The 127652-nt window shown below is 32.0% G+C and overlaps 7 protein-coding genes, 2 long non-coding RNA genes and 4 pseudogenes across 10 annotated transcripts; 6 read left to right on the top strand and 7 right to left on the bottom strand.

Moving 5' to 3' along the window:
- Positions 1–11672: 11672 nt before the first annotated feature.
- LOC101262383 (mitogen-activated protein kinase kinase kinase 20-like) lies at positions 11673–13126 on the bottom strand. Its single transcript, XM_004233898.5, has one exon. It carries the CDS (start codon positions 12901–12903, stop codon positions 11947–11949), a length of 957 nt encoding a protein of 318 aa, XP_004233946.1. The 5' UTR covers positions 12904–13126; the 3' UTR covers positions 11673–11946.
- A 10353-nt stretch (positions 13127–23479) lies between these two features.
- Positions 23480–24372, bottom strand: LOC101262689 (mitogen-activated protein kinase kinase kinase 20-like; annotated as a pseudogene).
- Position 24373: 1 nt separating this feature from the next.
- On the top strand, positions 24374–25327 carry LOC101262992 (mitogen-activated protein kinase kinase kinase 20-like; annotated as a pseudogene).
- A 2954-nt stretch (positions 25328–28281) lies between these two features.
- Positions 28282–28995, bottom strand: LOC101263282 (uncharacterized). Its single transcript, XR_011215156.1, has 2 exons — positions 28864–28995; positions 28282–28734 (listed from the first exon to the last, which is right to left on the bottom strand). It is a non-coding gene; the product is annotated as an uncharacterized lncRNA (long non-coding RNA).
- A 60-nt stretch (positions 28996–29055) lies between these two features.
- Positions 29056–30185, bottom strand: LOC138337057 (cyclin-D3-2-like). Its single transcript, XM_069294356.1, has 2 exons — positions 29697–30185; positions 29056–29274 (listed from the first exon to the last, which is right to left on the bottom strand). The coding sequence occupies exons 1-2, from the start codon at positions 30183–30185 to the stop codon at positions 29056–29058; spliced, it is 708 nt and encodes a 235-aa protein (XP_069150457.1).
- A 9009-nt stretch (positions 30186–39194) lies between these two features.
- LOC101263876 (cyclin-D3-2-like) lies at positions 39195–40328 on the top strand. The gene is made up of 2 exons (XM_069294355.1): positions 39195–39683; positions 40110–40328. Exons 1-2 carry the CDS (start codon positions 39195–39197, stop codon positions 40326–40328), a joined length of 708 nt encoding a protein of 235 aa, XP_069150456.1.
- A 4219-nt stretch (positions 40329–44547) lies between these two features.
- On the bottom strand, positions 44548–45718 carry LOC101264182 (mitogen-activated protein kinase kinase kinase 20-like; annotated as a pseudogene).
- A 1936-nt stretch (positions 45719–47654) lies between these two features.
- Positions 47655–49322, bottom strand: LOC101264491 (mitogen-activated protein kinase kinase kinase 20-like; annotated as a pseudogene).
- Positions 49323–53093: 3771 nt separating this feature from the next.
- LOC101264792 (cyclin-D3-3-like) lies at positions 53094–54906 on the top strand. The gene is made up of 4 exons (XM_069294354.1): positions 53094–53582; positions 54034–54235; positions 54320–54450; positions 54589–54906. The coding sequence occupies exons 1-4, from the start codon at positions 53094–53096 to the stop codon at positions 54805–54807; spliced, it is 1041 nt and encodes a 346-aa protein (XP_069150455.1). The 3' UTR covers positions 54808–54906.
- Positions 54907–66848: 11942 nt separating this feature from the next.
- On the top strand, positions 66849–68738 carry LOC101265100 (cytochrome P450 81Q32-like). The gene is made up of 2 exons (XM_004233900.4): positions 66849–67754; positions 67924–68738. Exons 1-2 carry the CDS (start codon positions 66885–66887, stop codon positions 68527–68529), a joined length of 1476 nt encoding a protein of 491 aa, XP_004233948.1. The 5' UTR covers positions 66849–66884; the 3' UTR covers positions 68530–68738.
- A 13324-nt stretch (positions 68739–82062) lies between these two features.
- Positions 82063–84402, top strand: GH3-3 (protein GRETCHEN HAGEN 3-3). Its single transcript, XM_004233398.4, has 4 exons — positions 82063–82446; positions 82524–82625; positions 82696–83210; positions 83328–84402. Exons 1-4 carry the CDS (start codon positions 82124–82126, stop codon positions 84185–84187), a joined length of 1800 nt encoding a protein of 599 aa, XP_004233446.1. The 5' UTR covers positions 82063–82123; the 3' UTR covers positions 84188–84402.
- On the top strand, positions 84400–87663 carry LOC138341744 (uncharacterized). The gene is made up of 2 exons (XR_011214623.1): positions 84400–85251; positions 86876–87663. It is a non-coding gene; the product is annotated as an uncharacterized lncRNA (long non-coding RNA).
- An 8-nt stretch (positions 87664–87671) lies between these two features.
- Positions 87672–92527, bottom strand: LOC101268835 (protein DWD HYPERSENSITIVE TO UV-B 1-like). 2 transcript variants are annotated; one of them, XM_010318865.4, is made up of 11 exons: positions 92222–92527; positions 91859–91925; positions 91232–91485; positions 90645–90955; positions 90391–90527; positions 89621–90286; positions 88704–89144; positions 88382–88576; positions 88150–88206; positions 87953–88015; positions 87672–87867 (listed from the first exon to the last, which is right to left on the bottom strand). In XM_010318865.4, the coding sequence occupies exons 1-11, from the start codon at positions 92251–92253 to the stop codon at positions 87784–87786; spliced, it is 2307 nt and encodes a 768-aa protein (XP_010317167.1). In that variant the 5' UTR covers positions 92254–92527; the 3' UTR covers positions 87672–87783. The 2 variants fall into 2 exon arrangements, with proteins under 2 accessions (XP_010317167.1, XP_004233447.1); XM_004233399.5 differs by having other exon boundaries at positions 90373–90527; positions 92222–92481.
- Positions 92528–127652: the final 35125 nt, after the last annotated feature.

Genomic DNA, 127652 nt, shown 5'->3' with positions numbered 1-127652 from the left:
TCAGATACTTCGTGTTTCTGAATGATTTATTATAACCAGTAATTTCTGATTTTCATAACACAGATTGACAACAATTACCGTTAAAAGCTTGTTTTTATTATAAAGTAGACAAGTAATAATAATCTTTTTTTAATCATTTAGTTACATTTAAATTTTAAATCTGGATAATTTATATTCAAGCCTATTATCTTTATGAAATATATAGAGGAATTGTTTCTTATTGATTCTTATTAATTCACCTGCTTTATTTATATATACGATCTAATTTTTCGACACTCAATTGAGTGACCTTGTTGGTAGTAGTACTAATCTATTTATTACTTGCAATGGAGGTAGAGGGGCAACAATTATTGTAAGGTCCCAAGAATTTCTGGCAAATAGTAAGTGATAATGTCGGCAGTACTAAAAGATAACTTGTCACCAATTGGATGAAAAGTTTCCCACTTATTTAAGGCATTGCCTTGCTAGGGTCCCAACAAATGTCATTCTTGCATACAAAATACAAAAAAACTCCAATCCTTGGAGACTTCAGGTTGACTAGTCATTGCCTTCTGTTTAAGTCCCGATTAGGGTTATGCATATATTAATACACAAGAATTAAATATGAGTAAATTTATGTGTTGTTTTATATACGCACAAATTAGTATGTTATAATTTATGATCAGAAGTTGAAAGCTTTAGTTTTCAAAATTCAAATATTTTATCTGGAAAACCTTAAAATATGATTAGAAATAAAAAGTTTAACTTTCAAAATTTCAAATAGTTTCATGTAAATTGAAATATAATTTGAAACACCGAGAATATTTTTTCAAAAAAGAAAAAGAAGCAGCAAATATTAAATATGACAATTATGTCAAAAGACACACTTGTCATTTGTTGCTTGTATACGACTTTTTTGTGGAAAAAATTTAAGGTTGTGGTGAGTTACTTCACCAATTATATTCTGGCGGTGACAATTAGTACACGTCTATCATAATATAGATTTAATAACAGTTATTTAATGACAATAAAAATTTTAATATACTTTTTAGATAATAATAATAAAAATATATATTTTTTATCGCTAAAAATTATTTTTATTATAAGCCCATCTAATTAAATTTCCCCAATAATCTTCAAACTCAGCATGTGGTATATAGTTTTCTCTCTTACTTTTTGTCAACTAGTCAATTCAAGTTCCTCAAGTATAAAGAAAAATAAAATGAGAAAAAGCAGCAAAAAAGAAAAAGAGAAAAAACAAAGGTGTTCCAATTGGGAGGGGCCTCTTTTTCTAAAAAGATAGTAATAATATTGTACTTTTTTTTTTGAAAAAGAAAATACTATTGAGAAAGTACTACTGGTTAAAAATATATAGATTTTTCATATAAAAGGAAAGAATTATTAGAAGAAGTATTATACCTATGGAGAAAGGATTAAATTGATCGATTATATTGTCAATTGAAAAGAATTATTAGAAGAAGTTGATTAAAAAAACAAACAATTCCACTAAAGAGATACAACAATAAGCTTCATAAGAAAATATATTAATTTATTTTTTAAAGTGTAAGACCTCTTTAATTTTTATTTTAGATCATTAACATAAAATTGTAACTTAACAACACGTCAAATTATATCAAAGAACGCGCATTTGTTCCTCATTGCTTTGTACAGGGGATCGAAATGACTAGGCATAGTATCAAAGCTAACGAAATAAAGTTTGAACGGTGATAATTCATGAACAAAAGAAAAATGCACCAAAAGAAATATTATAATATGGTTTCGTCAATTGTTACGTATGAGAAAATTTATACATAAATTAACTATAAAAACTACCAAAAAACTAATCTTTCTTAAATAACATTTTTTTTTGATAATAACGTGTTACAATATAAAAAAAATAAATCTCTAATTGAAGAAATCCAAATCCTTATCGTCTTAAAAAAGGATCAAATTTCTTTTTTTAAGTAAAACACAATTTATATAGGATAGTCTCCAATTACTTCACTTAATTAAGCCCAAAAGTATTATGTTAAAACATATTGTTGACAAATTATAAAACAAAAACACTGAGAACTGAGTTTTTAACATGATATATATTTCATGCAAAAGAGATAACGGTCATTAGCACTTGCTTGTGGCCCAAAACAACGTTTTGGGAGAATTTTGGAGTGATAATGATGTGGCATCAGACGATGACTTATAAGAACATGGGTGGTGGGCTTGGATATTAAAGTGACAACAACTTCATAAAGGACCACTTAATATCAAACTAATTCTATATTAATGACAAGTATAGTTGTCACGATAATAACAACGTGTAATATCTAAAAAAAAATTCATGTCTAAATAATTTCAATTCCGTCTTTCTTGTTTTGCTCATCATAGAGGCAGATACTAAATCCACTTTATCCTAAATAACTTTATTCGTGATGCTATCTCTCCTAATATATCTATCTATTTATCGAAACATTCTCATATAATTTACTTTCATATTTTGAATGATTGAGTTTTTGACAGATAAACATTTCGCTCAACACGATCTGATCATTACTTTATAAAGCTTTATGTTTTAAGCATGATAACACATTTTTATCACATGATTTATCAGATGTGAACTCCATTTGATTCATAGCTTTATTATAATATTAAACTATATTTTTAAATATATATATATATGTACCACTTCAATTTAACAAATTAACTATTTTTTGGTTTTGGATTTAGCAAGATGAAAGAAACACTTATTTCATCCCATACACTTGCTCGTCCAAGAACACTCGGATCGAAGTTTTCAAATTAGTGAAAACTTGCATTTTGAATGCACGGTCAGAGGCCAATTTCTATTTTTTTTTAAAAAAAAGAAGAAAAATTACATATCTTTTATTAAATGAGTATGGAGCATAATATTTGAATATTATGGGTAAATTTTATTAGAGAAATTATGAGTTCGAAGTCTAAAGGGCAAAAAAATTTATCAAAAATTTTAAATGGGTACATCAATTTATTTTCTAACCAAAAGGACAAAATCGTTACGTCATTTCAAAAATCACTGACCAATCATCGATTTTGTCCATATTTTTTTCTTTTTTTTTATAAAAGAAATCGCTGTCAATACAACGATTTTGGTGAATTTTTTTTTAAAAAAAACTAAAATCGCTGCGATAACAACATTTTTATAAAAAACTTTTTTTTTCAAAATTGCTGTGTAGGTAGCGATTTTAGTGTTTTTTTTTTGGAAAATAGCTGTGTTGTACATTTTTTGTTCTGCCTTTTTTAAAATAAGGCATCTATTAAAGTAATTTTTTTTTAAATTTTCTGCCAATTATTTTATTAAAAAAAATCGTATTAAATATTGGTAAATTTTTTTCTGATTTTGGTTAAAATAAAAATCGCATTACAATTGTTAATAAAGATTTCACTAAATGATTTCACATATAGCAAACAAAAAATTCATATTTGTATGTTATAGCAAAGTTTGCATAATTGCGCTCCATAGCAAACATAAAACTGTATAATTCACTGGCCTATTTCGCTGCAATTGTATAATTTGCTTTGCATATAGTTGAATCGAATTAAAATGTATGTATATTGCATAATTATAAGTGTATAGCAAGAAGATATATGTTTTTCTTGCTTTATACAAAAACAGAAACACAATATATACACTTCTGTTGTATAAAGCTAGAAAAAATTGTATTTCACTGCAATTGTATAATTCGTTGGCCTTTTTCTCTGCAATATTTGAAGTAAAATGTGTAAATTGTATAATTAAGTGTATAACACGAAGATATACATTTTTGCATGTGTATATACAATTTTCTCTCGCTTTATACACAACAAAAACAGAATTATACACTTTTGTGTATAAAGCGAGAGAGGCGAGCGAGAATGGAGAGTGGCGAGCGAGATATTTGGGAAAGAGACGGTGGCAAATTTTAGCTAATGTTTGCTATGGAGCACAATTAAATCCAACACACTTGTGTAGGTACCCTCATTGTCTCAAGTTATATTGCCTTTTTATATAATAACTATGAACCCACCTCATTCATAACTTGTCCTCTTTTTTTGGCCAATGCCCAATGAATTTTAGCAACTGCTGCTCTTTCACATTAGTCAAGTTTAGTCCTCCAAAACAAACTTTACTCCATGCTACCACTGCCTTGTTGATGATATTATACTATTACTTGCAGACCATAGTTTAACTTCTACAATAATTTTATTAACTCAGCAGGAAGGACAAATAGTTGAGACAAGTATGCTTGGATGCCAAATAACACTGGATTAAAGAAATCTTCTTGGTGGACAGAGGTATTCGAATGGGCCAGCACTATGCAGTATCTGTTCCTTTCCTTCATTATTGATTATTAATACTTATCCTAAATAAAAATTATAAATCGTTAAAAGGTATACTTTTACTTATTTTATTAGTAATAAAACCATTTAATTGAATATACATGAGACTATGCCCGTAAATGCACATATGAAACTTATGTCCCGTGTCTCAAGGCTTATGCCGATCTATATGGTATAAAACGTCTCGCCCAACAAATAATTAACCCAAGTGTAGGATTTACAAGAAACAGTAAAGAGAATATTTGGGAATTTTCTGTGCATTGATCTCTTCCTCTAAACATGCATATATACAACTACAAGAAAAATCAAATAACATTCTATTCCTAACAGACTATACAGATTATTGTTAACTCTATAACAAACTTTCATTCTTTACAATATCTGAGAAAGAATAAAATAGGTAATCCAAAGAAGTATAATTCTAGGTATATACATGGGCTGAGAAAATACATTGACTTCATTTATTTGGGCCTATATTTTCTTCTGTATTCAAAGAGTGCTGAGGCCCAATTTCCTTAATATTGCTCACGTGATTTGAAACACTTCGACGATTATATTCCTAAAGTTCTCTTTACCTTTGTCTTCGTTTCTGCATTTCTCTATTGAAGGTATCTCTGAAATCTCAACACCAAATCATGTTCACCAACTCGAATTTCTTGTTGTGTAATCAATTTAATGTTATTCACAGTTAATAAAATTTCAACACTATCCTCGAAGGTGAAATTATAGTATTATACAAGTTCGATCTCATTTTATTGGTTAAAATGATATTTGATCTTAAAATACTTATTAATTGTTGGTGTAATGATCCGGAAGATCATTTTTATAAATTTTTGTAAAATTTGTATTTTTCACCCCTCTCGATAGTTGCTTCGAGTTACTTTTGATCAATTGGTAAAGTTTGTTTGAAAATTTTAAACTATTTATTTGACTACGGTTAGTTAATTGACAGATATTTATAAAATAATTAAATTTTATAGATATTAATGGGTCAAATCTGAAATTTATTTAAAATTCTATACTATTTGATCTATATATATTAAAACAAGTTAAATATAATTTATCACTTTTAGAACCTAATTAATGCAGAAAATAAAATAAAAAAGAGGAAGAACTGCATGAAGACTGCGGCGTGAAAATGAACCAAGGATGGAGGAACTGCTTCACGTAAGGAAATTCAACTAAAATTTTCAATCTCTCTGCCTATGCTTTCATTATTTGCCGCGCGCGCACACACACATGGACGCACACACACGCACGCACACACACAGACACATACGCTCATACACACACACACACCCACGCACACACGTACACACGCACACGCACACACGCACGCACGCGCACACACACACGCACATGCACGCACACACGCACACGCACGCACGCACACGCGCGCGCACGCACATTATATTATTGGAGTTGATAAAATAAAATAAAACAAAAAGAAAAGTAATAGAATCTCAATGTTAGAGTTGGAATTTCTTATTGCTGCATCGTGTTTGGACTCAGTGGACAAGTATAATATTGAAAATTGAATTGATTGTTAACGTTTAGGTATATACTAATTATTAGGCAATTATTAACTAATTATTGAGGAATGATGGAATGAAAGTAAAGCATGGTTGAGGGTTTGGAGATTTGTGAGGTATCTCTTTGTCTTCTCAACAGATCTTACTCCTGTTTATGATTTTGTTCTACTTTAAAAACAATATCATATGAAACTTATATTTTCTTTTGATTCAATTGTTATACTTTAGAGGTTTGTACACGTGACAATCAGATTTTGGGGTATAATTTAAGTTGATAATAAATTTTTCGAATTTTATTGTAATAATTGTGTTTTAGACCGACTTGTCTTGGTGAGATAAGACGAATGCTATCACGTCTATTTTTTGGTCATCACAATTGGCTAAAATGATATTTTATCTTAAAACATTTATTAAATATATGTAGATGTTTAACTAAATCAAGTGAATAAAATATTGTATATATTTAAAGATAATTAAGAATTCATAAACTTTGAATTGTGACTACACATTTGTCATCCTTTGTTACAGTGAGTTTATTTAAAAACAAAATATAATACATAGATTTATAATTACAGAAGTTATTATACATAATTAATTCAAACGTTTTTACTTTAAGTACCTCAAATGATCATTGATATGCAAGAATTACATTTTGAAGTTTGACATATCAAACTTAATACAAGATCTTGGGGTAGAAATAAAGTTCGATAAACTCTACGAGTTAACACCCAAAAAAGGGGGAGTATAAGCTAGTTATTAGTCTACTAACTTGACTCCTTGACAAAAGAGGAGTCAAGAGTTCATAAATAAAATTAGAAGGTTTAACCTGCTATATTTTGAAGGAAGGGAGCTCCCATCTATCCATATCTATTAATTCCATAAATTTTCTTCGAGAGATTAGAGAAAGAGTTGAAATCATGTATTGCATCTATAACTCCTAGATGCTAATATATCAACAGGTTTATTGGCTTTCCTAATAATAAATTCATAAATTCATGAGATTCAACTAATTATTGTGCTCCTTGAATCAATTTATCCAATCTCCAAGACATTTTCCATTTTCCGTTTATACATTTAACTAAGAGTAAGAAATCCGTTTCTCCCCAAACCCTATCGTAACCTCTATTAACACAACAGTTAAATATGCACATGCTTCAGCCATATTGTTGCTAGTACCTAGGCCTAGACTTAAAAGAGTAAGCAGACATCATGTTGCCTTGGCTGTCTCTGATTAGTCCTCCTCCTCCATAGCTAATTCCTTGAACGCAACTTTCATTCTAAATTATGATCAACTATACTTACCCTCAAACAAAGTACATTATGAGAAAATGAATGATGAAGTTGGAAAACAATCATTCCATAGATCTATATATACTATGAAACATTTTATCTTTGTGCCTCCTGAAAGGCCTCGTTCCCTGAATAAATTAGTGCATTAATTAAGAAGCTCATTTCATTAGTAATATAAAGTACATTTATAAATATATGGAGTATTCTTCCTTTCACCCTTTGAATAATAAGATCACGTTTATTATGAACTAAACTCACAAATTCTGACGGTGGATTTTCACTTAGTGACATGAGATGGGGATAATCAGGATGATATGTTAGACATATGTTTTGATAAGATGACCGAGGAACGTATCTCTTATCTACCTACGCAATAAGGAAGTGGAAACAACAAAATGAGAAAAGAAAATACATGCTTATCATAATGGACTTAAATCTCCTTAAAAAAAGTAAAATATTTGTGACTCAATCTAAATATTCATGAAGTTATTTTCTTTAATTTTATTTTTAATTAATTTATAGTTTACTTCAATTTGTGGTATATTGTCACGACCCAAATTTGGGCCGCGACTGGCACCCACACTTACCCTCCTATGTGAGCGAACCAACCAATCTAAACCTTAACATTTCAATATAATATCAACAGAAAGTAATGCGGAAGACTTAAACTCATTAATAAAATCAATAACTATTATTATCCCCAAAATCTGGAAGTCATCATCACAAGAACATCTACTTCAAATTACTAAATCTAAGAGTATTCTAAAAGTTAAAAATACATAAGAAGCTAGTCCATGCCGGAAGTTCAAGGCATCAAGACTTGAAGAAGAAGATCCAGTCCAAGCTAGAAGCATTAGCTCACCCTGAATTTCCGATGTAGTAAGACTGGCTTGAATTACTGTTGAGTCGAAGACGACGGCACGTTTGCTGCACTCCACAAATAAACAAGAAGAAAACATAAAAGTAGGGGTCAGTACAAAACACGGGTACTGAGTAGATATCATCGGCCAACTCAAAATAGAAAACAATATATATCGAGTAATATCATAAAATCAACTATGATACTCAACATGTAGCAACAACAAGTACTATATCATTAACAATTACCGTCAAGTTCACACATGAGGACTCAAGCCTCAATACCATACTCATTTGGGAATCATGTTCATTTAGATTGAGTATATTAACATCTTTCAAGATTCATTATCTTTATTTCTCTTGTGTCGGTACGTGACACTCCGCTCCCTCATATTCATTAATCCTCTTGTGTCGGTACGTGACACTCCGATCTCCTAAATCTACGTGTCGGTTCGTGACACCCGATCCCCTAAATCTACGTGTCGATTCGTGACACCCGATCCCCTAAATCTACGTGTCGGTTCGTGACACCCGATCCCCTAATTCTACGTGTCGGTTCGTGACACCCGATCCCCTAATTCTACGTGTCGGTTCGTGACACCCGATCCCCTAATTCTACGTGTCGGTTCGTGACACCCGATCCCCTAATTCTACGTGTCGGTTCGTGACACCCGATCCCCTAATTCTACGTGTCGGTTCGTGACACCCGATCTCCTAATCTCATTCTATCAACTCATCAAGCCTTTTCCCTTATCAAGGCATCATCATTAAAAAGAGATTAGGTTTTTTTATCAAGATTTGGGATTTAATAACTTCATCATGCTTAATATAGTCACAATTATATAATCACGTTCATGCATGCATACAATTAAGCACATAGCAGGGTTTACAATACTATCAATACATATCATTCTCTATTAAGAGTTTACTATGAAAGCATGAAAACCATAACCTACCTCCACCGAAGAATTGCGATCAACAAGCTATCTTCTCAAAATCCTTGCTATTCCCTTCGTTTTTCTCTCTCTCTCTACTCGTTCTCTTTCTTTTTCTGTCTCTCTTTGTTCTTTCTTATTTTTCTTATTCAAACCCTCTTTCTTTTACCCTAATTAGTATATAATTAAGGATAAAAGATGACAATAATGCCCCACTAATTAACTTAAGGTTACCTCTTTTAACCCCCAAGTAATTAGACTTATTAACATTAACCCACTAACTTTATAATTAAGGCAAGAATAGTCAAAAACGTCCCTTAAAACGTATCAAGAAATCCGACCCAGACTGGGATTTCGCAGTCTGTGACGGCCCGTCCTGCTGCCCGTCACAGAGTTCAGAGACTCAATTTCTCTGAAGAATCTGTGACGGTCCGTCACACCTGTGACGGTTCGTCCTGCCATTCCGTTACGAAGTTCAGAGAGTCGATTTCAGTACCCAATTTTCAGTTTTTCTAAGTGTTTTGAAACGAGACCCTGCGACGGTCCGTCGAGCCAATGACGGTTCGTCGTGGGGTCCGTCGCTTCTGCCAGTTTTTCTAGAAATAAAATCTGCTGCTCAAAACGACTAAACAGGTCGTTACATATATGGATCAACAACTTCAGTGACACACAAAACAAATAGGCATAGTAATAGTGCTAATCAAGTACTATAGGGTATTTATTACTAACAAGCCCAAAGAACTAGGTCTATATATACAAAAATAGAACTCAATGTGAAAGAGTGAAAGAGTGATAACCTTTCTGACTTAAAGTACACCCATTAGTTGCTCAAGGTAATCCGCTAGATACATTTTTCATTTGAGGGTGGACAACACCAGAATTTCTATTGTATGAATTGTCGGATTTGATACTTACGCTACGATAAAAATATTTTTTAGCGGCAATAAATATTGATATTAATGAAGAGTGTTAAAGAAATAATTGCCGTTAATGATAAATTTTTATGTAATGCTAATCAACAATATATAACCATATAATTAATACAACTAGATATTATCATCAACTATTTATTAAAACACACTTCCATTTTCCTACTTGAATGTTGGCAGTAAAAGGAAACAACACATAGATTATCTAAGGTACGTTTTGATAAATAGTTGATCACAATTTAGGCAGGAAGCTCTCATACCTAACAATTCACGTATAAAACTCAAAAAAATAGAATACGTTATACGTGTTTTTTAATCATTGACACTATCTTAATCAACAAAACATAGCTACATACTTGAAGGTCCAACATAAGGGGCACTTGAATCTCTTCCACTTTGGCAGCAATGGAAAAACAAGCTGACTCATCTATGGTTTATCCTTTTGAAACAAACTCCAGAAATCAATCAATCAAAACAGTTCATAGCTAATACAACATTCAAAGCATTGAAATCATAATGGTCAATAACATTCAACATCCATTTCAAAGACTCTTTTCTAACCCCCCAACAAAAACCCCTTTGAAACTAAACTTTTTTTTTTCACATTAAACTAAACTAGTACAGTAAAAAAAACAATCTCTTTTTCTTTTGATAATAAAGTTTCAATGTCATCATCTTCCCAAAACAAGTCACATTCTAATAAAGATGAAGTCTTTTTCATATTCTTGTTCTGATTTTTTTGTTCTGAATGGTAGTTCAATGTGGATCATATTTTTCTTGTAGATTTATCGTTTAAATTATTGATACGTAACATTATGTAAAGATGGAGAATGATACAATCTATCCAAACATTTTATTTCTTAAAACTAACACAATATTATACATTTTAAAATAATTTGTCATAATCATCCAATCAGAGTTTAATGGATTGATTTCACACGTGATTACATAATTTTTATTTTATTTTTACTAGATTATTTCTTGCAGCATAAATATTATTTATTTTTTATACATTTATCACTGAAATTTACTTAACTGGGTTTTGTAAATTGTACTAACAAGAATCGTTGAACTTTAATAAGGAATAAGATGTTTTATAAAATTGACATTGCTCAGGTTGAATAATTTATCAAATGCGTTAGCAAATTTGGAGGAAAACTTATTTACATTTTAAATAATTTGAAGTTAAAATTTATTTGACCATCCATAAGAGTGGTTAGTAATAGTAACTCATCATAAATGATTTTTTCCTCTCTTTTACGCTAGATAACTAAGAGTAGAAAATGTTAAAATAATTATATTTACAATAAAAATATCATTCAACTTTGCTAATTATAAGTATCATATAATAATAAAGGTCCATTTCATTTTAAGATAGATAATAAAAAGTTTAATTTTGCCTCATTCTTGGTCTACTAATTATTTAATGGTCTAATAATTAATTAGTGCATTAATTAAGAAGCTTTTATATATATATATATATATATATATATATATATATATATATTCTAATTCCAATTCTAATTCTAATTAATTTTTACATATAAATAGAAAAAAAAATCTAACGGAAGGCAAAATTGAACAAGTTTGAGTATTATATAGATAAATTTAAAACTTCTCTTTTTCCGATTAAGTAACTCATTTTTAATTAGAAAGTACAAAATCATTTATTATGAGTAACATTACTAACCACTCTTGTGGAGTATCAGTCATGTTCAATATTATTGAGCTGAAATCTAACAGATACCAACAAAACTGAATTAGAGAGTCAAGATAGATGCAAAAATAAAAAAAAAATGAAGTTACAAAGATTAAATCACAATAATCGAATGATGAACATATCACATGGTTTGAAATATTTCATATAACATTCTGATTTGTATAACACAACACAAGAAAGATAATTATGGAGATGAACATAATTCATAGTCACAGCTCACAGGCTGAAGATAATTTTGGTCACAGACTCACATCTACTTCTTACTTAACACAATCAGATTAGACCCCTAAAACCAACTTTCTATAGATAATGAGAAACTAGCTAGCAGCTTTAATTAATTTGGGCACAATCTAGTTTCCGTCATTAGTATCTGAATCAACTTGTATAACCAAATTAGGAACGTGTGGCTTTGTCGTGAATGCTGTCTTTGTGCGTTTCTTGCGTAACAAAGACATGCCACCACATTGCCTCTTCTTCGTATCTGGAGGCTGGACATCATCAGCTGATTTCAAAAATGAGTGATTCAAGAGCATGTCTGCACTCCAACGCGCGCTTGGATTCCTGGCCAAACAATTATTCAGGAAATCTTTTGCCTCTGTAGACAGTTTAGGATTCTGAATAATTGGTTCCTCATACTTAATTCGGTTCAACATGAGAATTGATGATTCCCATAGGGGTTCCCCAGTAATCATCTCGTAAACAGTACATCCGAGAGACCAAATATCAAATCCTGGGCAGTACTCCTCCTTAAGTAGAGCTTCAGGTGCCATATACCTTTTAGTTCCTCTTTGCCCCACATTCTCTTTCGAGTTCTGCTCCAAAGTTATGGAAAGTCCGAAATCAGCTATCTTTGCCACCTCATCATCAGCATCACCAGTAAGAAGAATGTTTTCGGGTTTTATATCACAATGAATAACCCCTTTTTTGTGAATCAAACTTAGCCCTAAAAGTATATTCTTTGTGTGCTTTTGGACTTGAAACTCAGGCAATCCTAGTTTGTTAATACGATCAGCTAGGCTTCCAACTGAGGCAAATTCAAGCAGCAAATTGTAAAGATATAAATCATCTTCAAAGGTGATATTAAATCCAAAACATTGAATAATTTGAGGACAATCCTCAAACATTCTTAAGAATTCTCTTTCATTTCGAAGAGATAAAGAGCGATTCAACAAACTAGACTTAACAGCAATGAGAGATGGTATCTTACGAGAACGGGTAGCAGTAGAAGCCATTGATACAAGACCATAGCTTCCTTTACCCAATATTTTACCTCTATTCCACGTAAATTTCGCTTGTTTTTCCACCATTACAATTATTTTTCACACTTCTTTTTTTTTTTACTTGAATGTGAGCTCTTTTGCTAGTGTATGTATAGGAGTCATGATAAATTAGCAGATTGGATCATATTTAAAATTGGGTTGAATATAGTCAGTAAAAATAAATTTGAATAAAACTCGTCTCAACCAATTCTTTGACCCATTTTTACCCTTCTTTTGTTCTTTTATGGACTTTTATTTATTTAGTTTTTCCATTTTTCATTTTTTTAATGTCTTTAAAATGGAAAATTTAAAAAGTATATTTTTATTGTCCAGTAGATTTGATATTCATATTTTTAACTAACTCATTAAAATATAAATAAAATGTACTGATTTTATATAGCGGTTTTGTTTCCTAATATTTCTGTTTTCCCCTTCACAGTGCTAGTAGAAGAAATTTTATTAAAATTTATCATATTTACTTCTTTTAATATATGAAAATTTGAAGCGGTATATAATTAATAAAATATTTAGCGTTAAATAACAAGCACTTATATAAATTGTGATTTATTAAAAAGAGTAATAACTTTGAATTCTAAGTCCTTCACGTGATTAATGAATAAAATAAAGAACCATCATTACTTAATTTCAAATCCTAATAAGACAATTCTAAAATGAACTTATTTTTTGAAATTCTATTTATTGGGTAAATATAATAAATTTAACATTAATTGAGTGCTAGTAAAAATTTTGGTCAAATATATGGAATAAAATGATACAACTCATTTTTTATTTTTGTTTCATTCGTGCAAAATTTTATTTAGTTCTCATCTTCATTTCTTTTTCTTTTTTATTTTGCTACTTCTTATCCATTTCTTTCTTCATGTCTTTAAATATGTTTTAAAGTGTATTTATTAATTTTCATAAATGTAGAATTACATTTAAAGTGTATTTATTAATTATGATAAATATATAATTACATTTGAAGTGTATTTATTAATTATGATATGATAAATGTATAGTTATATTTCTGCACTTAAATCGTCAAATAAATCTATTAAAATAAAATTAAAAGGAAAATTGTTACAAATCCATTGAACTAATTAAGTGGATTGTCCATTGGATATTCATGAATTACTTTTATTCATGTATGTATATTTTCAAGGTGATATGATCCATTATGGATAAACATGTATCTATTAATTTGGTGACCTTTGGGAGTGATATCTCAACACTATAAATAGAGACATCACTCACCATTTAAAGTACACACTTGAATAAGAAGAAAAATCATCTTCTTCTATCTACTTCTCTTGTCTTCTTCTCTTTATGATTATATTCTTATAGCTTGATTTTATAACACGTTATCAGCACGAGTATGCTCTAAAGGTTATAGCACTTCGCAAAAGTGTTATAGTTGAAACACTTGTGAGCAGGAACATGTTTTATTTATTTTTTCTTGTTACATATTTATATTTTCAAAAATTCCTCTTATACTAATAATTTATTTTAGTATATATGTGATATATGAAAATATAAAATATATTGGTTTGTTTTACTCAAACAATTTTATACATTGATTTATGATTATATTAACAGTTTTTCGTTTCATAAACGAATTGAAGGATAGTGAAGTAAATATTCATGTTGATTTTTTATGTGTTAATTATGAGGAACTTATTAATATTTATAATTGCTAGAGGTGAGAAAACTCTCAATCTTATTTTGACTAAATTTGCTTCTATAATTCTTGATTTCATTTAAAGGCTCATGGTTGAGTTCTATTGGTATTGACTTATATGACATTGATTGAATGGTAAGACGATAGATTCAAGTCCCATCGCACCAAAAGGGTAAGACATTTGGTTAAAGTCCAGATGACATAATGAAAAATATTTGCGGATAAGACGGTAGATTCATGTTCTATCGCACCAAGAGGGTAAGACATCAATTCGACTTTTGATGCACCATAATAAAAAGGTAGTGAGTTCAAGTCCCATAGAATTATGACCTAATGTGCCTTGTATGGATAAGACATTGATTTTGAGTCTCAATGCACCATATTGATGATAAAATGATGATTGAGGCAAAATAATATATTTTTGATGAAAAGTCTTGAAATTCATCATATTGAATTTGCTCCATTCCTTGAAAAGAATATGGAAGCAACATGTGATAACTTTGAAATTCGTCTGTTGACTTGCTCCATTCAATTATATGAATGTGGTAGCAGCAAATAATTCGTCTGAAAAATGACAAATATTAATGATATGAAAAAGGACGTGAATGGACGAAATTATAATAGTCATCATTGTGGTAATTATTAAAGGAAAAACACTATGGGTTCTCCAAATAGTCCTTCAAAATGTGAAGACAATTTTTTATTATCAAAATGGTATTAAAGGTCATTGGACTTGTGAATATTGTCGATCCAATAATTTGAAAAGTTTATAAATCCTCCATCAAAAGACAAAAAGATAAAGTAATGGTATACTTGATCTTTCAAAGTGATGTTGAGTTGTGTCATAGAAAATATGATGAATTTTAAAGCCATGACAATGTGCTTATAATGCAAATTAATGAAGTACATACAAATGATTAGTCCATTCCTTGAAAAGAATGTGACTTGTGATGAGTATAGTGAATGCTCGATCATTCTATAAGAGAATGGGTCAAGATGTGATAAAATCATTATGGGTTAGATTATATGCACAACTCACCTTTATGGAAGGTTTGAGAAAAAAAAATGATATATGCCACATCTCATCTCTACGGGAAGTTTGAGAGAAATATATAAATTTTATTTGATGTGAACGGTCAATGATCGTGTGCGTTTATACGTCATAAATATTATGGTATGTTTGTTATGAACTATCGAAAGGACAAAAGAAAGAAATAGTTCTTGCCTATAAGGGTTGTGGTCATTATTGTGTGGCAATATAAATTTGTCATTGATTGTGTACCTATGGTACAACAAAAGTAAAGCAAGAAACATGTTTTGCTCGTGATGTTTTGACCATGACAATAATGATATAATTTCTCCTTGAAGGAGATGCTCACAATAGGGATTGTGTCATGCACTATGTGATAGTACACAAAATTAATAGCAAGCTCTAACGAGTTGTGTTATTATCAGAGGAATAATAATGGGTTGTAGTAAGTCTCAAAAGAAATTAATTTAAGTTTCGAATGAATTGAAAATAAATATCGAGACTATAAATCACTACAACCGAAGGGGTTATAAATATTTATGTAAAAGGATACCCATTGTTTCCTCTTGTTTGTTGCACACTAAAGTGGGCATGCTGATGAAATCACATGCGAAAGTAAATTATAAGTGTACTGAAATAAAGATTAGTTGGCATGACCGGTTGACCATTCTGATTTAAATGTGATGCAAATGTAATTGAGAATTTATGTGGAATATATGATGAAGAAATAAAAGATTCTTCAAGAATTCTCACGTGTTGCTTGTTCTCTTCATAAAATGATCATTGTACCAGCTAAGGTTGAGATTGTAATTTCCTGAAATTTTTGGAATATATAAAAAGGTGAATATGAGCTCATTCATCTGCTATGTAGATCATTTGCAACTATACGATAGGCGTATCAATGCGATGATCACATGTTCTTTGTTGTCAACTTACAAATTGGTGTTTGTAAAGTTGTTTGCTTGAATTGTTAAAATTAAGAGCACAGTTTCAAACTATGGAATTATATTGATGACACTGGTTGATTTAGCAGAAATTGTATGCCTCCAATTATAGCTTAATCATGGTTATGAGAACAAAACTCTCAAATGAGATATGGTATGAGATATGTAACATGTATCAACACATGTATGCATCAAGCCAACAATGTTTCCCCTTTAAAATTGGTTTAGGGTCAGAAAACAAATAATTTTCATCTTAGAGGTTGAATGTGCGGTCATGATCTAATTGCTCCACCATGCACAAAGATGAACTCCCAAATAAGGTTGAAATGAATGTTAGATTTTCTAACATTAGGGGGAGAGATGATTGACATCTGAAAATTATGTGTGAGGTTAATTATGAATTATCTAAAACCTCGTTAAATAAATATGTGAACTTAAAGTTCAAGGGATAATTCAGTTGCATAATGTTGCAAATCAGTTGCCAGATGAATGCACTAACCCTATGATATAATTCAGCTTCAAATACTCTAATATGAAGTCCTTGAAGGACAAAGTCTATGATACGCCGTAAGCGTAATAGACCAATCGGTTCCAAATATAGAATTCCTTGAAGAAGGAAGGAGCAAATGATCAATATGGTCATGATAATGAGGCAAATTCTATAAAAGAACACATTGACATAACACATCATAAAATCTCGAAAAAAAATCCAGGTACCTGAAAATAATGAAAAATGAAGAGATCTTGATAAGTTATGTCATATTGGAATCAATATCAAATAACCGTCGACGGTATCTTTGATATGAGGTAGCGCTCAATGATATAAATTGTGACGAGGATCTTAAATTCAAATCTGTCATAGAATGTGGACAGATAAATGGTTGGCCAAGTAAAATGCATAATTTAAGTATATTGTTCACTTAGAAAAGTGACGTTTTGGACTGGTAGTCCATAAGTCAAGATATAATGTCAGTGGAGTATAATAAATTATTATGCGATGGTATAATCGTAATATATCAAGTACAATTTGTGCCTTGGGGCATAAAATTTTTTCGCAAAATTCTTGACATTGTTGGAGATGTTTTCTCCTATGGTAGATGCAATGAAGTTTGTTTTGATCTGACAACATATGAAAAACTTGAATACATATAATGAATAATTATCATGTCTAGCTAGACAATACTGAAGGTTATATGAAAATCCTTGAAGTAATCGAGGTGTGAAGCATATAAGAGTTTGAAAGAAACTTTTTCAATATATAAAACCTCAAAATCCTTATATGGATTGAAATAGTCAAGGAAGAAAAGGGTACAAAAGAATGACCTTAATTGTCCTTGTATTTTATGAAAATGTCTTGGTAAGACAGAATTTTGTCTTGACCTACAGATTGATAATTTGACAAATGAAATATTTGTCTAACGGTGCACATAGTTTTGATGCAATGTTAAATGGATAAATCACATTCATTGAGTACCCCAATGATTATGAGATCACTTGACATAAATGATGATTCAGTTTGATCTCAAAAGAAGAATGAAGAACTTCTTTGTGATGAAGCTCCATATATTGGGCACTAGTGCATCTTACTAACAATATTTGACCAGATATTTATTTTGCAGTAAATTTTCTGGCAAGATTCAGTTCTCCCCGATAAAACGACATTGAAATGATGTTGAGCACATGATTGAATATCCTTGAAGGACCATAGTTATGGGTTTATTCTATTCCGAGGAATCCAAGACAAAATTGTTTGGTTACGCAGAAGCAAAATATTTATCTGATCAGCATAAAGCTCTATCTCAAGCACGCTATGTGTTTGCATATGGAGGAACAATAATATCATGGCGATCAATAAAGCAAATGTTGCTATGCAGAAATAAAAGTCCTCCATGAAGCAAGTCGAAAGTACGTCTGTTTAAGATAAATGACACATCATATTTAGGAAATGTGTGGTTTTTCTTTGAAAAAGAATATGTCAACCACAATGTACGAAGATTGGAGACATCATCACAAGAAATTAAGTGATGTTTTAATCAGGGGAATATAATACGCGTTGCACTCTTTTTCCCTTGACGAGGTTTTTTCCCACTGGGTTTTCCTGGCAAGATTTTTAATGAGGCAACAAATAGTGCGTATCAAAAAATATGTGTACTCTTTTTCCTTTACTAGAATTTTTTCCCACAGGGTTTTTTTCTAGTAAGGTTTTAACGAGACACATTATCTATGGAAATTAGTGTTACAAATCCATTGAACTAATTAAGTGGATTGTCCATTGGATATTCATGAATTACTTTTATTCATGAATGTATATTTCCAAGGTGATATGATCCATTATGGATAAACATGTATCTATTAATTTGGTGACCTTTGGGAGTGATATCTCAACACTATAAATAGAGACATCACTCACCATTTGAAATACACACTTGAATAAGAAGTGTTGAATGCCTTGAATCGGACCCGCTACAAACAGAAAGGACGGGGGTCTCGCTGCCCGGTCAGCGAGTCGGGGGTCCAGGGGGGCGACGCGCCCCCTGGCCTGAGGGTCCGGGGGGGCGGAGACGCCCCCGGCCCGACGGTATACAATGTTGTTGTATTGGGACCTTAATTTTCTGTCAATTCTGTATGTTGGGCCCAAGCCTGTTAGGGCGTAGTTTAGCACTATATAAAGACGCTATGACAAACCCTATTTTGTAATTCTGTTTTTGCCTCTCCATAATAAAACTGCTCCCTCTCTTCCCGTGGACGTAGCCAATTTATTAGTGAACCACGTAAATCTGTTGTCTTGTTTTTCGCGTTTATATATTTTCTCGTATTATCTCAAATTCCGCACAACAAGAAGAATATTCCTATTCTTCTATCTACTTCTCTTGTCTTCTTATCATTATGATTATATTCTTATAACTTAATTTTATAACAAAAATAACATTATTTTCAGGAAATTCTATATGATATCATATAAACTCACTATTTATATACATCACCATTCATGAGATTAAATTTCAGACTGAGCTTGTCTACGGGGTTACAAGTTCGAGCTAAGAAAATAATTTTTTATAGAAATACAAGATAAGGTAGCATACAATAGATTTTTTTGGTCCGATTTTACAAAAAAAAAATAATTAAAATTTTTTGCAGGATAAGGTGGTGTAAAACCTCATCAGATTTTTATTTTAAAAATGACTTCTTCCGATCAGTTTATATTTCTTTATTTTTGCATTAAAAAATTGGAAGAAAAATAATGGAAAAAAAAGAGAGGCGAAAACAGATAAATAAAACTAATTTGAAAGCATAAGAAGAGACGAACTTGATTTTATTAGGAACGGATATGATAATACCCTGACTGCCCTGAAAGTTTTTTTACCACACACACACACATATATATATATATATATATATATATATATATATATATATATATATATTTATATGTATGAAATCTCCAGAAAAGGACTCAATATATGTAGCATTCAATTAATTAAAATATGTATTTTTTGTTCATTCTTGTAGAAATATATCAAATTTGAATTGGCTTATCATGGTCAAATATGAATACTCGTATTTTACCCATATGTGTCGATACTCTTATAGGTTAACAATAGATTTGAAATTCATATATACCCAATCAAAATACAAGTGATCTAACTCATCAAAATATGAATAAAATAAATTGATTTTATTAATATTGACTAAAATTGTTACTCTTATTTTACCCATATGTGTCGATACTCTTATAGGTTAACAATAGATCTGAAATCCATACATATACCCAATCAAAATACAAGTGATCCAACTCATCGAAATACGAATAAAATGGATTGATTTTATTAATATTGACTAAAATTGTCAGCACTAGTGTAGTTATACACCACGTAACTACGTATAACACATTGTTCTTCCCTACAAACTAAGTTTGCATGATTCAAAAGAATTCTTCATGAATGAATTAGGTAGAACGGAACTCCATATTGGAATTGCTCTTGATTCTTCATGAACCCCCAAGAATTCTCCATGAAAGTATTTCAATTTCTTGATAATTCTTCAATTACCCATGAGTTTTTACAAGATTTCTTCTATGAAAGTATTTTAATTTCTTGATAATTCTTTTACACATGTGTTTTTTTTAAGATTTTCTTTATGAAATTATGGATATTACTAAAACAAGAAATTCCTATCTTGAGGACTACTTTAATGATTTTCTTTATAACTTCTTGATAACTTTTTGGCGATCTCTTAATATTTTATTGAAGTTCTTATATTATGAACCTTAGAACTATGAGTTATGAAAGTTCCCAAATTTAAGACCTTATGATGTTATCTTATGATTCTTTATACCACTTTATTATTATAATGTGATATATGTCTCTCACGAACGCAAAATTATGATACATGATGTGATGATATGAATGAAATTTATGAGCTTAAATGTCATGAATATTAGTCATTCATGATCACATAAGCTTAAGAGAGCTAAGTAGTCAATGGAGAAGACATAAGTCTAAATGATGAACTCTGAAACTAGGTTTGTCGACATAGATTAAGGAGCGTACAGTTGGTTCAGGTGACTCCTTTTATGCTCAATGGTAAGGACTAGTTATGAATCCATATTATGTGTACGGGTATGTCTCATACTCAGTAGTTGAGATCAAACTCAACGCGCTCACATGATAATTTATATCCGTTACACTATTAACCTCCACTAAAATATGATAAAAGAGGTAACCCTAAGGTGTATGTTATGTTTCATTCCACAATTTCACATACGGTAAGCTTTCATATGTACTTGCATTTCTTCCGCCGGATGTGCTGCATCTTTTATTTAGGTACACTGACACGTGATCAAGCTACTAGCTAGGTTTTATAGCTTACGCTATTGGTGAACCTCTCTTTGTTCTCAGTGATTTGTGTTTACGTGTGCAAGGTATATCGATAGATAAATAAATATTTATGTTATATTTTGATCTTCGTGTCCTTCATTTGACAATAGTTAAAAGTTTCTATGACTTTTGCGTTATGAAATCTATTTTTATGAAACATATATCTTTTCAAATGTATTCTCCCTCTCATGTCTAGATGTATACTCATGTTCATGTCATGTTATGGTTATGCTCGGGCTCGTAATGACATCGAATACAGGTCACGTACATGGGTGTAGGCTTAGGCGAGGACAATAGTATGTGTAACAAATTTGTTTCTTAATTTTTTTGTTTTCCTTTTCATAGTGCTACTAGGAGAAATTCTATCAAACTTTTTTCTAATTTAGGCCTCATTTATTTTCATTAAGATTAAGAGGTCTGAATTTGAATACACATTTGAATATTAAAATTTGCATTAGGATTTGGGGTGTTTTGATTTGAATACACATTTGAATATTATGACGTAGTCTCTAAATCTGACCACTAAATATAATGGTGTTTGTTTTTTAATATTTGAACGTGGAAGTGAAATTGAACATTATGTTAATAAAATATTATAAATTTTCATTTCCACAAAATATATCACTTTTGATAATGAAAAAAAGTTTTAAAAGTTTTAATAATCATGATTTGGAGTGTTATTTTTTCATTCAAAAACCTTGATAAACAACAATACATCAAAAATATTATTGCAACCAGTGTTCTTGACACACATCAATACAAGAAAATTATTAATATAAAAAAATTCTTGAAAGGACTTATGAAAACTTACCAATTGGGAAAAATGGTGTTTGATTGAGAAAATTGAGAAAGAAAGTTTTTAGTTATGAGATAAAAAGGCAAGCCGAAAGCAGAGAAACTATGATTTTTTATTTGGAAACTTATCAAATGAGTCTGAATGTTGTTAATAGTCTCCTACAAATCTGATTCGTTCAGACATTTTCAGACCCATTAAGAGTTTTTTTAAAATAAAATAAATGAACTTAATGGGTTGAATTTGAATGATTATGATTCAAAACTAAAATCCAAACGTACTTAATAGGCTGAATCTAAATGATTAAGATTCAAAACCCCATTAAGTGCATACAAATGAGTACCTTGCTACTTCCTCTGTTCAACAATACTTGTCTGCTATATTAAAAATCGATGTCCAACAATACTTGTCTATTTTGTGAAATTTGTAGATAATTTTTACACTTAGTTCCTAATTTACCTTATTATTAGTTATCGTTATTTTCTAAGTACATATTTTAAGACATTGTATTTATTATATTTAATGGATGATATGATAAATTACCATTATGATTATAGTAATTTAAGCGGTGTGCCCAGTCAATAGTGGATAACTATTGTTGGATAGAGGGAGTACTTTTAGTACATGGAAATTTAAAGTTGTATAAATATTCAAAAAATATTCACCAGATGTTGTACATCATTGCGACATAATTCAAAAGAAAGACATTCAGATAAAGTCATGTCTCTCATATCTAGAGAATAAAAGTTCCTTATATTGATGTCTGTTAACGTATTTAATGTCCTATGAAGTAAATATGATTTAAATCTTCATTCATAATGTAATGTTTTGTACTTGTAGGACCAAGTGGATGGGTTGAGAAAAGGAAATGATGAAGTTGGAAATTACCAATCATTCTATATGTTATATATATACTAATTAATATATATGGAACAAAATAGAGATATTTAGTGATAGTAGATTTTCTTTGAATATTGTCGCAAATCTATTTTGTATTGAGTTTCATCTAGAAAGCCTTTAGTAATACTTGTAAGAGTGCTGCTTATAAATAGCCATAGTTATTATTATTGCACAACATGTAATTTTCCTTGGACGTTTGTAATAAGATGAGGGTTTATTATGAATCAACTTAGGTACTATGATGATAGGAGATTTGTTCTTTCAAACTGAAGCTCCATTAGGAATAACTAATTAAATCTATAGGGGTCTGTATACCCTAACCAAAAAATCCTTAAGAGAGGATCAATCCATAAAAATTTCTTACTTTACATACATTACAAACCAATGTTGTATTGCCAGAAACTAGCAGTTTTGGGAGGAGTTTCCACCTTTAAAATCTGCATCAAGTTCTGAGTTTCCTCCTTTAGAATTTGCATCAAGTTCCGAGTTTCCTCCTTCAGAATCTGTACCAAGTTCTGAGTTTTCGCTTTCAGAATCTACACCAAACTCTGTAACCATATCACGAACTTGTGTCAGTCTCCTTAATGCTTTGTTTTCGCGTAGCCTTAAAAAGTACATGCAATGATAACATGGCCTCTTCCTCGTGAACTCTGGAGGCTGGACAATGTCAACTATTTTCAGAAATGAGCTTGGATTCTTGACCAGACAATTATTCAGGAAATCTTTTGCCTGTGTAGACAGTTTGGGATTCTCAAAATTTGATTCCGAATTTGATGATTCCCATAAGGGTTTCCCAGTGATCATCTCATAAACAGTACATCCTGGACTGTACTCCTACTTAAGTAGAGATTCAGGTGTCATGTACCTTTTAGTTCCTCTAAGCCCCTGCTTTAGCGTCCTATTTTGTTCCAAAGTCAGGGCAAGCCCAAAATCAGCAATCTTTGCCACTACAACCGAACCATAACCATTAGTAGTAGCAAGAAGAATGTTGTGGGGTTTTATGTCGCAATGAATGATCCCTTTTTTTCTTTTTGAATCTTATTGAGCCCTATAAGAATATCCTTGGTGTGCTTTTGGACTTGAAACTCAGGCAATCCTCCTCGTTCATGAATACGATCAGCTAGGCTCCCAGCTGAGGCATATTCAAGCTCCAAACTGTAAAGATATAAGCCATCTTTGCAAGTGACTTTAAATCCAAAACATCGAATAATTTGAGGACAATCTTCAAACATTCTTAAGAATTTTCTTTCATTTCGAAGAGATCGAGAGCTGTTCAACCTACAAGATTTAACGGAAAAAGAAGCGAAATATAAGTGGAGGAGAGGTCGAACATTGGGAAATGGAAGCTATGGTTTTGTTTCATTGGCTTTTACTAATACTGATGATACCCCTTCTCCTACCATACCATCTCTCATTGCCGTTAAATCTTCTAGGTTGAACAGCTCTCGATCTCTTCGAAATGAAAGAAAATTCTTAAGAATGTTTGAAGATTGTCCTCAAATTATTCGATGTTTTGGATTTAAAGTCACTTGCAAAGATGGCTTATATCTTTACAATTTGGAGCTTGAATATGCCTCAGCTGGGAGCCTAGCTGATCGTATTCACGAACGAGGAGGATTGCTTGAGTTTCAAGTCAAAAAGTATACCAAAAATGTTGTTTTAGGGCTCAGTTTGATTCACAAAAAAGGGATAATTCACTGTGACATAAAACCCCACAACATTCTTCTTACTACTGATGAGGTGACAAAGATTGTTGATTTCGGGCTTTCCATAACTTTGCAACAGATCAACTGCGGGGACGAGGTGGGGCTCAGAGGAACTAAAAGTTACATGGCACCTGAAGCTCTACTCAAGGACGAGTACTCCCCACGATTTGATATTTGGTCTCTTGGATGTAGTGTTTACGAGATGATAACTGGGAAACCCCTATGGGAATCATAAGATATTATGTTGAACCGAATTAAGTATGAGGAACCAAATATTAAAAATCCTAAATTGTCTACTGAGGCAAAAGATTTCCTAAATAATTTTCTGGTCAGGAATCCAAGCGCGCGTTGGAGTGCAAACATGCTCTTGAATCACTCTTTTCTGAAATCAGCTGAGGATGTCCAGCCTCCAAATGCGAAGAAGAGGCAATGTGCTGACATGTCTTTGTTCTGCAAGAAACGCGCAAAGATAACATTCACGACACAGCCACACATTCCTGATTTGGTTATACGAGTTGATTCAGATTCTACAGACGAAAACTAGATTGTGCTCAAAGATGCTAGTTTCTAGTTGACTATAGAACGCTGGTTTGTAACGTAACAAGTAGATATGAGCTTGTGATCAAAATGATCTCAAGTGTAACCCCTTTATTTTAATTATCCTCAGCCTATGAGCTGACTATGAATTATGTTCTTCATCAGAATGTTATATGAAATATTATCCTTCTTGCGTTATGTTATATAAATCAGAATGTTATATGAAATATTTCAAACCGTCTCATGTTCATCTTTTGTTTTTTGTAATTTTAATCTTTGCAACTTCTTTTTTTTTTTTGCATCTATGCTGTGACTATAATTGATTTTTGTTATGTTTTGTTGGTATCTGTTAGGTTTCTGATTAATAATATTGAACATGACTGATACTTGTGACTCAGAAAAACTGATTTTCCCCTCACTTATATACTCCCTGATTAACAATGAGTCACTTTATAGGAAAAAGAAAAAAAAATTAAATTTGCCTTCAGTTACATATTTTTTCTTAAGCCATCCATAATCATTTAAAGTTATCTGCATATTTTACTTAAACACATCTAATAGAGTTAGTACCTACTGAATACTCGTACTACTCAAAATTAGTATTATTAAACATTCTCGCTGATGTGGCATGGGAAGTGCAGTACACAAACATTCAGAGCTTGATAGACCAATGTTTGCTTCTTCTTCTTTTTCCTGAAAATATATTTAGCAAGACACTATTTTGATATGAAATGACATGAATAACAAATTTGAATTTATTTGAGTTTTTTCGTAATTTCTCTGAAAAGCTAAAGGTGATTGGATAAGTTCATTAATTTCTTATACACAAATTTTTCACTACTCTTTATAAGTAAAACCATTTCTCAAAAGTCTAAAATATATTTATTACTGTTCAGTTCACACTGCCCAAGAAGTGACTGACAATTCATGTATGAGGCTATATTGTGTCATGTGGATGTGTTGGTTTCCATTTCAGAAAATGACCAAAATTCATTTCGAAAGCACCACAAAAAAAATTTAGAATTAAAATTTTCAACCTGAAATTGAGTTTCCTTCGACACCAATCATACAAACAAAATAAAAAGAAGCAAATGGAAGTGAGTTCAGCTAACTTGATTTTAAAATTCCTTTTTCATATATAAGTAAAATAACTTAATTTCTTCATTAACGATTTAATTTCTTTCCGTAACAATGAAGGATGAAAATGAAGAAATCGAAGAAGCTCTGACTTCAAACAAACAATTTCAGAACTAATCTGTACGCCTGTTCTCAATTTATTTTGTTATTTTCTAACAAACTAATGAGCTGTGCAAAATAATATTCCTATACAAAACTAAATGATAAGATTCGTATCTTCTCGAAGATTCCTTGTGACTCAATCCATTTTTATTTTTGTTCATCACCAGACTTTCCAACATTTTGTGACTGAAACATTAATAGTTTCTTTCAAATTTATTTAGGATATGTAATTTGCTATTTCAATTTTTTTTCTCTTTATCAAATCAAGAAAAGGAAAGTTGAACGAAGAGATCTGATGGTGGCTCAAAGGAGGCTAAATGTATTAACAATTTTATATTTTGTACGTAGTATTTAGTCATGCAATAGTACTTAATCTTATAATATAGTTGTCTAGGTATATTTAGAGCACGAGTTATATGTAAACTTCATTCTCAATTCCACAAGAATCATTACGAAAAGTCTTTCATTTGCCTTTCTTTGATAGAAGTTTGATTTTTCTAGAATATATCTTAATTTTTGTCTAATTCTTCTTTTGATGATAATTCGACTTCTGGTAAAAAAAAATATCTCTTAATTATATTTCATCTCTTCTATTTTGTGCTATGAAAATTTTTACTAGAAAAAAACTCTGAGATTAATTAAAAAGATGAGACTGAAAAAAAAAGATAAAAACTGAAAAGTTTGACTTTTATTGACTGAAATTAATTATAGATTTAAATATCCGATAAAATTGATTTGATAATTAAAATGCCTGAACCAATCTAATATATGTACATCCTTAGCGTCAAGATGATGACAAGTACATCGACATTAGAAAGTTGGAGAGAACTACTCAACACATAAAAAAATTGAAGGGTTGAACAAAAATACCATACAACAAGAACAAAGAAAGGACAATCATATACAATTTTGCATCATGGGAGAATGTTAGAAAACTAATTCAAAGAAATTAAATTTCTTAAGGATTTGAATATTTGTTTCATTCATGTCTAAATAATATTTTTAATCGGAATAGTATCTGGAACAAGCCTGTGGTGGCCTCTACGGTAGATAACATGAGTAAAACAAGACTAAGATAATTTGTCTTGAATAGGAGATATGCAGAAGCCCAGTGAGGAAATGCAAGAGGTGTGAAGTAATGGGTACAAGGAGAGGTAGAAGTAAGTTGAAATGTATTGGGGAAAGTGAATAGACAGGATATCACGCAACTCCAAATTACCAAGGACAAGACCTGGATCAGAGGATGCAAAGATCGTATATTAGGGTGGAAGGTTAGTATGTATTAAGTGTTGAAGTGTTTGGTCGTTTCTATTAGTAATTCACTTTTAATTACATAGTCGTATGTTGTTTATTGTGTTTAGGCTATCATATTGTTATTGTTTTCTTATTGATTGATGCGCTTTTTTCTTCATTATTTGTTTTCCTTTTTAATACCTACTTTGATATGTTGTACTATGAAAGGTATCCACAACTTGCTTGAAATTGAAGCATAGATTTATGCAATATATGGTAGAAAGCATAATAGGGGTGGAAAAGAAAAAGTAAGGTGCATATATTAATATGTTTGTGTTTGTGTGTGTATATATATGTATCTTGAATCCATACTCAAAAAAGTAATTTCAAATAGCTGCATTGATGCACTTAAGGAAAAGATCACCCAATATATCTTTTACTCATTCTTCCTTCAATTCCCAATCAGACATAGTTTAATTCATGTTCAAATCTGTCTAAATCATTACATGGATTTCATCACATGTCCAGAAAACATAATGCAACACCATATAATTGTCTGATAGAACATTATATAATTGTGCATTGTGTTTTAAGAGGACACTCCAAAACAATGTCCATATATCACCATTGAAAATTAGATAATCTAGAGGATATGAGCTCAGCGAAGAACTATGATCTAAAACCAGACACAAAACTTATTGGAGCAAATAAAATTTGCTGATCCTATGTTCTACTTCTCTTATACTGAGGATCTGGCAAGGATGAAACTGATGATGCCACAACCATTGAATCATTAGAGCTTTCACAGCTAAAATATGCATCAATAACGCCATCGGGAGTGCCTGGAATAGATTGACATTTCCGCTTGTTGGTTTGGCAGATTTTGGATCCAGAAGTGCCCATTAGCTCTAGAATGAGATCATGACATTCATCAATGCTGGCCTGTTTGAAGATGAAGAACTTCAGTGACACACAAATCAAATTGGCAAAGTGATATTGCTAATCAAATATTATAAGGTACTACTAAGAAGCCCATAGAGGTCATAAAACTCAATGTGAAAGAGTGCAAACCTTTCTAACTTTAAATATAGCCATAAATTGATTGAGGTAATCGAGTGCATTGCAAGGCTCAATCTCATTGATGGCGTAAAACAATGTTGCAATTGCAAATACAGATGGGGGATAATGCAGAAGCCTAGAATCTGCATTCATCAAATATATAATCAATTAACAACTTGCATCCAAAAGTCTCAAACAAACTTTTCAGATAGATATCTCACCAGTGATAATACCAAGAATGATGTTTTCACATTTCCTGTGGAACTCCGAATGTAGGTTGGTCATTAATTGAAATCTCCTGATGATATGGTCTATAAATGAAAGTGGTGTCACTGGATTCATTTTCCATTTGAGGGTGGACAACACCAGAAGTTCTATGTTCTTTATAGTCTTTGCCTCAAACACATACTTTGGATTTGATACCTAATCAACAAAATACATCCATCATTAATACAATCACATTTCAATCCTAAGCTATGTATGATCAATTATATCAATTCTCAATGCCCATTCTACTTCATTTCAATCCAGTGTTCAATACTCGAGAAATGACAAACGGACATAACCAATAAGCGATTTATAAAAACATCAACACAACTATATCTTAATAAGTGAAGGGTCAAAACATGCCTAATGTGCGAGAATATCATCAACTATTCATCAAAACACTCTTCAACTATCAATTGTTCCCTTTACCTAAATTCAGGTTGAAAAAAGAAGACAACTGATAGATAGATGTGTTATAATCAGTAGTTGGTGTTAATATATATATATATATATATATAAAGATGAAATAAGGATAGTTTAGATATGTTTTTTATTATTAACAAAACATAGCCACATACTTGAAGGCCTAATAAAAGGGGCACTTGAATCTCCTCTACTTTAGCAGCAATGGAAAGACAAGCAACCGCAACAAGCTGACTCATCCATGGCTGACCCTTCTGAAAACCGACTCGAGACATAAATCTATCAAAATAGTTGACAGCTAACACAGCAGTCAAAGCATTGAAACCATAGTGGTCAATGACAGTCAACATCCATTCCAAGGACTTTTTTCTTAACCCCAACAAAACCCCATCTGAAACTAAACTAGTACAATCAAAAAGATTCAATTTTTCCTTTGATAACAGAGTTTCAACCTCACCATCTTCCCAAAACATGTCACATTCTAATAAAGGTGAAATCTTTTTCACATTCCAATTTCTTTCATCTGAATGGTACCCTCCTCCCAAATCTCCCTCATCTAATGGATCTTCCTTACATAGAAGGGCATCAAAATTCAAGATTGGATTTTGGGGCTCTATGTTTTGTACTTGTAAATGTGAAACCATTTTTTCAAACTCAATTACACATCCACTGCTACTGCTTAAATTCAATTCATTCTTTGCATATATATAGCTGAGATTAGTCTTTGCATTTAGTGTTAGTTAAGATTTGAGATTATATACAATTACTACTTTTGTTTGACATTCATCTAACAATTAATAGTAGAAATAATGTTATTATACTATATTTTGAATCCATTAATTTTAATAATTAATATTTTGGGAAATGTAGTACATATCATTAAATAGTATTCTCTTCCTTTAAAAAAGAATGGTGAAGTTTGAGTTGATAACAGATTTAAGAAAATAAAGATAAAAAAATTAATTTTATTGACACTAAATTAAAGTTATGTTAAATATATCAAAATTTACTTTAATATGAGGATTTAAATATGTCAATGTGAAAATTTGAAATTAAAGTATTATCAAAAAAGAAACGAGTCCGTTTTTAGATAATAGACTAAAAAGGAATCAATTATTTTAAAGAGAGGGAGTAGTATCCTATAGCAAGAAAAAATGAACCAAAATTGATGAATAGTTTATTGATTTTCCATACTAGACAAATATTATTAGACATTTATGTTTAGTATGGTGGACGAATACAGATGAATCAAAAAAGTATGAAACTATGAAAATAAATCTTTTTTGTTTTAATTTATGTGACATAAACAAAGTTCAGAGAGTTTATTAAATTCTTATATTGAGATATTTTAAGTTATTAATTATTATAATTCATAATATTTTTTACGTAATTCTCTCATATGTTCTTCTAAACTTGTAAGTTGTTGATTATTTTTATTTATAGTGTTTTTTATACATTTTCAATAATATATATTACCTATCTTGTTTCATTTTATGTAGCATTTATGAAATTGAAGGTCAATCAAATTTTCTATATGACTTTTAAATATTTAAGTTGTTAGTTATTGTGATAGTTGTTACTCCTATTCCATATTGTATTGTTAATTATTGGGGGAAAGGGTTAAATATGCTCCTAAACTATTCGAAAAGGTTTATATATACTCCCGTTTAAAGTTTGGTCCATTTATACCCTCGCCGTCCAACTTTTGGTCTACATATGCCTTTTTGGGCGTTAGTTGGCCAACTCGAAATATCCAACTCATTTTACTTTTATTTAAATACCAAATGGATTTTTCACGTCATTTTTATGTATTATCACTTGACATTTATATTCAAGGGAAAAAGGTTAAATATGCCCCTAAACTATTCAAAAAAATCTAGATATACCCCTGTTTAAAGTTTGATCCGTTTATACCCTCGCCTTTCAACTTTTGGTCTACATATGCCCTTATGTGTCTTAGTTGGTCAACTCAAAATATCCAACTCATTTTACTTTTCTTTAAATGCCAAATGAATTTTCCACATCATTTTTACATATTATCACTAGACATTTATATTAAAAGAGAAAGGGGTCTTTTATGCCCTTAACTATCCGACCTAATTTTAAAACACATATACGACCCGTCTTTAATGTATACAACCCGACCCCTTTTTTAAATACCCTATATGGGTCAGATTAAGGCACAATTGAACCATTTAAAAGGCTAACGCTATCGTGCTCTGATTGGAATCGCTGAGGAATCAATGGACGACAACTGAAAGAAAAGAAAGTCGAGGTTTGAAAAGCATTTCGGCGCAACGAAGAGCTGAAGGCACAAACCTAGCAGGCAAGGGCTAGAGTGGAGGAATTCACCGCAACAACGTTACAGACACAACTGCAAGCTGCAGCAGGCGATGATGATGTAAATGTTATTCTTATAGTAACCTCAAACTTCTTTAACTTCAACGAACTTAAGAACAGCAACAAGTCACACGGACTCAGTCGATCGACACTTTGATTTTATTTAAGAGAAAAATAAATGCAGAGAAGGAAAAAAATTTCAGTAGTTGAAAAATCCAAAATTGACTTCCTTTTATAGCTATTTTCAGCAAGGAACATGTTTGTTCAGTGAAATCTGTTCAGACCCATTTCATCCAGAAAGTTGTGTCTTTTAGAAAAAATAACAACTTTTCAGAAAATTGTGTCTGTTAGTAAAATAACGATTTTTTGGAAAGTAACGACTTTTCAAAAAGAGTAACAACTTTTCAGAATGTTGCCGTTACCTGCAAATTTATAAGAGATAATTTTAACAAAAACTGATTAAATAAATTTTATCCAAAAAATTTATCAATCAATCATTTTCCAAATCCAAATTCAAAGCCGACGCCGAGGCCGAGGCCGAGCGAGCGATGACGACGGCGCGAGGGAGCATCTTCTTCTTAGCTCTTTAAGAAGTAATGGAAGTGTTTCCTTCTATAAAGACAACAATTTCCCTTTCTTTTTCCGATATGGGAGAAATGACTTTTCATTTGCACTTTGCAAATGACTTTTCATTTTCCCTCCAAAGTAGTTCCCTCACTTTTCATATTCTCTCTTTTCTTTTCCCATTCACACTTGTTAAATCCCATCAATCCCCCACATGAATGGGGAAGGCTATTGTTAAAACATATGCATGAAAAAACTTGTGTGTCTTGTAGGTAAATGTTAATCGTATCTGGATATAAGTAGGTTTCCCTTTAAACTTTTCATAGTGAACATATATCGGATATACTCGGTCAATCGGTAGATTTGATATCTTTGAACCGTCGAGCTTTGGTGTATACCTAGACAACATATGTCACACAATCAACCCATAAACTGTTCTTAGTTCTCATTGTTTTGTTCGTTTCAGCCATGAACACATCTTGGATAGTAAGTGCTTAAAGAACTGGCCTTACCGGATTCTCCTTGAAGCGGCTTACACTTCACACTTACATAGGTGATTTCTAAATGTGTTATCCCATAGATACACCATTTGATATTCCTTGTATCAAACTTAGAAACCATTAAAAAGTCCTTATGTCTTTATCCTGGTTACTAAACATTGTCTCATCATGAGAATGAACCATAAAATAATAATAATTTTTCTTTTTCCTTCGACAATGTTGAACCGTCATCAATGAATTTGTTTTATCTCCTTGAACCTAGATCTTGGGATCTCCAGTCTTCTAGGTAGAGTTTGTTAAAATACGTAAATAAAGAGAATAGTTTTTGGTTAATTTTCTATATATTGCTCTTGTGAAAACACTATTACATTTATACAGGTAAGATGGAAAGAAATACGGAACCAGACAAGGAAAATGGTTGTACAGAATATATTACTAACATAATTAGTCTATTTTGTTCCTATAATTATTTTGCTAAATATGGATATTTTCTACACTCCCCCTCAAGTTGTGCACTCGGATTTCCAATGCTCAACTTGCGCAAGACATTGCTGAAAGCTTCAGTACTAACAGCCTTGGTTAGGATGTCTGCCAGTTGATCTTTTGATCGAACAAATGGAAGTTTGATAACCTTGTCTTCTAACTTGTCTTTGATGAAGTGTCGATCAACCTCAACATGTTTTGTTCTGTCATGTTGGACAGGATTTCCAGAAATACTTATTGCTGCTTTGTTGTCGCAGAAGAACTTGCAGGCTGTTTTCTGAGGAAAACCGAGTTCATTTAGCAGTTTCCTAATCCATAGGATTTCAGTTATTCCTTTCACAATTCCTCTGAACTCAGCTTCCGCACTTGACAGGGCTACAACCTTTTGCTTCTTGCTTCTCCAAGTGACAAGATTTCCTCCTACCAAGGTGAAGTATCCAGAAGTGGATTTCCTTTCATCTCGGTCTCCGGCCCAATCTGCATCGGTGTAGGCAATTATATCGAGGCTATCATTTTTTCCGAAGTAGATCCCGGTGCTGCTTGTACCCTTTAGATACCTCAGAATCCTCATTACTGCTGTCATGTGATGTATTTGAGGTAGATGCATGAATCTACTCACTATCCCCACTGCATATGCAATATCTGGTCTTGTGTGGGCTAGATAGATGAGTTTCCCTACAATCTTCTGATATTGCTCTTTGCCAGTCGCCTTTGCCCCTTCTATGACCTGAAGGCCATGATTTGCTACAATTGGAGTGTCAGCCGGTTTACCACCTAACATTCCAGTTTCAGTTAAAAGATCGAGAATATACTTTCGTTGGTGAATAAAGATCCCTTGCGTGGATCTTAAGACTTCTATACCAAGAAAGTACTTTAAGTTTCCTAGATCTTTCATCTCAAATTCCTGAAACAACTTCCCCTTTAAGGTAACAATTTCTTCCTCATCATTTCCGGTGATGATCATATCATCTACATATATAATTAGACAGGTGATTTTCTTATTTGCCCCTTTTATGAATAAAGTATGATCAGAATTACTCTGTCTGTACCCAAATTTCTTCATAGCCTTAGTGAACCTTCCAAACCAAGCTCTTGGAGACTTCTTTAAACCATACAGGGCTTTCTTCAACTTACATCCTCCTCCATCTTTAAAGTCATGAGAATATCCTGGAGGGGGTTCCATATAGACTTCTTCTTCAATGCTTCCATGGAGGAAGGCATTTTTAACATCGAACTGATACAAGGGCCAATCTTTGTTTGCTGCTACAGAGAACAATACTCGTATTGTGTCTATCTTGGCTACTGGGGAAAAAGTCTCTGAATAGTCGATCCCAAAAGTCTGAGTGTAACCTTTGGCCACCAATCTTGCCTTGTACCTTTCAATAGTTCCATCTGCCCGGTGCTTAATGGAGAATACCCATCTACATCCCACCTTCTTCTTCCCTTTGGGTAGAATACATTTTTCCCACGTGTGATTCTTTTCCAAGGCAACATATTCATTTTCCGTGGCTTGTCTCCACTTCTCATCTTCAAAAGCTTCTACCACGATTCTGGGAATGTTTGTTGAGTATAGGGAGGTAGTGAAGGCAACAGCTGTGTTGGACAAGTTTTCATTGCTGATTCTTTCTATAGGGTATCTGGACCGTTGATCTTCATATTCCGGGTCATACCTTTTGGGAGGAACACCTCTCGTGCTTCTGTGAGGAAGCTCATATCTGTTTTGACAATTATCACTAGACACAGAGTCAGTAGGAACAGTACATGATTCAGAATTTACCTTAACTGATGTCGACTCAGGGTGCTCAGTGGTTGTCATTGGAGTGGATTGAGGAGAAGGAGCTGATACAGATGTTTCAAAGTTGACGTCGGCGGTATTGCTTACTTGCGTTGGAGGATCAAGGTCCATCATTTCTGGATATATTAACCAGCTAAGGTCATCATTCGTAGTCTCCCCCTGAGGACCAAGCTGGGTATAGTAATAGGAGTGTTCAAAAAACTCGCAGTCAAGACTGGTGTAGATTTTGTTTTGAATGGGATCATAGCACTGGTACCCTTTTTGAGTAACCCCATACCCAATAAAAACACATTTAATGGCTCGTGGTTCAAGTTTATTTCTGATTCTTTTTGGGAGATGAACATAGACAACACATCCGAACACCCGTGGAGGTAGAGAATGATAGGAAGGGATGGACACATGGGAAGAAAGAGTGTCAAGAGGAGTTTGGTATGCAAGAGGTTTGGTAGGTAGTCGGTTGGTTAGATATGTGGCTGTGGCAATGGCTTCTGGCCAAAATTGGACAGGGACATGGGATTCTAACATAATGGCTCTAGTAATCTCAAGAAGGGTTCGGTTTTTCCGTTCAGCTATCCCGTTTTGTTGAGGAGTATCCGGACAGGTAGTCTGGTGAATGAGGCCATGATCAGAAATAAATTGTTTCATATCTAAGTTTATGTATTCTCCTCCGTTATCAGATCGAAGAATTTGAGGTTGGGCAGCAAATTGGGTACAGATCATGTTGTAGAAATTTATAAACACATCATATACTTCAGATTTATTTTTTAGAAAATAAACCCAACTCATACGGGTGCAATCATCCACAAACAAAACAAAATAGGAATATTTATAAAAGGCAAATTCAGGTGCAGGACCCCAGACATCAGAATGAATTAAGGTAAATGGCTTAGAAACATGAGTTGAACTGGGAGAATAAGAGTGTTTATGACTTTTTGCAAGTACACATGCTTCACAATCCAAAACAAAATCAATGTCCTTAAAAGAGGGAAATAATCGTTTAAGATAACTTAAAGACGGATGACCTAGCCGTCGGTGCCACATCCAGATCTGATATTCCGACGACCCTTGAGCAAGCAAAGCGTTACCCTGTTGAGTCACCTCGTTCACATAGTATAGACCTCCTCGTTCAATACCACGACCAATGATCCGCCCCGTCTGAGCATCCTGTACAATACAATTAGAGGAAGTCATTAGAATTGTACAGTTTAGTTCCTTGGTTAATTGACTAACAGATGAAAGTTTGTGGGTAAGACATGGAATTAAAAGACAATTTTTTAAATGAATTTCTGATGTAATATCCACGTCTTCGGCCTGAGTAATTGGAATAAACTCCCCATTTGCAGTTTGAATCTTAGTACGGGTAGTTGATGTGAAGGAGAGAAAATCGGATGGGTCGTATGACATAGTGTCCGTGGCCCCACAGTCAAAAATCCAATTGGACTTATTGCACATGAGACCCACACTTTGTTTTTCCTTGGGTTTTTTGTATAATTGGGCTTCTGATTTTTTGGGCTTTTGATTAACAAGGGGTAAAGGGTCTGATTTTTCTAGGGCCTCTTGTTTTCTCTCCCTTTCATTTCTAGAGGACGACTCCTCTAGAATTTTCTCTCTTCTTCTTCCCGTCGCTTCCTCTGTCTCCATCCATGGTTCACCGGAAACTTTGGTGAACCCATTTTTGCCACTCGTACCTGTTCGCCTGTCGGTAACACTGGTTGACGAAGCCTCGCCGGTACCTGTTCGCCTGTTGGTGACAGTGGTTGACGAAGCCTTACTGGTCGGTTCTCCTTCTCCGATGGTGGCGTTAGCCTTGCTGCCAGTCTTTGTTACTTTGGTGGCGGCTTTACGCTGTCTCAGGTCCTCCCACCATTCCGGGTAGCCGATGAGCTTAAAGCATCCTTCCTTGGTGTGTTTGGTTCCTCCGCAGTGGCTGCATTTGAGGTGGGTTTTGTCCTCTCGCCGGAATGATGAATCTGACCGGCTAAATGAAGAATCTGACCGGCGTTGAGTGACAAGACCACTTCCGATCTCTGAGGGGCCTCGTTCCAGTGATGAGTTGCCGGTCATTATGCCACGACGAGAAATTTCTCGTCTGATGGTGGCATATGCGGCATCAATGGTTGGAAGGGGATCTAAATTCAGGATGTCTCGCTTTTCTTTGTCAAGTGAATCATTTACACCAGCCAGAAACTGGTACAGCCTTTGTCGTTGTATAAATGAGTTGAACAGTGTGATGTCTTCTGCGCATTTCATTGGGTTCGACATTCGTCTATCGATTTCTTTCCAGAGGGTATTCAATTTGCTGAAATACACCTCTATCGTATCTATCCCTTGTTTCATGGAGGTTGCCTTTGTGTTCAGATCATAGATCTGCAATTCATCTCTGCCGCTACTGAGTAGAGTTTCGATGCCTTTCCATAAATCTCGGGCAGTTTTGTAGTCCAAGAATTGATTCACTAGGTCTCCGTCAATATTCTCGATGATCCATGAAATGACCATCGAATCCTTTTGAGCCCATTGCTGGTATTCTGGATTGTCTGGTGAAATGGGGTTGACGATGATGTGATTGAGTCTTCCCCGGCCACCAATTGCTATCTGCATCAGTTTACACCATTTGGTGTAGTTGGTGAAGTTCAATTTTTCCGCGACTCGCACTATTTGTGAAGTCCCTAGTTCGATGTTGGTTGAATTTTTGTTGAGTGTTTGGAACATTTGAAACAGTTGTTGCATATGTTCCATAGAAATAAGCTGGTTCGGATTTTCTGGTGGGTTTTCCGATGGGTCTTCCATTTCGGTAGATCCCGGTAGATGATGAGTACGAAAAACCGTCGAAGATCGACCTTATGGCTCTGATACCATGTTAAAATACGTAAATAAAGAGAATAGTTTTTGGTTAATTTTCTATATATTGCTCTTGTGAAAACACTATTACATTTATACAGGTAAGATGGAAAGAAATACGGAACCAGATAAGGAAAATGGTTGTACAGAATATATTACTAACATAATTAGTCTATTTTGTTCCTATAATTATTTTGCTAAATATGGATATTTTCTACAGATTTACCGCCACGATGACTTGTTCTCGGTCATAGTTCCATTCCCGTCGATGATTTCTCAACTCCCTCTCTATTTAGGCCTTTTGTAAGTGGATCCGACACATTATCTTTTGACTTCACACAGTCAATTGCGATAATTTCACTAGAGAGTAGTTGTCTCACAGAGTTGTCTTCGTCTTATGTGACGAGACTTGCCGTTATACATAATGCTTCCAGCCCTTTCTATTGCAGCTTGATTATCACAATGTATGCATATAGGGGCCATTGGTTTGGGCCAAAATGGAATGTCTTCTAAGAAATTCCGCAGCGCCATTCAACTATATTTGTCCACCATACTAAAAATAAATGTCTAATATTATTTATCTAGTATGGAAAATCAATAAACTATTCATCAATTTTGGTTCATTTTTTCTTGCTATAGGATACTACTCCCTCTCTTTAAAATAATTGATTCCTTTTTAGTCTATTATCTAAAAACGGACTCGTTCTTTTTTGATAATACTTTAATTTCAAATTTTCACATTGACATATTTAAATCCTCATATTAAAGTAAATTTTGATATATTTAACATAACTTTAATTTAGTGTCAATAAAATTAATTTTTTATTCTTTATTTTCTTAAATTTGTTATCAACTCAAACTTCACCATTCTTTTTTAAAGGAAGAGAATACTATTTAATGATATGTACTACATTTCCCAAAATATTAATTATTAAAATTAATGGATTCAAAATATAGTATAATAACATTATTTCTACTATTAATTATTAGATGACTGTCAAACAAAAGGAGTAATTGTATATAATCTCAAATCTTAACTAACACTAAATGCAAAGACTAATCTCAGCTATATATATGCAAAGAATGAATTGAATTTATGCAGTAGCAGTGGATGTGTAATTGAGTTTGAAAAAATGGTTTCACATTTACAAGTACAAAACATAGAGCCCCAAAATCCAATCTTGAATTTTGATGCCCTTCTATGTAAGGAAGATCCATTAGATGAGGGAGATTTGGGAGGAGGGTACCATTCAGATGAAAGAAATTGGAATGTGAAAAAGATTTCACCTTTATTAGAATGTGACATGTTTTGGGAAGATGGTGAGGTTGAAACTCTGTTATCAAAGGAAAAATTGAATCTTTTTGATTGTACTAGTTTAGTTTCAGATGGGGTTTTGTTGGGGTTAAGAAAAAAGTCCTTGGAATGGATGTTGACTGTCATTGACCACTATGGTTTCAATGCTTTGACTGCTGTGTTAGCTGTCAACTATTTTGATAGATTTATGTCTCGAGTCGGTTTTCAGAAGGGTCAGCCATGGATGAGTCAGCTTGTTGCGGTTGCTTGTCTTTCCATTGCTGCTAAAGTAGAGGAGATTCAAGTGCCCCTTTTATTAGGCCTTCAAGTATGTGGCTATGTTTTGTTAATAATAAAAAACATATCTAAACTATCCTTATTTCATCTTTATATATATATATATATATATATATATTAACACCAACTACTGATTATAACACATCTATCTATCAGTTGTCTTCTTTTTTCAACCTGAATTTAGGTAAAGGGAACAATTGATAGTTGAAGAGTGTTTTGATGAATAGTTGATGATATTCTCGCACATTAGGCATGTTTTGACCCTTCACTTATTAAGATATAGTTGTGTTGATGTTTTTATAAATCGCTTATTGGTTATGTCCGTTTGTCATTTCTCGAGTATTGAACACTGGATTGAAATGAAGTAGAATGGGCATTGAGAATTGATATAATTGATCATACATAGCTTAGGATTGAAATGTGATTGTATTAATGATGGATGTATTTTGTTGATTAGGTATCAAATCCAAAGTATGTGTTTGAGGCAAAGACTATAAAGAACATAGAACTTCTGGTGTTGTCCACCCTCAAATGGAAAATGAATCCAGTGACACCACTTTCATTTATAGACCATATCATCAGGAGATTTCAATTAATGACCAACCTACATTCGGAGTTCCACAGGAAATGTGAAAACATCATTCTTGGTATTATCACTGGTGAGATATCTATCTGAAAAGTTTGTTTGAGACTTTTGGATGCAAGTTGTTAATTGATTATATATTTGATGAATGCAGATTCTAGGCTTCTGCATTATCCCCCATCTGTATTTGCAATTGCAACATTGTTTTACGCCATCAATGAGATTGAGCCTTGCAATGCACTCGATTACCTCAATCAATTTATGGCTATATTTAAAGTTAGAAAGGTTTGCACTCTTTCACATTGAGTTTTATGACCTCTATGGGCTTCTTAGTAGTACCTTATAATATTTGATTAGCAATATCACTATGCCAATTTGATTTGTGTGTCACTGAAGTTCTTCATCTTCAAACAGGCCAGCATTGATGAATGTCATGATCTCATTCTAGAGCTAATGGGCACTTCTGGATCCAAAATCTGCCAAACCAACAAGCGGAAATGTCAATCTATTCGAGGCACTCCCGATGGCATTATTGATGCATATTTTAGCTGTGAAAGCTCTAATGATTCGTTGGTTGTGGCATCATCAGTTTCATCCTTGCCAGATCCTCAGTATAAGAGAAGTAGAACATAGGATCAGCAAATTTTATTTGCTCCAATAAGTTCTGTGTCTGGTTTTAGATCACAGTTCTTCGCTGAGCTCATATCCTCTAGATTATCTAATTTTCAAAGGTGATATATGGACACTGTTTTGGAGTGTCCTCTTAAAACACAATGCACAATTATATAATGTTCTATCAGACAATTATATGGTGTCGCATTATGTTTTCTGGACATGTGATGAAATCCATGTAATGATTTAGACAGATTTGAACATGAATTAAACTATGTCTGATTGGGAATTGAAGGAAGAATGAGTAAAAGATAAATTGGGTGATCTTTTCCTTAAGTGCATCAATGCAGCTATTTGAAATTACTTTTTTGAGCATGGATTCAAGATACATATATATACACACAAACACAAACATATATTTAATATGCACTTTACTTTTTCTTTTCCACCCCTATTATGCTTTCTACCATCTATTGCATAAATCTATGCTTCAATTTCAAGCAAGTTGTGGATACCTTTCATAGTACAACATATCAAAGTAGATATTAAAAAGGAAAACAAATAATGAAGAAAAAAGTGCATCAATCAATAAGAAAACAATAACAATATGACAGCCTAAACACAATAAACAACATACGACTATGTAATTAAAAGTGAATTACTACTAGAAAAGACCAAACACTTCAACACTCAATACATACTAACCTTCCACCCTAATATACGATCTTTGCATCCTCTGATCCAGGTCTTGTCCTTGGTAATTTGGAGTTGCGTGATATCCTGTCTATTCACTTTCCCCAATACATTTCAACTTACTTCTACCTCTCCTTATCCATTACTTCACACCTCTTGCATTTCCTCACTGGGCTTCTGTATATCTCCTATTCAAGACAAATTATCTTAGTCTTGTTTTACTCATGTTATCTACCATAGAGGCCACCACAGGCTTGTTCCAGATACTATTCCGATTAAAAATATTATTTAGACATGAATGAAACAAATATTCAAATCCTTAAGAAATTTAATTTACTTTGAATTAGTTTTCTAACATTCTCCCATGAATGCAAAATTGTATATGATTGTCCTTTCTTTGTTCTTGTTGTATGGTAGCATTTTTCTTCAATTCTTCAATTTTTTTATGTGTTGAGTGGTTCTCTCCAATTTTCTTATGTTGATGTACTTGTCATATCAACTTGACGCAAAGGATGTAAACATATCAGATTGGTTCAAGACATTTTAATTATCAAATCAATTTTATCGGATATTTAAATCTATAATCAATTTCAATCAATAAAAGTCAGATTTTTCAGTTTCTATCTTTTTTTTTAGTCTCATCTTTTTAATTAATCTCAGAGTTTTTTTCTAGTAAAATCTTCATAGCACAAAACAGAAGAGACGAAATATAATTAAGACATCTTTTTTACCAGAAGTCGAATCATCATTAGAAGAAGAATTAAGCAAAAATTAAGATATATTCTTGAAAAATCAAACTTCTATCAAAGAAAAGCCACTTTCGTAATGATTCTTGTGGAATTGAGAATGAGGTTTACATATAAGATTAAGATTAAGATTAAGTACTATTGCATGACTAAATACTACAAACAAAATATAAAATTGTTAATACATTTTCACTGTCTAAATCAATATAATTTTTTTACATATTGTTATTGTTTAAATCAAAGTAAATTTTGAAGTAGATATCCAACACCATAGCCATTCCAAGTGTTAAATTAGTTTTTTTTTAATTGTTGGCATTAATATTGATTTTGTTGTAGTCATTCCAAGTGCTAAATTAGTTTCTTATTATTAGATTTTTACCTGGTCGCACAAGTAGGGTTAGACAAAAAAAAAAAGCTTAAGTCATTCATAATCACTTAAAGTTGTTATCATATTTCACTTAGACACCTCAATCTAACTCTGTACTTGTTGAACACTTATAACACTCGAATTTGAACACTTTTTTAAGAAAACTACAATTATAAGAGGTGTGTAATACTCGCACTATTGTGGCAATTCGACGAATGAATAACGTATGCATGACATTTTGAGCCAAAATATATATTAAAACTTAAAAAAAAAAAAAAGGAAAAGAAGATCTTTGTCCACCCAACCATGGACCTTTAGCCTCCTTTGAGCCACCATCAGATCTCTTCGTTCAACTTTCCTTTTCTAGATTTGATTTCAAAGAGAAAAAAAATTGAAATAGCAAATTACATATCCTAAATAAATTTGAAAGAAACTATTAATGTTTCAGTCACAAAATGTTGGAAAGTCTGGTGATGAACAAAAATAAAAATGGATCGAGTCACAACAACTTGTTGAGTCACAAGGAATCTTCGAGAAGATACCAATCTTATCATTTATTTTTGTATAGGAATATTATTTTGCACAGCTCATTAGTTTGTTATAAAATAACAAAATAAATTGAGGACAAGTGTACAGATTAGTTCTGAAATTGTTTGTTTGAAATCAGAGCTTCTTCGATTTCTTCATTTTCATCCCTTTGCTTGTCATTGATACCGAAAGAAATTAAATCGTTAATGAAGAAATTAAGTTATTTTACTTATATATGAAAAAGGAATTTTAAAATCAAGTTAGCTGAACTCACTTCCATTTGCTTCTTTTTATCTTGTTTGTATGATTGGTGCCGAAGGAAACTCAATTTCAGGTTGAAAATTTTAATTCTAAAATTTTTTTGTGGTGCTTTCGAAATGAATTTCGGTCATTTTCTGAAATGGAAACCAACACATCCACATGACACAATATAGCCTCATACATGAATTGTCAGTCACTTCTTGGGCAATGTGAACTGAACAGTAATAAATATATTTTAGACTTTTGAGAAATGGTTTTACTTATAAAGAGTAGTGAAAAATTTGTGTATAAGAAATTAATGAACTTATCCAATCACCTTTAGCTTTTCAGAGAAATTACGAAAAAACTCAAATAAACTCAAATTTGTTATTCATGTCATTTCATATCAAAATAGTGTCTTGCTAAATATATTTTCAGGAAAAAGAAGAAGAAGCAAACATTGGTCTATCAAGCTCTGAATGTTTGTGTACTGCACTTCCCATGCCACATCAGCGAGAATGTTTAATAATACTAATTTTGAGTAGTACGAGTATTCAGTAGGTACTAACTCTATTAGATGTGTTTAAGTAAAATATGCAGATAACTTTAAATGATTATGGATGGCTTAAGAAAAAATATGTAACTGAAGGCAAAATTAATCTTTTTTTCTTTTTCCTATAAAGTGACTCATTGTTAATCAGGGAGTATATAAGTGAGGGGAAAAATCAGTTATTCTGAGTCACGAGTATCAGTCATGTTCAATATTATTAATCAGAAACCTAACAGATACCAACAAAACATAACAAAAATCAATTATAGTCACAGTATAGATGAAAAAAAAAAATGAAGTTGCAAAGATTAAAATTATAAAAAACAAAAGATGAACATGAGACATGGTTTGAAATATTTCATATAACATTCTGAGTTATATAACACAACGCAAGAAGGATAATATTTCATATAACATTTTGATGAAGAACATAATTCATAGTCAGCTCATAGGCTGAGGGTAATTAAAATAAAGGGGTTACACCTGAGATCATTTTGGTCACAAGCTCATATCTACTTGTTACATTACAAATCAGCGTTCTATAGTCAACTAGAAACTAGCATCTTTGAGCACAATCTAGTTTTCGTCTGTAGAATCTGAATCAACTTGTATAACCAAATCAGGAATGTGTGGCTGTGTCGTGAATGTTGTCTTTGCGCGTTTCTTGCAGAACAAAGACATGTCAGCACATTGCCTCTTCTCCGCATTTGGAGGCTGGACATCCTCAGCTGATTTCAGAAAAGAGTGATTCAAGAGCATGTCTGCACTCCAACGCGCGCTTGGATTCCTGACCAGACAATTATTTAGGAAATCTTTTGCCTCAGTAGACAATTTAGGATTTTTAATATTTGGTTCCTCATACTTAATTCGGTTCAACATAATATCTTATGATTCCCATATGGGTTTCCCAGTTATCATCTCATAAACAGTACATCCAAGAGACCAAATATCAAATCGTGGGGAGTACTCCTCCTTGAGTAGAGCTTCAGGTGCCATATACCTTTTAGTTCCTATGAGCCCCACCTCGTCCCCGCAGTTGATCTGTTGCAAAGTTATGGAAAGCCAGAAATCAACAATCTTTGTCACCTCATCAGTAGTTAGAAGAATGTTGTGGGGTTTTATGTCACAGTGAATTATCCCTTTTTTGTAAATCAAACTGAGCCCTAAAACAACATTTTTGGTATACTTTTTGACTTGAAACTCAAGCAATCCTCCTCGTTCGTGAATACGATCAGCTAGGCTCCCAGCTGAGGCATATTCAAGCTCCAAATTGTAAACATATAAGCCATCTTTGCACGTGACTTGAAATCCAAAACATCGAATAATTTGAGGACAATCTTCAAACATTCTTAAGAATTTTCTTTCATTTCGAAGAGATCGAGAGCTGTTCAACCTAGAAGATTTAACGGCAATGAGAGATGGTATTGTAGGAGAAGGGGTATCATCAGTATTAGTAAAAGCCAATGAAACAAAACCATAGCTTCCATTTCCCAATGTTCGACCTCTCCTCCACTTATATTTCGCTTTTTTCTTATTGTTGGCATTAATATTGATTTTGTTGTAGTCATTCCAAGTGTTAAATTAGTTTCTTATTATTAGATTTTTACATGATCGCACAAGTAGGGTTAGATAAAAAAAAAGGCTTAAGTCATCTATAATCACTTAAAGTTGTCTGCATATTTCACTTAGACATTTCAATCTAACTTTATACTTGTTGTACACTTACAACAACTCGAATTTGAACCATTTGAACACTTTTTTAATAAATAACTACAATTATAAGAGGTTTGTAATACACTCGCACTGTTATGGCAATTTGACGAATGAAATAACGTACACATGACATTTTGAGCCATAATATATATTTAAACTTTTAAAAAAAATTTAAAAAAGGAAAAGAAGATCCTTGCCCACCCAACCATGGACCATTAGCCTCCTTTGAGCCACCATCAGATCTCTTCGTTCAACTTTCCTTTTCTAAATTTGATTTCAAAGAGAAAAAAATTGAAATAGCAAATAACAATATCAGAGCTTCCTTTTTTTCTTCATTTTCATCCCTTTGCTTGTCATTGTTACGGAAAGAAATTAAACCGTTAATGAAGAAATAAAGTTATTTCACTTATTTATGAAAAAGGTTTTTTTTTAAAATTAAGTTAGCTGAACTCACTTTCATTTGCTTCTTTTTATCTTATTTGTATGATTGGTGCCGGAGGAAACTCAATTTCAGGTTGAAAATTTTAATTCTAGAAAATTATTGTGGTGCTTTCGAGATAAATATGGTAGCGGTGAGGGAGAGAGTGACGTGACTAATGATAAGTGAGAAAAGAGATGGATAAACGGTGAGAGCAGTAATAGTGGAAATAGTGGTGTAAGTGTTTATGTTTAATTAAGGAATAAAGAAGAAGAAAGAGATTTTTTAAGAAAAAAGCAAAATCTGGTCTCTCGCGCTCTGAATGTTTGTGTATTGCACTTTTCATGCCACATCAGCAAAAAATGTTTAATAGATATTAGTTTTTATTGGTGTCAAAAATGAACTCAAACATAGGTAACCAGCCTAACTCGTCCAGAATTTTAAGGGTTGGGCTCAAGATAATTTGAATTGAGTTCAATCTTAACTTAAACGGGTCAAGATCCAACCCGATTTCTATTCAACGCATTTTAGTATTTTCAATTTCAACCCAACCCTCCCATTTGACACCCCTACTAGTTTCGAATAGTACAAGTATTCAATAGGTACTAACTCTAGTATAGGTGTTTAAGTAAAATATGTGTACAACTTTGAGTGATTGTGAATGACTTAAGAAAAAAAATATAACGGAAGGCAAAATTGAACCTTTTTCCTTTTTCCTATGAAGTGACTCATTGTTAATTAGGGAGTATATAAGTGAGGGGGGAAATCAGTTATTTTGTGAGTCACGAGTATCAATAATTCTTTTTGAAACTAGTATCAAATTTTATGCTATTTTTTTTTAATAAATTCCATAAGAAATCATAAATAAATAATAGTTTTACTAAGTCACATTTAATTTTTAAAATTCATAAATTTTATTTACACTTACAAAAAGAAAAAAAATATGATAATAAAATAAAAAAATTGTAATTAACTATATTTGGTAAATTAGCACATAATTTTATCTAACTTTTTTTACTAATATAAATAATTAATTTTGAATGGAAAAATAATATTAAAATGTTAGAAATAGAATGGATATTTTTTTTTGGATTTCATAATTTTCATGAAAAAATTATATAAGTATAGAAGTAGAGAAATTGGAACATTAATTGAAACAAAAAGTCAAAGAAAAAAGAAGTTAAAAAAAAGTAAGAAAGAGAAAAAATCGTTAAAAGAAGAGAGAATTGAATTTTGGTCATTTTATGAAATGAAAACCAACACATCCCCACTTGACACAATATAGCCTCATACATGTATTGTCAGTCACTTCTTGGGCACTGTGAACTGAACAGTAATAAATATATTTTGGACTTTTGAGAAATGGTTTTACTTTTAAAGAATAGTGATTTTACTTTCGAGAGTAATTTGTGTATAAGAAATTAATGAACTTATCCAATCACCCTTAGCTTTTTAGAGAAATTACGAAAAAACTCAAATTTGTTGCTCTTGTCATTTCATATCAAAATCGTGTCTTGCTTAATATATTTTCTGGAAAAAAAGAAGCAAACAATGGTCTCTCAAGCTCTGAATGTTCGTGTACTGCACTTCTCATGCCACATCAGCGAGAATGTTTAATAATACAAATTTTGAGTAATACGAGTATTCAATAGGTACTAACTCTAGTAGATGCGATTAACTAAATTAGCAGATAGCTTTAAATGATTGTGGATGACTTAAGAAAAAAAATGTAACGGAAAGCAAAATTAAACTTTTTGTCTTTTTCCTATAGAGTGACTCATTGTTAATTAGAGAGTATATAAGTGAGGGAAAAAATCAGTTATTCTGAGTCACGAGTATCAGTCTTGTTCAATATTATTAATTTGAAACCTAACGGATACCAACAAAACATAACAAAAATCAATTAGAGTCACAGCATAGATGCAAAAAAAAAAAAAAATGAGGTTGCAAAGATTAAAATTACAAAAAACAAAAGATGAACATGAGACATGGTTTGAAATATTTCATATAACATTCTGATTTATATAACACAACGCAAGAAGGATAATATTTCATATAACATCCTCATGAAGAACATAATTCATAGTCAGCTCACAGGCTGAGGATAATTAAAATTAAAGGGGTTACACCTGAGATCATTTTGTTCACAAGCTCATATCTACTTGTTACATTACAAACCAGCGTTCTATAGTCAACTAGAAACTAGCATCTTTGAGCACAATCTAGTTTCCGTCTGTAGAATCTGAATCAACTTGTATAACCGAATCAGGAATGTGTGGATGTGTCCTGAATGTTGTCTTTGCGCGTTTCTTGCAGAACAAAGACATGTCAGCACATTGCCGCTTCTTCGCATCTGGAGGCTGGACATCCTCAGCTGATTTCAGAAAAGAGTGATTCAAGAGCATGTCTGCACTCCAACGCGCGCTTGGATTCCTGACCAGACAATTATTTAGGAAATCTTTTGCCTCAGTAGACAGTTTAGGATTTTGAATATCTGGTTCCTCATACTTAATTCGGTTCAACATAATATCTGATGATTTCCATAGGGGTTTCCCAGTAATCATCTCGTAAACAGTGCATCCAAGAGACCAAATATCAAATCCTGGGGAGTACTCCTTCTTGAGTAGAGCTTCGGGTGCCATATACCTTTTAGTTCCTCTGAGCCCCACCTCCTCCCCGCAGTTGATCTGTTGCAAAGTTATGGAAAGCCCGAAATCAGCAATCTTTGTCACCTCATCAGTAGTAAGAAGAATGTTGTGAGATTTTATGTCGCAATGAATTATCCCTTTTTTGTGAATCAAACTGAGCCCTAAAACAACATTTTTGGTATACTTTTTGACTTGAAACTCAGGCAATCCTCCTCGTTCATGAATACGATCAGCTAGGCTCCCAGCTGAGGCATATTCAAGCTCCAAATTGTAAAGATATAAGCCATCTTTGCAAGTGACTTAGATCCAAAACATCGAATAATTTGAGGACAATCCTCAAACATTTTTAAGAATTTCCTTTCATTTCGAAGAGATCGAGAGCTTTTCAACCTAGAAGATTTAACGGCAATGAGAGATGGTATGGTAGGAGAAGGGGTATCATCAGTATTAGTAAAAGCCAATGAAACAAAACCATAGCTTCCTTTTCCCAATGTTCGACCTCTCCTCCACTTATATTTCGCTTCTTTTTCCGTCATGACACTCTTTTTTCTTATAGGAGTCATGATAAAAATTAGCAGATTGGATCAACCAATTTATATAAAATAAATTTGGATAAACTCGTCTCAACCAATTCTGTGACCCTTCTTTTGTTCTTTTATGAGCTTTTATTTAGTTTAACCATTTTTCATTTTTCTTTTTTTAATGGAGGATTTAAAAAGTGTGTATATTTATTTATCGTCCACTACATTTGATAATTCATATTTTGATCTAAAAATTAATATATAGCATATTTGTTTCCTAATTCCCTTTCAAAGTGTGCTAGTAGAAGAAATTTTATTAAAATTTTCCATATTTACTTCTTTTATTATATGAAAATTTAAAGTTAATAAAATATTTAACATAAAATAACAAGCACTTTGATTTATTAAAACTATAAATAACTTGGATTCTAATAAGTCCTTCACGTGATTAATGAATGAATGAAGTGAAGAACCATCATTACTTAATTTCAAATTCATCCTAATAAGACAATTCAAAAATGAACTTATATTTTGAAATTTTATTTGTTGGATAAATATAATAAAATTTAAAATGAATTGAATGCTAAATCAGTAAAAATGAATTTGGCCAAATATATGGAACAAAATGATTTAACTCTTTTTTCATTCGTGGAAAATTTTATTAAATACTCGCAAATACATTTGTATAATTCACTTATTTTTGTATAAATTCAAAATAATGAATTTTTACAAATACAAACATCAAAAGTGTAAATAATTATACAAACTATATCATAAAAATTTTGAACTACACAAAAGTTGTGCAAATTATACTATACAAATTTTGAATTATACAAACTTGCTAATTATACAAAACCAAGAAGTTGAGACTCGTAATTATAGCTAAAAGTAGGTCGTGAACTGTGTTTAAAGCAAACTATATATATGTTGAATAATTGACTAGTATATATTTGCTTATACGCGTAATTTTTATTTTATTAATAATGATTTGAGAAATGTATTATTACATTTCCGTACTTAAATCGTGAAATAAATCTGTTAAAAAAATTAAAACAAATAATATTGTTTTCATGAAACTCTATCAATAAAACAAAAAAGGATATTATAGAAAAACAATGCAACAAGTTGTAGATAGTCAAACTATGTCAGGTGCTCGAGAAATTCATGTGTTTTAATACTTTTCATGCTCTTACGAATAATATTGTGCATGAGATCAATTCATCTCAAGTTAACTCTACAAGTAAATTAGTTATATCTAAAGAAAAACAAGGTGCGATAAGTACTCTGAGCAGGGGTGGACCCACATTATATGGAAGGGGTGCATGTGCACCCGCCAACTTATGAAAAAATCATATGTATATATGTATATCTATTTTGAAAATTTGGTAGAAATTAGTATATAATTAACAGTGCTCCCATAAAAATCATAAGAGTGCCCTTGTGTAAATGGTAGAAGTTAGAGGTATCACCCTCCGGAGTAGGGTTTGAATCCCACTTAAGCCAGCTTTATTGTTTTTATTTTAAGTTTACTTAGACCTCATATTTAAACAATGTTTATATTGGTGCAACCAAAGTCATTAAATCCTGAATTCGTTTTTATTGTTTTTATTTTAAGTTAACTTAGACCTCATATTTAAGCTATATTTATATTGATGCAATTAAAATCGTTAAATCCTGAGTTCGCCTCTGACACTGAGATGGATAGATATAGCAGATGAAGAGGAAGAACAAGTCACTTCTCCTCCTATGCAAAAAGAAATTGATCCCAACAGCTCCTGCTTTTGTGCCTAGTAGTGCCAACTTAGTAACTCCCCCACAAGGTTTGTCACCATCAACAAATTTTGCTGCAGTCTTAAATGATCGTTTGGTGAGTTCTAATATTGAAAAATTGGCTTCACTTGCTCCGATTAACAACTTCAAGTTGGTGATAGTAGTACTTTGTCCCCAAATAAGTTTGCTAACCTAGATGATGAGGAAGGTGAGGAAGAGGAGCAAATATTTCTCCTAGGCAACAAGGCAATAACACAACACAAAACAAAGCATTAATGAAAGTATAGTTGGGATGGTAAAGTGCTTGAGGAATTTGTTATAAGGCAACTATCAACGCGACTCGCAAAGTAAAATGTATGACAATATCAACAACTTCAATAAGATTCAATAAAGCCAGGAAGTGATGCACTATGAAGTGTTATCGAACAAATTTGAACAAGAAGACAAGAGAAACATATTTCAGTTTACTTTAAAAGGTCAATCTATCTTGTTTAGTACATACATTTGTAAAAGGAAGTTTGAGGTTTATAACTCAACTTTCTCCTTGGCCTTTATGGTTTTTTATTACTCAAGAATCCTCACTTGTAATATCATCATATAGTGCATAATAAATTTTGTGATGATCATAAAATATCTAGTTCTCTCTAGTTCGTATTTTATTCATGGTTGTTAATTAGTAGAGGTTAGATACGTACCTCATTATGATTGGTAAGGTAAGGTCTAGCCTCCCTTGCTTGTACGTTTTCTATTGACAATTTTTTTATGATCATAAAAAGCCACTAGACCACTGTGTAGTGGTATAAATTTGCGTTAAAGAAAAACTAAAGATATATATTCATCGCCACTTATAAGATTCAATTTAAACTTAGCTTGTCTAGGGGGTTATTAATTCGAGCTAAGAAAACAATTTCTCGTAGAAATGCAGGATAAGTAGCATATAATAGATTTTTGTGGTTCGCTTTTAGAAAGAAAATAATTTTTTTAAAAAAAATTGCAGGATAAAATGGTGTGTGATAAACCTCGTTGCATTTTTTTGTTTAAGAAATTGACTTCTTCGGATGGATTTATATATCTTTATTTTTGCATTAAAAAATTGGAAGAAAATAATGGGAAAAAAAAAGAAGAAAAAAGGCGAAAACAGTAAATAAAACTAATCTGAAAGCACAAGAAGAGACAAACATGATTTTATTAGGAATGAATATGATAATAAAAATTTCCTGGAAATGACTCAATATATTTAACCTTCAATTAATTAAAATATGTATTTTTGGTTCCTTCTTATAGAAATATATCAAGTTTGAATTGGCTTACCACGGTTAAATATAGCTACTTGTATTTTACCCATATGTGTCAATACTCTTATAGGTATGACAATAGATTTGAAATCCATATATATCCAACCGAAATACAAGTGTTCCAACTCATTGAAATATGAATAAAATGGATTGATTTTATAAATATGGACTAAAATTGTCATCACTATTGTAGTTATAACACCTTGTAAATAATATGCTAAACATATGAATCATTCATCATGAGTGTATTAACTTGACTCGAGTTATATCCTACTTATACATGTGTTGAGATTCATTCCTATATATGGGTGAGAAGTGTATCAGATGTGGTTTAGAGTCGTAAGGGATCTCTATCACAAAGTCAAGTTCAAATCTTTCCTATTAATTAAGTTTTCGCATGACTAAGTTTTCCCATTAACTTTAATTTAGTGCTATAAAATTAATTTTATTTTTATTTTCTTAAATTTCGTATCAATTCAAACTATATCATTCTTTTTCTAAAGGAAGAAAATACTATTTAATGATATGTACTACATTTCCCAAAATATTAATTATTAAAATTAATGGATTTAAAAGGTAATACAACAACATTATTTCTACTATTAATTGTTAGATGAATGTCAAACAAAAGGAGTAATTATATATAATCTCAAGCCTTAACTAACACTAAATGCAAAGACTAATCTCACCTATATATATGTAAAGAATGAATTGAATTTAAGCAGTAGCAGTGGATGTGTAATTGAGTTTGGAAAAAATGGTTTCACATTTACAAGTACAAAACATAGAGCCCCAAAATCCAATCTTGAATTTTGATGCCCTTCTATGTAAGGAAGATCCATTAGATGAGGGAGATTTGGGAGGAGGGTACCATTCAGATGAAAGAAATCGGAATGTGAAAAAGATTTCACCTTTCTTAGAATGTGACATGTTCTGGGAAGATGGTGAGGTTGAAACTCTGTTATCAAAGGAAAAACTGAATCTTTTTGATTGTACTAGTTTAGTTTCAGATGGGGTTTTGTTGGGGTTAAGAAAAAAGTCCTTGGAATGGATGGTGACTGTCATTGACCACTATGGTTTCAATGCTTTGACTGCTGTGTTAGCTGTCAACTATTTTGATAGATTTATGTCTCGAGTCGGTTTTCAGAAGGGTCAGCCATGGATGAGTCAGCTTGTCGCTGTTGCTTGTCTTTCCATTGCTGCTAAAGTAGAGGAGATTCAAGTGCCCCTTTTATTAGGCCTTCAAGTATGTGGCTATGTTTTGTTAATAATAAAAAGCATATCTAAACTATCCTTATTTGATCTTCATACCATATATATATATATATATATATATATATATATATATATACATATATTAACACCAACTACTGATTATAACACATCTATCTATCACTTGTCCTCTTTTTTCTACCTGGATGTATATAAAGGGAACAATTGATAGTTGAAGAGTGTTTTGATAAATAGTTGGTGATATTCTCACACATAAGGCATGTTTTGACTCTTCACTTATTAAGATAATGTAGTGTTGATGTTTTTATAAATCTCTTAACGGTTATGTCTGTTTGTCATTTCTCGAGTATTGAACACTGGATTGTAATGAAGTAGAATGGACATTGAGAATTGATATAATTGATCATACATAGCTTAGGATTGAAATGTGATTGTATTAATGATGGATGTATTTTGTTGATAAGGTATCAAATCCAAAGTATGTGTTTGAGGCAAAGACTATAAAGAACATAGAACTTCTGGTGTTGTCCACCCTCAAATGGAAAATGAATCCAGTGACACCACTTTCATTTATAGACCATATCATCAGGAGATTTCAATTAATGACCAACCTACATTCGGAGTTCAACAGGAAATGTGAAAACATCATTCTTGGTATTATCACTGGTGAGATATCTATCTTAAAAGTTTGTTTGAAACTTTTAAATGCGGGTTGTTTATTGATTATATATTCGATCATGCTGAATGCAGATTCTAGGCTTCTGCATTTTCCCCCATCTGTAATTGCAACTGCAACATTGTTTTATGTCATCAATGATATTGAACCTAGCAATGCAGTCAATTACCTTAATCAACTTATGGCTGTTCTTAAAGTTAGAAAGGTGTGCACTCTCACTTCGAGTTTCATTTTCAGTGATCGACCTCTTTGGGCTTCTTAGTAGTACCTTATAGTATTTGATTAGCAATATAACTATGCCTATTTGATTTGTGTGTCACTGAAGTTCTTCATCTTCAAACAGGCCAGCATTGATGAATGTCATGATCTCATTCTAGAGCTAATGGGCACTTCTGGATCCAAAATCTGCCAAACCAACAAGAGGAAATGTCAATCTATTCCAGGCACTCCCGATGGCGTTATTGATGCATATTTTAGCTGTGAAAGCTCTAATGATTCGTTGGTTGTGGCATCATCAGTTTCATCCTTGCCAGAACCTCAGTATAAGAGAAGTAGAACATAGGATCAGCAAATTTTATTTGCTCCAATAAGTTCTGTGTCTGGTTTTAGATCACAGTTCTTCACTGAGCTCACATCCTCTAGATTATCTAATTTTCAATGGTGATATATGGACACTGTTTTGGAGTGTCCTCTTAAAACTCAATGCACAATTATATAATGTTCTATGAGACAATTATGTGATGTTGCATTGTGTTTTCTGGACATGTGATGAAATCCATGTAATGATTTGAATTAAATTATGTCTGATTGGGAATTGAAGGAAGAATGAGTAAAGATATATTGGGTGATCTTTTCCTTAATGCAGCTATTTGAAATTACTTTTTGAGTATGGTAACTATTGCCAATGTGTATGGATTCAATATATATATATATATATATAATATGCATTTTACTTGTTCTATCCACCCCTATTATGCTTTCTACCATATATTGTATATGCGTTCAATTCCAAGCAAGTTGTGGATACTTTTCATAGTACAACACATCTAAATAAATATTAAAAAAGAAAACGGGTAATGAAGAACACAGTAACAATCACAAACTCATGTGATAACCTAAACATAATATACAACATATGACTATGCAATTAAAAGCGAGATACTAATAGAGAATGAGTAAACCCTTCGATAATCAAGATAATACTCCTTACCTTACCTACTAACCCTCCACCCTCTCTGCATCCTCTCATTTAGGTCATGTCCTTGATAATTGGGAGTTGCATGATGTCCCGTCTAATCACTTCCCAATACTTTTTCGGCCTACCCCTCTACCTCTCCTCGTACCCATTACATTCAACCTCTTTCACTTCCTCATCGGGAATCTGCATATCTCCTCTTCACATGACAAATCGTCTTAGTCTTGTTTCTCTCATCTTTTTCACCATAGAGTCCCCCACCGGCTTGTTCCAGATACTATTCTAACTAAAAATCTTGTTTAGACATGAATGAAACAAATATCTAAATCCTTAACAAATTTAATTTACTTTGAATTAGTCTTTCGACATTCTCCCATAATGCAAAAGTTGTATATGATGACCTTTTCTTTGTTGTTGTGGTATTGGAGCATTTCTCTTCGATCTTTCAAATTTTTTATTTGTGTTGGAACAGTTCTCTCCAATTTTCTAATGTTGATATACTTCTCATCAACTTGACGCTAAGGATGTATATAGATTAGATTGGTTTAGGTTTTTCAATTATCTAATGAATTTTATTAGATATTTGAATGTATAATAAATTTCAATCAATAGACGTCACATCTTTCAGTCTCACATTTTTAAATTATCTTTCTCCTAGTAAAATCTTCATAGCACAAAATATATAACTCGTGCTCTAAATATACCTTTAATTCTAGCAGGATACAACTATATTATAAGATTAATTACTATTACATGACTAAACACTACATAAAAATATACAATTGTTGTACATTTCACTGTCCAAACCAATATAAAACTCCTACACATTTTTATTGTTTAAATCAGTGTAAAAATTTGAAGTAGATATCCAGCACTAGTCATTCCAAGCGTTAAATTAGTGTTTTTTTTAAAAAAATTATTAGCATTAATATTGATTTTGTTATGGTTTGAACTTTATTTGTGTCATTTACATTTATAAGCTACAAAACTTATCACACCATTAGAAAAGTCTGAGTTCAAATTGGAAATAATACCTGAAAAGACAAAAACGATGAAAAAGCTTAAGAAATATTTATAAGTTATATTACAATAAATATTTTATTTTTAAGTATAATATATGTATAAAACTTGTATACATGTATATCAGGATGGTTTGTTTTCGGTTTGAATTTTTCAATCTTTAAATCAAACAAAATTAATTGTGATTGGGTTTTAATCAATACCAAATCATAGTCATTTTTTCTCTTTCGATTTGACTCGAATTATTGATTTTTTCTTTTTTGTACACCTCTAGTTGAAATATTTTTTCTCTGACTACTTCTCTCCAACTTTTTTAATTTTGTTGAAGCTCTTGTTTCCAACTCGTATTGATACACTTTGTCAACAACACCTAGATTGGAATTTGAAGTCATTGAAAGTATCCAGGGTGTTGAGAAATCTACTCAAATACACCTTACTTATTTCAAATAGAAAAAGTGATATAGGATCACCTTATATAAGTCCTTTAGCAACATCAATTGTGGCTTAGTGCTATCACTATTGAACACTATGATGTAATTAGGGGTGAAAATTGGGCAGATTGAGTTAAATTTGAGCAGGTCAAAATAGGTCAAGATAACTAACAGGTTAAGACCCAATTCAATTTATTTGGATCAAAACGGGTTAGGTAACGGATAAATGACGGGTCATAACCCAATTCGTCCAATTTTTACTAAGTTTTCTTTTGTCATTTCTTAAGCTTTAGTACAAAATAAAATTTTCTTTTCGTTATTATAAATGTATGTATAACATATAAAAAAAAATTAATAATATTTTACCAAGATTTCTCAAATTAATTCAATTTGGGTTACATATCGATCCAACTTTTAATGGGTTGAAATGGATTGTATTGATATGAGTTGAGCTAACAAATGAGTGAGTCAATAACCAACCCAAACCTAAATGGTTGGATCGAATTGGACGTATTTAATTGAGCTGCATATAACTAATAAACCTTGTAGGAAAATTAAGGTCATTCAACGACGTTACATAATCCTTTTGTAGATGAATCTTTAATCATACATGTAGATGATTTGTGTTTCTTGGTGTATGACTTCACCAACACTTCATAAACAACATGCAAACTCAAGGGTAGATGATAAAAAAAGTAGAGAAACGAATAAGTGATGAAAATGGGAAAACAATATTATCCATGATAGTTTTATATTGACTTCCAGATTAATAATTTGTACATATTCGATAGATTTAAAAAAAATATAAGATTTGAATAAAAGCCACTAGGTTCGGAGAAATTCACAGGTAATACTCTAGCTCCCCTATGCAAGGAATGAACTTGCTTTTTTAATCATTCGGAAACAAAAATGAAGAGAAAATTCGTTGTTTTCGCTCCGAGTTGAGAGTACTGAGCCTTGCAAAGCACATACAACTAATTAGAGTTGATTTTGTAGGTTGCAGTATATAATCGTATATATAATGTATAGTTACGTATTTACGTTTTAGAGATGCATATACATTTATTGAAATTGTTTGTACCGTATTTTATACAATGCATCAGTCCATCTTTCTCAATGAGCTGATTTTTTTTTCAATCTCCATCAGTTCCAATCCAATCTTAACGTTTTGAGTCTTTAATTATAATATATTCACCCAAAACAATTTACATTTAGGGCAAATCAAGTTTTAAAATCTTTGCTAAACACTGAATAGACAAAGAACTATTTACTTGACTATACAATAAAACAACTCTAGCATGAAAACCATTTCCACAATCCCTTCCATACCACTAAACCATCAATCAATTTTGTTAAGGATTCACAAAATAATATATATATATATATATCATAATTCAAATGTAGGGTCTTGAATCAATAGTTATGGTTAGTCTCGAGTCAGGTGTTGAGGTCAATTTTTGGGTCGATCATTGGGGTAGTGTCTAAATTTAATTGTCAAGGTTCAATTCTTTTCTGTGTAACTTTTTAAAGTTTGTATAAACGTGTATTTTTTAGATTTTGTATAATATAATTTATATAATGTAATTTGTATAATATATTTTGTATAATTGTTTAAAGTTTATATGTTTATGTTTGTATCAATTGAGTTTTATTATATTTATATGATCCAGACTTTATATTACTCAATTATACAAAAACACGTGAATTATATAAATGTACCTGCAAATTATACAAACGAGATGTATATTATACAAATTATTGTCCTCTCTCACTCTCCTCTCTCCGCCCTCTCTCAATCTCGCTCGTCTCTCTCTTCCTCTCCCAATCTCGCTCGCCAGTCTCCTCCCTCTCTCAATCTCTTTAGCAAGAATATACCAATACATATGTATTATATATAATTATCTAACAGATGTACATATACAATTTACCTCTCTCCAACTCTTTTCCCTCTCTCTCTCGCCTCTCTCCTCCCTCTTCCAGTCTCGCTCGCCTCTCTATTCCCTATAACATGTAGCTACGAATCGCAATTAGAAAACTATAACTATGAAGCGTGATTAGGCTATTTTAAAGTGGATATATGCGAAAGTTCCTCTATTACACAAAAGGAAAAACTAGGGAAAATAGCAAACTACATTATATATTAAATTAATAGAGTAAAAATGTTGCTTCTAGTAGCAATGGTAAAAAAACCCTACAAAAGAAATCTCAATTACCAACAAAAAAAATTTATTGACAAATTGATCAAATCGATTGGCAAATTGAGTTATCAAGTTGAACCCGAGATCTCTTAATTAAGAATAAAGAGTGCTTACCACTCCATCACAATCCTTGATGGTAATAAATTTTAAATACGTTAGTATGATTATTTATTTTTCTAATAATTTTTTCTAATTGATTGTTAGTTTGTTGGTAATATATCATTCAGGTTTAATGTTAGGTCAGTAATTGATTGACAATATGTTCAAAATATTATTAACTAAATGATTATTCAATAGTAAAATATTTATTAATTTATTGCATTTAAAAATTTAAAAGCACAAATATAAATCCAAAAATATTAATATCAACTTTAGAAATTATATTTGAATGACACAATGCAAAATCTATGACAACAAGCTAAGTTAATCTCAATATAACACATATTATTATATCAAAAAATTTAATATGAGCACGTTTATCAAAGTATTGACCAAATATAACTGTTGGTCAAATCTTAAAAGTTAAAACGCCTAAAAATACAAAATGAAAATGGAAGCCTCAAAACCTGAATCAACCATCCTATTAGATATAAAAATGACCTTCCAAAAGCTTATCGCGTTGACAAATTTCTCATCAGAGCACGTTCATAAAAAATGTTAATCAAAGTTAAATTTTGGCCAAAAGTTAAAAGTTAAAACGCCTAAGGTATAAACTTAATATGAAAACCTCAAAATCCAAACCAACCTTCCTATACGATTAAAAGTGACATTCCAAAGCTAATTGCGCTGACGAAATTTAAATTTGAGCACATTTCTCAAAAAAATTGACCAAATTAAAATTTTAGCCAAAACGCTTAATGATACAAACTAAAAATAAAAGTCTCAAAACTCGAATCACCCATCCTATGAGATCAAAACTGAACTTGTATGGTTAAACACGGTGATAAAATTTCAATTCGAGCACGATTATCAAAAATATGATGAAAGTGAAATTTTGGTCAAAACTTAAAAGTTCAAATGTCTAACGACACAAACTAAAAACGAAAGTCTCAAAACCCAAACCCCCTATCTTAGTACATAGATGACCTTCTGAATCTAACTGCACTGACAAAATTTCAATATGAAAATATTTATCAAATATATTGACCGAACCTAAATTTTCGCCAAAATTTAGTTGTTAAAACACCTAATGACACATACTAAAAATGAAAGCCTTAATATCATAATCAACCATTGTACTAGATAAAAAATAACCTTTGGAGTTAATTATGCTAACGGAATTCTTATTTGAGCATGTTCACAATTTTGACCAAAGTCAGATTTTGGCCAAAACATAAGATTTAAAACACCTAACGGCGCACAAAAAAGGGAAAGCCTTAAAATTTGAACCAACCTTCCTGTTAGATAAAAAATAACCTTTCAAAACTATTGACACTGACATAATTTTAATTTGAGCACGTTTACAAAAAATATTAACCAAAGGCAAGTTTTGAATAAAATTTAAAAGTTAAAACGCCTTACGACACGGTGATTTACAAAAAAATTAACTTTAATCGATATGTTTAACAACTATTCAAGTATAAGTTAATAATTAATAGTTTACCAATAAATTTTATCACATTTGGTAATAGTTACTATTCAACTAAACATTCATATGTAATATTACCAACTAATAATTAATACGTTGGTAAATTTTACCAATGAATTAATCATCGGTTGGTATATTTCCAACTATTTTAATGATGTTACTAATTTACTAACTACATTCTTTATTCTTCGGCAAAATTTTCAACTAATTAGATATTGATTGGAAAGTTTACCAACAAATTACATTTCGTTACTAATTTACCAACATATTTATATTTGATTGGTAAATTTAGCTACACAATCCAGTCGCTGATAAATGTTTGGTAGTAATTCGTTGATAATATGTTATTAATTTATATAAACAATTTTTTGTCATATTTACCAACCGATATATACATTATTGGTAATATTACCGACAAAAGGTGTACATTAGTAATATTTCAGTTGGTAATCTATTGATGGAATCTTGCTAAATTTGATGCCATTTTTTCGATTGTATTTACCAACTAAAATACTTAGTTAGTATGATTGTGGTTGGTAATCTGTTGGAATTTCATTGTTCAGTTTTAAAATATAAGTCAGTTAGAAATATGTTGATAAGAAAATTATCATGAAGAAATTGCGGTGCGTACATATACTTTTCAAATGTATATATTGTGGATTACATATAAGCTTGTTGCTTCTATTGTATTAGATATTGTTGGCACTTGAGATCTCCTTTATACATCTATACAACAAGACTTTATATTGTTTGACCTATCAATTATTTGATTATTGTATTCCATGTATGGTAGACAATTATTTGTATTCATATTAATGTTGCCTAATTTGAAAAAGGGGAAGTTATTATAATTTATAATACTTTTCAAATTACTATATTGTGGAATACTTATACACATTGGATATGTCTATTGTATTGGGGATTATTGTCATCTGTATTTGAATATTAAGAAGTACTTAAAATGTGAATAGTTAATGTAACTGGTAGTTAATGTACAATTAGTTTCATTTTTTTTTAATAATGCACAAGTATCCCCTCAATCTATATCCGAAATTTCAGAGACACATTTATATTATATTAAGATCCTATTACCTCTGAACTTATTTTATTAATAATTTTTTACCAATTTTCGGTCTATGTGACACTATCTTATGGATTCAATGTTGGTTGATTTTTTCAAGCTAATGCCACGTAGGCTGAAAAGGAGTAGAAAATTACTTATAAAATAAGTGCATGGAATAATAGGACCTCAGTATAGTATAAGTATGTCTCCGGATTTCGGCCATAGATTGAGGGAATAATTGTGATTTTTTTTTTTTTTTGTAAATATTTGAATACTTGGATATTTTTCAAACTTGGATACTTTATATTTTGTGTCACTGCCACTTTTATTTGACTATGGTGTTTGGAACGTTGATTAGCAAATCTAAGTAGTATTTATTGTATATGTAGTGTCATTGCATTTTCTGTATGCAAGGAATTAGACTTTATGTTTTAGATTTGTATTTGACTATTACCAACTTCTTAAAATGATGAGTAGTTTTTGAGTAGTAATTAATAGAGAAAAGATATAAAGATACCATTAAATTTGTCCTGTATTTGCATTAAGACACCTTAATTTTTAGAGTGTCCTATCACCCCACAGAACTATTTAATTTCTTTGTAAATGGACCATTTTGACCCATTTCCTAATCTGAGTTGTTACCACGCACATGAGGTGCGTCATGCATTATTTTTACTGCCATAGACCAATTTAAAGGTGCCATGTGTCATTATTTTTCTTTATTATTAATTATTTTATCAATTTGTCATCTTTTCCAAATTTAAACCCAAAATAATCATTGTTAGCCCTAATTTTTCAATTTCATAGTTTTTTTCATAGAAAAATCAACATTGATACTCTTTGTTTGACCACTTCATCATCTTCTCTAAGAAAATAAGACACCACTATTGGCGAGGAACTTCTGGATCAATGAAGAATGTGATTTTCTTGTTCAATAAATTCAAAGTAAACACTTCCAAACTATGAATGCTCCTGTCTAAGCATCACAACTGGCTATAATGACTGAGAAAAAGATTGTCTGCCACAAGTTGGCCAATGGAACATGATGAACAAGAAAATGGTTAATGGAGAAAGTGTTACACATAGGTTTTGTTCTGAGTTAGCATAATTGTGTGAGTTATTTAGGTCTGAGTTTTGCTACCAAAAGGGTTGCAACTAATAGCAATCCCACATTCAAAATTTTGTTGTCACCTAACTCCATAGCTGAATTAAAAAAAAATTCGAATGAAGAAAAATTAACGAAAATTTCTTGAAGGTGCAAGCCAAATAGAGAAGAAAAGAAATGGAGAAGATGACTTCTCTTTAAAGAATAGGATCGGGTCGGGTCGGGTTGAATAGATCATAGTGAGTTGAGCAACACGCACCACTACATAGACGAGAAAATGGGTCAAAATGGCCCATTTACAAAGAAATAAATTAGTTCTGTGGGGTAATAGGACACTTTAAAAGTTAAGGTGTCTTTATGCAAATACGGAACAACTTTGATGGTGTCTGTATGTCTTTTCTCTAATTAATATAATATAAGTTAACGTAAATTGTATTTTCTGTATGTAAGCAATCGAATTTTATGAGTTAGATTGCCCGTTTGAATCCCCGCACATGCAGATATATGCAAATCATAACATAATTAATGATTTGAAGGTGAAGCTTACACCGATCCAATTCAATCGATTCAAGGATACATGTTTTGGAATGTATATCCGAATGCACTAGTGCGGAACACAAGCACAAATCTTACCATATTCATTAATAACCTTTTGCAATTCATCGGTAATCATATCCAAAGAATTTCAAAAAAAATAATTACAATTAGGACAATCATGTTGTCTTACATCGATTGATTCTCCCCTTGCCATAAAGCAGACATTTGTTGTTTGGTATGATCATCATTTTTATGGTAGTCATTATTCTTGTAGTCTTGTTGGGGCCTATGTCTTCTTTGCCTCTCCATTTTATAAGAGTCATTCCCTTACATTAATCAACCTCTTCCTCAATTTCAAAAGTTCCACAAGTAACAGTTACAATTTTCTTTTTGTCATCTTTGTTGTATCTATTAATATGATTCTTTTCTCAAAATTTAATCGTAGGTCATCTTTTGCAGATCTTCATCTTCAAGAATAGAATCTTGGTTTCCCCGGGCTTCTGAAAGACTTTCGATGAGCTTTTTGATTTGTAATCTATTTGAGTATATCATTCTCAGAGATTTCATATCGCAAATAATTTTGCTAAATCGAGAGAAGAAATTCTGTATATTATCCTTGACTTCCATTTTGAACAATACATATTCATTTACTAATGAACTGATTGGAACTTCTTTTACTTTATTGGTTTCTTCGTAGATGACTTCGAGCTTGTCTCACATTTTTTTCTAGTTTCATGTATGAATATTTTGTCATATTTTGCTTCATTAACTACATAATATAACAGACTTATAGCTCTAACATTAGTTTGGTTTACCTCTTAATATACCTTTGTGTTGAATGCCTTGAATCGGACCCGCTACAAACAGAAAGGACGGGACGTAGCTGTAATTCTGTTTTTGCCTCTCCATAATAAAACTGCTCCCTCTCTTCCCGTGGACGTAGCCAATTTATTGGTGAACCACGTAAATCTGTTGTTTTGTTTTTCGCGTTTTATATTTTCTCGTATTATCTCAAATTCCGCACAACACTTTGTAATGTCGAAAGATTTTGGATCAAAAGGTTTGTCAACAACTTCCTTCCAATGAGTTTGAGAATGAGCTTTGGTCCCTTTTTAATAACTATCCATGCTTGGAGGTAGTTTGAAGTAAGAAAATCATGATTTAGTCTTTCGAGTAGTACTAGTGTTTGACCATTAAAGTAAGGAGGACGGTTTGAAGAATGTCTGTCTTGAATAAAAGCACTAGGAACTTTGATAATTTTTCATAGATATTTACTCGTGTGAATTAAACACTCAATTAGTGAGACTTGCTCAGATACCAATTGAAAGTTAAGAAAGGGGTGAATTAAAATTATAGTAATCGGCTGACATTTGTGAGTAGTCGACACCTGCTACAAATTAGATTTATAGAATATAAATAAGCAAAAAAATAGAAATTGAATTAATACACAATATTTTATATTTGTTCGGATCACCGGTATGATCCTTAGATCAGTCCCTTTGGGTTTTCAAAGGTTTCAATTGAAGTTGTGTGCTTCGAACAACAAAAGTAGATTTGTCTTTATATACGGTATTATATGATTGTTTTTGACATAAACCAGCGTATAGGCTGGGAAAATCTCATTCCTCCATTGATGGAGGTTGAGTCATTAGCAGTAACAAACAAAGAAGAAGAAGAAGTTTCTTTAGAATCGTTTTGCTTGCATTAACCAATGTAATGTGTAAGTATATATACACAACAATGAACAACAATCCAACAGAATTAACAAACTAACAAAATGTGGAAAATGTGACTTCTAACTAACTTTAACTAACTACAACCAACTATAACTAACTAGCTAATTAGTAACTAACTAACTACTTAAGCTAATTAACTAACTAGGCAAGTTTTATCAGTTTTAGCTTTAACATGAAACCCAATGGAGTTTCCTTCAATAAATTGATCTTTGAGTGAAAATTTCATAACAAATGAAGGTCTATTTTTGATAAATAAATGGAAGTATGTTGTACATATATTAACAATTTTCTTGTTTGAAGAATCATCAGTAAATTAAGAAAACGCTAAGTGAATAAAGTTTTATCTTAATTTGATATAACTATAAAAAAAATAAAATTAGAAGACTACATATAAATTGAAAGCTATAGAAAAAAAATCATATACATGACATAAATGATAGATACAAACCTCATTGTATTTCTTACTTTTTTGAATTTTTAACCAAACTAAGCCATTATATAAAACAATTTACCAAAGTAATACATTTTTCTAAAATTTTACAAAATTAGTATAAACGTATTTCACGGTAACGTTTTAGGATATATTTTATTTTTTTAAAACTAACAGCATTAGGTTGATATACGTTACTGTAAGTAACGTTTTACTCCTAAAACGTTATTTTCAGTAACTTTTTACTCCTAAAGAGTAAAATGTTACTGTGAGTAACGTATATCAATCTGACGCCATCAACTTTTAAAAAATAAAATATATCCTAAAATGTTACTGTAGAATACATTTATACTAGTTTTGTAAAATTTTAGAAAAAACATATTATTTTGGTGAATGACTTTATGTAATGGCTTAGTTTGGTCAAAACCTCTATTTTTTATCAAAATTTAATGGAAAAAATCTTGTGAGCTAGGGAGAAGGACAGAAGAGAGAGAAGTGGGGTGATGAATGTGGGATGCATGGGAGGTTGACGAGAGACACTGAGTTGATTAGGATGAAGATGTGAATTGTGGATACAGAATCTGTTTAGATATTTAATTGTCTTAATCAAGGATAGTTTTTAGGAAATGATGTATCCGCAATGTATCTAGCTTAAAATATAATATAAAATTCTTAATTAGTGGGAATATCTGTAATTATTTAGAATTATAGATAATGTTAGTATATATAATATAAATATATATGTCTAATAAGATAGTTTAAACTATTTTTATGGGTCGGATCATTGAAATGGTTGAAGCGGATATCTTTTTTTTTTCTTAAAAACTTGATTTTAAATAAGAACTTGTCAACAAAAATTTAATTAAAAAATCAAGTGGAATTGTAGGTGAAATACTAGTAATTAAATGATTTTTTTGATTACAAAATAAAGTTGACTGGCTTTTAAGAAAATTTACTCATAATTAAGTGAACATTTGAGATATTTTTTTGAATTTTTTTTAAAAAAATTTAATTAAACTTTACGGTCAAATACATATTTAATCATTGTAATTAAAAATTTACATCAACTAAATAACTATTAATGTTTCATCACATTCATCATGCCTTGTTCAAAATTTAATTAATTATATGTTAGGAAGAAACAAAATAACATTATGCCTTATTCAAAATTTAATTAATTATATGATAGGACGAAATAAAAGAGAGAGAATCAAAATACAATTAGGATAAACGTGACTTCACCTCCTATATAAACATGATGAATGTCCCCTAGTTACAACACTAATTAACTAGCTAGAGAAGAAAAAAAATAATAATTAAGTCCCTTTGAGATAATATGGAAATAGTTTGGCTATTTTCACCTCTCACTATTTCCCTATTATTGTTCCTAGTCTTCAAACTTGTGTCATTGACACTTAACAAACATAACCTTCCACCAAGTCCAGCACTTAAGTTTCCAATTATAGGACATCTCTATATTTTGAAACAACATATACATCGTACCCTTGAAAATCTATCTGAAAAACATGGTCCAATTTTCTCTCTTCAATTAGGTAAACGTCTCGTCGTGGTTGTGTCATCTCCATCCTCAGTGAAGGAATGTTTCACTAAGAATGATGTTGCTCTTGCTGATCGTCCTCCTTTAATGATCGGAGGATACAACTGCACAACTATCATCGATTCGTGTTATGGTGATCATTGGCGTAACCTTAGACGTATTTGTGCACTTGAAATACTCTCCGTTACTAGTCTAAACAAGTCAAAAAACATTAGACAATTTGAAGTGAAGTTTCTTTTAAACAACTTGTTTCAATATTGTAATGATTTTGGTACAATTTTTGAACTCAAGTCAAAATTTACTGAATTGTCGTTTAATGTTATTATGAGAATGGTATCGGGAGATGGATTTTTCGATCAAGATAAAGGTAAGGCTGCGTATTTTCGTGAACTTATAGATGAGTTTTTTAGCAACGGAGGTGCATCAAATGTTGATGATTTTTTGCCTGTGCCATTTGGTTGGATTTATAAGTTTATTAAAAAGAATGCGTTGACGCAACTTGGCAAAAAATTGGATGAGTTCTTGCAAGATTTAATTGATGAGTACCGTGGTGTGGAGAACCAAAATACTATGATCGATAATTTGCTTTCTTTGCAAGAATCGCAACCAGATTACTATACTGACGATATCATCAAAGGAATTATATTGGTAAGCTTTCAATACTCATGCATCCCCTATATATGTGTACCTTTTAATTATTGTTTGTTGGAAAGAAAAAAAAAAGGCCATTTGATTTGATTTTTCGATTAAAAATATATATAACGATAATTCGATCATTAAAAAGTTGTAGATATAATATTCATGGTATGTAACGCAGGTCATTGTGATTGGTGGAACAGACACAACAGCTGTGACTATAGAATGGGCAATGACACATTTGCTTAACCATCCGGAAGTGTTGAACAAAGTAAAAATTGAAATAGACAATCATGTTGGATATGATCGTTTAGTGAATGAGTCTGATTTACCCAATTTGAAATATCTTCAAAGTATTATTTCGGAGACATTTCGATTATCTCCGGCTGCACCAATGCTAATTCCTCATCAATCAGCTGATGACACCAAAATAGGTGGTTTCGACGTTCCACGTGGGACAATCCTATTGGTGAATGCTTGGGCTGTTCATAGGGATCCGTTTGTCTGGGCTGACGATCCGGGAAGTTTTAGACCAGAGAGATTCGAAGGTATCGATGTGAAACCGTGGGAGTTGCTTCCCTTTGGGATGGGCAGGAGGATATGCCCAGGTGCTGGACTTGCTCAACGTGTGATTGCTTTAACTGTTGGGAGTTTGGTTCAGTGTTTTGAGTGGGAAATGGCTAGCAAAGACAGTGATATAGCTGAAGGGAGTGGTTTTACTCTTGCTAAAGCTGAGCCACTAGCTGCAAAGTGCAAGGCACGTGATATTGCTTATGCACTACTTTAATTTTCCAACATCTTGTTTGGTTGGTTGTTATTTATCATTTCATAAAGTATCGTTTAAGTTGGGTGTGTGGAGTGAGGTCCAGGACAGATCTTCTCTATGTTGGTTTTTATTTATCGTTTCACAAAGTATGGTTTAAGTTGGTGTGTGGAGTGGGGACAAATCTTTTCTATGTTGATCAAACTATAAAATATCAATAGTTAACTTATATACTTCTGGTTTTTCTCATTATATTTAACTTATAATTTCTACATGATGATTGAAAAATTAGGACTTCACTAAAGCTTACAAAAAAAAGGGATAACAATTGACAAACACCCAAATGAAATCAATCCCCTCAGCAATGATCTATACATGCTCTATTTCGTAGAAGAAGAATTTCCTTACATGTATAAATAGGATGTTTTGAAATTCTGTCTTTCTAAGTGTTGTGACCAAAAAAGATGAAAACGAAAATCTAACAATAAAGAACATCAAGTTTAACGTGAAAAAACCCTTTCAACCGAAGGTAACCACCACGGGATCGACAAGATCCAAATTGCTTCACTATACCAATAACAGGGTTATACATATTTTTCTAATGGCTACACAACAAGTGTCAAAAGAGAACAAAAAATAGCTACACCAACAAAAGATAAATAGAAAGAAACACCACCCAAATCCAACTTCTGTTCGGAACCTAAAACAGGTTTTTTCTGACCTTTGAAATCCGATCTCCACCGTTCAAATTAACCACCAAGATGTCAGGAACACTTAATCCAAATTTCAGCCCGATCCAACGGTTAATTAATTAGGACACACGATCTTAAGGTTATTGGTCGGAGAAAAAGACTTCAGCAAAAGAACCCTTTTTCTTCTCTCTTTTCTCTTATTGAAAACTCTCTCAAAAAACCTCTGTTATGTTCTAGTGTCTTTCAAAGACAATACCAATGAGCAATTGATTATTCTCTCAAGATCATCCTCTATTTATAGAGTTTGTGTTTTTTCTTACAAAGTCAAAACCTACTACAAATAGGATTACAATTCTAATCCTTTTTCTAAGGGAATTGGAAAACCAGATAAAGAGAATAATTCCAATACTTTTTCAAGTAGGATTAGGCCATGAGCCTTTGGATGGAACATGAGCAATAGTCCAACAAACTCCCCCTCCATCCAAGGGGCCAAATGGACTTCAAGCAGAGAAACTCTTGACAGGCTTCCTGCCTGCCACACTTCTACAAAACTCATGCTTGTCTACGATGAGTTCTTTCCACTTATCTCTATGAGTATCTAACATGACTTCATCATAACCTTCAGGTTCTCCCATGTTAGTCAATAGAATATACTCATCATGTGAATAACGTGTTGAGCTTCGCTTCTCTCTAGTAGATCTTCTACAAGAGGTTTCTGGAGCATTCGAAGTGGTCATCTCACCATGAGTTGGTTGATTATCAATCACAACATCATAAGTAGGAACATTTATATGTTCTACACTCTGATCATTATCTGGATCATTATCTTGGGTTCATTCATGTGCAGAAGATGTATCAATAATAGGAATTGGATCAACATCAACTAAGCTTTCATCAGTCTGAGAATCTAGTTTCTCAGTCTTGTCAATATCTTCGATAGTTTGATCTTCAAAGATCACAACATTACGACTTCTAATGAGCTTCTTATCAATTGGATCATAAAAGCGATATCCAAAATCATCTTGACCAAAACTAATAAAGATGCACTACTTAGTTTTAACATCCAATTTTGACCTATCATTTTTTGGAACATGCACACAAGTTTTACACCCAAACACTTTCAAATGATCATAAGAAACATCCTTATTAAACCAAACTTTATTTGGAACATCACCATCCAAAGCAACAGCAGGAGACAAATTGATAACATAAGCAACGGTGTTAAATGCTTCAGCCCAAAAAGAATTTGGAAGTTTAGCCTCTGAAAGCACGCATCTAACTCTCTCAACCAATGTTTTGTTCATCCTTTCTGCTAGATCATATAATTGAGGAGTCTTTGGAGGAGTCTTCTGATGACGAATTCCTTGCGATTTGTAGTAGTTATCAAAGGGACCAATATACTCACCACCATTATCAGTGCAAATACATTTTAATTTCTTTCCTGTTTGTCTCTCATATAAGGCTTGAAACTGTCTAAACACATCAAGCACTTGATCTTTGGATTTTAAAGGATATACCCAAATTTTGCGAGAATGATCATCAATAAAAGTAGCAAATTAAAGTGCACCACCTTTTGATTTCACTTTAAAAGGACCATACAAATCTGAGTGTACTAACTCCAGTAGCTCAGACTTTCTGTGAAAAGAAACTATTTTTTGTTTCCCTGCTAAGCAATGAATACATTTTTTCACCTTTGCTTGTTTCATACCAGCAAGCAAATTCTTCTTAGCCAAACAGGTGATCCTCCTCCCGCTCATATGACTAAGCCTCTTGTGCCACAATTCTGATAAAGTCTCGCTCTCCAACAAATTAATAGAGTCACCAAGAATCGATCCTTTAGTCACGTATAAATTTGATTGTTTTCTTTTTCAAGCTAAAATCAATGATCCTTTGGTGATCTTCCATTGGCAATTGAACAAGTCATTATGATAGCCATCATCATCTAGTTGTCGTACAGAGATCGAATTTAAGGGAATGTCTGGAGCATGCTTGATATTCTCAAGGACAACATTGAACTAGTATTGGTTTTCAAACAAACAGTGTCAACACCAAACACCTTAACCTCAGCAGTATTACCCATCTTTAACACCTCAAAGTTAACAGAAGTATAAGATAAAAAGAAGTCTTTTCTTGGTGTGACATGTGATATGACTCCAGAATCTACTATCCAACTTGTATCTTGAAATACAAAATTGATGACGTCTTTATCACAAGCGAAGAGAAGGCCATCTTGGACAACAACAACAACATTATTTTCATTGGTTTCTTCCTTCTTCCCTTCTTTAAGATCTTACTTCAATTATTTGCAAAATCTTTTAATATGTCATTTCTTTCCACAATGATAACATATAATATTTGGATTCTTGAATTTTGACTTGCTTCTGTTTTTACCTCTACTCCTCGGATCTCTTGTATTGTGTCTCCCTCGATCTTCTGTATATAGAACATCTGAATGTTATGATGTGTCTTGAGATTTTCTTCTAACTTGTTCATTCAACACACTACTCTTTGCATATTCCATAGTCACCTTTCCACCAGTGGTAGAACTTGTTAAAGAAACACAAAGAGTTTACCAAGAATCCAGTAGAGTATTAAGAAGCCAGAGTCCTTGTATTTCATCATCAAAATTAACACTCATTCCTGATAATTGATCAAGAATACCCTGAAAGTTATTTATGTGATCAAGATTAGGACTGCCCTCCTCGTATTTAAAGGTCATCAATTGTTTTTGTAAGAACAACTCGTTATTGCCAGTTTTTAAAGCGTAAAGCGTCTCCAACTTTTCTCTCAATTTTCTAGCATGTGTCTCATTCACAATATGGTTGCGAAACATTATCTTCAACCCATTGTCTTATATATCCACATACTTATTGGTGCTCAAATTCTCAATTTTCATCGGTCACAGTCTCGGGTTTATGAGCAGAAAAAATGGGAAGATGCATCTTCTTCATGAACAATAGATCTTTCATCTTGTTTTTCCATATGTTGTAGTTTTTTCCGTTTAGACATATCATCTTGCTCATATTCCCCTTTGTATAGATAACCTTAGCTCTGATACCAGTTGTTGTGACGAAAAAAATAAAACGAAAATCTAACAATAAAGAACACCAACTTTAATGTGGAAAAACCCTTCCAATCGAAGGTAACCACCACGGGATCGACAAGATCTGAATTGCTTCATTATACCAATAAGAAGGTTACAAATATTTTCCTAATGGAGACACAACAAGTGCCAAAAGAGAACAAACAATAGCTACACCAACAAAAGATAAATAGAAAGAAAAACTACCCAAACCAAACTTCTATTCGAGACCTAAAACAGGATCTTTTGGACCTTTGGATCTGATCTCCACCGTTCAAATCAACCACCAAGATGTCACGAACACTCAGTCCAAATTTCAGCCCGATCTAACGGTTAATTAATCGGAAACACGATATGAAGGTTGTTGATTGGAGAAAAAGACTACAGCAAAAGAACCATTTTTCTTCTCTCTTTTCTCTTGTTGAAAGCTCTCTCCAAAAACCTCTCTTATGTTCTAATGCATTTCAAAGACAATACCAATGAGCAATTGATTATTCTCTCAAGACCATCCTCTATTTATAGAGTTTGCGTTTTTCTTTACAAAACCAAAACCTACTACAAATAGGATTACAATTTCAATCCTTTTCTTAAGGGAATTGGAAAACCAAATAAAGAGAATGATTTTCAATCTTTTTTCAAGTAGGATTAAACCATGAGTCTTTGGCTGGAACATGAGCACTATCTCAACACTACAGCCAACATGAGCACTATCTCAACACTAAGTTATGTTGTAACTGATGCAATGATATCTTATGACATTTGAAACATATTTTAAAGTATGCAATAAAGTGTTTTTTCTGAAGAAAAAAAATAAAGGAGGAGACCTCTACCTTGCGATTGTCCTGGGAAAACCACCTTATAATAACAAGAATGTGCTTCGAGTATTATTACTAGTTCTTGAATTCTTTGGATCATTGGAGCAATTGATGGCACGTCTCTTATATAAAGTAATATTAATTTTACGTGTTAAGTTCTTTATTATAATTTCATTTATTTACTTATTAAATAGTAGTTCCTTCTTCCCAAATCTAATCGACTATGGACAAGTATGTATATCATAAACCGCCGATCGTGTCAATTATCAATAGATATAATTTCTTTTCAAACTATATCATTTCATTTATTAATAATTAACTACTGGATATATTATATAAACTAGACTAGTATTTGACTAAATATGCAATCAATAAATAAAAATAAAAATAAATAAATTTGATGGTTAGGGCTATTTTGTATTATTTAAATCTTTGATGCTAGAGTTGGTAGCTTTTCAACTTGAAGTAATAATGATTGTCCATTTCACCATTTTTTTTCTGAATTTATATATGAATGTCCAATCAAATTTTGAAAGTGGTCTTTTGCCCACATACATGTACCCTAACCAAGATCAGTAAATACAAACATGAAAATAATCAAATGTAAAAAAGCAGTATTAATTAAAAAGAGCTGACTTTTGGGTTGATTAACTCGCTGAAAACTAACTTTTAGCGATAATAAAATAAAATGTATAAAAAGTCTAGTTAATTATCATTAGATCTAAAATCGCTATATATTTTATAAACATTTATAACAGCTAAAGATTATTTTTAACTCAGTATAAGTATTGACAATACTAAAATGCATCTGAAACGAAATTCAAAGTGAAGGGACAAGAAAATCCGTAAAAGCGGTTTAGTTTGTCCCCCAGCATGCCCATTCTCTGTCTTAACGGACGGAACAAGTTTCCACTTTTTTCCAACTCCATGTTACACACTACACAGTATATATACATTTTCCAAAGTGGCAATTATAAGCATGCATTATATATATTTTGACCCACCACCAATGCATAAACTTAAAACAAAGATTTTGGATTCAGTTTAAACTTTGTAATGTTAGAAGCAAAGAGACGGTTCAACATCTTTATATTATTGAACATCACCATTATACTCATTTTTTGTAGCGTAGCAACGGAGGCTTCAAGACCAGTTTCGACGACGCGCTACTTCAAATCAGATGTTGTTCCAATCTTTAGAAGTGAAGCATATTCTGGTCCAAGCCGTCATGGTCGAGGTCATTAGTTAGCGAATACTACAAGATGAAGAAGCTAACTCCAAATCTCAATTTTCACTTCTCTTTGTAGAAGTATCTACTTTTGTATAGAACTATTGGAGCATTTTTGTTATTATATATAGATTCTAATATAATGCCATGGAGTCTATTAATGAGCAATATAATGTGTTAATTTCTTACCGTTCTTTTAAGCAGTACTATACTGAATAATAACATTGCAAAATACTATGTCTATATAACAAAGGAACCTACAATGAATATGTCCAAATAAAAAAAAGGTTTAGCAAACACTTATCGTTATCATTCGAGAAGAAATGGACAAAAACATATATCGGACATTGGGAAGTACGACGGCTATTTTAATCAAATCACTCGCTTTAATCGGTGCGATTCAATAAAATTAGTGGTCGAGAGATTTCAAATATATATACAATTAAATTAGCATATTATTTGCATTCTGTTGCAAAACTTATGTGTCGCACGTATGCATTTTGTGCATCTTGTGGGACATGTATGCATTGCGAATGTCATGCGTGCATCTCATGTATGCATTGCCAATGTCACGTGTGCATATCGTCGCGATCACACATGTCAATTGTGGGGTCCATTCCTATGTAGTAAACTTTAAATAGCTCTCTGTGTTTGGTAGATTTGGTGCTGAATTATTTTTCAGCTTTACTTAATTTTCAACTAAAATCTTACCAAGAAATCTTTATAAGTGAAAAGGTTGAAACTTTGTGTTTTTGTGATGTCACTGGTGACATGATTAGGAGTAGATTTTCCTATAAATACAGAGCTCTTACTCATTTCAAAGATGCACCCAAAAGAATTACAAAGGAGAGAAAGAAGAGTGAGGCATCACAGAGGAAAATAATATGTGAGGAAAAATAGAGAGTGTGAGCGATATTGTAGTGAGGTGAAAAAATCAAAAGAGTGTTATTTCTTTTGAATGTGTAGTGGTCTTTGGAGTTTTACTCAGACATACAAGCGTAAAATCCTTACTATAGTGATATTCGTTGCTCCTCTCGGGTCGTGGTTTTTCCCTTATTTAGAAGGGTTTTCACGTAAAACCTTGGTGTCATTATTTCTCTTTTATTCTCGTTGATTAACCGTATTATTGTCTTCCGCATTTATTGTCTTTATTACCGCAAATATTATTTCTGTTACGAATTTATTCCCAACATCAATCATGTGAATTAGTAAAAACTTTTTTAAAATTAGTGGTAAACGAAATGAGCGAACTTCTTATAAGGCTTGGACAGTCCTTCTTTCTTTGAGCTAACTTTTGAAACGTAAATTAGGTCTAAGATCTAATTTAACCGTTAAAACATGCATGTGAGAGTTATACAACAAAAATAAAAGGTTAATGTAAACTCAAAATTGAAAAAAATATCATATTTAAGCAACTTGATATAGTTACACTCAAAATTATTAAAAGTTGTAAGTTTAGATTACTTTTAAGGAAACTTCTTATTCACCTTCTATAGGTGTCAATTTGATGGTTTTCTAGACACCGTATACACACATGTTGACAAGCAATTCTACTGAGAATATAAAATTTTGAATACCATTAACTTTATTTGTGGTTATACAACTGTGGTACTCCAAAATTGCTTAATTGAAACACGTACGGCATTGCATTTCCAATACATTGCCATCACATCTCAACTGGCTGAGGTAGACTCTCTATTGCTGCTGAATTGCACCATTGATGTCTGGGCAATTTCTTGGGGAATCGAAAACAAGGTCAAAGAGATAAAAATCTGGTTATCATACATGATATATTTCTATTCAACATTGCTTCAGGGAAGCTAATAAAGTTGCTGACAAATTAGCTTCCCTAAGTGACTCACTTACTCATGTACAAGTCTATTCTCACTTCAACACATCCCTAGAATTATCAAAGGGATTTTTAACTTAGATAGATGGGAATACCCTTTCTTTAGAGTCATAAAGCGTAAAGCAATTACTTTGAGCTTTGATCCCTCTTGCGCCCCTCTAATTGTGCGTGCTTGTGCTTGTTTAGCTTAGATCTTTTGTACACTTATGTGTTTGGTTTGACTGTGTAACAAAAACTCTCAAGAAGGTGTAGCCTAGCCCTGCTTTTTTAAATGTAATTTCTTTCTCAATGACATATATATATGGTTTACAAAAAGAATTAGAGAAATATTGAGAATAGACGAAGCTTCATAGCACAAGATAAGTAAGATCAGATTATTGGACATTGAAGGACCGAACACCCACACCCACAGTTAATGACGAGAAGACAGGCCCATCACCCACAGTTAAGAATTAAAATGTTTTGGGTTGGGTCCAAGCTAGTCAGCCCACTTGACCGTTTAACTGAGCTAATTGTTAAAGACTTCTAAAGGAATTTTTTTGTGCACTTTTCTTTTTTTATAATACGAGTTTGTTAAATTTGTTGTTTTTAAATAATAGATGATTAATGATTAATTTTGCTCTTTATATTATATTTTAAAAAATTGGACGTATCTCATATAAATCAATTTATGAATATTTGAATCTTTAAGTTAAAATAACAATTAAAATTATTTGGACGGACTTAATTGGAAGATTTGATCTCAAAGTTACTAGAGCCTACAAGTCCTACACAAGTTATGATAATTATCAAGATTTCTGGTCAAAAAATACGAATTGCTAGGAAATTGGCAACAAATGCTATAAAAATCTTGGCTCCTATTCATCAGACTTTTTGGTCAACAACTGAACCTTTTTTTTTTTTAGGTTTACATAAAAACAAAACTCATAGCTGAATAATTGAAAACATAAATTAAACCATACGTATACGTATCTTCAAATGTTCGCTACGAGTAGGGCTGACAAATAGACAGGATAGGTTAAATTTAGATGGATTGAAAATATATCGATAAAATATGAATAATAATTTAATCCGTTCACATTTTATATGGATTAAAATAGATCGGATAGCAAATGGGTTGGATAACAAGTTTACCTAAATTTATTCATATATTTATGAGTAATACTACTCCACTTTAGAATTGGAATTTGACATGGAAAAAATATTTTAGTCTTTTTTTTATATAAAAAATTTTTGAAAATATTTATTTAGTTTTATTATATCATAAAAGTAAAAAAAAAAATTATAACTTTTCAATATAAAAGAAATAAATGTTATAATAAGGGGAAAATATTTTTAATTTTGAAGTAAATGAATATTTGTATTTAGGAGTAAAATGCAGCTTAATGGACTTTAAGCAACTTCAGTACAAATACAAAATTTGTTTATGTTACTTAATTATTTACCCAATATAAAATTAAACAAATTAAAAAAATGTTATAATTAACAAAAGAAATATATATTTAATATACTCCCTCTGTTCAACAATAATCGTGCACTATACTCCCCCCGTTTCATTTTAAATGTGTATCCCTTTCTATAAATAGTTAAACCATAATACTTGTCATTTTATAAAATTTATGCATTAATTATCATATTTTCCCTATTATACCCTTGATGGGATAGTCAATTAATCTTGAAATGTATTCAATATTTATTATAAAGTTGACTTAAAATAACAATAAATAAGGGAAAAAACGTAAAGTTACATCATTTCTTAATGCAAATGCAAAGTAAAAATGTGACATATAAAATGGGATAAATAGAGGAGTGCAGAGTCAAAAGGGTAAAAAAAATGTCAAAAATTCCATAAGGGTATATTAATTTTTTTAACCAAAATGGTAAAATCGCTCACGATGTAGCGATTTTATCCGTCGGAAAAAGCAAAATCGCTACTATAGCAACGATTTCTTAAATTTGCTTTTTTTAAAAAAAAAAAGAAATTATTAAACAAGTTGCTCCAAATGGACAGATTTTCAAAATTAAAAAAAATTATAATTTTTTTAATAAGTCGCTGCTTTTGCAGGGACTTACATTAAAATTTTTCTTTTTTTTTCTTTTTTGCTTTATTTAAAAAAAATTAAAATCAAATCTCTGCCAAGGCTGCGATTTTTAATTAATTTTTTTTAAAAAAATCAAATCGCTATAAAGACAGCGATTTACACTTATTTTTTTGTTTTTGAAAATTTAATTAAATCGCTGCAAAAAAATTAGCCGATTTAATTAAGTTTTCAAAAAAAATTAAAAAAGTGTAAATCGTTGCCTTTGCAGCGATTTGATTAAAAAAAAATTAAAAATTGCTGCCTTGATAGCGATTCTGCTAAGATTTGATTTTAATTTTTTTAAATAAAGCAAAAAAAAAAAAGGTTAATGTAAGTCGCTGCAAAAGCAACGACTTATTAAAAAAATTATAATTTTTTTAATTTTGAAAATCGCTCCATTTGGAGCGACTTGTTTAAATATATTTTTGGTTTTTTTTTTTAAAAAAAAAAGCAAATTTAAGAAATCGCTGCTACAGCAGCGATTTTGCTTTTTTCGACGGATAAAATCGCTACATCGTGAGCGATTTTGCCATTTTGGTTAAAAAAAATTGATATGCCCTTTTGGAAATTTTAATAATCTTTTTTACTCTTTTGGCTTCGGACTCATGAATGGAGTATTATGATATTCAACAATATTTGTCCACTTTATTAAATCAATGGGTGATTTTACTCTTCCGTCCTCATTTGTCCTTGTCATTAACTATAGTCATTTCCCTATTAATTTTTCAAGACAATATATTTATTATGGTCAAAGAGTAATACGGTAAATTAAACTCTTCTATTTATAATTTCTTAAGAAGTGTGCAAAGTCAATAATGGACAAGTATTATTGGACAGAAGGTGTATACATATTGTTGGTGAGAGACTTCACTTATTCAATTATAGAAAGGAATAATCAGTTTACAAAAGAACATAATGAGGAAGAGAATTATAACACTTTTAGTGATATCATAAATTTTAAGTGAGCAAAAATTAAATTTTTTTAACTCATTTAGCTAATTTAGATTTTACTCATATTATTATGAGTTAAAAATATGAAGTTAAAAATTACTCAATTGATATAAACAAATTAAGCGAATTATCAAAATATAGACCTATTTTATCGACGGACAGGTAAAAAAAAAAAAACATAATGGTGAACAAGAAAACAACATCCGACTATACTCATATATAAGGAATCTCTCGTTGTCCCGACACGGTTGTCGGTTAATATAAATACGTTAAACGTGCTCCTTTAAATTTGGTAATTATTTAGCTCAAAATTTAAATTCTTACTTCAATTAATGATTTTATAATCACAAAATATTACTTATAATGATAATTATTTAGCTCAAAATTTAAATTCTCACTTCACTGTTTTTTTTATAGTCACAAAAATATTACTTATATGCATATTTAAGCCCATACAATCAAAACCAACAGTATATTTAAAGGTTCTAAGAAAAATCCATGTTCAATCATAACCATGACATAAACCATATACATCAAAACAGAGTGAGTAACAATGATGAAGTGCTAAATCTTGAATGAGGTGGCGTTGCTTAGATGGTTCACCAACAGTTAAGCCACAGTGTAGTTAAAAATTTTGTTATGAGTGTTTAAGATTTAATATCTATGAATAAAAATAATTTTTAACTTATATAATTTGTATAATTTTTTATATACATGATATACTCTGACAAAGGGTGTTTAATTGTCGACTGCACCAATGAGGTTCAGTCACGCATAGCAAAAATGTGAACCTTCTGAGAAAAATTTAAAAGAAGTGTTATATGTTGTAATAATCAGTTCTCATCAAAATAATATATATAAAAAATCATAAATACGTACCTTTTAAGTTAAAAATTAAGGTAAACCTCTAGTTATTTAAAGCTAAACCAAAGAATATCCGATGAAATGTATAAAATCTTATTATTTGTTTGGGGAAGGGCCAGCTTGTCTTTTTAATAAATAAATTTTATGGAATATTCAACAAACCCAACAAGTAGTTTCATGAGTGTAATTTTTGGAGAATGATGTGTACGCAATCTTATCCTATTTTGTGAAGATAGAAAAATTATTTTTAATCAACTGTCAGTTCAAGTAAAACATATAAAAAATTAAGTATATAAAACCAAATATATTAGCAAAGAAGCCATGTTATAAACAATTAAAAAAAAAACAAGTAGGTAGGAACAATAAATAATATGATAAATAAAACAAAAGAGACAATATGTACTATAATTGAAGAAAAAAGATATTATAAGAGCGTAATAATAACAAGACGAATAAGCGAGTTATATATCTTCGATTATCTATTAACCTTCGACTCTAATTCTCCACCTTCATATTTTCCTATCTAGTGTCATATATATTCTCGTTAGCGACATATTGAATAAGGATAAATTAATCATAATACTCATGAGCTGATCATGCGGAAAATTACCAATTAGTAACATTTTAAAGTTTATTAACGACTTGATAAAACACTATTGACAGATTTATACCAGACGTATACGTCTTCAGGCATGTGCACATCAAACGTGTGGAACTTTTTTTGAAGTCAAAATTGAATTTAGTTACTTTACTTCAATATAAGCAGGCAAAAAGACATGCAGTTAGGCAGGTACTGTTTTAGGTCCCCTTTGGACACATTGATTATCAATCAATTGCCATAAAAAAAAAAAGTTTTGAATACTTATTTCATAAAAAAGAATCAATAGTGAAGAGTGATTGTATAACAATGTTCTATACCGAATAAAAATTCTAACAATGATGTATATATAAAATTTGTTTTGTTTGAACAGGAAAGCATGAATAAATATCTGTAGGATAGTTTAGTTTCGAGCATTTATTCTAATCTTTGAAATACTTTTTCCGTTCACTTTTACTTGTTAAATATTTTCTAATTATTTGTCGTTTTGAAATATCAAGAAAATACAATTTTTTTCTTCCTATTATATCATCAATTTATTTACACTGAGTTAATATCTTTAAAAAATATATTAACAAATATATTTAAAACTCTATCAATTAATAATTTTTTAGAACTTTATCATATTAACCATTATATTCTTAATAGGTGTGACAAGTTAAAATTTGACAAGTAAAATTAAAACAGAAAGAGTACCAATTACACTAAAATGTACTAATAACTTAATCACCTGGAATAATCGGATATTAGGAGTGTGCAAAAATCAAACTGACAAGTAAATCAAATCAAAAAATAAATAAAATACTGACTTAGTATATTTAAAAATTAAAAATCAAAAAATAAACAAAACCGATCAATACAGATCCGCACCAAATTTATGATGATATAGGCGAGAAGAGAACAAAGTACTTACACATGTTTTAATAATTGTTTGTAAATATACACTCAAAGACCATGGAGAAATGCATACGTTTTAGACGAATTGAATTATAATAGAAATATTTTTAGACCAAATATTAGCTAACCATTTTTTTCTATTTTATATATACTCTAAATAGTTACAAGCGTTAGGATACTCAGCTCTATATGTTTGTCCATGACCAACAAAGTCACTTAAAAATGGATGAGTTGTCCGGTCAACTTGTTGACTTTGCTGAGTTGGCATACACGCTGGACCCACCAAGTCCCGGTTGAAGCAGACACGGCGGTGTATATTGGGTCCCACTTGCACCCTACTCTCAAGACCAAAATTCAAACAAAATACTACAATGTCTATAGTCATATTCCATACCAGAAATTTTCCAAATTTTTTTTAGTCCACCTTCAACGTGTGCATATTTACGTCAAGAATGACGTGGAAATTAAAAAAACATGTCATTATAAAAAGCTACTCATTCCCAGCTTCCAAAACACACACAAAAAAAAGATCTTTCTTAGTATTTTCAATTTTCTCTCATAATGACCATGCATACTAGTCTTTCATCGTGTCGTCTTGGGCCGCCAGCATGTGAGAAGGATGCTAAGGCCCTTCAATTCATCGAAGAGATGACTAGAAATGTTGATTCAGTTCAAGAGAAAGTTTTGGCTGAAATACTAAGCCAAAATGCCAACACTGAGTATCTTCAAAGATTCAAACTTGGTGGTGCTACGGACCGGGATACATTCAAGTCCAAAATGCCAATAATTACATATGAGGAAATTCAACCTGATATTCAACGTATTGCTAATGGAGATCGTTCTCCGATTTTCTCATCTCATCCCGTCTCTGAGTTCCTCACCAGGTGAGATTTAACCACCTAATCTTTCAAATTAGCTTGATATGAATTATCGTATTGAATTAAATTTGTTTTGTACGTAGCTCGGGGACATCTGCTGGTGAGAGAAAACTGATGCCCACAACTCAAGATGAGTTAGACCGAAAACAGCTATTGTACAGCCTTCTCATGCCCGTGATGAATCTGTAAGTGCTGTTGTAGATATGCTTTCAAGTATTTATTTTCGAGCATTTCTAATTTTGGGATTGTGAGCAGGTGCGTTCCTGATCTAGACAAAGGCAAGGGCTTGTACTTTTTATTTATAAAAGCAGAAACCAAGACACCAAGTGGGCTACTAGCAAGACCTGTCTTGACAAGTTACTACAAAAGTGATCACTTCAAGACGAGGCCATACGATCCTTACAATGTGTATACTAGCCCTAACGAGGCTGTTCTCTGTGTCGACTCTTTCCAGAGCATGTACTCACAAATGCTTTGTGGCCTTCTTATGAGAGAACAAGTCCTCCGGTTAGGGGCTGTTTTCGCCTCTGGTTTACTTCGAGCTATTCATTTTCTGCAACTCAATTGGCAGCAACTTGCTGATGATATCGCATCTGGGATATTAAATCCCAGAGTTTCCGACCCTTCAATCAGGGAATGCATCTCCAAAATACTCAAACCAAATCACGAACTCGCAGAGTTCATTATCAAGGAATGCGAAAAACAGAACTGGGAAGGGATTATTACTAGAATTTGGACAAATACAAAGTACCTGGATGTGATTGTGACAGGTATGATAAATTAATTTGGTTAGCAAGATTTAATTACTTATATACGCGATAACATGTTATAGCCTTATTAATTTTTTCAGATTTCTAATACTACTTATTGTGGATTGATTACAACAGGTGCAATGGCTCAGTACATCCCTACGCTCGACTATTACAGTGGTGGTTTACCAAAGGCATGTACCATGTACGCATCGTCCGAGTGTTATTTTGGCCTTAATTTAAACCCAATTTGCAAGCCATCTGAAGTAAGTTACACTATAATGCCCAATATGTGCTACTATGAATTTATCCCTCACGACTCAGCCAATCCTAGTGACTCACCACGCCGTCTCGTTGACCTAGCTAACGTGGAAGTGGGAAAAGAGTATGAGCTCGTGATCACAACCTACGCTGGATTATGTCGTTACAGAGTCGGTGACATACTACAGGTCACAGGGTTTCACAACTCTGCCCCTCAGTTTAAATTCATAAGAAGGAAAAATGTGCTATTGAGCATTGATTCGGACAAAACTGATGAGGCAGAGTTGCAAAACGCGGTTGATAGCGCTGCTGCCATTTTGCGTCTGTACAATACTAGCGTGGTCGAGTACACTAGTTATGCCGACACCAAAACCATTCCAGGACATTATGTTATTTACTGTGAATTACTTATTAAGGACCCAACCAATTCGCCGAGCCACGAGGTTTTGAATCAATGTTGTTTGGCTATGGAAGAATGTTTGAACTCGGTTTATCGACAGTGCCGAGTTGCAGATAACTCGATTGGACCACTTGAAATTAGAGTAGTGGAAAATGGTACATTTGAAGAGCTAATGGACTATGCAATTTCTAGAGGTGCATCTATAAATCAGTATAAGGCTCCTAGGTGTGTTAATTTTACACCTATAGCGGAATTATTAAACTCCAGGGTAATTTCAGTGCACTTTAGTCCAGGTGCACCTCATTGGGCCCCAGAACGACAGCGTTTACAATTTTAATGATGAAGTTAATTCAAGTCATGATCGAGACCACATAAGTGGAATAAAATCTTTTTTTTTTCTTTTTGTATCTTTGTGAGTAGAGTTGAATATTCAACGTTGATATTAATTAGTCAATTTACTCATGAGAAGTGTTTTAGTTGTCTTGATTGGTTTGAAATCGCAATCCTATGTGTTGAATATTTATTGGAATGTGTTGATATTCATTTCGAGAAGTTCTCGGCCTATTTACTTGATTTCCAAATTTGATTCTATTGAAATCTTATATGTTTCTTCTTCTTTTTATTTCAATCGGAATTGCCATCTATTATTTGGACATAACACAATATGTCCCAAGAATTGTAAAGCATCATTTACTATTTAACTTGGAAATATTTCTGTTTTCCTACAATTTTAAGTTGAATTTAAATTTTTTCATAACCAAATATAAGTTTTCACTCAAAAACAAAAACTATCTTCTTAAAAATTTCACAAGACCATATATATTCACGAAACTTTAAATAACTTTTTATACAACATCATCTTTTTTTGGATCTAACTAGCAGAAAATTCTTTAGTTTGAAGTTTTTAGAAATTGTCTGAGTTAATTTGGAACATCTTCCTGCCATATTGTAGATGTTGTAATATTCTTGTTGCTAACTTAAAGTCTTAAGTTTATCCCAACATCTACAGTAGAATAGGTACAGCTAGCAGAGATTGAGTTTTTGCCAAGGTGATACCAAATTTTTCCTCCATGTTCAGTTCGTTAGGTGAAATTCCACCATGTAGCTTCCAATGAAAGGTATTTATCAATGAACTCCTGGAATCATCCTGATAGCCAAAGGGAAAATTCTTCGACCAGCACCACATGGAAGGAGCTCAAAATCTCGACCTCTAACATCTTTTTCTGACTCCCAAAATCTCTCCGGCCTACTGTCCAAAGGGTCTTCCCGTAGACGTTCACAAGAACTTGTGAGTCTTTTGGAAGCCATAAAGCTCTACATCTTCCTCAACTTTGTGTGGAATTAGGAAAGGAACTTGTGGGTGTATTCGAAAGGTTTCTTTCACGATGCACCTCAGCTAAGGTAATTTTCCAACATCAGTTTCATCTATTAGTTTGCCTCTGCCAATTACATGTGCAAGTTCTTCTTGTGATTTCTCCAAAGTGTGTGGATTCTTGAATAGTTCAGCCATTGCCCACTCTAATGTATTTGATGTTGTATCGCTCCCTGCTTACAAACAAGTCATGCAAAACTTTCTAATTTAAGATACTATGTCTTAGATTCCATATATGAAACAGATCCAGAAAACATGTTGCTGAAATTTCTGAATTTTTTGTCAAGGGAAAAAAGGGGACCAAAGAAGGTGTGGCATCATTGCCACAAACATTTAAGCGACCGACCAAAATACAATTAAATATTTGGTATAATGTGCGTTGAACCATCAAAACTTTTTGATGAGGTGATTGCATCATTCAAGATAACTAATCATCAATTTATGACAACCATTGCTCGATATGACTCCTATCAATTTCTTCGGGGCAAATGTTGAGAAGGGCATCTAAGACATCGATATTTGAACGGTTTCGTATTTCCCTTTTCTTTAGTTGGTGATCGACCAAACCACGCATAAGGTGATCACTCTTTGTAAAATAGTCAGTCATCTGTTGCCATATACTATGTGCATCAACCTCAACCATGATGTTCCACCATAAGGGAAATAGTCGATCAAATTGGGTTTACCAACCTCAACCATGATGTTCCACACCAATTCTTTAGCAGAATCAGAAAAAGGATCAGTCAAATCTTTCGAAATATTGGTGTTGGAAAGAAGATTCAGGGAAGTACTGAAAGTTCCTCTGCCAATATTCACTGCTTCACCATTTTCCCCGCTCTTGTGAGGGCCCCGAGGTCGGGTATAGGGGGTGGCCTCGGGGCACAGCGCTTCGAGGCCAGTGGTTGTAGTGGTGGTAGGGGCGTGTGCCTCGAGGTCAGGGATAGGGGGTGGCCTCGGGGAAAGGGAAGGGGGGTCGGGGCGTGTTCCTCGAGATCGGGTATAAGGGTTGGCCTGGGGGCACAACGCTTCGAGGCCGGTGGTTGCAGTGGGGGTGGGGGTGGCTCGAGCCTTTCCCTAAGGACCCGAGGCCCCACTTTTGAAGATTAAAAATTTGTGTTCGGGGGGAGTGTTCTGAATTTGTTTTGAGATTTTTTTCCTTCAGTTCAAATTTCAAAATCCGTAGGAGCCAGCATGAATAGACTGGACTAAAAGCTATTATCTGAACTGATTATGATAAAATATTTGATGCAAAATGTTGCAAAACAAAAACCATAAGGAGAATTTCAAGAAACAGTAGCCGTAGTAGGTCACAAAATATATATGAACCAAAGAGTGGACATACTGCTAAGAACTTGAGTTCAACCACAACGCCTCAAGGGCCGGGGGAGGTGGTGGGAGATCCTTGAGCCTTACCGAGGTCTCGCTCTTGAGTTTTCAATTTTCTCATTTTATCCCATCTTTCAAATTAGCTAATTGGCTTTGGAATAGTGAACAGGTTACTATGTGTCCAACGAGGCTGTTCTCTGTGTCGACTCTTTCCAGAGCATATATACACAAATGCTTTGTGGTCTACTTTGAACTATTCATTTTTTTTTCAACTCAATTGGCAACAACTTTCTAAAGATATCTGAGAGTTTCTGACCCTTCAATTAGGGACTTCATCTCCAAAATACTCGAACCAAATCATGAATTTGCGGTCATTCATTATCAAGGAATGCGAACAACAAAATTGGGAAGGGATTATTACTAGAATTTGGCCAAATACAAAGTACTTGGATGTGATTGTGACAGGTATGTAATTTCTTCAGATTTCTAATACTACTTATCGTGGATGTGATTCCTACGAGTGTTACTTTGGACTCAATTCGAACCCAATGTGCAAGCTATCAGTATTTTACACTATGTGCTACTTTGAATTTATCCCTCTGGACTCACCACCCCGTCACGTGGACCTAACAAACGTGGAAGTGGGAAAAAAATATAATCTCGTGATCACAACCTATGCTGGTATATGTCGTTACAGTGTCGGTGACATACTCCAGGTCACAGGGCTTCACAACTCTGCCCCTCAATGTTGAGAAAATTCATAAGAGGAGAAAATGTGCTATGTACTGTGAATTACTACCCAACCAATTCGCCTGAGCCACGAGGTTTTGAACCAATGTTGTTTGGCTATGGAAGAATGTTTGAACTTGGTGCCGAGTTGCAGATAACTCACTTGACATTAGAGTAGTGGTAAACGGTAATAGACTATGTAAATTTCTAGAGGTGCTCTATAAATCAGTACAAGGCTTCTACCCTATAGGGTAATTTCAGAATGGCAGTGTTTACATGTCTCTGATGACAAGTCAATTCTCTTTTTTGTTGTTCTTTTGGTATTTTTGTGTAGTGTTGAATAAATCGAGTTGATCAATAAATCGGCAGATGTAAATAAATCATAACACTCAGCTGATCATACGAAAAGTTACCCATTGAACAGGAAAGTATATGTACAATAGTTTAAATCGAGCATATAAAATAAATATATCTTTTATTTTACACAAATTTTCAAGATGGAAAATTCAACCTCCATGACCATAAGAACTGGAGAAGTCTTTTCTGTTGAAATCTTCATCACCATATTGTCCTGTTTCTAGCAAATTGACCTGGCAAAACATCCAAGCAAACAATTTTAAACTAAAACGGAAAGATGATCGTATGAACCAAACAAAGAGGAGCATAAAAATTGACCTTAATGATGTCTCGTTTTGAACTGGGGCGAACATAGGATGCTAGAACAGCCATGTGAAAATGCTGGTTTTACACAAAATAAAGAGTAAGAAAACAAAATTAGGATGTATTTCTTAAACGAAGAATGCATATTCAATAACTAGTTTACCGCATGTATTTCAACACTATTCACTTCAAGAATATATCAAGGAGCTTACTCTGAAAGGATCACTTCTCAATGACTGCACCAATATCGGACTCTCCAATCTGCGGTCCTGGAAAAATAGAATCGAAGCAAAAGCCTTGATACCACATCCAATAACGAGTTTACCACATGTATTTCAACACTATTCACTTCAGAATGTATCAAGGAACAGAGACAAGAAATACAATTGATTATTTGAAAAAGGGAACAGAAGAAACTGCAAAATATTGTTCTTGGGCTTTTACCTCCAAATAATAGTCCCTCAATCGTCTCCCAGTTTGAGCACAACAAATGCGAACAATTGATTCATCACTGCTTCCACTAATGACATAGTCCCTTCCATTCATGTAATATGATCGTGTATAATTATGAGCGCTCCCAGTCGAAGCTATACCGAAATCTGTCTGCAGCCTACCATCTACAGACAAAAGTTGTTTCACCTGTACCATAAAGACAGGATAAACCTCAACTTTGAATCCAGAGGCCACAAATCAGACCTTTAACAAATAGAAAGCAAATTTTGTATGATCAAATAAGATTCTTAATATGTTGTATTGATCAAGGTACCTCGTTGTCTACAGCTGATACCAGCAGATACAGGTCATCCGGGGAGAAGCAAACCATCACATTTCCCCTTGAGCTTGAGGTTGTATAACAGGGTTGATTTGGTGTCTGCCTTAAATCCCACAATTTGACATCCCGATCGAATGATGAAGTGACTAGCAGGTTTGGAGAGTGGTGTGCAAATTTTGCCACATTAATAGGTTCTTGATGCATATCACTGAACAAATGCAAGCGCTTCCCACTACAAATATCATATATAGCAACTTTCTTTGAATAACCACTTGTAAGAAACTGATCATCCGTTGAATTAACATGAAGTGAAGTCAAATGTTCAAATTTATCAAAAACAACAGGGCTGGAACTGCTGCAGCCCCCATTTGCCTTTTGCAATGTGTCATTGATGTCATACAATCTCAAAGAGCCACTGTCAGAACCAGCAAGGAGCTGATTTATGAAGACAAAATAAAAATTCATCAGCTGTTTCCATGAAAAAGAGTGATGAAATAATCCGTAGCACTATACTATCCAAAGAAAATCATCTGTAGCACTATACTCCCCGAGAAAATTTCATGGAGGATCTAATATGAGTTGGGACATGTCTCATTATGGAAATGCACACTACAACTCAGTAAAGTGATCTTTCGACGAACTTATGATCTGTACCACTATAATATCTAAAATATGAATATCATTCTACTTTTAGGATGGAAAATAACCAAAAATAAGTATATCTTACTACGCATCAAATTCAAAACACAGACAGATAACCTTCAATTTATAGCATGTAATTCAACAATCCGAGCCTTATCTGCCATCTGAAATTGCCTTCATAAAATTAGGAGCAAGACCTCAAGAGTACACCTTAATATGATCTATGAAGCAACTTTAAGTTAGTCACAGTAGATAAGAAAATAACTTACCTTGAATGGATTCTTGTTAAGCCAACAGAGGCCCAAAATGCTATTAGTCACTCCAAAGAGTGGAATATAACTGAAAATATTTCCAGCATCATGGTTAACAACAACAACCTCCCCATCCAAAGTTCCAAAAGCCATTAGACTAGGATTAGTGGGGTGATACTCAAATTGTCTTGGTCGAAGGCTCTCGCTTCCTTCTTTGATATTATTGCTGATATTAGACATCGTGTGCAGGGAAGGAGAAGCAGATGAACCAAGTTTGGCAGCACAGAGGGACCTTGAATAGAAATGTGGACTTTTCCTACAAGAAACTGCCTCCTTTATCAGAGAGGATTTATTGTGATACGCATTACCTCTACCTGTTTCACGCATATGCAAAACACTTGCAACATTTTCTTTCTGACGGCGTTTGTATGGAAGATACTCATAGTACTGCGAGAAAACAGTATTTGCCATTTCTCTGTCTAGTTTTTTTACAGGAAAGTTATCTAGAACCCGTAGATGAGGCAATGATGCAATCATGTATTCCCTGTAGTGCTTCTCATAGCAGATTGGTGAAGGATGACAAGTAAGATACATTTTGGAAACAACTGAAGTATCTCTCAGTTTCAAGTTTATATACTCGGAATAATCATCTCTCTCTTTAACATGCAAATCACCAGAAGAAACCTGATATATATTGAAAAATACAGATGTTTGAGCTATAAAAAAAAAGAACTTAAGTCAACCACTGCAATAAAGCAAGAGTTATAGACCTCAAGTTGAAAATCCACCTTTCCGCTTATTGCAACAAAAGAGGTGCCTGATGAAAGAATTCCTCCGGAATAATTTGATACTCTATTCGCTGAATCATTAAGTGAGTCCTGGTTTATAAATAATTTTCCAACAGAAGCTGGACTGTCTGCACCATCTGCATACGAAATTTATAGTCACATTTCTGATTAGATACTTTATGGATGCTGTCAAAGTCCTTGCGTGAATAACCTGATTTAAGTTATTTCAGAAACAGGAAGATTTGTCATCTTACTGGATGATGCAAGACATGGCCCAGTATCTTTGCAACATATGCAATTTTGAAACCTTAGTTCTGTCAAAGAATGAAGCCGAGACAAAGCCTCACGGGTTGTCCACAGATCAGCTATTCTAGTTCCACACATGGAGAGGCGCATCAATTTTGGCATGCAAGTAAAGCAATCCTTCTCTAAGCTAGTGAGAGAAGAACAAAAGTCCAGAGTAAGGGTGTGTAACTGCATGAAGCTTCCAACCATATTCAACTTTTGAATCTCAGTGGACCTCAACTTTAGTAATTGGCAATTCAAACCACCTTGAAAAAGATCCCTGCAGAGGCCAGAATTCAAAAAAGAAGTTAGCAATAGCATTGTGAACTTACAGATATCTCTTTTTCACAATTCGTCATTTCTTAGTATTGTCAAACCGCAGATACAATCTATCATCTTATGCGCATCATCTTATATATCACCTCTTTCTAATTGTCATATATTTAAGAGAAAAATAGTTTCTTTTTCTAAGTCTTTTAGTTGCTGGAGAAGGATCAAATGAGAAAGGCAAGATGATATCCAAACTTCACTATTAAACAATAGTATTCAGGCATACCACAAGATGTCCTTTCTTAATAGTGTATCCTGAAGATCAACACTTCGGAGTATTGAATTGACTGCACGCATTAAAGACACGACAGATTCTTGATTCACAACCGATTTTGACGTGGAAAGTATGTCTACCGCATCAACATTGTAAAGGTGGACATTAAGCAATATATCGACAAGAGGCAACATATCATCATCCTCAAGCTCATCAAGTGGAACTACTAGAGTGCTCCTCTTTTGAACTTTCTCCTGCATACTGGCCTGAAAAAGGCGACTAAACTCTTAATGATCGTGATCAAATTTGATTCGTCAAAGATACACTATTAACAGAACAAGATAATCAGTTCACAATAATACGAAATAGAGATTATCGAACATTGCAATACTGCAGTAAAATTTATGATTAGATGTAAGTCTAACATTATTATTGCAAACCATCAGTTCACTAATATTTCACCTGGTCATAAACAAAATATTGAACCCTCTAATTATCTAAATCTTACATCAACCAGAAAAAAACTTAACAACAGATTCAGAGAGAAAGAGATAAAATAATGAAAATAGCTCAATTAAGATACAATAGTTTATTTTCATATATTAGAGGAGAGTAACTAAAAATTAAAAAGATGTCCACCTTATAAAACTGAGATAACACAGCAGTATTGGGCAGGACCTCATGTAGCTTGCAAGAATTCAGATACCTAGTAACAAATATGAAGAGGGACTTTGATGAGTAAAGTAACAGGTACCAAAGATGAAGAGGGGAATAAATCTCAATTACTTTGTGGAGTGGAGTTGAGATTTATTCCCCTCATAACAAAGTAAACCCATGTTTCTAGTTGAAGAAAATTGTGCTAATGAGTGAGCAACCAAGATTCCTAAGTGAAAACTTTCTGCCACTAAGAAGAATTGGAGGAACTATTAATCTATTTGAGTCAATTTCTACATATACCTCAAGTGCTAAACAAGAAAAGAAGAATCTTGGACCAAAATATACCTGGATACAATGGAGGAGATTTGAAGAGACATGGTCAGCAATTTTTCATATGTGCAAAATTAAACTCTGAGCTGAAAAAAAAAGAGTTGAAATTGATGCTAATAATGCTCAAGATTTGACATAAATGGGTTGCTTGGTGAGTGACATTATTGGAGAGCTGAAATGGGGGTGGGGATGGATATAAGCAGAGTAACTATTCATCCCCTTTATCAAATCAGACAGACAACATACCAAAAGGATAGGCACTGCCAGCTCCTATCATTATCATATTATTGGTCCTTACTCTTATATTCACTATTTGAAAACAAATTCTTTATAGTTGATTAATTGAACTTAAATATAATCTTGATTTGATAGATAATATAATACAATTTTTTAATTAAGAGTTGATGGTTGTATAAGAGTTTGCGAATAATATATCAAGAGATATCAATATTTAAATAAATAATGTTTTTAAGCTATAAATAATTTTAAAGCGAAATTAATAAATTTGATAGTTTAAAATATTTTAAATCTCTTATCTTTATAGGAGCTTATGACAATATATAACAAAGCTTATCATAATATAATATCAAATCAAAGTTGAACATAAGGTCACCTATCATTGTCAAAGTTAAAGATCCTTATCTTATAGTAGACTCAATGTAACGCATATGACTGGTCCAAAATCTTGAGAAATTCAAATAAAAAACATAATCCCCTCTCTATATATATATCATATCATATCAAAAGTTAAATTACAATTTTATCTTCCTATAAATTAAAATATTTTAATAAATTTAATAAAAATAGTAATAATTTTTGAATTTTCTTAGATTAATTCATATATATATATATATATATATATATAACATCTAATTAGTTAAATATTAAGTAAATCATATCATATTGTTATTATTATATCTAATGAATTAAACATTAAATAATAATAATAATAAGTGGTAAGTGTATTTTTACTCTTTATAAACTAAAAAATTAATTAATACAAGTTTGACACACCATTAACATTTATACCCAAAAACTTTACTCATTATTATCATTTCATTAAAATCTATTTAACGGCTCTTTGCTTCAACTTCATTCTATTTATTTGTTTTTAGAAAAAAAATTACTAATCGTGCAATTCTAATTTTACTCGAAATTTAGTTTAGAATATCTATATATAACTATATAGTTGGGAAATGAAAATGGTGATTTCACACCTCCAAAACTCAGCATCTATATATGTTTTTCTTTCTTTCTTTTTTATAGATTTTTTAAACTTTCATATGTATTCAATAAAATCTTAATTTCGAAATGATTTTTCCTAATCAAAATAATTAAAGTATGATTTATGAGCCTTAATTAAGGAAAGATGAGGAGATTTTGGAACTGAATTACATCTTTCACTATATACAATAATTATATCTTAAATAAGGAGAACAATAGATTCGATTTAATTGGATAGAGTAAACAACTTTAATGACTCAAAGAAAAAAAGATATAGATTGAATAAATAATAAAACCACTTCTATGGTAAATCCCCATGCACCCCTCATTTTTATTCACAAATTCAATGAGATCTCTTTGTATCATTTTGCCAACCGTTACTAGAAGTACATATACCATTATAAGTATAAATTATATCTAATTTGCTATTTATTTTTGTCCTTTCCAATTTTCTATACGACCACTCAACTTTTAATCTAACTATATAGTGTGGTCTCTGAGTTCATTTCAATTACATTGTGGTAGTTTTTAAATCTTTTTCTATCTTCAAAGAATTTTGTATCACATGTTGAAATTAAATTAAATCAATTATCAACAATGATGATGATATTATAGTTTTCTTTCTATTTGATTCCACAAGTTGATGGAAATATTTGGTAAGTTTTTATCTAATAGATTCATTGTTATTTTATTGTTTATTGACGTTTATTTGCATATTGCCCTTTTATATGCATTTATTTATTGTACTATATAAATTTTGGTTTATTTTATTTTTTTTCTACCATTAATACCTCAAAAATGATTGTATTGTATTTCATAATTCAATTATATGTATATAACTTGACAAAAAATTCTTTGTCAAAATTTTCAGATAGCAGAATTAATAACTTAGAATGAGCCAAAGAAGATGAAGGGTGCATATACATGTAAATATTATTTATAAATATCAATAAATATTTAAACAATAACCATTTTTTATAAATACTTTTATTTTGTTGGTGTAGACTATGAAAATGATAGTGATCTATTACCATCCTAAAGAAGACATATGTTGATCGAATTTCTCTAGAACAATTACAAAGTACCACTCTCCTTCGACGACAAATTCTCGATATGTATGCATATGTAAAAAAAAAAGTAGAGGATATTATTCCTTAAAATTTAAAAAGAAGGCAGAAACTTTGACATTAAATATTTTTTAAATTTAATGTCGAATTTGAATAATGTGTTCTAAGATATTAAAAAAGAGTTTTTAACAAGTTGAATACTTGGTATATTATAAGAATTGTATAATTAAAGTCGCTATGTTATTAGTTTACAAATTCACTTGATAATAATAATTTAATATGATGTGTCTTGATTATAATATTAGTTGAATATGCTCACTGTTCATTGATATTCTGAACTAAATACTCACTTCCTATGATATTAAAACATAATTTTCAAAGTATTCACTTACATAATATTCATATATTCCACGTTTCCCTTTAAAATGATCTCACCTATAAATGATTCAATTGTTCAATTTGAGTTAAGTCAAATTATTTTTAACCAAATAATTAATTGTCGGATAATCGCGTTTTAACGGATATTTCGGGTACCTTAAAATTCTTTCTGAAATACTAATATGAACACCCTGAACCCCTTTATAAGTTTTCATTAGATTTTTGATTATTTTTTTTCTCAATTTTTCAATGTTCATCTTTTTCTGATACATCTGAGTTCGGTTATTTTAATGTATCTAGTTGTTTTTGTTTCTAAAATTAATGTATAGTTCCTTCGTTGATGACTCCGATAAAGGCTTTGAATCGAAATCTATGAGTGACGTCATTGTTAAAAGCGAAAAGGACCTCTATTAGTTGATACAAAGCAAAAGAGATAGTGTGGAAGGACTTCTTTCTTTCTTTTTTTTTACTTTTAGCCGATCAATTTATTTATTTATTTATTGTTGCTTTCAGCGTATCTTTTAATGTATCTAAATGATTTTGATTCCTAAGTTAATGTATAATTCGTTCATTTCACATTGATATATAATTCCAGGGTGTATCAAAGTAATTTAATCATGTATCAAATTATTTATTATTTTTTGTGCTTAAAATATTATACCTTCTATATTTTGCTTATGTTTTAAAACTATTTATATTTTAAATTTTTAAAAAAAAGTATATACATATAGTCATACATATAAACATTTTTTCTTATAGCTTATGATTTTCCTCTATTCAATCACATGGCTTCAGAATTAGGTAAGTAGATTAACTCGAAATTCTTTAAAAAATCGAGAGAGAGAGAGAGAGCGATGCAATTACAAACACAAGAAATCGTATAGTAAAAACATAACTTTTTCATTTATCTTTTATTCTTTCTAGAAGAGACTAATAATTTATGTAATTTTTTAATAACTAAATAAGACGATGACATTTTATATTGACGGTGCAAATACAATTATAATGTCCTGGACCTTCATCATCACACCTTCAACTCACTATATGTTGTCCATAATGTTGTTTACAAAATTGTTGTTGTATTGGATCCTTAATTATCTGTCAATTCTGTATTTTGGGCCCAAGCCTGTTAGGGCGTAGCTTAACACTATATATAAACGCTATGACAAATCCTATTCTGTATTCTGTTCTTGCCTCTCCATAATAAAACTGCTCCCCCTCTTTCCCGTGGACGTAGCCAATTTATTGGTGAACCACGCAAATCTGTTGTCTTGTTTTTCGCATTTATATTTTCTCGTATTATCTCGAATTCCGCATAACAAAAATGTTGCGCAAGACGGTGATATTTGTGAACAAGGAATAGAAGAAGGAAAAGGTACATCACATGTATCATCGCCATTCACTTGTTTCATCATCAACATGCTTGCAAGATCAAGAACACGGATTACAAATTTAATTAGTGGAATATATTTATTTAATTTGGACCAAATGCTAATGAGAAAAATTGTAGATGAATACATATCACAGATGCAAATAATGAGAAAAATAGAAAAGCGAAAAGATGTACCAAAATTTCCCATTGAATAATTTTGTGGTGAATAAAGTAGTTGTTGACACCCGATTTTGACCCTCGACGACATAAATTAACGATCTTCTTAATTCTAAACGACTTGAAATAATTAGATCTTATAAGGTTTAAAAAAATAATATATATACATATATATATATATAATAAAGTGGTTCTCGAATTATTCTAAGTTAATATTACTATTTTCATAATTTTTAGTTAATATATGTTTTACGGAGCTATGTATATAACTAATATATTTTAGAATTATTTGAAAATTCGTATTCAAAAATACTTTGTTGTGTTTAAATATTTTATTGGCCATTAAATAGTTTGCATTTTTTACTTAATTATGTCTTAATTTCATCGATTATTTTATTTCGTTAAAGTTAAGAAGCTTATTTAATTGATTTATATTAATTAATTTCATCTAGTTAGCAAATATTTAATCCATTTAGGCACCATTTTGGGCCTCTTATTTTTCAGCAAACCATCTCCCCTTTAATTCCAATCAAACCCAGCCCAATTCTTGACCCGGTCCAGCCCAATTTTTGACCCGGTCCAGCCCATTTTCTCTCCTAATTTCCCAAGTCCAAATCCCTTGACGTGATCAGAGAGACACAATGGACAGCTTGTTCTTCGCTCTCCTCTTCCCCATCGTCCCTCTCATGGTGTACGACTAGCAGTATAAAGTAGTAGGCGGGCATGCGTTTCCGTCCTTGTGGCGTGAGATTGAGCCACGCATGGTCGAGAGGATGAACCAATCGATCTGAAGCGTCAATTTCCTTTTTCCTCTTTGTGAATGGGTTAAAATTCCCAAGAAAAGGTGGTCTCCCCTTTTTGGTGCAAGGATTTGAATTTCAAATTATGGGGTAAGACCAGGGGTTGATCCGGTATTTCACAGAAATTTGGAACCCTAATGAACCTTCTATATATTGTTTTGTTCTCCTCGGCTAAAGGGTTTTTTTGGGAGTCGGGGATAAACTCTGAACTAACAAGAGAAAAGAGGACAGCAGCATTGAAAGAAAATATATTAGAGAGGTTTTCTTTTGGGTTTTGATTTTTTTTGGATAAAATCGAAAAAGGGAAAAGAGAGGAGAATTTCTTCGGGGAGAGACGTGGAAATAGCGGAAAGAGTGGCTTTTTGTTATTCTATAGGAGTTTTGAGTAAGAAATATTAAGAGTTGGCTTAAGAAAATAACTAAGATAATATATAGAGATTCACGTCTAAGGTGGAGGGGTTGGATATTCGATAAAGTTATTTCCCTGCTCGTCTCACTAGTCCGTGTTCAAAATCGGAAGTTTTGGCTTAGCTTCTGTTGTCGTAGTTCGGTTTGGTGTGTCGTTGCTCTCAAGCTCGTTTTGTCCAAGTCACGCTGCTCCCAGAAGGATTCATCAGCTAACTCGATTGTTTCTTTGCTGGTCTACTCGAATTCTCGTTTGTCGTATCTCTTGCTAAATCTAACTCCGATAGTCCACCATGATACTCTCTCAATTGACTTTCTAAACGCCAAAGATGGTAATTTCTACACTTTTCTTGTTTGGACTCGTAAGGTATGACAGTCCACCTCTGCTTGTGTATTCATTTGTTTGTTCTACTGTATTGTCATGGTTTTGGCCGCTTCTGTATGTGCATGAAGGAGCATCCTTAGTCTGATGCTTCATTCTCTTAATGTTAGTAAGATGTATTTAAGCATGCATCTATCTTTGTTTGGTTGTGTTGCTTAAAATAGGCTCACGCTTGTACATGGTAAAGCTTTTGTGTATAAACTATTCATAAATATGCCCCCGTGGTGTTAGATTTTGCGTTTTCCTCTTTAAAATGGTAGTGATTCATAGATTTTTATTTTTAAGTCATATGTTGTTAGCTTGGTATCTTGTTTATCCCGAAAAATATTTGGTTTAGATTGAAATATGTATATTCAGGCTACTATCCAAATGTATTGTTTAATTCTGCCTTATTCATGAGCTTCATCATTTTCAGCATGAATACTACTTTTTTTCTCTTTTTCTCGTTTCATGTGATTCGGATTGAGTTCATGGGGCTCTAGTGATTTTTCTTTCCATCATGTTGGTCCATAAAGCTTGATAACGACTTCATCGAGTCAACCCATAGAAATAGACGAATAGGTTCTCCAAAGGTGGAGAATATGAAGCCATTCGAAAAACTGAGAAAGTTTAGTTTTGAAGCCAATATATATGAGGAATGTGGAAAACTATTAATTGTAACAACAAATATATACATATGAATAATATGGAAAACTATTAATTGTAACAACAAATATATACATGAATAATATGGTAAACTATTAAATGTAGAACCAAATATTAGGTGTACAAAGTATAATTTATTTAGTTTTCTTAGATTCTTTGCTACAATTAATAATAATTGTTCAAAGAATAATTTATTGTAGCGACAATAGGAAGAATACTGAAAACTATTAATTGTAACAACAAATCCTATATGTTCAAATATTTTTTTTTTTATTATACTTTTTCATAAGAATCGTAAATTTGAGGGGTATATCATGTCTTCTTTCCATGTAAAAGATAATAGATTTTCTGAAAAAGAATTTTGAATAAATATTTCTTAAAAATAAGTTGATTTTAAGAGTTTTATGAAACATGCTTTGAAGAACCAATTATTTAAAAAGTTGGCCAAACAATAGTTTGCTCAGAAGTGTTTTTTAAAATTCGAACGAGGCTTAAAATATGTTTAAACTATTAAAATTGATACAAATATATTATTTATTATAATTTCCCACAAAATGCTCTTAAAGTTGACCTTTGGAGCTCTTTTATATCTTTATCAACGCTATTAATTAAATTAATTAATACAAGGATGATCTAATTTTTATTAAAGAAGTAAAAGTGTCAAATGGACTTATTTGGAGGAGTTCATGCCGGGAAAGGAAATATAATTCTCTCTAAGTTTGAAAGAAATATATGGTCATTTAAAAATTTAGAATTAGATAAGGGACTTAAATTTTAAAGTAAGTGTTGACACTCAATTTTGACCATACACGATATATTAATCAGCGAGCTTTTTAAATTTGAAATGATTTGTAATAATTGGCTTCATAAAATTAAGTATTTTTCAAGTTAATTTTTATATAGTTTTTTTTCACTTCTTATGATTTTTAAGTAATATATACGTGTTTACATAATTATGTATTTAATTAGTGTAGTTTATGAATATTCAAAAATCATCTAAAAAAATTAATTAGCTCAATTATTCAATAGTTTATATTTTTGAATTAACACTTTATAATTAAGTTAATTACTTTTTTCGTTGATAATAAAATTCTCATTAAAGAACTTTGTATTCTCACCCAAATCTACAACAGTGAAAAGTGAAAATCGAAATATTAATGCATGAATAGTTGAGGTGTGTGCAGTAAATCAGAATAGAAGCAGCATAAAGAAGAGAGGAAGAAGAGAAGATGAAGATGCAGAGGAAGAAGAAGAATTCAGAACGGAGAAGAAATAAGAGTTGTATATGTATTTTCAATGTGTACTTTCTATTTACATCAATGTATATATATAAACAATAACTAACACTATAACTACTTTAACTAATTAGTCATCTAGTTGTTACTAATTACATGAATGCCACATTGTTCAAGTGATACCTTCTTCAATACTCCCCCTCAAGTTTGATGGTATAAACAAGTTCATAACACCAAACTTGGATAACAAATATTCATGTTGAGATTTTCCTAAACCTTTAGTTAACATATCAGCTTCCTGTTCCTTTGTATGTAGGTACTTTGTTTCAACTAATCCTTGTTGGATTTTCTCACGTATGAAATGACAATCCAACTCAATATGTTTTGTTCTTTCATGTAATACTGGATTGGCAGCAATTTGTATTGCTGACTTACTGTCGCTGTAAACACTGACTGGAGTTTGAATCTTAGCTCCAAGCTCTTTAAACAGCTTAACTATCCATGTAGTCTCAGCTATTGAACTAGCCATACTCCTATACTCAGCTTCAGCTGAGCTTCTAGATACTGTGGCCTGTTTCTTTGATTTCCAAGAGATCATTGATTCTCCCATCTTTACCATAAAACCTGAAACTGACCTTCTTGTGTGTAAACAGGCTCCCCAATCTGCATCACAATAAACCTTTAACTGTTTGGAGCTTTGGCTAGATAACAATACTCCTTGTCCTGCTTGACTCTTTATGTATCTTACAACTCTGAGTGCAGCATTAAAATGAGATTGCTTTGGTTGATGAAGAAATTGACTCAGTGTTTGAGTAGCAAATGCAATATCTGGTCTTGTGACATTGAGATACAATAACTTGCCAACTAGTCTTCTGTATATAGTTGCATCTTCCAGTAGCTTGTCTTCTTCTCCTTTTCCATTTATATCATCATATTCCTTAGTTGTTAACTTAACATATGGATCAAGTGGTATAGAAACTGGTTTGGCAGCACCAAGTCCTACTTCAGAAATAATTTCTAAGGCATATTTTCTTTGATGCATCACAATACCTTCTTGTGATCTGGCAAATTCAATCCCAAAGAAGTATCTTAGATCTCCTAAGTCTTTCATCTTGAAAGTATTCAGCAATATTCCTTTTGTATCCTTTATCAAACTCAGATCATTTCCAGTAATCATCATATCATCTACATATACTAAGATTACCACCAAGGATTTGTCAGTCTTTTTTATAAATAGTGAGCAATCTAGATGACTTTGTACAAAACCAAGATTGAGTAGTGCTTCAGTAAGCTTTACATTCCACTGTCTAGGTGCATGTTTCAAACCATATAAGGATTTAATGAGCTTACATACTGGTTTCTCCCCCTGCAAATTAAAATCCTTGGGAGTTTGAAAACCTTGAGGAAGGGTCATGTAAACTTCTTCCAACAGATTACCTTGCAGAAATGCATTTGAAACATCCATTTGATGAACATGCCATTTCTCAGTAGCAGCCAGTGCTAATACACTTCTGATAGTAACCATCTTAACTACTGGAGAAAAGGTTTCTTGATAATCAATTCCTTCTCTTTGATTGAAGCCTTTTGCAACTAATCGAGCCTTAAATATATCTACTTCTCATGAGGCTAAATACTTGATTTTAAACACCCATTTTCACCCAATATCCTTCTTGCCTGGTGGTAATGGAACAATAGTCCAGTGTTGTTAGCATCCAAGGCTGAAATTTTAGATGCCATAGCATCTACCCACCTCTGATCAGAGCATGCTTCTTCAAATGTTGATGGTTCAACATGATCACCAAAATTAGATAGGAATGCCTGATATGATGTATGTAGATGCTCATAAGCAATATATCTGTCAATAGAGTAAGTTGGCTTATTACCAGACTTGAGACTTGCAACTGCTACATAGTCTTTCATCCATAAAGGAGCTTTACTACTTCTTGTGGACCTTCTTTGTTCAGGAATGGAACCATCTACTGTAGATGTACCAGTGTCAACCTCAGTTAGAGGTAACTTTGTAGGATCAGAAGCAATATCAGGTGAGAAAGTAGTAGGAAATAGTTGCCAAGCTGTAGAGGTTGGTATTGCAAAAGGAAATGTTGATTCTCTGAACAAGACATCTCTGCTAAGAAAAAAATACTTGTTCTTCAGATCATACAGTATATATCCTTTTATATTTTCACTATAACCCATATGAACAGCAGCTACACTTCTTGGTTGAAACTTATCCTGAATATACATATTCTTGGTAAAACATAAGCAACCTAATACTCTTAAATGTTGAAGTGAAGGTTGTTTCTTGTGGAACATTTCATAAGGTGATTTGCCTTGTAACACTGGTGTAGGAAGCCTATTAATAATATATGCAGCACTCAGTATACAATGCCCCCAAAATTTGATTGGAATGTGACCTTGAAACCTTATTGCTCTAGCTATCTCCAAGATATGTTTATGTTTTCTTTCAGCTATGCCATTCTGCTGAGGAGTATGTATACAAGTTCTTTGGTGAACAATCCCTCTACTGACAAACAGCTTGTTACATTCAGCATTTACAAATTCTGAGCCATTATCAGTTCTAATGATCTGAACTTTGGACTGAAACTGAGTTTGAACTAGAACAAAGAAGTTTTGTAGCACAACACAAACATCACTTTTCAACTTGACTAGAAAGAGCCACAACATTCTTGTATAGTCATCAACAATTGTTACAAAGAATCTATTCCCATCATGTGTAGTAGTATTAAATGGCCCCCATACATCAATATGTAACAGCTGGAAAGCCTTAGTTGACATTGAAGTACTATGAAAAAATGGTAGTCTATGTTGTTTGGCTAGTGGACAAATTGTACAAGTGTGTACTTCCTTGGAACATTGAGTGACAGGAAAGTGAAAGACTTGTGTTAAGACACTAGATGAGGTGTGTCCTAGCCTTTGATGCCATAGTAGAACTCTTGAATCAGCTATAGATGGAGGTATGGATGGAAGAGTTTGAGTTTGTGTTTCTTTATCCTCTTCTGCTTTGAAACACTGCTCATGTTTGCCTCTACTGACCTTGTGAATAGGTAAATGATAGAGACCTGCATTTTCTCTACCAGTCCCCCTCACCTGCCCATTGTAGAGGTCCTAAAATATAACAAAGTCAGGAAAGAAGGAGACAACACAGTTTAGATCTCTTGTAAGCTTTGAGACTGACAACAGATTAAACTTAAAATCAGGAATTAATAGAACATTTTCTATTTTGTCTTATAAAGTCAGATGACAAGATCCTGTATGAGTAACCTTGACATTATCTCCATTTGGCAAATATACTCTTCCAGGTTTATCTGATAAAACTTGCTGTTGGTAATCAAGTACAGTAGGCAAAGATGTCATATGATTAGTAGCTCCTGAATCTATGATCCACCCCTGTTGCTTATTCCCAACTATAAGTGCAATATCATTACCTGTTGAAGATGCATAATCTTGGACTATATTTGCATTTGCAGCACTATTAGACTGTGAGCCTGACCTTTCTGTTCCTCCATTAGCATTTGTATGCCCAAGCATTTGTAGAATCTGATTGTATTGATCCTGAATGACACTCAATCCTCTATTGTAGTCATTATGATTTACTCTTCCATTGTAGCTTTGACTATAAGAATTGTTGCTTGAATTTTCTTCTCTATTAGAGTTAAACTCTTCTTCATCACTACTGATAGCATTATGAGCTGTATGAACTTGCCTTTTATCATTTTGATTTCTCCCTCTCTCATATGATGATCCTTTCTTCCTTCTTTCAAGACCAGGAGGATATCCATGAAGCTGAAAACATACAGCTCGAGTATGCCCAGTTCTATTACAATAGTCACAATACACACTTGGATCATAGCTAGGAACATTAGGAGTTTTCTGTTTAGGTACAAATTGATTTCTAGCAGTAAACATTGCATGAGACTCTACTTGTTCACTACTAACAGATTGTGTAATCCTACGCTGACTCTCTCTTTCAATCAACATGGAATATGCCTTGTTTAGGGAGGGAAGAGGCATCATCATAAGAATCTGGCCTCTTGCTTGATCATAAGACTCATTAAGACCCATGAGAAACTGCAACAACTTTTGATTATGCATAAACGTACTGAGATCTCTTGAACCAGGGTAACCACAACTAGATATAGGAACTAAACTATCATACTCTACCCATAGTTCTCTCAATCTAGAAAAATACACTGAAATTGTACTCATACCTTGACTGATAGTTGCAATTTCTTTGTGTAATTGGTAAATTCGACTTCCATCAACTTTATCATACCTTTCACTCAATTGCTTCCACACTTCTGCTGCATTTGTTGAGTAAACAATCCCACTAAGTAATTCTTTTGATACACAGTTCATTATCCATGACAGAACAATGACATTACAACGTTCCCACAAATTCTTCAAGTTTTCTCCATATGCTTCCTTCTTGCAAGATCCATCAATGAATCCTAGCTTATTTCTTCCCAAAATGGCTATTCTCATAGCTCTGCTCCACATCGAAAAGTTCTCAGATCCAGATAGCTGAATCGAGACTAGCATAACACCTGAATTATCGATGTTATTCAAGAACAATGGGTGATTATGACTCAGTTTTTCTGGTAATTCATTATCAACAGCTGCCATGGTTGCTTCAATTTTCCAAAACGAGTTTAACTAATTTTGATCCTAACTACTGCGATTGCTCTGATACCATGTGCAGTAAATCAGAATAGAAGCAACATAAAGAAGAGAGGAAGATGAGAAGATGAAGATGCAGAGGAAGAAGAAGAATCCAGAACAAAGAAGAAATAAGAGTTGTATATGTATTTTCAATGTGTACTTTCTATTTACATCAATGTATATATATAAACAATAACTAACTCTATAACTACTTTAACTAATTAGTCATCTAGTTGTTACTAATTACATGAATGCAACATTGTTCAAGTGATACCTTCCTCAATAAGGTGACAGACAAATAAGTTAATGAAATCATAGCTTATTTAACTCAAGTTTAGGTTGATTATTGACCTTCCTCTCATCAAAGTTTGGCTAATATCTTACTTTAGATTTATGAAAATTATAATCAATTTTTTTTATTTGATATATTATATATAATCCTAATATTGAAAAATAATAATTTTATAAGATATTATAATAGAAAATCAAATAAAATAATTAAAAATTAATAGAGTTGAACATTTTGGATTATGACATGCATTTTACTTTATTTCATGTTAAGTAACTTTTGAAGTAATTATTGATTCATCCAATATTTAATAACTTAATTCATTTTTATCTATTTAAATTCAGTTTAATCGGCCCCATCAATCACTTATAATAAATAAAGAGACACCAATGAAGAAAGGGACATAAAAAAGGCGGTGATGTAGAAAGAAATATGTGGGTGCGATTATATTGGCAAAGCAAAAGCACTAAAAAAGATTACTACAAATGTAATTACAATAAAATTTGTGTTAATATTCCTTTGTGGTAGTAAAGACATGCACCTTGATGGTTGTTTTTTATTTTGGGCATGTGCAACTAATAAAAGTGAACAAATTCTTAGCTTGTGCATGTGACCAATGTGACACTTATATATATATAAAAGTAATTAATAGGGCCGTTTATGATAAAGATATAAAAGGACTAGAAAAGTTTAATTTGAAAGAGCATAAATTTTGTTGGCAATATCATAACAAATGGTCCCAATTTCCGTTCTTGTTGTATTTGATGTGTACAACTCCTTTTTTCTTCAATGGGTATTCATACCATTTTCAACACGTAGACCAGTGATTTCTTTCAACATCCTAAATGTACAAGCAACCTTCATTTCAATTTTTACTTTCGAATTAGAATCTTTTTTCTTTAGTTTGGTTGTCGCCATGGATTTTCGTCCAGGTGTTTTTGCTACGATTTTAATTTTTTTATTTTCTACACCACTTTTATTGAAATATCAAATTTATTGAAAAAACACCACTTTTATTGAAATATCAACTTTTATCGAAACATCAACTTATTTTGGTATCAGAGCCTTAGACCTAAAAGACCTTATATGAAAAAAGATTATTATTTTAGAAAAACTTTTGCTTACCATAGAACTTTGTTTTATAATAGACAACATTTAAAAATAGTTAAATTATATAAAAAAATCTTTAGAAAGTCATTTATTTACATTAGGATTAAGATTATCTTTAACTTATACATATAAAAATTTCGTAAAGACACTTAGAGAAACTCTTAGACAATCTCAACAACAAATTAGTGTAGAATTAAATCAGGTAGAGACTGAAATAAAAGAAGTAAAAGAAAGAATTAAAAATAATCTTTATTACTATAATTCGGTAGGATAATATATGAGAAGACCATATAAAAATACTAGAGAATATAAAAAAGCTAAAAAAGAATTACAAGATTTATATGTAAAAGCAGATATACTACAAAAAGATCTAAAAACTACAAGCTTTAAAAAGGAAATAACTAATAAATTAGATTATATATTTTTCTTAGCTAGAATCTTAGAACAAAAATTAATAAAACATTTTAGATCAAGAAATATTTCAATCAAAAATACTTTATGAGAAATCTTCCATTTGCTAGAAGTATAAGATTTAACAATTGGATAAGACACAGAGATATAGAAGAAAAGAAAAGATTACAAAGAATAAAAAAATCTATAGAAGCTTACATATATATATACGAAAACGAATTTTTTATACCAAACGTCTTTTACTTCGAAAAACTATAAACAACAAAGAATATATAAGCGCTTTAAAGTGGGAATTACAAGGACATAATAACACTATAGATAACTATAATGAAAGAATAAATTTTTTTTACGAATGGTATAACCCAACTACTTTAGGATAAAACAACAACCGTAAAAATAGCTTCATTAAAAAACATAGAATACTTAGATTTACAGATCCATATAGAAAAAAGATTTCAAAGAGTAAAACCAGACAATATAATTAAGTGTAACTTTGAGAACGGAAATCACTGCTTACATACAGAAGACGCTCAATATAATACTTTAATAGATTTGATAATCAATCTCAGTGAAAAAATAAAAGAATCAAACAACAAAATTATAAAAATATTAAGTGAACAAGAAGAAACGCAAAATAAACAAAAACAACTCTTTAGTAAGATAGAAAATAATTTAGATTACCTCAAGGAACAATGAGTAGATTTAAGTGAAAAATTAAACGAGTTAAAAAATAAATGTAAAGAAGAAGCTAGTAATACATTAATAATAAAAATACAAGAAATAAAGGCAGAATTAGCCGCAATAAAAGAAATAGTTCTTTCATGATAGATTTAATAGAGTCAGAAACATATAGATAAGCGATAAAATTAATAGAAAAAAGAATAGCCCTTCCATCAGATTATAAAGACTTTAGCCCATCTTCAAAATCAGATCAAATTATTATACAACAGAACAATATAATAATAACACTTTTATTACAACTACATAATAAGATAGATAAAAACTTCAAAGAAAGATTAGAAAGTAAAAATATAGATACAACAGGAATAGAAGAATTAATAGAAAAGTTAAATAAAATAGAAATTACTCCTCAAAAAGAAAAAATAATTAAAAAATAGAAAAAATGGATATTTTTTTGCAACTAGACCAAGAGAAGAAAGACCAAGTTACTCCTAGAATATGATAAGCAATAATTTTTTGTCAAGAATATTAAATAGAAAGACAAAGGAAGAAAATAATCAACAATTAGAAGAAATAATAAATACAGATAAAGATATACAAATCTTCCAACAAAATCAATTAAATTTATTGAATCCAAAAGTATTATATAATACAAACTCAAAATCTCAACTATATAGACATTATAGAGAAGAACAATTATCAGTATTAGGAAAAAATTCTGTAACTCTACCACTCATAAACACTGAATCGGTAAAAGAAATTAAACATGTTAAAAAAGACTTAATGCACATAGGATTAATAGTTATAGGAATTAAAGGATTAACTAGAAAAAACTTAGGAACAAAGACATTAATTACAATATATGATAATAGATGGTCAGACATAAAAAGGCAATTATAGGATTAACAGAAGTAGATATGACTAATAATGGAGGAATTTTCTACATAAATTCAGATTTTATGATGAATTTAAATGAATTCGGAAACCAAATAAGAATAAGAATACAAACTAAAGGATACGAAGAAATGCATAGTGAAAAGAATTTATTAACGTGTGTAGGATTTTTAAGAAAAATGACAGATAATAGTAACACTAGATTTAAATTACAAATAAAAGATGTAGTAGAAGTAATGGGAAATAAGGGATAAAATTAATAAAACCTATAAAAATAAGTCCTGAAGAATATGCAGGATTAGAATGGAAATTAGGAGATTTTAAAGAAAAAGAAACATTAATACCAGATGCTCATTTAATATATAAAAATTCTAAAGGAGAACCTTCAATTAGATTTACAGATTACAATTACGAAACCCAAAAAGACTTTGAAGAAGAAATGCCTTTAGAAGGAATGAATATAGAAATAATATTAGAAGAAGATTTTGCAGTAGATTTGGCTATAGAAAAAGCCAAAGAAATAAGTAAACACCATAAGAATAGACTATTTACATGCAAAGGATGTAAACTAAAAGACTTAAATTTAGAACAAATGATATCTCATTTTAAAACATGTGAACAAAGAACTGATAACAAAGGATATAGATTAGAAAAGAGTTTACAAGATAAATTAGAAAAAAGTAATAATATAATGACACAAATACAAGATAATGATAGTGAAATATCTAAGTTAGAATCTATACTAAGTCAAAAAGAATTAATGGAAACAACAAGTTCTAGTAGTCCATTCCAAAGAACAAATGAACAAGGATATACTGCAGATAATAGCACAGGAAATATACCACATAGAAGAGTATATAGACAAGGAGATACTCCAATAACAGAAGTTAAACCTATGGAAAAAAGAATGTCTATAGAAGAACCAATAATACTCCAAGAAGGAGAAAGTAAAGGAAAAATTTTAAATATAGCAGCACATGATCCACAAAGATGGAATTCAGTAATAGACTTATGGAAAGGAATAGTGGTAGCAAATTTTATAAAAAATTATACAGAGACTGATGCTGAAACCATGTATAAATACTTAGAAACATTCCTAGGAGAATCAACTAAAGCTCTATGGGAAGCTTATAAAGTAGTATTCCTATCAGAATTTCAGTATTTAGTATCATTAGGACCAAACCCATATAATTTTACAAATAAAATACATACATTAATAACAGGAGAACACCCAAATAGTGGATTAGAAGCCTTACAACGAATGCATTAATAAAACTAGAACAATTAAGTATAAGTAATTGGTATTATATAAAGAAATTTTTAAATGATTATTTCTATTATTGTACAATTAGTGGAAATGCCTTTGATCAAGACTTAGGCAAAAAATTATTTAACAAACTACCAGGAGCTTTAGGAAGAGAAATAGAAGAAAGATGGACTAAAAGAGAAGGAGTAGCACAAAACCCTCAAGCAAAATGGTCAATAGTACATATAATACAACATATAATGGAAATATTACTAGAAAAATGTACTAATTTACAAATACAAAAACAATTAAAGCAAAATGAAATGAATTTCTGTAAAGATATAATACATATAACCCAAAATTATGATGAAAATCAATATAAAAAGAAAAAGTATAAAAAAATATAACCCACAAAACAATAAGAGATATAATAAAAAAGGATATTTTCTTAGAAAATCTTCAGCTAGGAAACCATATTTGAATAGGAATAGACATGTTAGAAAGTATAGAACAGATAGAAATTATAAAAATAAATTAGAATGTTTTACATGTGGAAGTATAGAACATCTAGCAAACACTTGTCCTAAAAGATATAATGCAAAGACTAGAAATGCTCAATTAGTAGAAGAATTTAACGAAACATTATTAAATGTAGATGAATATATGTCAGATAATGAAAGCATCTACTCTATAGTAAGTATTGATATAGATGAAAATAACAAAGAAGAAGACTCTTCTAATTCAGAAGGAGAAGAATTAATTAATGAAATAGGAATAGAAAATTTAAATATAGATGACCTAAAAATTAATTTTATGAATATAATAGAATGTGAACATAATTTTGAAAAAGATACAGGATTAGACAATAATCTATGTAATTGGTGTAAATGGTATCCAAGTAAATATAAAAGAGCTAAATGTAATAAATGCTTTATAGAAGGATGTATAAGTTGTATAGAAACACAATTAGGAGTAATAACTCAGAGAAGAAAAGAGGTATATACAAATGAACCTCTAATAAATTTAAAAGTATTAGTATTAGAAGCAAAAGTTAAAGAATTAGAAGAAAGGATAGTAAGATTAGAAAAAGGAAAAAATGTTGAACAAGAACTACAACTAGATAATCAAGAATTAATGATTGAAGAATCTAATACTTTAATATGTAATGAAGATAAAAATATAAATACTGTTAAAATATTAGCAAAACTTCAAATTGGAAAATATGAAATAGAGACTTTAGCATTAATAGATTCAGGATGTACCAAAAGTATTTTAAATAAAAAAATTGTACCTCTAGAATTAATAAAAACTTTAGAAAAACCAGTTGCAGTTATGCAAATGGATGGAACACATAATATATATAGATATTACATAGATAAAGCTCAAATGAGTTTTTTAAATACTTGTTCAGAATCCTATAAACCTACCTATAAGATGGATAAAATATGGGTACGAGATTTAGTTATAAGAGTAGATTTTGTGTTAGGACTAGATTTTATACTATGCAATAAAGGAGGAGCTTTAATAACAAAAGATGAGATACTTTTCATGAAAAAATCACTTATACATCGATTTTAACTAATAAAATTGACACTAAAGTAAGAATACTAGTGAAATAATTAGAGGAAAAGCTAGAATGGTTATAAATTACAAAAGACTAAATGACAATACTAGAACAGACGGTTATAAATTGCCAGATAAAACAGAATTAATAAATAGAATTCAAGGAAAATAATTTTTAGTAAATTCGATTGTAAATCAGGATCTGGCAGATAAAAATGCATCCAGACAGTATAGAATGAACAGCTTTTAACTGCCTGAAGGACATTTTGAATGGTTAGTCATGCCATTTGAGTTAAAAACAGCCCCTCCAATTTTCGAAAGAAAAATGGATAAAATATTTGGAGAATATAAAAAATTTGTTTTAGTATATGTAGATGATATTCTAGTATTTAGTAAAAATATAAAAGAAGACTTAGGACATTTACAAACAGTTTTTAGATTATTTGTTAATAATGGGATAATAATTAGCAAGAAGAAAATAGAATTATGTAAAAATTATATAAACTTTTTAGGAATTACTTTAGGAGAAGGAAAGGTTAAACTACAACCTCATATAGCTAAAAAAGCTCTAGACATGCCAGATAAATTAAATAATTTAAAAGATTTACAAAAATTCTTAGGTATAATTAATTATGCGAGACATTTTATTAAAGATTTAGGAAAAATGGCAGAACAATTATATACTCTAAGACAGGAATTAAAGGACAAAGAAATTTCAATATTGAAGACATAAAATTAGTACAAAAGATAAAAGAAAAAATAAAAAATATTCCGGATCTTAATATGCCATTAGAATCAGACTATTTAATAATAGAAATAGATGAAAGTTTTGAAGGATGGGGTGCAGTATTAAAATCAAGGCCACATAAATATAGTTCTAAACAGGAAGAAAAAATATGTGCTTATCAAAGTGGAAAATTCAAAGAAAAGGGTAATAAAGCTAGTATAGATGTTGAAATTTTAGCTATAATATATAGTTTAAATAGTTTTAGAATTTATATTCTAAATAAACCAGAAATATTAATAAGAACAGATTGTGAAGTTATAGTAAAATCTCATCAAAAAATTAATGATAAAACTAGTAGTAGAAGAAGATGGCTAAATTTTTTAGATACTATATCAATTTATCATTCTATAATGTTTGAGCATATCAAGGGAAATGATAATAGTATTGCAGATCAACTAAGTAGATTACTAATCAAAGTTTAAATTTTACAGAATGAGACCTCTACTATCAGACAAAGGTAAAATGGTTCAACCTTCAACCTCAGGTATGACAGACTCTTACAAACAGACAATGTTAGCAAATTTGCATTTTAAACCTCTAGATAAAATTGATAATGTTAGAATAGAAAGACTGCAGTTTGGACAACAAAATTTAATAGCATACGAGCCGTCTAACTTGACATTCGGACATTTATTTAACTGTCACTCAGAAAAACAACAAACGTGCCTTATAGACAATATATGGATAGCTCATAATAAAAAAGACACTAAATATGTAATTGCAGTTTTAAATGCTTTACGATATTATTTTACTAGTAAAAAATAAAGAAAATAGATTTAAATATTATGTAGTAATTCATGGTAAAATAAATGGTATTTTTCAGACATGGATAGAAGTTTTAGACTCTATTAAAGGTTTTTAAAAACCTCTTTTTAAAGGTTTTAATGATTTTACAGAATCTTTAAACTATGCTAGAGGAATATTAGGGCCAAATTATTATATTTCTTCAGCCCTTAGACAAAACCCAGGTAATACTGCACACTACAACATCCAAAAAGATACATATAAAGTAATATTTTGTGATCATTGCTCATCTATGACCAAAGCATTCAAAAGGCTAAATTTGAAAAATGAAGCCCTAATGTAAGAAAATTCCAAACTCAGAGAAAGACTCCAAAGAATGGAGAGCAAAGATAAGACTAAACAAAATGTACAAACGCAGACAGATATACAGGGTTTTCCATCCCAAATAAAAATGGATGAGATGGGTGTGCATTCCCCACTGAATGTTAAGAAATTCACTGTATCGAATGAAGATACAGCTAGTCCAGTTCAAACGGTAGCCGGTAAAGACTTCTCAAATCCGTTGATGGCTGTCACTTTGCCAAAAAGTGAAAAAGATGAAGGTTCATCTTCTAGAAGAAGGTTACCACTTTCATTTAACCAGACTATTAGATAAAAAATTAAAAAATCCCCCAAAAATAAAGATCTAGAATTCCTTATAACCCAAACTGTAGAAAAATTACTTAAACAAAAATAAGAAAAAGATAAACATATAAACCCAAACCCAATACAAAGCCCAAGACAAGATTCTGTTTCAAGCCCAAATAATTCAGATAATATTTCAGACTCAATGCAATTTGCTCAAGACCCAAATGATGATGACTTTGGTATGAGTTTTGATTCAATTGCATTACACAATTTAGACACTTAAATATATATATATATATATATATATATATATATATTATTATAGTTTTAAAGAGGAATGCCTCTTTGTCAAAAAATGTGAGTCCCACTTTACTCACTACCACACATTTGGAAAAACTGTTGGGACGCGTCTTTACTTTAAAAATAAAAATAATGTAGAAGAGATAAGTATTGACAGACATATATCAGACTAGAAGGACAATAATGCAAGAAAACGAAAATTATTTCACGTGACGATGGGGCCCAGATGTGTACCCGGGTGAGATGATAAGATTCCTTTTTCATTTGAAATCCGAAGTTTGAAGTCCGAAGATCCCTATAAAAGCAAGCATTATCAAGACAGGAAAGAGCAGAAGGCGAAAAAGGCTAAAGACAACCACAACAAAAACTCTCTCAAAATCCTCAAAACAACCCCTTTTCTCTTTAAAATTACCTTTTAAAATATTGTAGTAAAGATTTCAGTTCTTTATTCTAATAGTTTGTTTTAAAAGTTTGGAAGCTTTTCGGATTTTCCGAAAGGGAAACTTCATACTGTTCTAAATAATATAAGTTTCTAGTAAACTTCCCATATATGTAAATTATGTGTGTTTATTTTTATAAAAATGTTAATTATTTGATAAACTCATGTAAATTTATGAATTTATGAATATCATCATGAATCTATATTACTTAGTATATGGTTAGTCTCTTAGCTTCTTAAAAGTATCGATGGATTAACCTGTAAATTCCTAGGACATTGTCAGGTTAAATGTTCTGAGAGAAGAACTATGAATAACCAAATCCGGGGTGTGGTTAAAGAAGATTACTTTTAAGAACAAAGGCTAAGAGAAAGAGATGAACAGTAATAATAGATTCATGAATGGACAAAGTCCATAAAAAAAAGGAAGTTAAAATTACAAACTATTATGATAATTACATAATAGAACAAGAGAGTGAAGGAGTACTGAGTAGGATTGTACAACATTAAAAGTGTAACGAATTTATTGAAAAAACACCACTGCTTAAGTCATTGATAGCCATTTAAAGTTGTCCACAAATTTCACTTAGACACATCTTCTTAAGTTTGTTCCAATTGAACACTCGTACTAATAAAAAAATTTACCTATCAAACACTTTGTAGACAATCAGCTGAAATAAGAGAGTGTGTGTTATACACTTGCGGATGATGTGGCATACTAACTAATTAAAAGACACGTGGTATTGGACCTAGAATAACTAAAAAAAATTATAAGGTTAAATTATATTTTTTTTAGAAATAAAAGAAAAAGAAAATCATCATTATCCTTCTCCTCTTTTGTCAGAACCTTCCCCAAATACACCATAGACTACCATTTTTTAATCTTACTCTTATCCTCAAACTTCATTTAGATTTATTGATGTTCTTTCTTCTCCTTGTGTTGTCAGTTCTTTAAAATTTAAATAAATTAACAATTTCAAAGAATAATTTCAAATTTGTATTATTCTTTCCCAAAAAAATGGAGTTTGCCGGAAATAATGAACACTAAAGTAAAGTAATAAGATGATTGATCACTAGTTGCTTGTTATTTTAATTTTTTTTATCTTTATTTAATGAAATTTGCTTAACATTCCATTTCAATGTAAAGGAATCTCTGCTTCATCTTCTTCCTTTTTTTGTTTTTTTTTGTTTTAAGATTTTTATTTAATATATGTTTAGGTTTAATTTGACAAAATAGATGAACAAGGGATAGATACTTTTGGTGGCAGCAGAAATAACATTTTTTACGGCTAAAAAACTTACGGTGGCAAATTTGAATGTGTAGTTGGTTGTTTGAAAGGCTAAGGTTGTTTGACAATGGTAGACTTGTGGATGACAGCAACCGATTTAATAAGCTGGTGTATTGGAGAAAGAGAATGACTGAAAATCGAAAAAGAAGAAGAAAGAATTATGAGTGGTGATGGTTGCAGAACTATGAGCGGTGATGGTTGCAGCTTGCCATGGAAAAATGGTGATGAGCTTTCTCAAAGAAGAAGAAGATATAAAATCTTTTTTTTACTAAAAAGTTATGCTTTCACGCTCCTTTCTTTGTGTGTACTACAAAAGCTTTGCCATGTCAACAAAAAGGGTTTAATAGGTAAAAAATAAAATAATATATATATATATATATATATATATATATATATATATATATATATATATATTGATTTATGTGATACGATTGAAGCTTCAGAAATTAATTAAATTTTTATATGATTTTTTATGACATTTTAAGTTATTGATTATTATGATTTAGAATTTTTTCTATTTAATTTTAAAATAATATACATTATTTTGTTGTTCCATTTTTTCCGGCACATCTAGAATTTCTAAAATCAATCATTTTTTATGCATTTTAAACATTTTAAGTTGCTAATTATTGTAATTTATGATATTTTTTACGTGATTTTTGAATAATATATGTTACTATGTGTTAGTGAAAAAACTTACAAGATAATACGAATTGCAATATTACAATTGAAAATAAAATGAAGAAATTAATTTCTTCAGGCTGAGCCGCGGATATCTCGCTCTCTTTAAGGAGATTCAAGTCCACTGCAGCAAATGTTTTCACCGGTCCAGCAGTAGTCCTCTTTGACTTGTCCCCTCCAGGATACAACAATCTTCTCAAAGTATAACTCAACAACTCTGGACAAGAGTTGAGTTTAAAACTCCACAAAAAGGAACACCTCCCTTCAACTAATAAGAACTCTCTTTTAGACTAACTCTTTCACTCTTTGTTTTCTCTTGTGTTTTTTGTGTATTTAAAACCAAATGAAGACTACCACTATTTATACTACAAGAAGTCTTCCTAGCAATGAATAGGAAGATAATAGAGGTAGTAAATAGTGAAGATAATGGTCTTAGGAGTTTCATAGGTTACAATAGGAGTTAAATAGGTTACAAAGAGTAATGGAGGAATTAACAATGAAATAAAGTGATGGACAACCAATGCTAATGGATGATGTAGAAGTTATCCATTCCAATGTTTATTGGAATGTTTTTATCTCTACAACGAATTCAACCAATAAAGCCAAAAGTAATGGCATTACATGGCTACCAAGTTAAAGATGAATAGCATGATTAAATTGATAGTTCAAAACACAAATGTCTACCAATGGTCATTCTTATAACTCCAAAATAAAACAATTTAATATACTAAATATTAATATTAAAATGCTAATAACCTAACACTATTTAATGTTTATATATCTTAGAGAGCCAGCCAATCAATTTTTTTTAATGTCTTTTGAAATTCTTAAGTTGTTACTTATTTTAATTTATAGTACTTACATAATTTTGAGAGTCAATTAATTTTTTATATGAGTTTTAATTATTTTAAGATGTTAATTATGATGGTTTAAAGTATTATTATCGTAATTGTCAAATATATAGAATAAACGATCAAATTATCCTGGACACATGAGCTCGCATCGACAATTAAACTTATATGACACAAATGAAATTTGAAGAGTCAGTCAAGTATTGTATATATTTTTTCTAAAAAAATTAATTGTTAATTATTACAACTTACAGTATTTTTACGTTATTTTAAAATAATATATTATGTTTCTTCTTCTATCCTAATTTATGTGGCACAAATAGAATTGAGAGGTCAATCAATTTTAATATGATTATTCAATATTTTAATTCGTTAATAATATAATTTATAGCAACAATCAAAGCAAACCACAAAGCAAAATTAGACTTTAAATTACCAAATTACCTCGATGAAATTTGGAATTAAACTATTTTTGTATGTTTTTTTTAAAAATATTTTAAGTTGTTAATTTGTTATAATTTATATTTTAAAAAATTAACGTCATTTTCGAATAACTTATAATATTGTTAACTTTCAATCATATATATTGTCCAATCTATTCAAATTCCTGTGTCGCTTATAGAATTTCAAGAGCTAATTAATTTTTTTATTTTTTAAAAAGTATTTTAAGTTGTTTTATTATAATTTATGATATTTTTAACGTTATTTCAAAAATTATAGTAGAATACTTTAATTTATTTATTATTGTGGTTTATAGATTTTTCGAACATATAATGTATGTAGGCTTTTTTTGATAGTAAAAATATCTTAAGTTGTTCTATTGTAATTGATAGTGTATATTGCGTAACTTTTAAATTTGTAACAAAATATTTTTTATTATTAACTTTAAAAATTTATAGTATCTTAAACATAATTTTTGAATACATAATAATTTTTTTTTAAAAAAATGAATAAATTATAAATTAAATAATTAACATTTTCAAATATTAAATTAGCACGAAATGAAATATATATATCAAAGTTATCCGCATAATTCATTTAGACACATCAACTAATCCTTGTGCCAAATGAACACTTTATTTGTTCAAAAGTCATTCCTATTAGACACAAAATTTTGACATGGCAAAAAACGTGTAATTCACTTTCCTTGAGCGCTTTAATTTATTAAAAATAATATTTTTCCTTTTTTTCTTCTTAATTTATACCCCCTAAGTTAATCTAAAAAAAATTAATTAACAAAGAAGAAAGACAGTTGTCTTCTTCCCTCTTTCTATCAACCCCACCCCACCCCCATACACATGCACCAGTGGTCATCTTCTTCCCCCACCATTCTAATGATTTCAAAATTCTTAGCATTTTGTTTCATTTTTTTTTTCATTTTTTGTAAAAGAAATCTGCTAATTAATATGTGAGAAGAAGAAAATTTGAACATTGGAGTTAAAACGATATTCGTCCATCTCTATTTCGATCACTCCGATTGAACAAACATCGTCACTCATTAATTTATTAAAGATATTAAAAAATTCAACATACTTTCAATTTTTCTTGGTCATGAATCTTAAAAATAATTTATTCACGTCTATTTATTTTCACGAAAATCCCAAAACGAATGAAGAATAACAGATGAAAGGAGAATAAATTTGAACGGGAGATTTTTATTTTTGTTATCTCTGTTATCAATGGTGAAATTGATGGTGGCTGCCGGGGTTCACAGGGTAGAGGAAGAAGAAAGGTCAAAGGGTTAGGTGGGGGTGAGGGAGATTTTCTTTTTAAATATTTTTGTGATTAATAAATAAAGGCTGGAAACTATTTTTCATTTTTTTAAATTGAAAAATTATATTTTATTGCTAGATCGGGTCCATGTGCCAAGTGTCATAATTTTACTTGTCATTTTTTAAGACAATGCGCATGAATTACACGCAAAATATTTTTTAAAAAAGATTTCGTTTTGTGTTCAATAGATTCATATTCTTTAATATTAAAATGTCTAATAGGTAATAGTCCTAGTTGAAGTGTCTAAGTGAATTATGCGAACAACTTTAAGAGACTGTCGATGACTTAAGCCTTACTATTATAGAAGAGACAGTTTTGTATGTCTCAACATCGCTGTTTTTTGCCATATTCAAAATAGTTTAAAGGATAATTTGGTCATTGCCAAGGGACACAACAAAATTGCAAGATAAACTTGCTTAGTGTTATGAAACTATATAAATTTAGAAGAAGAAAAAAGTAGGGAGAAGAGAAAAGACTTCTTATTTCTCTTGAAGTATATATTCAGGATTCGTAGATCTTTCCCAAATCTTATTTACAATGAAGGAAAACCCTTTATTTATAGGGAAAACCTTACTTGGTCCCCAAGTAGGATTCCTAACCATATCCTACAAGGACTCCACATAATTAGACATTCACTATAATACAAATTGTTTATAACACTCCCCCTTGAATGTCGTTAGATTATGTGCCTCGTTAAAACCTTACTAGATAAAACTCATTGGGGAAAAAGATCTAGTGAAGGAAAAAGAGAAAACATATCTAATAATATGCATTATGGATGCCTCATTAAAAGCCTTACAAGGAAAACCCAATGGGACAAAACCTTGTGAGGTTTAAAGAGTACATCACGTATTAAATCCCCCTCATGAAAACAACAAGAGACTTGAATTTTTCGTTTTCCAATCTTGAGCATCATCTTCTTGAAAGTTGTAGTTGGTTGGGACTAAGACTGGTCAACGGAACGGGACGTACCGGTACCGTTCCATTCGTTCCGGATCGTTCTGGTTCGTCCCGTTTCGGTTGCCTACGGGACGGGATAGTCTGAATCGATACACGAAACGGAACGGAATCGTGATTTCGTACCGGTGTACCGGTACCAGTACCGGTTCATCCCGGTTAATTCCGGTTTCGTTTCGGTCCGGTCCAGTTTATTTAATATATATTAATTTTTTTATATTATATATTTTATATAATTTATATTTATATTTTTTATAAATTATATTTTATATTTTGACACTTGACACGAGGCAGTTGCCCAGCCCAGCTGCCACTGCCCGCCACTGCCCCCCTTGCTTTCCTGCAGTCTGCACTCTGCATCTTTTGATAAAGCTGCAATGTTGTCTGCTCACTGCTGCAGGCTGCAGCCCGGCCCCCGGCCCCCTACCCTTTTACCGGACCAACGGTCATTTTAAACGGAAAAAATTAAAACGACTAGTTTTTTTTTATTTTATAAATTAGAATTGATTTTTAAAAATTTTATATACAAAGTTGCAACTTACACACATAAGTTTGAGTCTTTGAGAGAATATATATTTCCATTCATATTTATAACTTATAAGATTTAACAATTACGGATTATAAATTCTAAAATTTCAAATTTTCAATATTCAATTCAGTTCTAAATTCTTAATATCATTTGGTCATTTGGTGTATTTTGGAGGAGGAATCTTCTTCAAATTTCAAGTTTCGACATCAATATTTTAATTTTCATTATAATCGTTTGTTCTTACACAAACGTTTGGTAACTTCTTCCACTCTAATCTTATATTTATTTTTGTATTTATTATTTGTAACTTGTAAGTTGTTCTTGTTATATTATTGTTCTTGTTAAGTTTCGTATTTTGTAATTTATAATTTAATATCATGGAGTCTTTTAAAAAAAGTGGAAGTAAAAAAAGTCTAGTAGAATCAGTAAAAAATTTAGTTAAAAAAACTAATAAAGGTGCTAGTGCTTCTTAATCTAAAATTCCTCTTGTTAGAATGAATACAGATAAATTTACGCATGTGAATGAAACTAGTTTTTTCCGTCCCGGTCCTATAAATATTAATTCGGATACTCCTATGATTCCCTATGAACTCTATGAAAGACATTATGGTATTAATCAAGAAAATGAAGAAGTGGAAATGGATGAACAATTAAATTTAGATGAAAAAGTAGATTTAGATGATACACCGACTAGCCCCGACCTCAATAGTATAGGTATTGAAGCTCCACCTCCGGTTGGAACTACTCGTCCCCCTATTATTCCAACTAGAGGTAAGACCATGGTACAACGTTCTTTAAAATCACATATTTGGAAATTTGGTTATTTGAATGAATAAAAACTATTAGTATATGTAATCTTTGTAAACAACATTTTAAATATACATCTGGTGGGACTGGAGGTTCAACCGGGGGATTAAAAAAACATTTGATTAACAAGCATAGTAAAAAGTGGTTTGCATATATGTCTTCTCTTGAAGTTGTTGAAAATTGCAATGTTGAAGAATCGGTTAGAGGATCAAATATGGTTCAAAGTTAATTAAATACTTCGAACCCAAGTGGTCCTATTACACATCGAACCTATAACAAGGATCGTGATCGTGAAAACTTTGCTAAAATGGTTGTTGTTTGTGGTTTACCTTTTAGTTTTGGAGAACATCCGGGTTTTATTGCATATATTCGTGAAACATATAATCCTAGTTTTAAAGGTTTATCAAGAAGCATGGTAAAAAGAGATATTTTTGAATTTCAAGAAAAACATGGTCAATATTTACGTGCCTATTTTGAACTAATGGATTGTAGAGTTGCTATTACTACTGATATGGGTCGTAGTTCGAATGGTTTTGATTATTTAACTGTTACTGCGCATTGAATCGATTATAATTGGAATTTACAAAAAAGAATTATTGGTTATAAAATTTTTCAAAAGAAAAAAATCAGAATTTATATTGCTACTACTGTGTTGGAAATTTTAGATTTTTTCGGTCTTTGTGATAAAGTCGTTAGTATTACTTTAGATAATGCTTCTGCTAATTTAAATGCTATTAATATGCTAGAACCTAGACTTTGTCCTATTAGTAAATATGCTTTTCATGTTAGATGTGCCGCGCATATATTAAATTTGGTTGTTAGTGACGGTGTGAAATTATTTGAATATAGTTGTGATAAAATTAATAATGCTTGTTTTTACATTTTTCATATGAATAGTAGTAGTAGAATTAATCAATTTAAAGAACTTTGTAATGCATTTAAACTTCCGTTTAGAAAAGTTCCGAACCATGTAAAAACTAGATGAAATTCCTTTTATGATATGCTTGAAGTTGCTTATGCGTATAGGCAACCTATTACTACGCTATTTAATAATCATAATGTTTATCCTGAATTAAAACTTAATGATAGTGATTGGGATGAAGTAAATGAACTTGGAATATTTTTGAAATCATTTTATGATGCTACTAAAAATTTTTCTGGAATATATTATCCTACTATTTCTGAAATTTTATGTAATGATCCAGATGGTCATTTTTGAAAATTTCAAATATTTATTTCACTAGAGTAAATTAATTAAAAGTTAATTATTAAATAGTTAATTTTTGTTAAAGATTAATGGATCAGATTTTTAATTTATTTAATACCACTTGACTATATATAAGAAAATAAATTATTAGGGTTAAAATAATTTATAGAAGAAAAGAAAAAAGGAGAAGAGAAGAACAAAGTGGGAGCGACGACGACAAAATCAAACGGTGATATTTATTGATACACTTCCTTGTGAGTTGCTATCTAATTTAGAAAAAAATATAATATTGTTATAGCATAAAGTACGTAGAATGGATAAATTGTATAGTTGGTTGTTCTACAAGAATATGGGGTACATAATATATATAATTCTTTGAAGTATGAAGGATAAAGGCTAACATTACTAAGTACCTATTGATTTCCTAAGAATTAATATAAAAATCTAGTGCTAATATTAGTAGGAAACAAGGCTACACAATGATGGCATGTCTCTGCATATCACGTGTAGTAGGGTGGTTGTTAGTCCGTATGCTGTTGGTTTTGTGACCAATGGCTTCCACCCTAATATATTAAAATATCTAGTTCTCACGTTATAAATTATATTTTGATATATTAAAATAGGTAATTAATTATTTGGTGTATCGAATGATTTAAATTTCCTTAAGGATATGCTAATGGGAAGAATTGAGACTTACCCATAGATTTAAACTTTAGGAAATTGATTATAGGATGGTGTGAGCTTTTGAGTCTAGGCTTAACCTATAGTAATGTGGGTGTTGTTAGTTTCGAAACCTTATTATGAATATATACTTGAATAGATTACATCAATTTGGAAGGTCAACAGAAAGGAAAGGCTCAAGTCCCAGAGTGATTATTCGCTTGGTTAAGGCAAGTGGATTTCTAAACTCTTGTTAAGTGTATGAAATGCGTGTATGTCCTTCTGGTACATGTTGGGAGTAACGGGATTGGTGATGGGTTGACTTGTCCACATTGATTATGTTGTGCGGAATTTGAGATAATACGAGAAAATATAAACGCGAAAAACAAGACAACAGATTTACGTGGTTCACCAATAAATTGGCTACGTCCACGGGAAGAGAGGGAGCAGTTTTATTATGGAGAGGCAAAAAACAGAATTACTAAATAGGGTTTGCCATAGCGTCTATATATATATAGTGCTAAGCTACGCCCTAACAGGCTTGGGCCCAACATACAGCGAGACCCCCGTCCTTTCTGTTTGTAGCGGGTCCGATTCAAGGCATTCAACAAATCTCCACCTTGACTTGAATTCTCCGAACAGATTCTTCAGACGCACTATGATAATGCCAGGCCTCCCCCTCTTCCTCAGAGTTGCCCCGCAGGGCAATTAACAGCTTCTGATGTTGAGCAAGTCCAAACAGTGTTGAAACTTGCTCTGTGGAACCGGCTTTGTGAACATATCAGCAGGATTATCAGCAGTTCCTACTTTCTTCACCTTGATTCTCTTCTCACTTCTCAGAAAATGATACCTTACGTCAATATGCTTGGTTCTCTCATGATGGACTTGATCCTTGGCTAGACAAATTGCGCTCAAACTATCACAATACACCGTAGCCTGATCATGATGCAGACCAAGATCACTAACCAGCCCTTTCAACCAAATCCCTTCTTTTGCAGCCTCTGTCAAGGCCATGTACTCCGCTTCCGTAGTAGACAAAGTCACTGTAGGTTGCAAAGTTGCCTTCCAACTGACGACAAATCCTCCAAGGGTAAACACATAGTCAGTCATCGATCTTCTTGTGTCAACATCTCCAGCATAGTCTGAATCAGAATAGCCAGTAACCAAGCACTGAGTATCACCTCCATAAATGAGACCAACGTCAGATGTACCTCTAAGGTACCGGAAAATTCTCTTCACAGCCTGCCAATGTTCTCTCCCTGGTTGTCCCATGAATCTGCTCACTACACTGACTGCATGTGCTAAATCTGGCCTTGTACAGACCATAGCATACATTAAACTTCCTACGGCACTGGCATAAGGGACTCGTGACATATACTCCTTCTCTTCTTCTGACTGTGGAGCGAACATGGCAGTGAGATGGATATTGGCAGCACTGGGGGTATCAATGGGCTTAGATGAAGACATGCCAAACCTCGCCAAGACCTTCTGAATGTAGCTTCTCTGTGACAAGAAAAGTTTCCTTCTCTCTCTGTCTCTAATGATCTCCATCCCTAAAATCTTCCGAGCGGCTCCCAGATCCTTCATCTCAAACTCAGCACTAAGTAAACCCTTCAGCTTCTGAATGTCATACTTCTTCTTTGCAGCTATCAACATATCATCTACATAAAGCACCAGATAGATGAATGAATCATCATTGAGCCTATTGTAGTAGACACAACAATCATATGAGCTCCGAGTATAGCCCAACTTCACCATATAGCTGTCAAACCTTTTATACCACTGCCTTGGAGACTGCTTAAGTCCATATAAGGACTTCTTCAACTTGCAGACGTGATTTTCCTTCCCTGGAACTTGGAAACCATCCGGCTGAGTCATGTATATCTCTTCCTCCAACTCTCCATGTAGAAACGCTGTCTTCACATCAAGTTGTTCAAGCTCCAGATTCTGATGTGCAACTATCGCTAGTAACACTCGGATGGAAGTATGTCTGACCACTGGTGAGAAGATCTCATTGTAGTCCACTCCCTCTCTTTGGTTGAAATCTCTGGCAACAACCCCGGCTTTATACTTGACTCCTTCTGCTGGTGATATCCCTTCCTTCTTCTTGAAAACCCATTTGCAAGTAATAATCTTTCTCTCCGAAGGCTGTATGACCAGATCCCATGTCTGATTCTTGTGTAGGGACTCCATCTCATCTCCCATAGCGGCAAACCATTTTTCAGAATCAGAACTTAAAATGGCTTCTTTGTAAGTAGACGGCTCAGATGTATCTACCTCTTCAGCAACCTGCAGTGCATAACCCACCATGTCCTCAAAACCATACCTCGTAGGTGGCCGAACTCCAACCCTCCTTGGCCGATCTTGAGCTATACTCTGATGGATATCTGATGGCATAGATTCTGGAATATCAGTTTCTGTCTGTGGCTCTTGATCCTCCTCTTCAGGTTCCTTTAAATCTCTCTCTTTCTGAGTGACTTGAAACTCCACCTGTTTGTCAAGACTCCCAGTTTCTGACGTAGTTGTAGGCTTCACAATGGTTCTAAGCAGAGAACTTTCATCAAAGACAACGTTCCTGCTCATAATAACCCTCTTTTCTGCTGGAGACCAGATTCTGAAACCTTTCACTCCATCTCTGTAGCCCACAAATACTCCCTTTTTAGCTCTTGGTTCTAACTTACCTTCACTGACGTGATAGTAAGCCGTACAACCAAAAGCTTTCAGATTTGAATAATCAGTAGCTTTTCCTGACCACATCTCCATAGGTGTCATGCACTGTATGCCTGTATGTGGTCCGCGGTTAATCAAGTAGCAAGCTGTACTAACCGCTTCTGCCCAGAATCTTCTATCTAGCCCAGCATTAGAGAGCATGCACCTTGCTCTCTCCAGAAGTGTTTGATTCATCCGCTCAGCTACACCGTTCTGCTGTGGTGTATTTCTGACTGTACGATGTCGAGCAATCCCTTCATCCTTACAGAATTGATCAAATTCAGACCAACAGAATTCCAGCCCATTATCAGTTCGCAACCTCTTGATCTTCTTCCCTGTTTGATTTTCCATCAAAATTTTCCACTCCTTGAACTTCTGGAAGGCTTCACTTTTATGCTTCATCATGTACACCCAAGTCATCCTTGAGTAGTCATCAATAATGGACACAAAAAATCTGCAGCCTCCCAAAGACTCAACACGGCATGGACCCCAGCAATCAGAATGGATATAATCAAGTGTGCCTTTTGTTCTATGAATGGCCTTTGGAAACTTGTTGCGATGTAGTTTTCCAAAAACACAACGTTCACAAAACTCTAGGCTCTTAACCTTATGACCAGCAAGTAAATCCTCCTTTGACAGAATTTGCATCCCTCTTTCACCCATATGACCAAGTCTCATGTGCCATAACTTAGTCATATCCTTCTGGTGAAATTCTGACGATGCAACATGGGCTGAACCTGTAACCGTGGAACCTTGTAGAAAATACAAAGTACCACGCATGACACCTTTCAGAATCAAATTTGAACCCTTCCAGACCCGCAAGACTCCATCTTTTCCCGACCAGCTGAATCCCTTGCTGTCCAAAAGACTGAGAGATATCAGATTTTTCGTCATCAATGGAACGTGCCTGACCTCGTTCAATGTGCAGAAGCTACCGTCATGTGTCCTTATCTTGATCGAGCCTGTCCCAACCACCTTGCAGACAGAACTGTTAGCCATCGAGATGCTGCCTCCGTCTACCTGCTCATAAGTCGTGAACCACTCTCTCCTAGGACAGATGTGATAGGATGCCCCAGAATCAAGAACCCACACATCTGAATAATGAGTGTGCTCATCCGCAACTAGGGCAATATCTTCTTCAGAATTGGTGTCTTCTTCAGCAACAGCAGCAGACACTGATTGTTTTTCCGATTGCTTCTTCTTCTTCGGACAATCAAATTTCCAATGTCCCTTCTCCTTGCAGTAATTACAAACATCATCCGGCTTTGCACCCTTCGACATCGGCTTATTTTTCTTTCCGCTGTTTTTCCTTCCCTTTCCGCTACTGGTGAACAGACCGGAAGGCTGTATGTCCGTACTTGTGCCGTTAGCCTTATGCCGTAATTCCCTGCTATGAAGGGCCGATCTGACTTCTTCCAGTGACATTGGGAGAGATACTAACAGAATCAGGGCAGCATCTTCATCCTCGATCTTCACATCGATATTACGCAATTCTAATAGCAAAGTATTCAATTGCTCTAAGTGTTCCCTGAGTTGTGTACCTTCAGCCATTCGTAAACCGAATAGACGTTGTTTCAGAAGCAGCTTGTTGGTTAGAGATTTTGTCATGTACAAACTCTCCAGCTTCAACCACAGACCAGCAGCAGTCTCTTCATCCGAGACCTCCGTGATGATGTCATCTGCGAGACACAGCATGATCGTCGAGTGCGCCTTTTCCTCCAGAATCGCCATCTCAGGAGTAACGACGGCGTTCTTGTCTTTCGACAACGGCGCCCAGAAACCTTGCTGTTTCAACAAAGCCCGCATCTTGATCTGCCATAAACTGAAACTGTTCCTCCCTGTGAATTTGTCGATTTTCACGTTCAAAGCAGACATCTCGAATTCTCCAAGAACACTGATTAACCGAGAGGCTCTGATACCAATTTGTTGTGTGGAATTTGAGATAATACGAGAAAATATAAACGCAAAAAATAAGACAACAGATTTACGTGGTTCACCAATAAATTGGCTACGTCCACGGGAAGAGAGGGAGCAGTTTTATTATGGAGAGGCAAAAAACAGAATTACTAAATAGGGTTTGCCATAGCGTCTATATATATATAGTGCTAAGCTACTCCCTAACAGGCTTGGGCCCAACATACAGCGAGACCCCCATCCTTTCTGTTTGTAGCGGGTCCGATTCAAGGCATTCAACAGATTAATTTTAATGATGAAAAGAATGGGGATAACAAAAGGCAATGTGATTAATTGTTTATGTGTGTTGTGTTGAGAAAGGGTTGAAGGCTTGTTGAATCATTGTTGATAGAACTTCATATTTGTGTGGTTGTGAACTGTGCGATGTTATGAAAATGGTCATCTCCTCATTATATGTGTGAACTTGTCATCTGCATTATTCTGAGGCATTGGTTGTGGCAAGTGTAATGTGCATTGAGAAATAATGGGTACTTAAGAGGATGTACCATTTCGAGGGACGTATCGCGCGCCGCGATGGATACTATATTTTGAGGGACGTATCGCGCGCCGCTATGGT

This window comes from Solanum lycopersicum, chromosome 2, assembly GCF_036512215.1.
Source record: "Solanum lycopersicum chromosome 2, SLM_r2.1".
In the NCBI taxonomy this organism is placed as follows: Eukaryota; Viridiplantae; Streptophyta; class Magnoliopsida; order Solanales; family Solanaceae; genus Solanum; species Solanum lycopersicum.
This window is presented reverse-complemented; position numbering and strand designations above follow the sequence as displayed.

What these genes read in the sequence shown, in the direction of transcription:
- LOC101264792 (XM_069294354.1), top strand. Translation starts at nt 53,094, where the DNA reads ATGGTTTCACATTTACAAGTACAAAACATAGAGCCCCAAAATCCAATC. An exon ending in CATTCTTGGTATTATCACTG is followed by an intron (nt 54,236 to 54,319) that starts GTGAGATATCTA and finishes TGCTGAATGCAG; the next exon opens with ATTCTAGGCTTCTGCATTTT. An exon ending in CTGTTCTTAAAGTTAGAAAG is followed by an intron (nt 54,451 to 54,588) that starts GTGTGCACTCTC and finishes ATCTTCAAACAG; the next exon opens with GCCAGCATTGATGAATGTCA.
- LOC101265100 (XM_004233900.4), top strand. Translation starts at nt 66,885, where the DNA reads ATGGAAATAGTTTGGCTATTTTCACCTCTCACTATTTCCCTATTATTG. An exon ending in TCATCAAAGGAATTATATTG is followed by an intron (nt 67,755 to 67,923) that starts GTAAGCTTTCAA and finishes TATGTAACGCAG; the next exon opens with GTCATTGTGATTGGTGGAAC.
- LOC101263876 (XM_069294355.1), top strand. Translation starts at nt 39,195, where the DNA reads ATGGTTTCACATTTACAAGTACAAAACATAGAGCCCCAAAATCCAATC. An exon ending in CCCTTTTATTAGGCCTTCAA is followed by an intron (nt 39,684 to 40,109) that starts GTATGTGGCTAT and finishes TTTGTTGATTAG; the next exon opens with GTATCAAATCCAAAGTATGT.
- LOC101262383 (XM_004233898.5), bottom strand. Translation starts at nt 12,903, where the DNA reads ATGGTGGAAAAACAAGCGAAATTTACGTGGAATAGAGGTAAAATATTG.
- GH3-3 (XM_004233398.4), top strand. Translation starts at nt 82,124, where the DNA reads ATGACCATGCATACTAGTCTTTCATCGTGTCGTCTTGGGCCGCCAGCA. An exon ending in GTCTCTGAGTTCCTCACCAG is followed by an intron (nt 82,447 to 82,523) that starts GTGAGATTTAAC and finishes TTTTGTACGTAG; the next exon opens with CTCGGGGACATCTGCTGGTG. An exon ending in CTCATGCCCGTGATGAATCT is followed by an intron (nt 82,626 to 82,695) that starts GTAAGTGCTGTT and finishes GATTGTGAGCAG; the next exon opens with GTGCGTTCCTGATCTAGACA.
- LOC138337057 (XM_069294356.1), bottom strand. Translation starts at nt 30,185, where the DNA reads ATGGTTTCACATTTACAAGTACAAAACATAGAGCCCCAAAATCCAATC. An exon ending in CCCTTTTATTAGGCCTTCAA is followed by an intron (nt 29,275 to 29,696) that starts GTATGTGGCTAT and finishes TTTGTTGATTAG; the next exon opens with GTATCAAATCCAAAGTATGT.
- LOC101268835 (XM_004233399.5), bottom strand. Translation starts at nt 92,253, where the DNA reads ATGTCTCTTCAAATCTCCTCCATTGTATCCAG. An exon ending in TGTTATCTCAGTTTTATAAG is followed by an intron (nt 91,486 to 91,858) that starts GTGGACATCTTT and finishes CGCCTTTTTCAG; the next exon opens with GCCAGTATGCAGGAGAAAGT. An exon ending in TATCAGCTGTAGACAACGAG is followed by an intron (nt 88,577 to 88,703) that starts GTACCTTGATCA and finishes TTTATGGTACAG; the next exon opens with GTGAAACAACTTTTGTCTGT.